This window comes from Bos indicus, chromosome 12 (genome assembly GCF_029378745.1).
Source record: "Bos indicus isolate NIAB-ARS_2022 breed Sahiwal x Tharparkar chromosome 12, NIAB-ARS_B.indTharparkar_mat_pri_1.0, whole genome shotgun sequence".
Classification (NCBI taxonomy): Eukaryota; Metazoa; Chordata; class Mammalia; order Artiodactyla; family Bovidae; genus Bos; species Bos indicus.
The window spans coordinates 75,845,706-75,967,601 of NC_091771.1; the positions used below are offsets into that span (position 1 = coordinate 75,845,706).

At 42.7% G+C, this 121,896-nt stretch overlaps 2 protein-coding genes across 7 annotated transcripts; one reads left to right on the forward strand and one right to left on the reverse strand.

Annotated features, from left to right (window-relative positions):
• Positions 1-26,483: 26,483 nt before the first annotated feature.
• Positions 26,484-47,192, forward strand: CLDN10 (claudin 10). Of its 2 annotated transcripts, none has more exons than XM_019971641.2 (5): positions 26,484-26,646; positions 34,771-34,932; positions 35,021-35,102; positions 46,033-46,140; positions 46,847-47,192. In XM_019971641.2, exons 1-5 carry the CDS (start codon positions 26,499-26,501, stop codon positions 46,968-46,970), a joined length of 624 nt encoding a protein of 207 aa, XP_019827200.1. In that variant the 5' UTR covers positions 26,484-26,498; the 3' UTR covers positions 46,971-47,192. The 2 variants fall into 2 exon arrangements, with proteins under 2 accessions (XP_019827200.1, XP_019827198.1); XM_019971639.2 differs by lacking the exon at positions 26,484-26,646 and adding an exon at positions 26,761-27,050.
• Positions 47,193-49,210: 2,018 nt separating this feature from the next.
• On the reverse strand, positions 49,211-100,727 carry DZIP1 (DAZ interacting zinc finger protein 1). 5 transcript variants are annotated; one of them, XM_070799918.1, is made up of 23 exons: positions 100,466-100,727; positions 99,623-99,720; positions 99,053-99,168; positions 98,024-98,252; positions 97,334-97,936; positions 93,834-93,918; positions 90,758-90,882; positions 90,108-90,269; positions 87,971-88,108; positions 84,244-84,306; positions 77,373-77,513; positions 76,878-76,926; positions 75,347-75,403; positions 72,407-72,463; positions 67,024-67,083; positions 62,778-62,920; positions 59,102-59,264; positions 58,682-58,811; positions 57,136-57,189; positions 55,266-55,462; positions 53,612-53,742; positions 52,268-52,445; positions 49,211-50,295 (listed from the first exon to the last, which is right to left on the reverse strand). In XM_070799918.1, exons 4-23 carry the CDS (start codon positions 98,057-98,059, stop codon positions 50,219-50,221), a joined length of 2,649 nt encoding a protein of 882 aa, XP_070656019.1. In that variant the 5' UTR covers positions 98,060-98,252; positions 99,053-99,168; positions 99,623-99,720; positions 100,466-100,727; the 3' UTR covers positions 49,211-50,218. The 5 variants fall into 5 exon arrangements, with proteins under 5 accessions (XP_070656019.1, XP_070656022.1, XP_070656020.1 ...); XM_070799921.1 differs by having other exon boundaries at positions 97,334-97,753; positions 99,053-99,266; XM_070799919.1 differs by having other exon boundaries at positions 97,334-97,897; positions 99,053-99,266.
• Positions 100,728-121,896: the final 21,169 nt, after the last annotated feature.

The window sequence follows — 121,896 nt, forward strand, 5'->3', positions numbered from 1 at the left end:
TCCTTACCGGAAGGAAAAAGGCTATTGCATTATCGGAGTCGAGGGCAGGCAAATCCACCTGGGTTGGCAAGCTGGGTAGAGGCTGCCAAGGAAGACTGACATCTGTGTTCCCTCTCTGAAGGAACAACATGTCTCTGTCTTCTTACGCAAAGGGGCGCTTACGAGTTCATACACTCGTTACACCCTTTTACACAACGGAGAATGCCTGCTACACGGATGTTCAATGAAAACAGCTTGTATGTCTCAACCATCTCATACTATCTATTTCTGACTATTCTATCTGTATGTTTCACCACAGTTATTTCCCTGAACTCACTGTCAGTGCGTGCATACTCAATCGTGTCCTTTGCTACCCCATGAACTGTAGCCCACCAGTCTCCTCTGTCCATGGGATTTTCCAGGCAAGAATACTGTGGCGGGTTGCCATTTTTTTCTCTAGGGGATCTTCCCAACCCAGGGATCAAACCCTGGTCTCTTGCGTCTCCTGCATTGTAGGCGGATTCTTTACCGCTGAGCTACCTGGGAAGCCCAATATCTCATTGTAATAGAAACAAAGAATTACTTTCTTTTTTTCTTTTTTCTTGAGGTATAATAGTTTCAGATGTGTGACATAATGACTCAATATTTGTATACATTGTAAATGACCTCCATAATACATCTAGTTAACATCCATCCCCATACATCATTTTCCTTCATACATTTCTTTCTTTAAAAATAGAAAATAAACAAAGAAAACCACTTATCTAAGTTCATATACTAAATTCCTAGAAACATCCCTTGCCTTTCAACCGCTTTTACTCTTATGGTAAGTGAAAAATGATCATCTCGATTACATATTAAAATATGGTGAACTTCAAATTAGAATATAACAGGGGTAACCTAGTTCTTTATTTTGCATTCTAAGGCTGTTTTCATTTTCAAATGAGGATTTCAATATATTTAAGACCAATATGAAAATGTTCCTGATGAATTTAAGGTTTTTGCTTCATTTTAGAAAGAATACAGAGATGAAGCAGGGAGGTTAACACAGTAAAGTGAGAATTTATTTAAGCAAGAATACACTCTCAGAGGAAGAGTGGGCAGAAGGGTGGGGAGCTGCTACTCTGGGTTTCTTTGGCAAGCTGGTTATGAGGCGTGTACAAATGAAGGGGTGGAATATTCACCAGGGAAGGAGGGGTTTGGGGTCATATTCCCTGATTTTCATCCCAGCTCCTTCTGTCTGAGGGGAGGAGGGATTTTTGTCCTTATTTAGCTTAGATCAGAAGTGTCATAGCATCGATGTGTGATGAGTACTCCTTATCCGCAAGACTAATTTATTGCAATGAGAGCAAATGAGCAACAGATTACATCCAGATACAGGAGGTTCCCCAGCTTCCCATGTGGCTCAGTGGTGAGGAACCTGCCTACAGGAGACTCAGGTTTGATCCCTGGGTTGGGAAGATTCCCTGGAGAAGGAAATGGCAACCCACTCCAGTATTCTTGCCTGGGAAATCCCATAGACAGAGGAGCCTGGCGGGCTACAGTCCGTGGGGTCACAAAGAGTCAGACACGACTGAGTGACTAAACAAAATAAAACAAAAAGCATTCACTACTTGCATACCCTGTAGGATGTGAAGGCTGGGAAGTCCTAGGTCTTACCTGCAGGGGCCACACTCTCATTGGGCAGCTCTGAAAAACTCAGCAAAGTTCAGTCCTTAAAGCACCATAGAAGAACAACGAGAAGAAACAGTTGTTCAGTCCTGTCTGACTCTTTGTGAGTCCATGAAATTCTCCAGGCCAGAATACTGAAATGGGTAGCCTTTCCCTTCTCCAGGGGATCTTCTCAACCCAGGGCTCAAACTCAGGTCTCTGACATTGCAGGTGGATTCTTTACCAGCTGAGCCACCAGGGAAGCCCAAGAAAACCAGAGTGGGTAGCCTAGCCCTTCGCCAGGTGATCTTCCCGACCCAGGAATCGAACCGGGGTCTACCTGCATTGCAGGCGGATTCTTTACCAACTGAGCTACCAGGGAAGCCCTGAGGCACCATAGGTGAAGCATAAATACCTAGCAACGTCTTCAAGACCCAGCAGCTCAGGCAGCCAGGCCCAGCTCGGCTAGCCCCTCCATGCTAGTCTCGCTCTGCCTTCCTCCCGCCACAGGCCCTACGCAGACTGCTGGCTCCATCGACAGGGCTCTCCTCCTAGCTGGCTCCATCGACAGGGCTCTCCTCCTACTCCACACAGGAGTGTTCCCGTCCTTCACGAAGCCCCAGCCCCAGCCCATTTCCTCAGGGCAGTTCTCCTTCACCCAGAGCACGGAGCAGGTCCTTTCTTACACAGCTTCAGAGGACAGTAGTCCTTTGTTCCAGCACTGGCTCATCTCATAATCCTACGGTCACTGCAGGGATTGTCTGAGGAGTGTGTGTCTCCTCTACTCGATTTTAAACTCCATGACAGATAAACTATATCTTCTTTTCAGTTCCAGTCATATCTCCAGCTATCTATTACATAGAAGTTTACACAGAAAAACACACAGAAAAATTTTGGTTTTGTTGAATTATTTTCCCTCAGTAGGAAAGAAAAAAAAAAAATCCCACACATTATTATAACCATATGAATCTACTGCCAGGGTAGCTTGATAATAAAATAAGTTCGAGAAAATATTTTTAAATCAAAAGAAGGAAAATGTTTGTAGAATCATAGAATCTTAGGCTGGAAGGGACGCTGTAGAGGCCAATCAATCCACCCCTGTTTCACTCTATTCCTGTTGAACTTATGAATCGTTGCTGTTGTTCAATCACTCAGTCGTGTCTGACTTGAGACCGCATGGACGGCGGCATGCCAGGCCTCCCTGTTCCTCACCATCTCCCAGAGTTTGCCCAAGTTCATGTCTATTGGTGATGCCATCCAACCATCTCATCTTCTGTCTCCCCCTTCTCCTACTGTCCTCAAAATTTCCCAGCATTAACGTCTTTTAACTTTTTTTAGAAGAAGTTTATGTTAAAGTGTTGAAGAATTGAAACCAAATATATCCTTAGTTCTTCAAAGACTGATCTCTGTATAAAGCATTTTGTACAATGCTGGATTAACAGTAATAATTGTAATTATTATAATTAAAGTAGTAGTATTATCAGAAAATCTATAATTCTGGGTCGTCCAGATGACCATTTTTGCCTTGTGGTCGCAAATCTTGCCTTGCAGCCCCATTAGTGTGGTCTTTGCCATGTCTCTCACATCTGGTCTTTCTTCTCTTTTTCCACGATCTTTAAAACAAAACTGTGTTTATTTTTAAGCCATTGACTGCATTTTAAAGCTGTCACTGAAGTGTCTTAACACTCTTTATCCCAAAGAGGGCACCAATTTCTCATGAAACATAGTAACAGTATTTCCCAAAATTCACTTGCTCCCAGTAGTTTTTAAATTTCACAGCTGCCATAATTTTATCCAGAAAGGCTGTTCCAGTGGCATGTTTATATAAATTAAGCCCTATTGTGTGAATGCTAATTAAAGCGTTTTGCTTCTTCAGAGTAGCTTCAGAGAAAAGCCACACTATTGCTGTTAAATAAGTTGAAGTTACCTTTTTTTTTTAATTTGGGGTAGCAACATCAAATTAAACATTAAATGGGATTTTTTAAAATGTTTGTTTACAATCTACAAGCTTTGGGGTGTGTTTCCATGCTTTGTTGTTGTTCAATCTAAGTCATGTCTGACTCTTTTCCACCCCACAGACTGTAGCCCACCAGGCTCCTCTGTCCATGGGATTTCCCAGGCAAGAGTACTGGAGTGGGTTGTCATTTCTTTCTTCAGGGGATCTTCTCAACCCTGGGATCGAACCCCCATCTGCTGTTGGGCAGGCAGATTCTTTACCACTGAGCCACCTGGGAAGCCTGTTTCCATTCTACTACTGGCTTAAAGAATGACTGGTGGAGCAATATAGTTCAGACCTTATGTGTGGGAAGTTAATAGGTTACCATGGGTAGGGGGGGTGTCTGCTGGTTTTGAGTTTTCTTGGCCATAGCTGGAACTGTTCCTATTTTGAACACTCTGTACTGTATGCAGTATGATTGTGAATAGAGGAGGTAATGTGGTTTCTGATCTCAGCCTCAACTAGTCCTTAGGTTGAGGCCCTGTGCTTCGTGTACATTTTCTCAGGAGAATGGTGTGCCAAAGAAGTGCTGAAGTGCTGGTGGGCTTCATAAATTCAGGTGATGGAAGTACAAGGAAATACAGTAGTGGTAATGTACTATCAGATCAAATCAGATCAGTCGCTCAGTCGTGTCCGACTCTGCCACCCCATGAATCGCAGCATGCCAGGCCTCCCTGTCCATTACCAACTCCTGGAGTTCACTCAGACTCACGTCCATCGAGTCAGTGATGCCATCCAGCCATCTCATCCTCTGTCATCCCCTTCTCCTCTTGCCCCAATCCCTCCCAGCATCAGAGTCTTTTCCAATGAGTCAACTCTTCCCATTAGGTGGCCAAAGTACTGGAGTTTCAGCTCCAGCATCATTCCTTCCAAAGAAATCCCAGGGCTGATCTCCTTCAGAATGGACTGGTTGGATCTCCTTGCAGTCCAAGGGACTCTCAAGAGTCTTCTCCAACACCACAGTTCAAAAGCATCAATTCTTCGGTGCTCAGCCTTCTTCACAGTCCAACACTCACATCCATACATGACCATAGGAAAAACCATAGTCTTGACTAGATGAACCTTTGTTGGCAAAGTAATGTCTCTGCTTTTCAATATGCTATCTAGGTTAGTCATAACTTTCCTTCCAAGGAGTAAGCGTCTTTTAATTTCATGGCTGCAGTCACCATCTGTAGTGATTTTGGAGCCCATAAAAATAAAGTCTGGCACTGTTTCCACTGTTTCCCCATCTATTTCTCATGAAGTGATGGGACCGGATGCTATGATCTTCGTTTTTTGAATGTTGAGCTTTAAGCCAACTTTTTCACTCTCCACTTTCACTTTCATCAAGTGGCTTTTTAGTTCCTCTTCACTTTCTGCCATAAGGGTGGTGTCCTCTGCATATCTGAGGTTATTGATATTTCTCCTGGCAATCTTGATTCCAGCTTGTGTTTCTTCCAGTCCAGTGTTTCTCATGATGTACTCTGCATCTAAGTTAAATAAACAGGGTGACAACATACAGCCTTGACGAACTCCTTTTCCTATTTGGAACCAGTCTGTTGTTCCATGTCCAGTTCTAACTGTTGCTTCCTGACCTGCATACAGATTTCTCAAGAGGCAGATCAGGTAGTCTGGTATTCCCATCTCTTTCATAATTTTCCACAGTTAATTGTGATCCACACAATCAAAGGCTTTGGCATAGTCAATAAAGCAGAAATAGATGCTTTTCTGGAACTCCCTTGCTTTTTCCATGATCCAGTGGATGTTGGCAATTTGATCTCTGATTCCTCTGCCTTTTCTAAAACCAGCTTGAACATCAGGAAGTTCACGGTTCACATATTGCTGAAGCCTGGCTTGGAGAATTTTGAGCATTACTTTACTAACGTGTGAGATGAGTGCAATTGTGCGGTAGTTTGAGCATTCTTTGGCATTGCCTTTCTTTGGGATTGCAATGAAAACTGACCTTTTCCAGTCCTGTGGCCACTGCTGAGTTTTCCAAATTTGCTGGCATATTGAGTTCAGCACTTTCACAGCGTCATCTTTCAGGATTTGAAATAGCTCAACTGGAATTCCATCACCTCCACTAGCTTTGTTCGTAGTGATGCTTCCTAAGGCCCACTTGACTTCACATTCCAGGATGTCTGGCTCTAGGTCAGTGATCACACCATCATGATTATCTGGGTCATGAAGATCTTTTTTGTACAGTTCTTCTGTGTATTCTGGCCATCTCTTCTTAATATATTCTGCTTCTGTTAGGTCCATACCATTTCTGTCCTTTATCGAGCCCATCTTTGCATGAAATGTTCCTTTGGTATCTCTGATTTTCTTGAAGAGATCCCTAGTCTTTCCCATTCTGTTGTTTTCCTCTATTTTTTTGCATTGATCACTGAAGAAGGCTTTCTTATCTTTTCTTGCTATTCTTTGGAACTCTGCATTCAGATGTTTATATCTTTCCTTTTCTCCTTTGCTTTTCACTTCTCTTCTTTTCACAGCTATTTGTAAGGCCTCCCCAGACAGCCATTTTGCTTTCTTGCATTTCTTTTCCATGGGAATGGTCTTGATTCCTGTCTCCTGTACAATGTCATGAACAATGTCATGAACAATGTCATTCCATAGTTCATCAGGCACTCTACCAGATCTAGGCCCTTAAATCTATTTCTCACTTCCACTGTATAATCATAAGGGATTTGATTTAGGTCATATCTGAATGGTCTAGTGGTTTTCCCTACTTTCTTCAATTTAAGTCTGAATTTGGCAATAAGGAGTTCATGGTCTGAGCCACAGTCAGCTCCTGGTCTTGTTTTTGCTGACTGTATAGAGCTTCTCCATCTTTGGCTGCAAAGAATATAATCAATCTGATTTCAGTGTTGACCATCTGGTGATGTCCATGTATAAAGTCTTCTCTTGTGTTGTTGGAAGAGGGTGTTTGTTATGACCAGTGCATTTTCTTGGCAAAACTCTATTAGTCTTTGCCCTGCTTCATTCTGTATTCCAAGGCCAAATTTGCCTGTCACTCCAGGTGTTTCTTGACTTCCTACTTTTGCATTCCAGTCCCCTATAATGAAAAGGACATCTTTTTTGGGTGTTAGTTCTAAAAGGTCTTGGAGGTCTTCATAGAACCATTCAACTTCAGCTTCTTCAGTGTTACTGGTTGGGGCATAGACTTGGATTACTGTGTTATTGAATGGCTTGCCTTGGAAACGAACAGAGATCATTCTGTCGTTTTTGAGATTGCATCCAAGTACTGCATTTCAGACTCTTTTGTTGACCATGATGGCCGCTCCATTTCTTCTGTGGGATTCCTGCCCGCAGTAGTAGATATAATGGTCATCTGAGTTAAATTTATCCATTCCAGATCATTTCAGTTCGCTGATTCCTAGAATGTCGACATTCACTCTTGCCATCTCTTATTTGACCACTACCATTTTGATTGGTCTCTAGCCCCTAAAAGTGAAGCCAATGATGAGGAGAGAATCACTGAAACTTTGCTAACTGATTACTCACTGGTGGCTAATACTCAGAATCCAAACTCCATCCTCGAGTGGCAACATAGAAATAGCCCTAAGTGAGGGCAAGAGCTGAATTTGCAGTCCCTCTTCTTCATGCACCAGTCTAAAAGGACATTGCCGGGACTTCCCTGGCAGTTCAGTGGTTAGGACTCTGAAATTCCACTGCAGGGGACACAGGTTCAATCCGTGGTCATGGAACTAACATCCTGCACAGCTCATGGCCAAAAAAACCAGACACTGGCAAGATCTGCATATCTTTTCAATAGGTAACCAACATGGCAACAATAACCAAGCAATATCTCCAATTTTCATTTAATTACAAATCTACAACCCATTGCTAAATTGTTTCCAAAAATTGCCAATAAGTGCTCATACCCATCCTCCTCATATAATCAGGTACGTGTAAGCTCAGTCGCTTAAGTTGTGTCCAACTCTTTTTGACTCCATGGACTGTAGCCCACCAGGCTCCTCTGTCCATGGGGATTCTCCAGGCAAGAATATTGGAGTGGGTTGCTATGCCCTCCTCTCGGGCATCTTCCTGACCTAGGGATCGAAGCCAGGTCTCCTGCATTGGTAAGCAGGTTCTTTACCACTAGCTCCAACTAGGAAGCCCCTGATCACAGAGGACCACAACTGATTTATCTCGCTGATTTTTCCTTGTGATCAGCCAAAAGTTTCCTTCGTCTTACACCACCCCCACAACTGCAAGGTCATTGTGTGTGTTCACTTTGAAATGCCCATGCTGCATCTTGTCCAGCTTCCTTCTTTTCTTACCATAAGATTCAATCTCCTCTTCTGTAGGGCACAACCTGAACCCCGTTCTTTTTCTTGGATTTTGGGGGTCCATGACTCCTCCTTTTCCTCTGCCCCTGACACAGCCAACACCCGTGTTCTGTTGTACCCCTATGGCAACACCCGGAACCCCCCTAGATTCCAATCCTGTAGACTCCACCAAAAGGCAATTTTTAAATACTCAATTTATTTAAGTTTGATGCCAAACTTCATTACATTTCTGAAACTTTCAATCACTCTTCATCAATGAAAACCAGATCAAACAACCACAAATATTTGGAGGCAGCTGTGTGAAAATGGAGGGTATGAAGACGCAAGTATCAGTTCAGATCAGTCACTCAGTCGTGTCCGACTCTTTGCGACCCCATGAATTGCAGCACGCCAAGCCTTCCTGTCCATCACCACTCCTGGAGTTCACCCAAAATCATGGCCATCAAGTCGGTGATGCCATCCAGCCATCTCATCCTCTGTCGTCCCCTTCTCCTCCTGCCCCCAATCCCTCCCAGCATCAGAGTCTTTTCCAATGAGTCAACTCTTCGCGTGAGGTGGCCAAAGTCTTTGGAGCCTGATGATAGAGCTGGATGTTGAGTCGGATTTCCACATTCAGTATTTCTATTGAGACATTTGGGGATACGAATTTTTCAATATACCATCTCTGAAATGATAATTTTCCAGTTGGTACATGACTTTAAAATATATGCCACATTTGCTGGCATAAAATTCACACACCAAAATCAATCTGTTTAGAAAATGAATCTGGTTTTATAATAAAAGTTAAAAGAAGATTCAGTTAGAAATGAGCAGCTGGAAGAAAGCTGTTGCATTATTTAAGAGCATTAATGATACATAAAGGTAAGTGGGTAATAAAAGCTAATTACAAGATGGTTTTACTTCTTATGGGAGTTATAGCTTCTGCCTTTCCAGAACATCGTCATAATAATATTTACACATTCCTTTTTTCCTAAAGGAAACTGTGGGATTAGAAAATGATTATTATTTTGAACTCAAATGATGATGCTTCCTTGGGTTCTTATCCAGCTTCCAAAGGATAATTTTGATCCTTTGACAAAAACTTACCTTTATGAACTGTTTACCACTGAAATATAGCAGAATATATATAAAATTATTAAAGATTACTTTTAATTGCTAATCTGAATGAGATAAGTAGATGGCATATATGAAGCCATTGAAAATATCAGGAAAAAAAACTAAACAAAAATTAGATGCTGGCTACAGATGGTGACTGCAGCCATGAAATCAAAAGACGCTTACTCCTTGGAAGGAAAGTTATGAGCAACCTAGATAGCATACTCAAAAGCAGAGACATTACTTTGCCAACAAAGGTTCATCTAGTCAAGGCTATGGTTTTTCCTGTGGTCATGTATGGATGTGAGAGTTGGACTGTGAAGAAGGCTGAGCGCCGAAGAATTGATGCTTTTGAACTGTGGTGTTGGAGAAGACTCTTGAGAGTCCCTTGGACTGCAAGGAGATCCAACCAGTCCATTCTGAAGGAGATCAGCCCTGGGATTTCCTTGGAAGGAATGATGCTGAAGCTGAACCTCCAGTACTTTGGCCACCTCATGCGAAGAGTTGACTCATTGGAAAAGACTCTGATGCTGGGAAGGATTTGGGGCAGGAGGAGAAGGGGACGACAGAGGATGAGATGGCTGGATGGCATCACTGACTCGATGGACGTGAGTCTGGGTGAACTCCGGGAGTTGGTGATGGACAGGGAGGCCTGGCGTGCTGCGATTCATGGGGTCGCAAAGAGTAGGACACGACTGAGCAACTGATCTGATCTGATCTGAATGGCTCTGAGAAATGAATTAACTTCTAGAGTCGTTTCCCTTTATTACCTGTAAAAATAAGATCACATCTGTAACTGAAGAGCTTGAATGAAATGCCATGTTTGTTGGAAGTTGCCTCTCCCCTCCGACACTGACAATACCAGTTTACTACCCTATGAAACGTCCTTGTTTAGAACTGACAGAGATATGTGGTATTTTTCAAAGTTGGTATTCAGACTCTCTCGGACCTGTTATGTTTGAGAAAGCTTGTTCACGACCCTGGGCACCAGAAGTCGCCTGCGACTGACAAGTGTGTGATTCACAGACTGTGTGGAGCAGCCTCGTGGCCCGGCAGCCCGGGGCCCACACTGAGAATTCAGCAGCTGTGCGTGCTCACCGGGGCCCCATCATTAACCTGCTGTGGGACCTTCTACAAATCGCTTAATTCCAGCCATGAAAATAAACACAGACACCAATGCCCCAGAATGGATCCGAGGGAATCAGACCGTATGCACGGAAGACAGAAACTCACCCTGCCTTTCTTTCTAGCACTGTTGAGGACAGGGAGTGACCAGGCTGTAGGTTACTGCTCTTTGCTTCCAAATAAAATAGGCAAACATAAGCAAGGGACCGTAACCAGGAGGAAGTGTGACAGCTGGCTAAGGATGAACAGAACTTGAGCAGAATTCAAGAACTGAAAGGTTAACCTCTGGGGCAGTGAGAAAGATTTCTCAGTGATTCTAACTCTTCTGGGGTTCCATTTGTGAACAATGACTCCGTCATTCTTGCCATGTTAGCTCTGTAGCTGAACCTTCCTTTTGATCCTATTTCTCTTTCTCTGTCTCCCCCATGCCTTCTTGTTTTTTCCCTTGTCGGCACTGTTCAAAGGGAAGGAAGAAACTATTTTTCCACAGCATTATTCATGTCGTCCCTCCATTGTTGGATCAAGGCAGAATTTTACAGACTCTCTACAACCCAATCACTTTTTAGATGGAAAAATGGGCCCAAGTTCAGTACATGTAAGTCAACCAGGTAGTAACAGAGCTACAACTAGTTGCCAGGTCCTTTATATGCCAGTCCAGCGTTATTTCCATACATTGCACTTAGTGTAATGATAAAAAAAACCCAATCCTCCCAAACCTCCCAGGCTGCATTGACCTTCTATTTTTCATATGTAAAAATGGTATTCTATATTCATTACTTTACAAGCTTAGGAATTAGGAGCAGGAGGCAGATTTGATGACACTTACACTCCACTGTTTCATGTATGTAAGACTATTTAATTTAGAATATGAATGTATATACTTCAAAAGGCAATGTGAAGGCTTCCCTGGTGGCTCAGTGGTAAAGAATCTGCCTGCCAGTGCAGGAGACGTGGGTTCGATCCCTGATTCAGGAAGATCCCACATGTCATGGAGCAAGAAAGCCTATGTGTCACAACTACTGAGCCTGTGCTCTAGAGCCCAGGAGGTGAAACTACCGAGCCCACATGCTGCAACTAGAGAGCAGCCGAGCAGCAATGAAGACCCAGCACAGCCAAATACATAAATCAAGCTTAAAAAAAAAAAAGCGCAATATGATTTTGAACTGTAATCACAAATATGGTTCATCTTTGACCCTGTTTGGCCAGAAATAATAGTTCCCTAGAAATATGTATGCTACATTCAGCAAATAACTCTTAAAAATTATAGTAAAAATTAGAATCATGGTCATAACCATGAAAAAAAAAAAAGTCATATTAGTAAAGACTCACATCTGTCCAGTGATTAGGTAAAGCAAGGAGCTTGTTTAGTCCCTAAGTTGTGTCCGACTCTTTCATAACCCCATGGACTGAAGCCCACCAGGCGCCTCTGTCCATGGAATTTTCCAGACAAGAATACTGGAGTGGGTTGCCATTTTCTTCTCCAAGGGATCATCCTGTACACATACTGCTGAGCCACTGGGAGTTCCCTAACACTCGGCTAAATGGGGGTCTAAAATCCAGCCCTTTAAGAAGTCTTGTGCCCTGAGAGCTTTCCAGGTGGTAAGAAAAGAATAGTGTCATTTTTAAACAGGTAGGATTGTGAAGGTGCACACTGCCTAGAGCCCAGCTGGGTTTCCCCCCAAAACCAGCAAAAGACAAGCATCTTGAATGTCAAAATTAATTGGATGTTAGGAAAAAGGGTACAAGAAATTGATGATTCTAATGGGTTATGTTAGCACATAGCTCTTCCTGGGAAAGGATATGGAGTCAACTGGACTTCCCTGGTGGCTCAGACAGTAAAAGCGTCTGCCTATAATGCAGGGGACCTGGGTTCGATCCCTGGGTCAGGAAGATGCCCTGGAGAAGGCAATGACAACCCACTCCAGTACTCTTGCCTGGAAAATCCTATGGACAGAGGAGCCTGGTAGGCTTCAGTCCACAAGGTCGCAAAGAGTCGGACACAACTGAGTGACTTCACTTTCTTTCTGCTTACAAACAGAGAAAAACTACCAAATGAAAACATATGCTGCGTTTTCATATTGTGTGACTCCTCACCATCTGTTGAGAAATTATTTAGTGATAATTATTTATATATGTGTATGAACTCAGTTGCTGAGTCATGTCTGACTCTTTGTGACCCCATGCACTGTAGCCCACCAGGCTCCTCTGTCCGCGGGATTCTCCAGGCATGAATACTGGAGCACATTGCCATTTCCTCCTCCTGGGGATCTTCCCAATCCACGGAATGAACCTGAGTCTCTTGCGTCTCCTGAACTGGCAGGCGGGTTCTTTACTACTAGAATCACCTGAGAAGCTCCAATATATATAAATATTAAAAATCAGAAGAGGACAATTATTTGAGGATTAATTTGATCATTTGAATTTAAAATAAGGCCTTATTTTTGTTGCAAGATTATAACATGAAAGGATATGATTTTTCATCATTTAAACACAAATTACTTGAAACAGCAAAAAAAATTAGACTTTGACAGAGTTTTTGAGAGTTTATGCTTAACATTCCATTCAATATTTTAAGTCATTTATCCTTCTGACCAATAAAATTAAACAATTTATCAAATACACATAATATATCCAGTTTTCCTGGATAGCATATTCAAAAGCAGAGATATTACTTTGCCAACAAAGGTTCGTCTGGTCAAGGCTATGGTTCTTCCTGTGGTCATGTATGGATGTGAGAGTTGGACTGTGAAGAAGGCTGAGCGCCGAAGAACTGATGCTTTTGAACTGTGGTGTTGGAGAAGACTCTTGAGAGTCCCTTGGACTGCAAGGAGATCCAACCAGTCCATTCTGAAGGAGATCAGCCCTGGGATTTCCTTGGAAGGAATGATGCTGGAGCTGAACCTCCAGTACTTTGGCCACCTCATGCGAAGAGTTGACTCATTGGAAAAGACTCTGATGCTGGGAGGGATTGGGGGCAGGAGGAGAAGGGGATGACAGAGGATGAGATGGCTGGATGGCATCACTGACTCGATGGATGTGAGTCTGAGTGAACTCCAGGAGTTGATGATGGACAGGGAGGCCTGGCATGCTGCGATTCATGGGGTCGCAAAGAGTAGGGCATGACTGAGCGACTGATCTGATCTGATGCTTTAATGTATTTGATCCTGTCAATCACATCTGAAAATTAGTATGAAATAAAAGAATTTTATTATCTGCTTTTCTCCTCTATCAGTTCAGTTCAGTTCAGTCACTCAGTCGTGTCCGACTCTTTGCAACCCCATGAATCACAGCATGCCAGGCCTCCCTGTCCATCACCAACTCCTGGAGTTCACTCAGACTCACGTCCATCGAGGCAGTGACGCCATCCAGCCATCTCATCCTCTGTGGTCCCCTTCTCCTCCTGCCCCCAATCCCTCCCAGCATCAGTCTTTTCCAATGAGTCAACTCTTCACATGAGGTGGCAAAAGTATTAGAGTTTCAGCTTTAGTATCATTCTTTCCAAAGAACACCCAGGACTGATCTCCTTTAGAATGGCCTAGTTGGATCTCCTTGCAGTCCAAGGGACTCTCAAGAGTCTTCTCCAACACCACAGTTCAAAAGTATCAATTCTTCAGCGCTCAGCTTTCTTCACAGTCCAACTCTCATATCCATACCTGACCACAGGAAAAACCATAGCCTTGACTAGACGGACCTTTGTTGGCAAAGTAATGTCTCTGCTTTTCAATATGCTATCTAGGTTGGTCTTAACTTTCCTTCCAAGGAGTAAGCGTCTTTTAATTTCATGCCTGCAATCACCATCTGCAGTGATTTTGGAGCCCAAAAAAATCAAGTCTGACACTGTTTCCACTCTTTCCCCATCTATTTGCCATGAAGTGATGGGACCAGATGCCATGATCTTCGTTTTCTGAATGTTGAGCTTTAAGCCAACTTTTTCACTCTCCTCTTTCACTTTCATCAAGAGGCTTTTTAGTTCTTCTTCACTTTCCCTGGTGGCTCAGACAGTAACGCGTCTGCCTGCAATGCAGGAGACCTGGGTTCGATTCCTGGGTCAGGAAGATCCCTTGGAGAAGGAAATGGCAATCCACTCCAGCACTCTTGCCTGGAAATTCCCATGGACGGAGGAGCCTGATGGTAGGCTACAGTCCATGGGGTCTCAAAGAGTCGGACACGACTGAGCGACCTCACTCTCTTTCTGCCGTAAGGGTGGTATTATCTGCATCTGAGGTTATTGATATTTCTCCCGGCAATCTTGATTCCAGCTTGTGCTTCCTCCAGCCCAGCGTTTCTCATGATGTACTCTGCATATAAGTTAAATAAGCAGGGTGACAATATACAGCCTTGACGTACTCCTTTTCCTATTTGGAACCAGTCTTTTGTTCCATGTCCAGTTTGAACTGTTGCTTCCTGACCTGCATATAGGTTTCTCAAGAAAAATATCATTCAGTTTACTTAAACAAATTACACTGGGGGAAGGAGGTTCCAGAGGGAAGGACGTATGTATACCTATGGCTGATTTGTTGATGTATGGCCGAAACCAACACACCATTGTAAAGCAATTATCCTTCAATTATTGATACATTTTTAAAAAAAGCTTTATTTACCATATCAAAAGTTTACAGTATACTTTTTCATGTAGTGTTTTGATCGGAAAGCAAAGCATTGCTTAACTCTATAAGATTACGTGGGTGAATTGTACGCAGAGAAGTCATTGTCTTAAGGCATATTCGTTTGTCAGAAAGATTTATGTCCAAAATCCTAGCAGTGTGGCAGTTATAATTGTAGGCAAAACATGACATTGGCTTTGTTCTTTAGATCTTTTAAATAACTCTTCACAAACCCAAGTCAAACACAGAAACAGCTATTGTGGAAATAGCTATTTCTGTGGAAACAGCTATTTCCACAGAAACAGCCACAAAAAGAGGTGTGTCTATTATCCATCTACCTTCTTATAGGCATACAATTCCATTCTTTTCAGTTCATGCTGCATGCTCAGTCTCTCAGTCGTGTCCAGTTCTTTGTGGCCCCAAGGACTGTAGCCTACCAGGTTCCTCTGCCCATGGGATTTCCCAGGGAAGAATACTGGAGTGGGTTGCCATTTTCTTCTCCAGGGGATCTTCCCAAGCCAGGGATCGAACCCAGGTCTCCTGCATCTCCTGCATTGGCAGGTGGATTCTTTAGCACTGTGCTGTCTGAGCTGCGGGCCCTGGTGTGGGGTTACAACCACACGGGGGACAGGGCGCATTCCTTGAATTCACACAAAAGTGCTTACAGGCCAACAAGAGGCCCTAAGATGTGGTTACTTCTATCATCGTAAAAAATACTGACTCCCTCATTTCTACCGGTCTTTCTTCACCCAAGAGCCATCTTCTTAAGGAGGGCCTCTCTAGCTGCCTAACCCACCCACCCCCACTATGCACACACACTTTGTACAACATTCCCCTTCTCTGCTGGCTTATTTTTTCTCTTTAGCACATATTATCTGCTATACTAAGCCTTTTTTCACCTTGTAATATTTGTCTCCTCCAGTAGAATGTCAGCTGTTTTAGGGCAGAGATTTTGTATGTTTGTTTCACTGTGTCTACATTGTGTGGAAGGATGCCTAGAGCGTAGTAGGCACTCAAATGTATTTTAATTTGTTTCAATGAACAAATACTGCTGTTTTTTAAAGGAGAGCAAAACACCTGAGTGAACTCTCCAGGCTGTTTCACCTTCTCAGAGCCACGAATCCCAACCTCTTACACTGGTTCCTCCAATCTCTTCAAATCCCCCCAGAGGTCAAAACTGGCTATCACTTTTTTCAGGCCAGTATTCCCCTAGCTGGTCATGCCTCCCAGGTTTCAGTGATGTTCAATGGTCTCTTATCACCTCTGTTTTCTCAATCACTTCCTTAAAGTCACCTCCAGCAAGTTCCCTGGCAGTTGAAGTTGCCTTCAAGGATTTGGCAAAGGAAATGGAAGGTAAAAATCAGTGGACAGGAAAACTTGTCTTTTTGTCATGCCTAGCAATTAAAACATACTATTTGGTGATGAGGAGACTGTGGTTACAAGTTTCTTTTCCAACACTTGGACAATTTAACTCGAAAGGAAAAAAAGCAAATAAGAAGTCGGTCATGCTGACACGACCGAAATGTTTAATTCAGTCATTGTGTTCAACCTTTCATCATCTTCCCAGACACATAAGAACAGCACTAATATTGCTCTTTAGATGCATTACGTCTCCAGTGCTCAGATATCTGTACGTCTATACATGGAGACGGCACAGCAACAGTGCAAAGCAGAAGCTGGTCCTTGGTCCTGCCTCCCGCCTCATTCCACACAGACATACAGACTTACATCTGTATGTAAAAATCCCTCCACCATCTCCTACCTTATCACCTTCAGTCCCAACCAGTGTGTTACAGAGAAAACATCCTCTTTTGTTATTACCTGCTCCTCTTGTCTCCCTTTTACTTTCATCCCTTAGCCTTGTCCCTTTCACCCTTTGTCTGTGTGTACGATACAATCACAAACGTGCGTACACACATATATACCAGTTTCCCTGACATTTCAGTGCAGTAGTCCAAATCTCTCTCCCTACATCCCTACTCTCCTCTCATGATCAGTAAAAAGAAGCCAAAGGAGAACAAAAAGATATTCAGATAATGACTTCTCTCTTAACTTGGGATACAGTGATGTGTGGAGATTTTTAGTGTTTGTCTTTGAATGTCCTCAAAACTTGGATGACTGTGCTATCCTTTAAATGTAAGAATATGAACTTTGGAGATAGATGAGATTAGGCATTACAGTAATATAGCAATTACATAGTCAGGTAAAATAAGTTTGGGGAGGATATGAGAAAACCAGAACCATTCCACACTGCTGTGGGCATGCTATGAGGTATAGCCATTCCAGATACAATATGGTAATACCTAGTGAGAGAAAAACTTGCCTTCCAGCACCTGAATGGGACACTTTTGCTTTGTTTTATTGTGGCGCACCCTTTGTTGGTGAATATGGGTCAAATTTCCAACCAGAAAATAAGCATAAGAAGCATAGGTCATGCACAGTAAATAACACACACCATAGAACTCCCCCAATTCAGGATAGCAAGGAAAACTCTAATGAACTGTTTAGTGTGTACGTACATACATATACATACACGTATCTACATACTTATATATGCAATACATATAGACATCTACACACACACAAACATTTTAAGAAAAAAGACCTAGGTATAAACTGTGATATAATGAATTAGTGTGGTCCGGGACATTGTTAAGCAGCATATTAATGAACTTCAATTGATCTATTACAAGATACAGTCATGTAATAAAATTAAATAAGGAAATTAGGTATCCTGTTCAAACACTTCTGGTTATAAAATCCATTCTCCTAAAAAATAAAGATAAATATAGATTATGTAGGATTATTTAATTTTTTATATTTGTTCTTTTACTCAGTGGATATTAACTGAATACATGAACCACAAAGCATTGCCTTGCGTGCTCATGAAGTCACTTCAGTTGTGTCGGGACTCTTTGTGACCCTATGAACTGTAGCCTGCCAGGTGGGTTGCCATGGGCTCTTCCGGGGATCTTCCCAACCCTGAGAAGGGCATGGCAACCCAATCCAGGGATCAAACCCCGAGTCTCTTATGTCACCTGCATTGGTAGGCTGGTTCTTTACCACTAGCGCCACCTGGGACACCCTAGCAGAAGTAGAAGGCAAATGACTGACTACAAAGAAGTGTAGACTCAAGAACTAAACTGGCTAAGCTGAAACTGCCTCCACCAGCTTCCACAGCCAGTTACTACATCTCTCTGTGGTTCAGCATCTGCACAATGAGAATGAAAGCAGGACCTACTCCATAGGCCTGTTACTAACACGAGTGCAGTGTTTAGAATGTAGCACCTGGTACCTGAAAGGTACCCATGTAAGTTTATATTAGATAAAAACCGGAGAAAGTCTACATCTGGGGGGAAAAAAAAGCCTCACAGTTATTTGCTTATGAGTATGTTTTTGCAAGAACTTTCATTTCTGACCCCTAAAGAATTCATTTTAAACTTCCACAGATTTTTCCCATGAAGTGAGCCAAATGGTAAACACGGGACTCCTGAGAGCTTGGGGTCAACTTCTTACCAGCTCTATTCTGAGGCCCAGGGAAGGGGGAGGCCTCTTCAACTGTAACAGGCACTAGAATGAGGCCCTTCCCACCCCTTACATGCAGAGTATAGAAAGGTGAGGGCTGGGAAAACAACCCTCCACTTCTGCACACAGGTCTCCCATCTTCTGTTCTCAATGCTGACTTACTCCCTCCCACACTCCTTCCCATCCACACTGGTCCCCCTTTCCTCCCATCCCCACCCTGGGGCTTCCCATCTCTTTTTCTTATCCCTTATCCTGATTTCTTGTTCCTTTCCTGTTTGTGTTTGTTCTCCTTTCACTTTGTATTTGTTACCTTTATTTTAGCTCAGCTGGTAAAGAATCTACCTGCAATGCAGGAGACCCTGGTTCAATTCCTGGGTTGGGAAGATCCCCTGGAGAAGGGATAGGCTACCCACTCCAGTATTCTTGGGCTTACCTGGTGGTTCAGAAGGTAAAGAATCTGCTGCAATGTGGGAGCCTGGGTTCTATCCCTGGGTTGGGAAGGTTCCCTCGAGGAAGGCATGGCAACCTAATCCAGGATTATTGCCTGGAGAATCCCATGGATAGAGGAGCCTGACGGGCTACAGTTCATGGGGTCGCAAAGAGTCAGACATGACTAATACTTTCACTTTAATTTTATCTTGTAGTTGTTTACTCCCTTTTACATTTAACTATTCTAGTTTTCTTTCTCATGTTTGTTTTGCTTCCTTTTGCACACCCCCCACCCCTCCCAGTTCCCCCCAGCAAAAAAAGACAAATCTCACTCTCACTTCCTGGTTTCTCTCCCTCGCTCTCAGCATCAACCCCTACCATGTTGGCACCCCACTAAAGTCTTTCTGTGTTCTTATTAAGATTTGCAATACAGTTTATTCATCTTTGCTTACTGCATGTCAATATAACTCTGATTAATCCCACTTTATGGAAAATGCAACTTTATAACTTTAAAGAGAGGTAGGGAAATGAAAGAGCATGAGTGAACTGGAATAGTACCTATTTTTAAAAATATCTACCATGTTCCAGGTCCTTCATGTACATTGTCTCTAATCTTCACAATAACTTTGAAAAAGCTATTATTTGTTCTCATTTTATAATTGAAGAATAGATACAGAGTAATTGGGTGACCTGCCAAGGCCACACAGAAAGAATTTTATCCCACACCTTTACAGCTCCTTCATCTGTTCTTGGCCTAACATCACCGCTTCATAAGTGAATTGAACTACTTACTGCACTTTTTCCTTGTTAACTTTTTATGCAACTTAAAGGTTAATTTCCATTTACAATTATTACAAATTATGTTCTAGATTCCTCCTCTGTACAATACATCCTTGAGCCTATCTTACACCCAACATCCTATATTCCCATTCCCTAGCATCTTTACTGCCCCTCTCCCCCTTTCCACTGGTAACCACAATTTTTTTTTCATTTTAATTTTTTTTAACACCAAAAACATTTTGCACTGGGGTATAGCCAATAACAACGTTGTAGAAGTTTCAGGTGAACAGCGAAGGGACTCAGCCATACATATACATGTATCCATTCTCCCCCAAACTCCCCTCCAATCTAGGCTGCCATGTAACATTAAGCAGAGCTCCATGTGCTATACGATAGGTCTTTGTTGATTACCCATTTTAAATATAGCAGTATGTACATGACCTTCCCAAAGTCCCTAACTATCCCTTCCCCCTGCAGGGTTAAATAAGTTCATGGTAACCACTGGTTTTGAGCTTTATCATACTTCTAATACACAATGAGAACAAAGAATTGAAAATAAACCTATTCTTAGAGACTTTTCAAACATCATCTTCTCATACCCACCATGTACACACCCATACACATGCACACCCTGTAAATATAGCAAAGGATATACATGACTACGTATGAAATAGAATGCTAATGAGAACCTGCTGTACAGGGCACTCTACTCAGTGCTCTGTGGTGACCTAACTGAGAAGGAAATCTGAAAAAGAGGGGATATATGTGTATGTATAGCTGATCACTTTGCTGGACAGCAGAAACTAACATGACATTGTAAAACAACTATACTCCAATAAAAAGTTTTTTTGTTTTTTTTTTAAAAAGCAATTCCCAGGGCAAGGATTTGGAACCAACTTCATGGGCATTGACCTGAGCAGTCACAAATGACCCTCACTTAGTTTAATGTTCTGCAGTCACCGTAATGAATTTTTTAATAATTTGTGAAAAAATAAATGTAGCAAACTGAGTGTGTGTGTGTGTGTGTGTGTGTGTGCTCAGTCGAGTCCAACTATTTGTGACCCCATGAACTATAGTCCACCAGGTTCCTCTGCCCATGGGATTCCCTAGGCAAGAATATTGGAGTGGGTTGCCATTACCTCTGCCAGGGGATCTTCCCAACCTAGGGATTGAACCCACATCTCTTGGGTCTCCTGCATTGGCAGGTGGATTCTTTACCACTGTGCTACCTGGGAAGCCAAAATATAGCAAAGGAGGGAGAATAATGTCAAGAAGTGAGTAAAAAAGAAAGGGGCAAGGACACCAAGGGAATCCTTTGCCTGTTTTCTCTCCTTGTTGATTTTGTCTGATTGGTCGTGTTCATTACAAGTCATGGGCTCAGAGATTTTTAGAGTTCAAAGTGGTCTTGGAGTCCATACAAAATAACTTCATTTTTCAAATGAGGAAGCTTCAACTCAGAAAAATGAAATGATTTGCCCCAAACACACAGATTTACTTGCTGTTCTACCTGGGTATGGGCTTCCCAGATAGCTCAGATAAGAAGGAGACCCTGCAGGTGTGATGGGGAAGATTGAACCCAGGTCTGCTGCATTGCAGGCAGGGTTTGGGAAGATCCTCTGGAGAAGGGCTTGGCAACCCACTCCAGTACTCTTGCCTGGAGAATCCCATGCACAGTAGAGCCTGGTGCACTACAGTCCAAGGGGTTGCAAAGAGTTGGACACAACTGAGCAACTAACACATATATACATACAATCTGGGTTGGTTGGTTGAATTAATACTCATAAGATGCTCATTGACCAGCAAGTCCTAGAAGTCCCAGCATCCCAGAGTGAGAGTCTTTCCAGACTGGAGCTGTATTCACCAAGACAGCTATAAGCCACTGGCACCCCAAACTCTCCAGGTGCTCAAGAGGAATCTAGATAGTCTTAATATACCTCAGAAAGTCACTGAGCACAAGTTCATGTGCCCAACGCACAGTGAAGCCAAACAACATGGAAACATCAGAGTTGGGAGCAGACAAAAGTTGACTTCAGGACAATGCAAGGAGACCTGTGGCTCCCGCCCTAAAAAGCCCCAGACTTTCTTAGAGGTTTCAGCAAAGCATTTTTAACAGCCAGGTGAGAGGGGAAGAGTCACAGAGTAAGTGGTCATCTTGTGCACAGTTCTCTGACTGATTGATTGATTATGAGATAGGTAACAGGGTGGCTAATTTTAATCAATCCTTGGGTACCAGTAGGTCTGAGGGCTACATGCCCAAGACTATCGTGGAGTTAATTCCTTCTATTTGGTTGGTGGTTTTTACCATCTGAAAAACTCAGGAAAGATGCATGAAATACCATTATCCAAACACCTTAGAAAGGAACTACGGCAGAGGATGTGGGGGAAGGGTCCTGTTTGGTTACAAGAATTGGAAATTAGTGTTTCAAATGAATGTATGAAAGACAAGCTCTTAAGATATACGGCATTAACTTCTGATGCAGTTAGCCTCAGAGGGTACCAGATGTCAAAATAAACCTCTGTTTCCTTATAATTTCCAAAAAAATATTATATGTATAGACACACATATATGGTCAACGATGCAATGATAAGCATGAGTATTCGTTCCTGTAACTACTCCTCTCACGCAGTAGCTTTCACGCTAAGTAACTAACAAGTATTGTAGAATTAGTATAGAGCATTAAGATAAACTGAGAGTGTTAGGGGAAATGAAGGGAAAAGAATACAGATATGCTATTTTACTATCTTAGTATCGGTGTTAATGTTTTCTTGAAGGTAGTGTAACAATATTTGGCTAATGAATAGTTGTTGTTTTTTTAAGTTAATACCGCATTTATCAGGACTTTAGTCCCTGCCCACCTGGTGAGCAGCATGTCCCCTCATTGGAATCTAAGAAGGAGCTAGTGTATACTGAAACCAGATTTGATGCTTAGAAAATCCTTGAGCTGTTAAAAGGCACACCTGTGTTGTTTGGCAGCTGAGTTGAATCTCAAGTAAAGAATTTCTGCAAATCTCTGGTTCAGTCGGCTAAACTGGTTTCACTCCCAGTGAACAAGTGTGGGGTGGGGGAATCCTCTATTTTTCCTTAACAACCATAATAATGCCAAATAATTAACTTCCAATGTTAAGTCTCAGCAGCTTAGTTCTCAAATGTGGAAAGGCTCAGAATATATTTCAGGCCATTTAATGTCTTTATGTCAAATTTATTATAAATTAGTACTATTCATATCAGAAAAGAAACAATGCTTATTTTTTTTTGGAAAGGCCAAGTTAATGTTAATTAAGACGTTATTTTGAATAATTTGGAGAAGTAACTTTCTAACTGTATTCACTTTTGAATTGAAATTAAGAATGGTTTGTTATGAATAGTTACATAAAAAGTTCAGTAAACTGAATCCTAAAAAAATTAAGGAAGCATTTAGCGGTTGAAAGGTACTCTGTAAACGGGTTTTCAGATTAACTGCAAAGGTTATTTGGGACTCTAGAATCTTAAAGTGAAATAGGTAATTTATCCATTACTTCCTTTAAAAAGACTCTCTTCAATCTGTCTTCCTTTTTTGGACATTCTTATGTTAGATGACGTGGTTTCTTCTGACTAAACTGGTTTTGAAAAGCTTAAGATAGATATAAGACATTTCTAAGTAAATACTTGATTCTCTACATAATATTCTTTAGGTGTTAAGGAAAGTTAATATTTTTCATCCTTCGGTCAGGTTCTTGTGGGCTCTAAGAAGTCACTCTCCATAGATAATACGCAGTACATGCCAGCGGAGAGAAGTCTGGGGCTGTGAAACCTCACAGAACAGACAAAGGATAAAAGTAAAAGAAAATTAGTCAAGTCCACAGGCATAACGACCCTAGTCTGTTTCAGCTGGCAAAGGAACTAATAGAGCTGCCACACGGTTCATAATTTATGGGTTGTTTGTGGTATTTTCAACCCTTTTAAGTTGAAGCTGTGTGTTATGATCTCTATAGTAAAAGAGTATTTCTTTTTTCAAAGTTTTCAACCAAGAAAGGAATATTCTTTTTCTCTATAACACAAATCATCTGGTTTGCTAAATTGACTGTTTATATACATGAATTTCAACTGGTCAGAGCTGTGATGTCCAACCTGACTGTGCATTACGAGTTTTGGAAAAATCACTACCAGAGGCACCCCCAGAGATTCTGGATTAAACGGTCTGGTGATGCAGCAGAGTCTTCCTTGGAGGTCCAAGTTAGAATGTAGAATTTGTTTCCTCCGAAAGCTATATTGCAATGATAGGTTTGTGGATATTTTAAGTACAGTTCGCAAAACTACATTATCTTTTAAATAAATCTGTGGGGGCTAGTCTGAAACACCAAATTATTCTTCACAGTTGTTTTTGTAAAACCATGTACCTTTAGTTCCAAATGATGGCATTCATAACCAATTTATTGATAAGTTAGGATCTGCATGAGTCTTTAAGGTCACAATACTAGACTTATTGTGTGTCAAAAGTAAGTCAGGGTCTTGCAAAAAAAGAATCAACAATTTTAGTGAGAAACTACCACAAGGAAATCACAAGCAAACAAAGACACTCAAACAAGGCCAGGAAATAAAGTACAAAACCAACATCTGTGCACATTTTAACTTTTGGAAAGTCCATAGGGAATGTTTTGAATTATGACTTCTTGTGTTGTCTGAACAGTAAATTGGATTAAAAGAAAGCGGATCATTCAGAAAGAAATACGACATAGAAATAATGGTGTAAATATGCTGGAGAGTAAGAAACCAGACAATAAAATCATTTTAAAATGGCAAATCACACAAAAGAATAGAAGACACCTTGTTGTCAATACTCAAAGGTGACTGAGGAGGTTAGGTATGTGCTTCCCAAATTATTTTAAAGCTGGATCCCCAGTAAACCCAACATGACAGCAGGACAAGCTGGGACCCAGAGGAGCATAGTAATGGAATCAAGTCTGCATTCCACCAGGTGAACTGTCTTCACCAGTATTCCCATTCACACAAGCCGTGAAACGGTCAAACGCACACACACACACACACACACACACACACACACACACACACACTTCCCAAGATACCCTGCAGGGCCCAAAAGTAGGACTTAACTTGTGTTTTCTCAGTGCAAATCATGGCAGTTGCATGGATGTTAAAGAGAGATTTGGACTCAACAGAAACAAAAACTTGCTCAAAGGCTGTCAGTTCAGTCGCTCAGTCGTGTCCGACTCTTTGCAACCCCATGAATCACAGCACGCTAGGCCTCCCTGTCCATCACCAACTCCCGGAGTTCACCCAAACTCATGTCCATCGACCCGGTGATGCCATCCAGCCATCTCATCCTCTGTCGTCCCCTTCTCCTCCTGCCCCCAATCCCTCCCAGTATCAGAGTTTTTTCCAATGAGTCAACTCTTCGCATGAGGTGGCCAAAGTATTGGAGTTTCAGCTTTAGCATCGGTCCTTCCAAAGAACACCCAGGACTGATCTCCTTTACCTTGCCATGCGCTAAAACCTGAAGTTCTGAAGGTTAGAGCATGAACTGAATATTATCTCTAGAAATAAGATGATCGTGTTGAGTGTGGAGTGTGTCCATACAATCTCCAATGATCCTCCCAAATCTGTTCGGATGTTTCTATAATTCAACCCTCTCTCTTCTCCAGAGACAGCAAATCACTTCTAATTTCATTTTATATTCGTTTATTATTTTTTTTATGACAAAGGGGAATTGAGAAATTCTTCACAATGAACCAAAGTGTCCCTGCATAAACATTGTGAAACAGGGTTGTTATTGTTCAGTCACTTAGTCGTGTCTGACTCTCTGTGATCCCATGAACTGCAGCATGCCAGGCTTCCCTGTCCTTCATTATCTCCCTAAGTTTGCTCAAACTCATGTCCATTAAGTCAGTGATGCCATCCAACCATTTCATCCTGTCACCCCCTTCTCTTCTTGCCCTCACTCTTTCCCAGCATCAGGGTCTTTTCCAATGAGTCAGCTCTTAGAATCAGGTGGCCTAAGTATTGGAGCTTCAAATTCAGCACCAGTCCTTCCAATGAATATTCAGGGTTGATTTCCTTCAAGAAACAGGGTTAGCAGCTAGCTTTATTATAGGACAGATTTAGAGGTTCATTCCAAGAACTTTGGACTTCCCAAGTGGCTCAGTGGTACAGAATCTGCCTGCCAATGCAGGAGACACAGGTAGAATCCCTATTTCAGGAAGATTCCATGGAGGAGGGAATGCAACCCACTCCAGTATTCCTGCCTGGAAAATCCCATGGACAGAGGAAACTGGCTGGCCTACAATCCATGGGATTGCAAAGAGTTGGACACAAAAGCGCACTCTCGCACCAAGAACTTTAAAGGGACAAATAATAAAGCCAGTCTTTGTTCTCTCATCTTTGCCCAAATGTGTGACCTCTGGAGCCAAAAGTACACCCTGATCTTTAAGTTTACTTTCAGACAGCAATGAAGGAATGAGTTTATCCCTCAGTTAGATGCTAAAGGTGGAGCTGGTAAAAAAAAAAAAAAAGTAAAACAAGATGCAGAGAAGCTGATACAGACCATTGTAGAAGAGACTCATAAACGGGAGCTGGAAAGAACCCAGAGGAAAATGTCTTAAATGCATGTCCTGCGTGTAGTGCATTGGTATCAGCAGTCCAGCGTTGTGACTGGAACAGTCACGATCAGGACCATAAAGGAGGTCCCCTTGCAGCCTGGGCTCTGCACAGACCGCTGTCCTGAATTGAGGCCTGTGTCACCCACCTCCTTGCAGTGACCTTCCGCATGCCGCCGGGCCGAAAGGAACTGCAGAAGTTCAGGGCAAGGCTGACTTCGAGCCCAGAGCTGCAGTGATCGCTCCTTGACAAGCTGAACTGGGTCACCCAAAAGAGCGTGGCACGAAAACCTTTAGAGTTCAGCGGGCCAAGGGCTGCGTTAGCAGGCCGTGTCCTTTCCGGGCACACAAAAGCCTTTTTTTTTTTTTTTTTTTTCCTGCTCTGCTTTTACAAGATACTCTGAACGCCAAGCTATTGCCAATGGGTAGGGCCGGGGAGGGGAAAGAGGGTGGATGCAGCAGGTCGTCCACATTCGGCTGCCAATTTGTTCAATAGGAGAGCCCCTCTCCACGGTGCCTCAGCCCCGAGATGGCGAGCAGGGAGTGGAGCCGCAGGGACGCACAGGGTCGCGTTGGGCCAGCAGGCTGGAGGGGAACCCAGGTAGCAGCTCCGCGCGAGCCGTTTCTGCTCCCCCAGGGCGCGTCCCGGGTCCGCGCGCGCCCCTAGCGCCGGAGCCGCGGGTGGGCGGGGCGACGGGGGCGGAGCCGCGGGGCCGGGCGCGCGGTGGTCGCTGTGCGGCCGCCAAGTGGGGAGTGCGAGAGCGAGCGCCGCGGCAGCGGGCGGCATGGCGAGCACGGCGTCGGAGATCATTGCCTTCATGGTCTCCATCTCCGGCTGGGTGCTGGTGTCCTCCACGCTGCCCACCGACTACTGGAAGGTGTCCACCATCGACGGCACGGTCATCACCACCGCTACCTATTGGGCCAACCTGTGGAAGACGTGCGTCACGGACTCCACGGGCGTCTCCAACTGCAAGGACTTTCCTTCCATGCTGGCGCTGGACGGTCTGCATCCCCTACCCCCCCAGGCCCCGACCCTCGCTCTCTCCCCTCCTCCGCCCGTGGCTGGGCTCCCGCTGAGCTGAGCCTCAAGACCCCCGGCGGGACCCTCCACCCTCTCCGCCGCCCGCCCAGGACTCCTTCCCAAGCCCGGCCGCTCTTTCCCTCTCGGTCCCTGGAGGAGCCGGGGAAGAGTCCCCGGAGCCCGTGGCCCGCCTTCCCCGGACGTCTGTCCCGAGGGGGCGCCTGTCTGAGCCCGGATCCCCGAGGCGGGAGAAAGGGGACGCGCAGAACCGACCTGGGTGGGGTGGGTTCCTCTGAGGCGACTGGGATGGAGGGAAGCAGGTCTGCTGTCCTAGGAGTTGAGGACTGAGTTATGGGACCCCCCACTATCTTGAGAACTGTTGGGGCAGAGAGTCACGGAGAGGGGGCTTGCCCTCTCCAGCCAGCACTCCCCAGAAGGGCTGGATTCTGATTTAAACGGACTCGTCAAAGCGAAATCTGCTTGTTCTGAACTCCTTGTAGCCATTTCATTCGTGGTTTTAAGTGGGCTGGGGGAAAGGAAACATATTGCAGGGGCACCCCTCCTCCAAACACACACACACACAAAACCACTGCTGCTGCTAAGTCGCTTCAGTCGTGTCCAACTGTGCGACCCCATAGATGGCAGTCCACCAGGCTCCCCCTTCCCTGGGATTCTCCAGGCAAGAACACTGGAGTGGGTTGCCATTTCTTTCTCCAATAAACCGCTAGGTATCTACAAATGAATCTGCTGGGCTTTAACTCTTGCTGTAAGTTTTAGGGAAATAAATAGTTCTTGCTTGTGCTGCAGAGAGTAGCTGAATCCTGGCCACCCAGAATCTTGTGCGGGGAAACTGACAAGTTCTCTGTGGCTCTCCTAAGTCCACATCTGCTGCCGGTTGTTCATGAGACTGTTTTCTAGGTTGTTCTTGTTAGCTGGGCTGTATAAGGTATTGTATTAGAGCAACAGGTGTTCACAAAGAAAACTGGCTATTTTTAGTTTCAAGAGGAATGGTACCTGTCCACACAGTGACACTGATTGCTCAAGTTCTAGGCTCCTTTCTCCCAGGATTTCACAGCACTTCGTTCCTGGCAGAAACTTTAAGACAGTCATTTACATGAGTTCTCGATTTGAGGTGTTTTCTTTTTCTTTTATTACAGCACAGCAAGTTTTTGTTTGTGTAGCTGAGTAAATAACAGACAAAATTTAATTCCCCTGAGATGGTGCTTGCCACGAAAAGCAAACTCTTGCTCAATGGAGGTATTTGGTGGAAACCCCGCGGAAAGGAATAGGTATCTGGTTTTAGATGGGTGACACCTGGGTCTGCCATCCTGGTGTGTAAAATAAGTAGCTGGGATGCCATTGATGGTCTGGAATGACTGTTGAATTTCCTGTGCCCTGCAGAGCACACATCCAGATAGATGTTTGAACAGGCAGGCTCCTTTCTGTGGTTTCCATTTAGGAATATGGATTGACAGTTGTTCTAAACACGTTCGTTCTTCTCTTTTAACTCTCTTGTCACTGAGAGGCTGCCAGGCAGGTGCACTTCCTTCTATGGGACAGTTGGGGGACAGAGGCCGCAATCGAGAAATAAATACTTCATGAAAATGATTGGGTGTAGAATAGTGAAGCCCTCACCCCATGTGTCTGAGGTGAGAATAGACATCATGGTCAAGATCTGGGGGCATGGGAACTTCGCTGGTGGTCCGTGAGCTAAGACTCTGAGCTCCCGATGCAGGGTGCCCGGGTTTGATCTCTGGTCAGGGAACTAGAACCCCCCTGTTGCAACTAAGACCTAGGGCAGCCAAATAAGGGATTCCCACGTGACTCAGTGGTAAAGAATCTGCTTGCCAATGCAGGACAAGCAAGAGACATGGGTTAAATCCATGGGTCGGGAAGATCCCCTGGAGGAGGAAATGGCAACCCACTCCAGTATTCTTGCTGGTAAAAATCCCCCGTACAGAGGAGCTTGGCAGGCTACAGTCCCTGAGGTCGCAAAGAGTCGGACATGACTGAGCCACTGAACACACATACAGGCACATATACAAATAAATAAATAAATATTTTTTTAGAAAGATTTGGGGGCCAGAGGAGTAGTGAGGAGGAAGAAGAGCATAGCTTTCAGCCATCCAGCTCTAAAGAAGAGGCATGACATTTGTATACAACTCAGCTCACAAAATGGCCTTCCACGTGTGCTCTTGTGTCTAGAAAATGACTTTACAAAACATAAATGACTTCACCGCTTGTTCTGCCTTGTTTTCAAGTTAATAACATAGCTTTCCAAGTCGGTACCTATGGAAATAACTCTTTAACGACTGCATGAGTACTGTTAAATAAACTGGTTTATTCACTGACTTAGCCACTGTTGGACGTTGGGTAAAGCCTTCCTAGGTTTTCACTGTCTTTAGTGCTTTATTGAAAACCTTTCTGTTTGCTTCTTGGTGCATATGTATGTTTCTGTAGTGTAAATACTGAGAAATAGTATTGTCAGAGCAGTCGAATATTCATTTTATTAGTCAGTTTATACTGCCACATTAATTCCACCTAGCATATGAGAATACCTGTTTCTCTCCACATTCTCACCACTAAGTTTCTCATCCAGTTTAATGGGCAGCAACCTATCATGTTATGCTTTTAGTTGGCATTTCCCTGATTACCGTGATTTTGACCATCTTATCATGTACTTAAAGACCACTTTTTTTCCTTTTATGAGTCGCTTGTCTGTATCTTATGCCTGTGGTTCGGTTGTTTCCTCTTGGTTTAAATGATTAGTTTTTGGTTTTTTTTTTTAGATTCTAGATATCAGTCTTTGATTTGTTAGATATGTTTCAGTCTCAGCCCATTGCTTGTCTTTTAAATGTGGGTGTCTTTTCTCATACAAAACATTGAAATATATCCTATAATCCCGTGTATCCATCTCATGGTGCTGGTTCAGCTTCTTGTGGCTTAAGAGGGCATCACCTATCCCAAAGTAATCATTTACTTTTCATTATCTCCCAGAATAATATTTGAAGGGGGGAGTTCAACCACACAGCTACATTTTTCCCTGTAGAGATGTCAGTTCCCACCACTTACAAGTGGAACTTCCTGGAGCAAGCCCCTTTGCTTGTTGACGCTCTGCAGTATATTTTCGGGGTAGCTACATGTGCTGGATGCTGGCCCTCAGTCAGGTCCTGCCCACAGCATGGTGTACTTGGACTTCTTGATATTGCATTTGAAGTGGAGGGAGAAAGCTGCATTAGCAGGGGGTGTGGTGGCCCCAGCCCTGAGTAAGCCAATCCTCCCCTTAACCTAAACAGAAAAATCCAAGAGACAGAGAAGGCTTAGAGTTCTCCCTGTCTCATCTTAGGTGGAAGAACGTGTCTCTTGGACACAGAGGATGGGGTCATTATTCTGAATTTCCTGTATGAGGTCAAAGCTCTGATTCCTCATTGTCAAGAGGTATTATTGTTATCCCAGTTTTCCCTATAAGGAAAAAGCTAAATGTACAGATTGAATGTAATGCCATGTTAAGATTCCAACTCTAATGTCTGCCGAGAATCAATCTTAGTGTTAGAGACAGGAAGCTTTGATGTGTTTCTTACTACTCTCTAGACACTTAGTTCATATTATTCCCCCTGTGAAGTAAGTGCTGTTCTCCCTGGGTTTTACAGATGCAAAAACAGTCTTGGAGAGATTAGGGAATGTAGTCAAGGATACACAGCAGGTAAAGAGAGGAACCGGAGCTGAAATTCAGAGTTCGTATTTGCCCCTCATACCATCCTTCTCGCAAAGGATCTGCTAAAAGCACACGAAGCTACTAGCGGAAGAAAAGCAGGTTCTTTTTTTTTTTCCCTTTTCTTCCTGCAATCAACAACTAGCAAGAGTGCTGCTAGGAGATTGTCTCCACCAAGTGGGTATTTTTATTTCTGCTAGTTGGAAATGGAAAATAAGGTGCGTGTGGAAAACATTTAACTTTTAAGGGACACCTTGAAGGTTTCCTCCAATGGAATTCATTAAAGTCATGGTATTTTACTAATTGAAAAGCTCACGGTTGAACGAGCTGGTGATTTCTGTTTATTGCTAACCCATATTCCTTTCAAAGCACCACTTGAACTACAGGTGGGAAGCATTTTAAGCTAGGCTTTAGGGGTTTTTTTTTTCAGTTTATGCCATCTATTTTTGTTAGTGGGAATGTTTGTCATTTTTTCCAAGGAAGTTAACTATAAATTATACTTCAGAGAACTTCTGAGCAAATATGTTCATGCCTCAGCACTTTAATGTGTTAATTAGCTATTAACGGTGTCAGTAAATTAGACCTGTCAAAAATAATAGCCTCCTTGACTAGGTTTTTACCACCACTTCACTTGAGGGTGTTACTTATAAATTTTGACCTCCAGAACTGTTAAAAGGCAAGGTTGTAGAAGTCTGCTTTGCAAAAGATAAACTCTGAAAGAATTTGTGGGAAGTCACCCAAGGCTTGAGTCTGTGGTTGTTTTAAAAACCGGTAGCTGCTAATTTACAGACCTCAAGCCTACCAACAATTGGCTTCCATTTGAGGCTGGCAGTGGAGTTTATCCCAGGAACTCCAGACCCTGCAGTGCCTTCTTTTGTGCGTGTGCTGTGTCTGCTTAATCACTCAGTCATGTCCGACTCTGCGACCTCATGGCTCTACTGTCCATGGGATTTTTCAAGCAAGAATACTGGAGTGAATTACCATGCCCATCTCCAGGGGATCTTCCCCACCCAGGGATCGAACCCCCATCTCCAACATTGTGGGTGGATTCTTTACCGTCTGAGCCACCAGGGAAACCCATTATGCATGTAATGAGTTAGCAACTTATTGCTACTGTTCTCATGGTAGGCAGAGTTACCTTTCCCTCCACATCAGCATTCTGGTTGGTTCTGATGAAGGACTGACATCATCAGAACCTGCTCTCTCTCTGTCTCTCCTCTTGTGCCAAGAGGGCAGAGCCAGTCCTTCTGCAGGTATCAGAGCTGAGACAGGAGAACCGAGTGAGAAACTCAGAAAAAAAATAGTATAAGTAATAGTTAAAGTTTAAAGCCTACTCTTATTTTCCCCAGTCATATTAAGGGTTGAATGCACCAGCCTGGGATTCTGACCACTGTGTACCATCTGGGAAAATGCATTCCACATTCTAAGTGATCAGATTGTAGACTTAACCATTTGCATGGCTTGTGTGTTTTCTGTACATAAAGTCTGAGATTACTAAGGTAAATGCAAATTATGGTGGATGATAAGGTTTTCTAGAATAGTTTTTTTTTTTTTTTTTAATAACATTATAATAGAGGTTATGGGCTTCCCAGGTGGCACTAGTGGTAAAGAATCAGCTTGGCAGTACAGGAGATGCAAGAGACATGGGTTCAGTCCCTGGGTCGGGAAGATCCTCTGGAGAAGGGAATGGCAACGCATTCCAGTATCCTTGCCTGGAGAATCCCATGGACAGAGGAGCCTGGTGGGCTGCAGTCCATGGGGTCACAAAGAGCTGGACACGACAGAGCGACTATTAGTACTACTAAGTCACACATGCACTTTCTAGTCTGTTTAGGATTGCAGTAAGAATCAGCTAAAACATCTCAAAACCATAGGTTGAAACAAATGTCAAAAAATTATTGAAAACACATTGTCCCAGTAGCTCTGGTGGTAAGTGATGAGCCAGTTGCAGTTTCTCTGGAGGACTCTCTTTAACCTTGCAAGGGGGAGGGAGGTGGGAGGGGGTTCAGGATGGGGAACACATGTACAGCCGTGGCGGATTCATGTCAATGTATGGCAAAACCACTACAATATTGTAAACTAATTAGCCTCCAATTAAAATAAATTTATATCTGAAAAAAAAACCTTGCAAGGAACTAAGGGCTTCCTCCCCCTGTGCTTCTCCTGCTGCCTGGGTTCTGGCTGGGGGTCTTGAGGATTGCAGTTTAAAATGGAGCTGAGTTAGCATTCCGCAGCAAACACACAGATCGCCCTTGCAGCACTACTGTTGCTACCAAAATAAGCCTCCCTTATTCTGTTTTGCTAAAAATAAGTTTCTTTTACTGTTTTTTTTTGTTTTTGACAGCCTGACCATCAGTAAAATTGTTTTCTGTCTGGAAACAGTTCATACTATAAAATGGAAGATCGTTGTCCTTGCTTTCTGCATTTGTGGTGGTGTTCAGTTGCTAAGTCAGGTCCGACTATTTGCAACCCCATGGCTTGCAGCGTGCCAGGCTCCTCTGTCCTCCACTGTCTCCCAGTATTTGCTGAAACTCATGTCCATTGAGTTAGTGATGCCTTCTAACCATCTCATCCTCTGTCGTCTCCTCCTTCTTTTCCTGCCTTTAATCTTTCCCAGCATCAGAATCTTTTCCAATCTTTTCCAACGAGTCAGCTCTTCGCATCAGGTGGCCAAAGCTTCAGTTTCAGCAACAGTCCTTCCAGTGAATATTCAGGACTGATTTTAGGCTTGACTGTGGTTTGCATTTGTAGAGGCCTAAATTTGTTCAATTAATTAGAACATCTTCTGGGTACTCTTCAAAATGGATCCTGGGGTTAGGAATAAAACTTAAAATTTTATTTTTTGACCAAGAAACATGGCCTGGAGGCCACCTTGCAGCATTATTCCCTGAATATATGATTGTTGTAGCCTTAGAATTATTACTTATGTGATTATCATAGCCTTTGCCTGAATACAGTAGGAAATGACTTGGTTTATCTTGGCACTTATGAGTTTTTTCAAATTAAAAAGTTCAATTCCAAATGTAAACCTGATAGATATTATGTTCATTTGTTCAACAAATATTTACTTACATTGGTGTGTCATCACTATTTCAGAATATACCACTGTTTCAGGCTGAAATGTACATAATGACATTTTTAAAATGTATTCATGTATATCCTATTAATTTAAAATTTGTTAATGTCTGGACAAAAGCCAGTCTGAAGTTTACCATCATCCTGGCTAATAAGAAAATGAGTGGTGCAGGAGGAATGTTCAAAGAAACCAACAGAGCAAGCTTTTAGGATACTTGGAAAGTATCCATTTGTATGCAGTTAATTTCATAATTATAAAATATTCTTCTAGGAACTAACCAATGCTTATTTAAACCCAGTGTTATTGTATGTGCCCTGAAAATGTTTTAAAAGGTCATAAAAATACATCTTGATTTAGATTCCTCATGGTTCATGATGATATTTCAGTTGGTCTCATTTATAATCTTTCACCAATATTAGAAGATGTGACTCTTTGGGAGCTCTGCTCATTTATAACGTTTTCAATGTCAAAATAACTAAAACATCTGTTTTAAAGGTCTGATGTGCAAAGGAATAAGAGGGTTGAGAGAGTGGCAGATGAGGTGTCTCAGGGTGAAAGGCAGTGTCATGTGGATTTTGTAGTCAGATCTGGATGGAATTCATTCCAGCCTCTTACTCACTCATCCCTGGCATATCATGTAGCTTTTGTGTGTCTCAGTTTCCTCATCTGTGACTGTGGGAAAGCTCAGAGATGTAGCCTGAGGATCCTGCATGTGCCAGACTGAAAAGTGTGCCATAGGGATTAACTTTCTTTCCATTCTTGCTTGTTTTAACATGTGTTTTAACCATTTTTCAGTCTTTTTTTTTTTTTTTTTCAGAAAACAGAAAGTCATTCAGGAGGACAGTGTAAAATGTGCTTCTCCCTGGACAGCCACATGTTTTATGCTAATGTAAATGCCCTACTCTAATTGCAGGTTACATCCAGGCGTGTAGAGGACTTATGATTGCCGCTGTCAGCCTGGGCTTTTTCGGTTCCATATTCGCCCTGATTGGCATGAAATGTACCAAAGTCGGAGGCTCAGATAAAGCCAAAGCTAAAATTGCGTGTTTGGCTGGGATTGTATTCATACTGTCAGGTAAATAGTAACTTTCTTCCAAACAAGGTGCTTCGGGATGTTAATGAAACACCAGGAGTCATAGTACTTTCCTTCTGATGCTCTTTAGGGCTGTGCTCAATGACTGGGTGTTCCCTGTATGCAAACAAAATCACAACAGAATTCTTTGATCCCCTCTTCGTGGAGCAAAAGTAAGTACTCTTCTTAAGTCTGTATGCTTGTGGCTTACAGGAAATGGATTTAAAATCATCTTCTAAATTAAGGTACCTAAATTTCCTCTATGGCTTATGAAAGTGGGACATACCGATAGAGGCTATTTGATGACTTCCTTTAAGAGCAAACAGTGTATGTGCTACATTGGCAAAAGATGCACTGAATCACTGCGTTAGTGTTACAAATGTCTTGTAACATACTTGTCTGTAAATAGCTCAAGGCTTAGGATTTAGAACGCTAAAGCTCATCTACTATCCATTGTAAAACTGAAGTCAAATAGGGGAAAAGTGAAAGAGAGGTGTAAGACGGGGAGGAAAGAAGGAGAAAGTGTGATAACCGAAAATTAAGAGCTTGCCTTGATTGCTGTCCATCCACAATGATACTTGCCAGATTTTAGGCTATGGGCCAGTTTCCATCGCAGACATTGAGATAAAAACGAGACTGTGGTTCTGAAGATTAGAAATGATTAAATGATAGTGAATAAAGTATTATTTTTCATTTTTAATCAGCCTTTTCCATTTGTTCTGTTGACTATGGCCTTAACAAGTTTTACCTAATAAACCTTTGTAAAGAAACTGTACATGATGCAGGGTCTTTAAAAAAATGCTCGACACCCAGATGTGACCAGTTTGAGCTGCGGGTGAATGCTTTGGCACTTACAGACCAGTTCTCTTGTTGCTGTTGGTTTTTAACTGTGGGCTGTTGCTTTTTATAGTTTCCCTAGGCTTATTTCTTTGCTTTGGAAAAAACCCAAGGAATACCAAATTAGAAATCATAATACATCAAACAGTTTGTCTTCCGTGAGAATATTCCCATAGATTCCTGTAGAAAACTGCTCGTGTGTGCATGTGTACTGCTATCAACCAGGCTGGGGATTTTCTTTCAGTCTTCAGATAAAAGACTATAGAATTTTAAAAGAGTAATTACTAAAATGTCTGATCAGGATCCATTACTTTTTTCTGGTGGATTTTGGAATCTTTAGGAAATGATTTTTCTAGTAGTGTCTCTTGTGTAGTTCATGCATAAATAGTAAATGCTTATATAATGAAATATAATGAAAATAATAGGTAACACATGTTATGCCCCTACCATTGACCAAGCAGAGCATTGCAGACATTATTTTATTTTTATTTTACTCTTACAATAGCTTCTAGTAGAAGAGAAGGAGACAAAAATTAGGAAAACCAATTAGCTGAAAATTGGCTATCAACACAAAGTAAACTGATTCCGTAGGTCTTAAAGTATTTAATTTCTGAAGTGAGATTTTGATTTTGGCATATTCTAGGGGAGAGGACTTCCCAAGCTAGCATTTCCTGGAATTTAGTAATCGGTGCCTCTGATGTAGTTTGTGCATGAACTTGGAGAGGAATATGTTGGAGAATTGCTGCCAAAGGCAGGGCCAGCCCTAGGGGGACTGGGGTGAAGGCACCCCTCCAGGGGTGTTCTGATTATTTCTTTGGTGTCTTCATTGATGTTCATGAGAGTAAGTTCCTTGAGATCAGAAAACACGCTTGGTTAAGTGGAATTCTGATCTGCACAGCTAGTCCTCTTGAGACTAGTAGAAAGGCCTTCTGTTATCTCAGCAGACTGAGGAAGCCTCTGCAGAGATGGAGACAGAAGGTCGGCTCATCCTCCTCTCCCATCTGTATCATGCATTCATCTTCCTAGAGCAGCATGTCTCCCTGCAGTCCTAGGTGGCACAGCTGGGCACAGGGATGTGTGTGTTTAGCAGTGAGGAGCAGGTGTTTGCCACATGCTCTAGTTTACATTTCTGGTGACTTAATTCATGGCCTAATATATGGACTATCTTGGAAAATGTCTTGTGCACTTGAGACGAAAGTTTATGCTGTTTTTGGTTGGTGTTCTCTATATATGTCTGTTAGATCTCATTAATTTATTGTGTTAAGTCCTCTGTTTCCCTATCTTCTGGCTGGTTGGTCTGTTCATTACTGTGAGTGAGATATTGAAATCTCCAACTATTATAATAGAACTGTTTATTCTTTTTTTCCATTCTGCCAGTTTTTGTTTCATAGGTACTTTGTCATTATGTGCATAAATGTTTATGGTTGTTATATCTGTCTCTTGCTGTATTAAATCTTTCATTAATATAAAAAAATAAATTTCTGGTGAGCAAATACCTGCCCTAAGATGCATTGAAAAACAGTTCGGGCCGCAGAACCTGATTTTGTTGCTGTTGTTTTTCTTAAGGTTTCTTTACCATGTAAACTGAATCTTTGTGGATTTCCAAGACTTGCCTTGTTTGCTTACGTTAGACACACAAGGCTAAGCTCATCCACAGAGTTCCCACCACATTCCTACTATGTGCAGGAAACTCAGGAGGTGCTTTATTGATGAGGGAACAAAATGAGTGGCTTCTGATGTATCATTGGGATGAAGATTGTAGCAGTTGCACCGCAAACAGCATCAGGCTTTGTATTCAGTGGCTGATTATTTCCGAAACCCTTTCTTTCCCACAACTTATCTGGGAAGATTTTTCTTCCTGCCTATAATCATTTGATTGCAATTGCAATCTTTAAAGAGTTTCACCTGGCTCTGGTTGTGTTCTGCCATTTCCCCATTTTTCCCCCCTTTTGTTTTGCTTCCTTGCTTTTATTCAAGTTGTGATTATGTTTTATGGCTCTAGGATGGACTCCTGCAAAGCCTTGAAAACTGTTTCTCAATGCTTCCCTTTGGGCTGTTTCAAACCAACTTCCTCCTTTTTATTAAAGCAAAATCTACCAAATTAAAACAAAATCTATCCTCCTGAAAGCTCATGGTCATAAGCACCCCTTAGTATGAGTCACCCTATCATTTTGTTGAAATATACATTATTCTCACCATCCGTTGTCCAAACCAATATCTTCCTGAGTGTCTTGCTTTGTTTTTTTCTTAAATAGACGGTTCCAAAGAATTGATTGGCATAAAGAAACTTCTTTTCAAATCATGCAAAGTTAAGAGTATTAAACCAATTTCCTTAATTGAGAAAACAGAACATCTGATCTTAGATTTATTCTCTTTCAGTCAGTGAGATTTATCATTGACATTTTGGCTCAGATATTCATGGTTTGGGTCTTATCATACTCAAGCCTTTTTAATTTCAGAGTTTTTGAAACCACGCAGTTATTTACCTTTAGCATGCTTCATTCCTGGAATACAGTTAGTTTCTACTTTAGTATCTAAGTTTTACTAAGGTAAAATCTTTTCACTGTTGTGGTTATTTAGTAGTTTAGAAATAACAGCTGTCTGCTTCCTGGTAAATTCTCTCATTCCTGTTATCTATCAAGGTAAATGCACAGCAGACAATTCAAGAAGTATGTTTCTAGATTAGACACATTTTCCCGGGTGAACTTGAAAGGACAGTCAATCTCACTAGGTGGCCTTGCCAAGATATTTAACTTCTCTGTCCTTATTATAATTTAATGAATTATAGATGTTTGTTTACTTAAGCGTGTTCCAATCATAAGGTTATTTGGAGAATGAATTAATGCTGGTAAGAGGTTCATAGAGTGTCAGGTAAGGGATTCCATAGCAGTGCCAAGTGTTAAGAACAAACCAGAATTTGACTGTTAAATATTAAGAAGGATTCACTTTGTTCTGTGGTAGAACTGACCACTTGAGATCATCAGAATTGCTCTGATGCCTTTTTCATGCTGGCAGAACTTAATATACTTAGAAATCAAACGTTTGGCAACTGTGTTTTGTTTTCACTGACCAGTATACGAAGCCACGATTTCTTCCAGTTTGCCATGCTTCCTGGTGACTCAGCTTTTACCACCACCACCCCTTTCCCTCTCCTTTTCACATCCCGGCCCACCTCTGTGTATCCTGCAGGAATTGCATTCTGGGTGAGGTGCCCACCAGGGTGCTCCCTTTGCTCCTGGTGCTTCTGTTACAATCCCACTGGGCAGTGGCACTTGCCTGTTGGTCCATCTTCCAAACGAGACCAGGAGTATCTTGAAGCGAAGACCACATCTTGCTGATTTGGGCATCTCTTGTAACTGGTCCACACTCTATGATGTTTACAGCAAGGATGATTAGTAAGCAGTGGTGTATAGCTGTCTGTCTGTCTGCATCTCTCTTAGGGTGGAAAGACTGAGCATGCTTGGGGAGATTTGGTTAAAAGGATAGGGGAGGGGAGACCTCAAGAATGAGGACCCTGGATCCAGGCTGCCTAGGAGAGAACCCCAGCTCTGCCATCTTTAGTGGTGTAGCCTTGAAGAAATTACTTGTGCTTTCTTGTGTCCTGTGTTCCTCATCTATAAAATAGGAAGAATGAGAACTACGAATTTATCATGAGGATTAAATGACATGGTACATTTCAGCTGTGTAGACTGGTGCCTAGAGTAGGCACTCAGTGAACACTATTCTTTTAAATGGGACTGACCCTTAAGCAGAGTCTATTACGTAGCAGTTCATTTATTTTACATTTCCTAAATTTGAGAATTCTCCACAAAGTTTCCATATGCAAGTAGATGCTTATTTAAATTATCCCTTTCTACTCTAGCCATGGTTTGGGAGGTGCCTGCCACTATTTCGTGGCTCTTTGGGAAGCCCTGGGTAGGAAATCTTGTGGTGTCTTGCAGATCACTGAGTAAGCTGTTAACTAACATGAATTGCATAAGGGAGAGGAGAATGCAGCAGCCTTGGGAGATACATGGATTGGTGGGCACTAAACAGCCTGCTTCCAGTACCTGGGACCCCAAAAGAATGCGGGGTATTTGGGGGAAAGGTGTGCTTGTAGATAATGCCTGTAGAATGCGTGTTCACATAAAATCCATCCATGCGGTGATACAGAGCTTGGATTATATAAGTGTTAGTTGCTCAGTCATGTCCAACTCTTTGCGACCCCATGAACTGGGGCTTGCCAGGCTTTTCTGTCCATGGAATTCTCCAGGCAAGAGTAGTGGAGTGGATTGCCATTTCCTCCTCCAAGGATTATATAAGCCTTTGAGTTAAGTTTCTTTTTGATGGTAATGTTTAAAAGATCAGTATACCAATTAAGTTCAATTTTTAAAAGTTAGCATTGATAATATATGGATGTACTTCCTAAACTTGGAACTTTTAAAACATATTTAGTTGTTTTAAGGTAACAGCAATGTTTTGGCTACTACCACCCTTGATTAACATAAGGAGTAGGGCAGTATGTTTGGAAAAAAGTCCATCCTTGAGGTCAAAAGACTTGGCTTCTAGCTCTGCAACCTCTAGCAAGCTCTCTTTTCTCTGGGGATCTTAAAAGGATGAGGTTTTTCTTTTGTTAAACAGTTTTTGTTTTGTTTACGGGAGGAGCGGCAGTTTCTTTTTTCAAGTCCAGCAAGCCCTGATTTTAATTACTACCCTCACCTCTTTTTGTGCTGGGTGAAAAGGCCGCCGGAGGGAATTCTGGAAAAAAATTCCATACCCTAGAGCCACTGAGAAGGCAATGAGCCGGGGAGAGAGGGAAAACTCCCATCTTTCTGAAATGACAAGCCCAAAACATTGCACTGATTGTATCTTTTCATATTGATCCCATCTTTTCCTTAGCTAAGGAGAAAAGGGAGAAAGAGTGATGGCTAAGAGCTCAAGATTGGCTTATGGTATCCTTTGCTATGCAAAAGCTTTTAATTAAGCCCCATTTGTTTATTTTTGTTTTTATTTTATTACTCTGGGGGGTGGGTCAAAAAGGTTGAGATTAACTGATTCACACAACTTTATAAAGCAACTAGGTGTGTTAGTAGCTCAGTCTCTGTGACCTCGTGGACTGTAGCTCAGCAGGCTCTTAAAGCAACTATACTCCAATAAACATTAATTTAAAAAAAAAAAAAGAGCTCGAGGATTGGAATCAGTTATGGGTTTTAAATCCTGGTTCTACTATTTACCTAGCTGAGGTATGGGGAGGCAAATAATTTAAACTCACTCAGGTTCAGTTTTCTCTGATGGTAGGAAGAACTGTCTCTTAGAATTGAAGATCAAATATGATAATACATTCCAAAATACTTAACACAAAAACAAAATCCTGGTACAGTGATCTGACGGTAGCTGCTGTTATGGTGGACTCTTACTTGGACCACAACTATACAGATTTGGGAGAACATGTAATGTTTACTTTGCAAACACATGTTCTTCTGCTTCTGTTGTTAGGCTTCATTGTCCTTTAATTATTTAATGTCTGACCATCGCCTCTAGACTGTAAGGTCCTTGAGAACAGCGCTGTGTTCTCTCATTCACCCCGAAACACATGATTTGAACAATATCTAGCTTGTACTTCTCTGATGGTGTCATCTACCATCAGAGGTAGGTGACAGGGTAGGTGGGATACATGCGCTCCCTGTAGATGGCAGATCAAACGATGACAGGGCTTTGGGTGCAAGAAAGACAGAGATAAGAGGTGTTCCTCAATCTGTTCCATAAGGATTACTGTGCATGTTACTAGGCTAAAATAGGAGGTGAGTATGAAATGCATCAGAATTTAGACCACTGAGTGTGGTTCTAGCCCAGGCTCTCTCGTTAGGAAATGAACAGTAGCCTGGAGTCGTAGCACAGCCAGGTGAATAAGAGTTAACTTCATCTAGTAATTCAAGGTATATTTTAATGCCTTAGATCATTGTGGTTCTTTTTTGGGAAAATTCTGGTCATTAATCTGTGCTTTACTTTCTCTCTATAGAAAGAAAAATGTTCCCTATTGCTTGTTTACTAGATTCACAATTATATACATGAATTCAGGTCATAAGGCTGCTTTTATGAGTCCTTTCCATTGAACAGAATATGTGAGAGATAATCGAAGAACAAGGTTCTGATCTGTAAAACAGAGATCAGTCCTCAGCCTGTCCATCCTGCATTTGTCTGGTGCTAAGCAGACTGGTAGCCTTTCTGAATAATGAAGAAGTTTTGGCGATTGTAACAGCTCAATAAAGAGTGGGAAAGCTGGTCTAGGGCCAGGAAGATGTTAACAGAAGACAGACCTGCAGTAGATCATCTGAAATTTGGATAATCTCCTGAGGCCCTGAAGTCAGCTTTTCAGTGTTACCAAAAGTGAAGAAAGATTTCCAGGCAGAGATGGAGCTTCCCAATGAATGTCAGAGGAGGCATGGCCTGGAACAAACCTGAATGGATGTTACGTGGCTCACCCTCAGTCCTGTCTTTTAATAACACTTCTGTTTTTGCCAGATCATGCACACTGATGGGTGTGAATTCAAGCCACTGTTGAATAAGTCTGCTGTACATGTCTTTCAACAGAAGGAAGAAGAAAAAGTCTCTAAGAGAGAGAACCACGTCCCAGAATCCCTTGCATCCAATTGTTAGAAGCTATTGGTATAGATGTGGAGTCTCTTTAAGACTTTAGCTTTAAAATGGTTCTATTTATTAAATATTTGACTCTGACAGAATTCATAAAAAGCTCAAAAGGAAATGATACTGTCCTTGGAATAGAGTCCATATTTAGTGACTTCAAGAAAATCTAAAAATATGTTTAAAAACAGGACTAAATGAACCAGTTCCATGGCCACGGATTGAACCTGTACCCCCTGCAATGGAAGGTCAGAATCCTAACCACTGGACCTCCAGGGAATTCCCAAACCAGTTTTTAATATAAGCCACACTGGTGACTCTTAAATCCCTTCAGAAAGTTTCAGTTTGCTTAAATGAATATAAAGTCATAGTTCCCAACATCTGAGCTGTGTGGGTAGTTATCTTCTGATTTCTCCCCAGTTGTATGCTCTTTTTAAATGAATTCACAGTGGTGAGCTGATTTGAGTTCTACCAACCTATGCCCTAATGGACCACTATCAATTATTAGAGACTTATTTTTAACCATGGTCCTGGCACTGGCATCCTGTTTTAGAAAGCTAAATGTTTTAAGAAAAATCTCAGACTGTTTTTTCCAGGAGTATTTACACTGAAAGTTAATATACTAACGCATAGTTTCAGGAGAGAAGACAGCCTAAGCTCTAAGGAGAAAAATAAAGAAAAATAGAAAGTATTGTTAAATTGTAATCCTATAATAATGTCCTCCATGTCGAAATGTTCAGTGTGCTCATCCTTTAGTTGTCTTTGCAGTAATAGCATGACAGTGGATGGACTGGATGCCAGCTTACTGTAGAAACTGCAGGTATTTTAAAGAGGTCCATTGACCGGTACCTACGACTTGGCAGGCCCTCTACTCGTTTTATTTGTATAATGTCATCCAAACATTGTACAAGAAGGGCCTATTGTGGGAATCCAGGATATCCTTTGTAGATGTATAACGTGACATTTAATGAAGGTATCTTTTATAAAACTACAGGTTAACACTCTTGATTTGGCCAGTTCTTTTCACCTGTACACTTCACTGTCCAGTCCTCTTTCAAGCTGGTTTCTGTGCACACTGAAGGCTTTTTCCCCATTTACACTGACCTTCTGTTTCTGCCACTGCCTCGGATTGGAACAGTTCGAGAAGTTTCTCGGTTCCCAGAGCCTAATCAGTACTTTAGTGCAGGATGAGGTGCTTATAGCTCTTCCTTTAGCTCTCACCTTGATTCCCCAGGTAAAGCAATGCGAGAGTGAAAAAGAAGGGATCACGAGGCAGTGTGTATCATGTAACAATGGCAACCCACTCTAGTACTCTTGCCTGGAGAATCCCATGGACAGAGGAGCCTGGCTGGCTACAGTCCATGCGGTCACAAAGAGTCAAACACCACTAAAGCGACTTAGCCTGCATGCACACACCAAGTTGTAGTGTGTATTATATAATTCACCTCTTCCCAGTTGCAGATGGAAGCTGTGAAATTAATGTTAAAGTCAGATCTGGAAATGGGCAAGGAGACCACCAGGCCCTTGTCTTGTGTAAAGGCTGCTTCCTGCTCCCACTGGCTGGTGGCCAGAGCCACACTGTCACACCACCACCGCTGCCTGCCCCTGCCCAGATGGGAGTTCAGACATAGTGACACAGCATGCTGATAAGGACGAGACAAAGCTCAGGACAAGCACAGGCCACGCATGCCAGATGCTGTCCACAGTGTGGGGAGGCCTTGATACCTAAGCCAGACCCGGCACCAGGTCCAGGGGAGATAGCCTGACCTTGACCCCAACTTTCCCCTCCTACTCTTGACTCTTCCTTTCGTTCTCAGCCCCTCTGGATTCTGTATGATCAAAACAGACCCTTCCCCCTCTGACTTAACACTGAAAAGCACCATTAGGTAGGGAATGTCATCCATTTATTTCACCTTGTGATAGAGGTCTGTGAGTTAAAAGTCCTAGAATCACTTATTTAAAAAAAAAAACAAACCTGATTCTTCAGGAAAAGGACAGGCAGACATGAGACCACCATAACCCCTAAGATTTTGTTATACTTGTCTCATTCTATATTTGTATCTCCAAAACATACATATATATATCTCCCCTGAACGGATATCCTCCAGTCCTCCACTGTGACTTCCTTTGTTGTTCTCGGTGGTGGTGTTTGTACCTTTGAATGGTGACCTCTCCAGGGCAAGGGCTGTCTTACTTACCTTTGCATCTCTTCTAGTAATCAATGGTGTACTATGGCCTGCCATCAGGGAGAGGCTTCATAGCAGGCTGTCACTAAATGATACTTTTGTATTCATCTCTCCCTGGACTGTAGTGATAAGCACAATGAGGCTGTATCTATCGTGGACACTGTAGAGGAAGAAAAACGATTTTTTCCTCTACTTTCCTAGGTTCTCTGCTGGGAAGAAAGATTAATAAGAGAAAACTGGAGTTTATTTATATGTGCATTGCCCCTACACAAGAGAGTACCTAGTGGCGTGTAATTCAAAGGGTGGCTAGAACTTGGGCTTATATGGCATCTTAACAAAAGAACAGTACATCTGTAGAGAAGTGACAAGACAAAGGAAAAGGACTTTGAGCTTCTAGAGACACGGATTGTGGGAAGGCACGTGAGGAGGGACAATCCTAAAGGAAATCAGTCCTGAATATTCATTGGAAGGACTGATGTTGAAGCTGAAACTCCAATACTTTGGCCACCTGATGTGAAGAACTGACTCATTGGAAAAGACCCTGAGGCTAACAAAGATTGAAGGCAGGAGAAGGGGACAACAGAGGATGAGATGGTTGGATGAAATCACCAACTTGATGGACATGAGTTTGAGCAAGCTGCGGGAGTTGGTGATGGACAGGGAAGCCTAGCATGTTGCAGTCCATGGGGTCACAAAGAGTCAGTCACAATTGAGTGACTCACCTGAATGTGAGGAGGGAACTAATGAAAGATGCAAATTAGTGAAATTTGTTAATGTAGATTGCTTCGGTGCCACTTGTGGGCTAAGCAGGGTGTTCAGTGTGTCTGAGAATTAACTTCTTCCTGGTAGTGAGGGGATAGGGGACAATTTTACACGTTTATGCCCTGCTTTTAGGCAAACAGGGAGAAGGCAGAGAGCTTTCCTGTTTCTTCTCAGTTGCTTTTGGCTCCTTGTGCCAAAGTGGCATAGTTGGGGTGGCATGTTCTGTCACCCTTTGGCACCTTGCACATGACTGCACACAGCAGATGCTTAACCACTTACTGAGTTGAACTAAAATAAAAGCAGAGGCAACTTTCCTTTTTCCAACTAAAGCCTACCTAAATAATTTACCCTGCACAACAAGATAAATAGATGGAAACATCTGGCCTTCAGGCAGAGCCCAGAGGCAATATCCTGGCAGAGCCAGGAGGCCTCACCTTGAGTCCATGGCTTCTGCTTTACCCAAAGGCATGCCGATGCCTTCAGCTTCCTTTCGGGATGTTGGGAAGATACAGTTGAGTGAAGACTGTAAAAACACTTTGAGAAAAGTATAAAGCATTCTTTACAGATACTGTTGCTTCCTGTATAAGCTCCCATAGCAAGTGTATTATGAGCATTTAGTAAGTGTTGACTAGTAGTGTTAAATGCTGTTTACTCCCCAAATCAGTAAGCTTTAACACTTGTGTGGTACTCTTCACAGGTATGAGTTAGGAGCTGCTCTGTTTATTGGATGGGCAGGAGCCTCACTCTGCCTAATTGGTGGTGTCATATTTTGCTTTTCAATATCTGACAACAACAAAGCACCCAGGTATGAAAAGAGACAAAAATGGCCTGTTAAAAAGTAAAATACTATTCTAAATTGTTATATGTGGGATAAATTAAAGGTAGTTCTTATGATTCTTAGAAACTTCAAACACCCAGAATTGGGAAAGGTTAAGAATATATAGTAAATATAACATTTAACATGGTAAATATACTGAATAGAATAGAATATAGATAATTATAATTTAAAAAGCAGAGCTTGTGTTGATATAGGACCGAAACCAACACAATATTGTAAAGCAATTATCCTTCAATTAAAAAAAATTTTTTTTGATGAAGCAACAAAAAAAAGCAGTTTGACATTCTTATGTTCCAAAGCTATCGCTGTAAGTAGAAATCTTGTCTAACTTTAGGGGCATATTCTTCACTTTGACCTTATAATTTTCACATAGGTGGAAATTGCTGATTAAGGTCATCACAGTCTCCAAGATTCCAGGAAGATAAGTTTTATGTAAGTTTTGAAGGAGAATAACTGAACAAACTAAGAATCCATGAGTTTCTTCGGAGATTCTCTTAGTCACACTAGCTGTTCTGAAATGACACTGAACGATTTCTTGGGCTGAGAAGGGAAGAGAGCTAAACATAATCAGGGAAAGACAACTTAGCTGTGACAGAAACTGGGGGATGTGGTTTCTTCCTATTTTTGTTTGTCCTATGTGTAAAAGACCATCTGCCAAACTTTTGCCTTTCAGAATGGGATACACGTACAATGGGGCCACATCTGTCATGTCTTCTCGGACAAAGTATCACGGCAGAGAAGGAGATCTTAAAACCCCAAACCCTTCAAAACAGTTTGACAAAAACGCATACGTCTAAAAAGAGAGCTGCCTTCAAGCTGTGTTGAGTTTGTTCTAAACGTGAACTGTTCACAAAATGATGCCATCAAGGCCCTCCTATAATTAACCCTCAAACTATTTTTAAAATATGAATTTGAAGAATTTGTTGATTCTTGGATGTAAATGTTCTTCTATAGTTACATACTAATCACTTCCTGTTGTGGCTTTCTATTAAAAAAAAATAAACAGGCTATTTACAAGATTTGTATATATCTTATACATCTGTGTTTAATACCAAAGATTCCAGCAGTGTTCATAATGTAGCCTTCTTAATCACCCAGACCTTGCAGTATCCGTCCCCATTTTTTATGTGTTTTTTCCTTCATATATTAAACAGTGTATTGAGGAGTCATGACTTGTAAAACAGTTTGGGGATGATCTGAGACTATTCCTCAGATGTCTGGGTGGAATGGACATATGCTGGCTGGGTAGAGCTGATTTCTAGCTGCTGACACCTGTCCGTCACCACTGTGCTTCTCAACGGCTGCTCCAGGAAGGGCCCATGGGGCCAAGATGCGACAGCCCACTACCCGGCCGGTCCTCCTTAAATACCTCCTCCTCCGGTATAGAGAGCAGATCTGGATGCACTGGTCATGGCCGACTCTGAGGCTGACAGAGGAGGGCCTGGAGCCGCACGGTCCCTGCCTCACGCAGGAACAATGGACCGAGTTCCTGAGGACCTGTGTCGCTCAGGCTGTGTGTGGGGAACCAACTGGCAATGGAGAGACAGCATTTTTTTCAAGATGTGTAAGTTCCTCCAGGGATCTCTGACCAGAGACAACGTTTCATTTCTCAAGCCAGCCCTTTCATCTCATATCCACAGGGCAATAGTTAACCTCAGCCTGTGTGTGCCCGTCGCTGCTCTGAACACTCTGTGTGCCCTCGCTCACTGCAGCCTCACAGCCACCCTCTGAGGTAAGTACTGTAGGACCCTGAACTGGCAGAGGATGAAATGAAAGCAGAGAAGCTGAAGTGACTTGCCACAGCAAGCGACAAAACCTCAAGGACTTTGAACCGAGGCAGTCTAGGGTGAAGTATATACAGTCTCAGGCTGTGGCTACGAATCATTTAGCCATGTCATCTGTGACTCAGGTCCCTGACAATACCAGTCCCAGCATGGGTGACCGTGACATCTTCCTCAAGCCTGAAGGACTTAAAAGGAAAAATCACATTGTTTGGAGGTGCTCACTGAAAAGAAAATGGATGAGTTTATACAGTAAACTTTTTTTTTTTACAGACCATGATAATACTTAATTACCTTTTCCGGGGATACAAATGAACTGAAAACCACTGAGGGAAGCTGGGTGCTATAAGCAATGTGGGCACAGGATTTGGTGAATGTGTGTTTAAAACAAATTTTTAAATTCTTAGAGCTGTACTGGTGAAGAAAATATTTTGACTGTATTGAACTTTCACAGCTTCTGAAGAATTTAGGGCGAGAAGGGGTCAAAGTAACAGAAAAACTGTCAAGAGCCAGAAACATTAGCCACGTGTCCGTGACAGGAAATATAAGGCGATGGTCCAAAGGAAAATGGGCAATTCTAGTCCACCCTAACATGACAGGACTAAACAGAAGATCAGCTTTTGCGACACAGACTCATAAAGACTTGTTTTACTTAGCAGACGGTCGTCGTCTTTCCCCAGTCCTTGCCGTTTAGGAATAAAGACCTGGCATACCCAGGGCTTGGGAGTTGAGGCCCGGTTTAAAGCCTGCTTTTGTCATTTTTCTAGTCATATGGCTTTTGGCAAGTTATTGTATAGCTTAGTTTCTCACATCTTTAAGAAGAAGATTAAAGTAATATGTCTCAAAGTTGTTCTCATCAAATGAACTAATAACATACATTAAAACAGAACAAGGAGCTCAACAGATCTAAGTGGGTGAGTGAGTGAACACAGGAGCCCACGTGCCTTCCTGGGCATCGTTGTAGGTTGCTTATCTGTGTCTTCTACAGTGAAGATTTGATTCGGGGTTTATTTGAGCTTTTAGAAACTTACATTTAAAGCAGGTATATTTGCATTAAATGGCCTTAGTGGGAAGTTTTTAAAAAAGTAAGTGGCCCAGAAGTAAAAAGGACCCTGGTGGGGCAGAAACAGATAAAAGAGAAAGTGCTCTCTGAGATCACCATGTTACATGGCACAGCTACCAGGCAAGCTTAAATCCTTGAATGAGATGACTTTAACTTGAAATCAGCTCTAATAACTCAGCCACAGTCACAAGGGTGTCATTGAGGGTTTTACTTGAAAGGCTGACAAAACAGAGTTCCAAACCCTAACAGACCATTTACTTAAAGTATTACTTTTTGGGGGGAAATAAAAGTACAGATAGTACCACGAAGTATAAAAAATGCAAAAAACAGTTTCTGTGAATGTGTTGACTATCGATAATGTCACTGTTAAGAATATAACTAGTTTTGAGGTATTTTCTAATGCGGAAAGGGCATTTTAAAAAAGTAAAAAAGAAAAAAAACTACAGACACATATGAATTCAGGATTGATTCAATCTATTCTATTCATAGTCTGATAAATTAACTGATATTAAAATGGCTACATTTTATTCATAAAATATCCAAGGTTAAGGGTATGCTGCAGAAATAGTATTTTAAGTTCTAAAACATGCTTACAGAGGCCAAAAGCTGCATATGGTAAAAGTACTTCTGGAAAATGTAGTTAATATGGGAAAACTATATTCTTATTAACTCTAAACTTACTTCTAGATGAAACATAAGCTGTCTACTCTTAAAATTTCACTGATTTCCACCAATTCCATTTTAAGGATACAGAACTTTATAGTGAAACACTTCCAACAGGACAATGTACATAAGAAAGATATTTTTTTTTAAAGTTTAAATGCAAACTAAACCCTGCTATTAGTTTAAAAAAAAAATTCACTTAAAAATTAGTTGAAAAAAATACACCTAAACACTAGAGCACTGTTCTGAAGAAAAAACTTTTTATGACTTCAGTGACACATTATTTTTAAGCAGCAGCAGCATTCTTAAACACCTTTATATGCTTCAAACTACTGTTGACAATTTGTGTGTGATTTTTTTTTTAACACTGCATTAGGTGCCATTAAAGAGACTCTTGTTCTCTGAGAGCCAGTTTCCTTGTTATTGCAGGAGATACTGTCAGGCAGGACAATTATAGTTGTGTGTAGGCAGTGCTGAAATACCATGATACCAAATACTGCTGAAGTCTGGACGGACCTCCTGACGCACGGGGTGACAGTTACACGTCTGAAGAGTCACTCCATTCAGTCACGGTTACTAAGCTGCTTTTCAGTGTACTGGACTCATCCTGAGGTCCTGTGTGGGAGACAGGGAGGGAGGGAGAGGAGGCCCCCGTGATTAAACGAGCACATTGTCCAGCCAGTAAAAGCTTCATAACTTCACACTGTAATTCGTCACTCGGGCCCGTCGGCTTGCCAACCCCACCCCCAGCTCCCACAGGCTGGGGCAGGACGCTGCGGACCATCCCACCACTGCGGTACGGCCATGTCTTTAGGTCAGCCTCACAGGGCCCTCGTAGCAAAGCTTCCACCCGGCCCCCACCTCCTGGCATTCAGCACAGCGCCTGGAGGTGGGCAGCCATTAAGAGAGGAGAATAAAATTAACAAGCCAGGGAGAGACTAAATGCTAAAAATATGTTCTCTAGCATAGATGAGCTTAAAGGTGAAGTTAGATCAAAAGTGCCTTGAGCCACTGAAACAGAGTACAGAGAATTCCACTTGAGCATAAGTAGGGATGTTTTCTTTGAGGGGCGTGGGGTCATGGCACCGGCAGGAGGAAATGTACTCAGCGATTCTGAGTGTCCCGAGTCCTTCCACAGTCATTGTAGCGTAAACGCATCTTTTGCTTTTTCAATGATGAGGATGGATGCTGAGACATAGCACAGAAAACTTATGATGGTGACAGAACAGGTCAGTGTTAACACCTGACACATTGGTGGAGAGAAGAGATCAAGTGAAGACAGAGGCAGCAATGGTTCATCTTAGAAGTGCGGGGGGCGGGGTACAAGATCCTGCTATAAACAGACCAAGAGATGTGCATGTATTCATTTAAAATTATAGATGGGGGAACGAAAGTACCGAAGAGGGGGCATGAGAGGTGCAGGCAGTGGAGAAGGAGCCAAATCTTCATCTGTCTTATCAGCACCTAGAAAGTTCACGTCTAAAATCGATAAGTCTAGAAGCAAGTCTCGGAGAAGGCAATGGCAACCCACTCCAATACTCTTGCCTGGAAAATCCCATGGACGGAGGAGCCTGGTGGGCTGCAGTCCATGGGGTCACTAAGAGTCGGACACGACTGAGCGACTTCACTTTCACTTCTCACTTTCATGCACTGGAGAAGGAAATGGCAACCCACTCCAGTGTTCTTGCCTGGAGAATCCCAGGGATAGGGGAGCCTGGTGGGCTGCCATCTCTGAGGTCGCACAGAGTCGGGCACGACTGAAGCAACTTAGCAGCAGCAGCAGCAGAAACAAGTCTGAGCCAGTTACTTGCAGGGATGTAAGGATGGCTGGGAGGAGGCACTGTGGGTATGTAGGGGGCAGGAGCGGTTGGGGGGACGTGGAAAAGAACTTCTCTGATTTAAAAAAATACAAATTATACTTTCTGATTTTAAAGATTAAATGTGTTGAGAGGTTAAGTGAGTGGACTTATTATCCAGACTCTAGCCTGGGTAGATAGGATCAATGGCAGTAAACAGCTTCCCTGGTCCTTCATTCCACTGGCTACAATGTTCCAAGAAGAATCTTCCTTGGAAGAAAATAACAATATTTAACACACAGATGAATACAGGAAGATAGTCACGAAAAAAGTGGCCTCATTTAGGTATGTTTCAGAAATGTAAATTTCTAGGAGGCATCTACGTGAAGAGTATTTGTAGGGCCACTTTCAAAAATAGATGTTTAAAATTTTTAAAGACAAAAGATTAGAAACTGAAATTAAAATTTAGAAAATTAGTAAATAGATACTAAATCAGTAAGTTGTTCACATTCAGTCCTTATTAAAATAATGTTTTTTACGTCGCTCAGTCGTGTCCAACGTTTTTGTGACCCCACAGACTGTAGCCTGCCAGGCTCCTCTGTCCATGGGATTTCCCAGGCAAAAATACTGGAGTGGGTTACTATTTCCTTCTCCAGGGGATATTTCTGACACAGGGGTCAAACCCACATCTCCTGCTTGGCAGGCAGATTCTTTTCCGCTGAGCCACCAGGGAAGCCCGTTGGGTAGTCTGGTATTTATAAAGGCTTCCGGTAGACACCAAAACTGCAAACCTTCTCCCTTTGGTCCTTTTGGGTTAGCTGCAACCCAGGCATTTGGCACTTGAGTAGAATTTGACTCATTCTTCACAGGTGGAGGAGGTTCCTTCTGTTCTCGCCCAGCTTTTCTCCCTATAGATCTGTCTTCCTCTAAGGATGATATGTCCCAGTCATCATCGTCCACATCTGTACACTAAAAAAAAAAAAAAGCGGAGAAAAATGAATGTTCCCTAAAGAAACCGTGTGTGTTAGAGCCCCTCAAACAGACTGGGCCACTGACGCTAAATGGTAAGAAGTTGGGAGCCTCAGAGTGTCTCTCATCTCGTCATCTCTGAGGGCGATGAAATGGGTTTGGAAATCTGTGCTTCGAAAGCAGAGGGAACCACATCTTTTTGTCTGTTGTCATGGAAATGTATGTTTCCTATGCAGCAATCGTGAATTTAGAAAATTCCAGAAACTACGTTGTAAAGTCAAGTCAGGATGCTCCCCAAGGAGCAGTCAGACCAGCTCTGGGGCTCTTACCTCTGTGATGCTAAGACATTTAACTGCAGGAGACGTCACATGAGGGCCCTGCGAAAGCGGCCCCGGTGGGAAGGACTGTGTATTTCTCCAGTGCACCTTCTAAGGAAGACACGGTGGCTCTTGACTGATGTGACTTTTTGTCATTTTGGGCTTGGGTAACACAAATGGCACTAACTTATGAAAGTAGTTGGACAGAATGCTCTGGATTCCACAGATGAGCAGGGAAGAATTAAATCTAATGTAGGTGAAAAATTAAAGAAAGAGCAACTACTACTGGAAGACCCGGTCAACACAGAGAAGCCCACCCAGGTCTCCATCCACAGGAGCACTTCCGGGGCCTGGTGCCAGAGCTTGGAGTGTGCCCAAAGTCTCAGGGAGGAGAGCTCGGCTTTGTCCTCCGCTCGGGTCACAGTCTCTCTAAAGCATGTCATGGACTCCAGCTGCCAAGTGGGGTAAACTCTAAAAAGTCCCTATTTCCCTTCCAGGTCCTATCTTGGTAGCAAAAAGGTTCCTGGACTCATATCTGAAAGCCCAGATTCTATTCAGTCACAAGTTTCTGTGAACAAACTACCTAATATCTACCAGTGTCAAATAATACACGTGGCAGGATTCTGAAAACCTGTAAAACCTGATAAGCGTAAGATGTATTATTACCAGTTATCCTTTCAGTATCTTTGATTCCCTATGGAAATGCAATACTGAAAACAAGATAAAGTAAAAATCTCTACTGTACTAAATAATTGTATTTGTTTTACATTTCACTACAAAATACTATTATTATGATATATTCATTAAAAGATGAATTTGTGTATGTTTAACAAGTAAAAGTGATTTCACCTTTAGATCTTCTTTTAGTTCTTTTTTGATGAATGTGTCAGCAACATTAATTCCACCAACTGGCTTATTCATATTTCTGTGATTTGAAACCGTCTTTTCAACTTTTCCAGTTAATGTTTTAATGGAGGTTCCTATAGGACCCATAGAAAACAGGTAACGTTTTAAAAATTAGTCTTCAGTTCCAAAATAATCTTACAATGTGAGAGAGTCTGTGTGTTAGTTGCTCAGTTGTGTCCAACTCTGTGTGACCCCATGGACTATAGCCTGCCAGGCTCCTCTGTCCATGGGATTTTCCAGGCAAGAATACTGAAGTGGGTTGCCATTTCCTTCTCCAGAGAGAGTCCAAGCATCACAGATAATGCCTTTTAAAAAATCATGATCCTCTAGACTAGAAGAATAAAATTTTTAGTTTAAATCAAAAAAGGATGTCATTCAGACTCATGATCAGAAACTTTTAATTTCAGTGAGGCAGCCTGTGTGAATGGATATTCATATGGTATTTTCAAAAACAATTATTTTAAAAGTTATATTTTATGTGATTCTAAAAATACATGGTATATACAAATTCTATACAATAAACTAATTACATCTGATATGTTTAAAATATAGAATTTTTAAGTTGCATTAAACAGAGTTTCTTTCTTTCTTTTTTTAATGACCCTTTTGCCTCTTCTCCTTGGCAAATTATCAGCAATCACCAACTTGGACCTCACATTCCTTTAGAATTGCCCCGTTTCCAAAAGGCAGCATGGTGTGTTAGAACAGTTATTCTCAAGGACACACAGTATTAGGGGTTAAATTGTGTCCCAAATGCGTACGTTGACGTCCTTACCCCCATTACCTCAGAAGGTGACCTTATTTGGAGACAGGACCTTTAAAGAGGTAATTAGGTTAAGGTGAGGTCATTAAGGAGGACCCTAATCTAACACAACTGGTGTCCTTGGACAAGAGTGGGAAATTTGGACACAGAGGCACCCACAGAGAAAGTCAACGTGAGTACACATAGGGAGGAGACAGCCATCTACAAGCCAAGGACAGAGACTCAGAGCAGGTCCTCTCCTCATAGCTCTCAGAAGAATCCAACCTGGCCACCTTGATTGTGGTCTTCCAGCTCCTATGAGGCAGATTCTGTGGTTTAAGCCACACTGTGTACTTCATTACAGCAACCCTGCGTTTGTTACTAATACACCCAGACATCCCCAACCCCTTCCTCTCCTTCCACCTGAACATCAACTACTTGCTAAGCCCCTTCCATTTTTCCTCAGGCATCAACAATTTTTAGATTAACCCCATACTTTCTTTCCTTGTGGCTCCGATTGTAAAGAATCTGCCTGCAATGCAGTAGACCCGAGTTGGATCCCTGGGTTGGGAAGATCCCCTTGAGAAGCCAATGACTACTCACTGCAGTATTCTTGCCTGGAGAATTTCAAGGACAGAGGAGCCTGGCAGCCTACAGTCCATGGGGTCGCAGAGTCGGACAAGACTGAGGGACTAGCACTTTCATTTTATGGTCACATCGTTTCCTCGAGAACTTTCTCAGCTCAGATGCCCGGTATGGAGAGCTGAGAACCACTGTCCACAGAAGCATTGTGGTTGATAACCACTGTCCTAAAATCAAAATTTCCAGACGGGTTTTCAGTAAAGGAAAGCTTACCTGTGGGCTTGGGGGAAATATCAGAGTCCTCAATTTCACTTCCCTCGGTCCAGTCAGTGTCGCTTTTGACGACGGTGCTCTTTCCGAAACTACTCTTGTTGCTTTTAGACGACAGCACAGGAAGTACATCTGGGGAAGCGAACGCCTGGACGAGGTCGTCAGCATCCAGCTCCTCCTCGGAACTGAAGGGAGGAGTCCTAAACAAATCAAAGCCCAAACAGGGGGCGCTGTTTCCATGTTTCAGGGTTTACAGACAATATGGAGAAGGCAATGGCACCCCGCTCCAGTACTCTTGCCTGGGAAATCCCATGGACGGAGGAGCCTGGTGGGCTGCAGTCCATGGGGTCGCGAAGAGTCAGACACGACTGAGCGACTTCACTTTCACTTTTCACTTTCATTCAGTGAAGGAAATGGCAACCCGCTCCAGTGTTCTTGCCTGGAGAATCCCAGGGACGGGGGAGCCTGGTGGGCTGCCGTCTATGGGGTCGCACCGAGTCAGACATGACTGACGTGACTTAGCAGCAGCAGCAGCAGCAGCAGCAGCAGCAGCAGCAGCAGCAGCAGCATGCCCCTTAAAGGGGTCGGAACTTTCTCAAGAGAGCCTAACAAACGCCTGCGTGGCCACAGAACAAGATGGCGGCCAGGCCGAGGACTTATTACGCAAAAGGCGGACTGGTCATTTCAAATTTATATCTGCCAACCACATGCCACATAGCATAAATTTACCAAAGTGGACTGAAGTTAGGACATTACTCCTCTAAACTCAAATTTTGTATTTTTTTAATATTAGTTTTTACACACCTAAGAAACATATTTTAGAGTGGAAAAAAATATTTCTGGGATAAAACTATGCTGTCTTTTAAAATAGTGTCATTTGCAAAGAGTCCACACGACTGAGGACACGTGCAGGCATGCATGCATGCATTACTTATAGCTTACCTTTATACTGTACCCTACCAAGTACTTTTATATTAATACACACACTCATTTGTAATATCATGTAAATCATCACCCCACTTTAAAGTGAAACAAATTCAGAGCAGTATCCATTCATTTAAAAAATATTCACTGAGCACTTAAATTCCACACAATGTTCAGTTACATTACATCCCATGAAATAAAGCTCTTCCCATGAGATTATTACATGATAAGTGCTTCTAAAGGGTGAGTTATCATTTACAGTGTCTTTATTATATTTATTCTCTCTACTATGGAATTCAATTATCATAAAATTAGTTTTACTCATAATTAATAACAATAATATACCTACAACTTATTGAGTACCCACAAATGCCAAGCACTGAGGCCAAGTCCTTTTCATATGTTCTCATTTTAATTTGTAGAACTATCCTGTGAAAGAGGAGGCATCATCCCATCTTACAGATAGAACAACTGAGGCTTAAAACAGGTAATCACCTGAGTCAGTGTGACACAGTTAAGGAATGACTGAGATAGGGTTCTCAGTATCCTAAGCGAGCCTAAGAGAGTAAGGTCTAAGGCCGTTAACAACTTCCACAAGAAGCTGGAACACTAAAATTCTATCCAGATACACCATCATGGATCCAGCCACTAAACAGCAACATCATGCATTTAACTTATCACGTTTATCGAAAATTACTAAACTAGGCAGGGGTGGGGGTGGGAAATAACAAACATGACTCAGGTGTGGTCCCACTTGTTAAGGGAGGCCACAAGTGCTACTGACTTAGGACAAAGAAACGAAGGTGTAACAAAGGAATCACAGATTAAATATGATATGTAATAATTATGGCTCTAGTGAACCACAATGAACATACTAATTTACAGTGAAAGGAATGTTCAGTGAAAAGAACTTTTAAAAACTACCTTGCCCTGCTCCCTTGGTACTCACACAATAGTGGAAGACCTCCTGGGAAAATGATCTTCTGTGGCATTTTTCTTAACTCTAAAAGCAAGAGAAAAATATTTCCAGCATGAGCAAATCATGTAATTTAAAATAGAGTTCTATGGAATTGGTGATTTTTGCTTTATTAGAGGGTGAGCAGTTATGAGTCTCCCCAAACTGAGAGAAGGGTAGGCATTCCAAGTGTGATTCTCTGTTGGGTCACACATTGCTGTGGGGTAGATGTTTGTGGCCCCCTAATATTCCTGTGTTGAAGCCCTAGCCCTCAGTGTGATGGTATCTGGAGATGGGGTGATTTGGTTTAGATGAGGTCATGAGGATGGGGCCCACACAGAAATGAATTAGTGCCCCCGTGGGTAAAGGAAGAGAGACCAAGGCTCTCTTGTTCTTCTTGGCATATGAGGACACAGTAAGAAGCTGATGAGAGAGTCATTTCCTAGGCAGGTTGATAGGAAATCTAGGGGTCCCCAAGGAGAGAGGGGTCTGGAATTCTTAAGGAGGAAGAAAGGACAAACTTTTCACAGTCTTTGTAGACCAGGACCTGGGGACTGGAGTCGATGAAAATGAGAGGGTAACAGGCAGGAAGGCCAGGGGTCTCCAAATGGAGGAAATAGCCTGCAAGTGTCAGACATTTTTATCTCTCTTAAGCGGCAGGAGGAAACAAACTAGCAATATTTTTTCCTTCTCTATACAAATTTAAAGGGAGGTTTCTCTTAAAATACTGTGTTGCCATAATGACACCTGGTTTCACCTGAAGTTAGCTATTCTTGAGGCTAGAGATAACCAATGCCTTTTTCTTATGGAAATGTTTGTCTTAAGCTATGCTAATGTACTATGTCTTTACCCCAAACTCTGTCTCCAAGTCGGTTCGCCTCTTGGCCCAGAACCTACTTGACAAACCAGTATGTTATACTCAGATATTGTTCCCCTAATCTATGTAAATGAAACTATTTGTATGGTGATCTGCCCTTCTTCAAGATTCAAGTTAATCATTTTATGGCCCAGGATAAACCATTTGGTGCCAAGATTATCCCAAAATGCATCTTATGGGTGAGGGGTCTGGTGCCATTCTGAATTTTAAGACATTCCTTTCTTTCATTAACAGACTGCTAGTGACTATATAACATCCAGCTGAAGACTAGCAGAGGGGTACTCTTTCTGCCCCCTTCTGATGCCTATGTCAGAAGCTTTCTCTATCTCCTTTATACTTTAATAAACCTTTATTACACAAAAGCTCTGAGCGATCAAGCCTTGTTTCTGGCCCCGGATTGAATTCTTCTCCTCCGGGGGCCAAGAATCCCGGTATATTCGCGTGATTCAACAACAACCTTTCACTGACCATCTGTAAGTCCTGGGAGAGAAGCCTCCCAGAACCTGACTATGTTGGCTGGCACCCTGATCTCAGAGTTCCACCCTCCAGAAGTGTTAGAAAATATATTTCTGTTATTTAAGCCACCCAGTCAATAGTATTCTGTTATAGCAGCCCAAGCTGAGACAAATATTTAAAAAAAAAATTAGAGTTGAAAATACTCACTTTGGAATAGATGTTCTATCAGAAAAAACAGGTCTTTGTCTAATCAGCTGTCTGCTTTTGGGAGGAAGGTGAATTGCTTTGGGTAGTTCTCCAGCTGAAAGGGTGTCCATTTGAGAAGCACCATACCTGTCTGGAATAGTAGTGTCATTTGTGAGTCTCCACTGCATGAAAAGCAGAAGAAAACGCTACAATATTGTCTACATTGGCACTGAAACAAACAAGCCCATCTCAAGGGTCTAGAGTCCACACTACAGGAGGTTTTTAATTGTAAAAATACAATCTAAAATGCAACATTTAATGGTTCAAGCAGTAACAGAGTTGCCAATTAAGTGCCAAGGTTTGTGAACCATATAAAATCATGAAACGGTTGCTCTATTAATACTTCCGCAGACATGAAATGGCAGTGGGTGACAGGCTTACCTGTGGACAGCAGTGTTCTCTCTTCAATTTTACAGCTGACCTGATGTTCAAGGAATTCTCGAATTTGCTGAATGTTAGGTATTTGTCTTTCTCGCTCATGTCTTGTTGATTCCACAGTTCTTAGCACTCTATTCAAGTGATCACTTGGAATACCACGTATATCCTGAAGGAACAAAACATTAAGTTAATCAATTATCCTTTGATGTTTTTCATTTCATGGATGTCTGTCTGCATTAAGTGTGCCAATCTTTTGTCCTGACTGCTGCATGTAAGATGGGGATGCCCTGACATATAATACATGGTCCCAGCCCCAAAAGGAGCTCAAGGTGCAACGGGACACATAAGGAGCATGTAAGATTATACATGGCTGGTTAGGGATACTGTGCATTTGGGATCAGGACTAAATGCATGGAAGGCATGTGAGTGACTGATTATGACTGATTAACCAACAATGCAAGATGTGTGATAAAGACTGAATGAGTCTACAAGGGCTGGAGGAATTCAGAGATTCAGGCCATCAGAGGCCTCAGTGGCCCAAGAAGGCTTAAGGTGGAGGCTGGGCTGTGCCCTGAAGGATGGGTGGATGAAACAAGTAAAAAGAAGGGTGGGATCAGATGGGGCACCTTGTGGGGAAGGCAGCCAATGAGGCAGTACCGGTCAAGGTGTCCAGGGGTTAATGCTACAAAGGAACAGGTGAGGAGAGCAGAAAAGGAGACTGATGCCACAATGAAAAACTTCAAGGCTAGTTATGCCACAGGTAAGAGAAAAATCATCAGGCTTTCAATTATGAAAATGCCATAATTTAAGAGGTGACTTGAGAAAATTCTTCAGGATTTGAAAGGTTCTAAGACGAAAATCAGTTAAAGAGTGATTTATTCATTTATTCAATATCAGTGTCACACACACACTCCCATCTCCTCCCCCACCTTTCCCTCAGTCTTCCTCATTCCAGGAAGTGGCCCCACCACCCATCCAGCTGCCCAGGGCAGTAATCTTCATCATCAGATCGACTGCCACCTCCAAGCAGTTTCTCTGACCTCAATTATTCAATCCCTTCTACTTTTCCTTCATTTCACATCCTATAATCATTATGGATCTACCAGCTGTTTGTGTGAGCAGTGTTCAGCGCCTGTCTTCCTATACCCTGATGCTGGATGCAAAGACACAATTCTGTACAAATGTCAATTCTTCCTAAATAATACACAACATTTAAAGCAATTCCAATCAGAATACCAGCAAGGATTATTTTGGAACTGCAGCAGCTGTTTCTAAAGTTCACTGGAAAACAAAATATGAAAGAACTGCCAAGACATTTTTGAAATAAGAGTAATAAAAAGGCATGGCCTATAACAGATACTAAAATATAGGACAAAGGTACTAAAATTAAACCAGTATGGTGTTAGCAAACAAATACCAAAAAATTGAAAGGATAAAATCATTGAACATCCAAAAATAAATCCAAATGTATATAAAGATGAACTTTATGACTGCTATTTCAAACAAACAAACAAAGGGTGGTTATTCAACAAAAGATATTGAAACAACTGATCCAACTGGAAATAAATTTAGATCCCCAACTCAGTGTTTCCAAACTTAATTGTTAAAGCCCAGATAGACAAAAAAGTAAACAAAAAACTATGCATTACATTAAAAAAGGGTGTTTTACTGAGGAAACCAGAAGGGAAAGAGACACGTGTACCCCAATGTTCATCGCAGCACTGTTTATAATAGCCAGGACATGGAAGCAACCTAGATGCCCATCAGCAGATGAATGGATAAGAAAGCTGTGGTACATATACACAATGGAGTATTACTCAGCCATTAAAAAGAATACATTTGGATCAGTTCTAATGAGGTGGATGAAACTGGAGCCTATTATACAGAGTGAAGTAAGCCAGAAAGAAAAACACCAATACAGTATACTAACACATATATATGGAATTTAGAAAGATGGTAACAATAACCCTGTGTACGAGACAGCAAAAGAGACACTGATGTATAGATCAGTCTTATGGACTCTGTGGGAGAGGGAGAGGGTGGGAAGATTTGGGAGAATGGCATTGAAACATGGATAATATCATGTATGAAAGGAGTCGCCAGTCCAAGTTCGATGCACAATACTGGATGCTTGGGACTGGTGCACTGGGACGACCCACTATGGGGAGGGAGCAGGGAGGAGGGTTCAGGATAGGGAACACAGGTATACCTGTGGCGGATTCATTTCAATATTTGGCAAAATTAATACAATATTGTAAAGTTTAAAAATAAAATTTAAAAAAAAAAGGAAAAATAAAAAAAGGGTGTTTTTATATTTATAGGATAAAAGTAAATGTCCCAAATAAAACATATAACCCCAAAACCATATGCAGCTACAACAGGAGCTCTCACACACTCATAGGGATATGTCAATGTTTACACTTTGGAAAATTATTTGGCTACACCTACTAAAACTAGAAATTTCAATCCTAGATATACATCCAAGAGAAAGGAATGTTCATGTCCACCAAAAGACAGTACAAGAATGTAAAGCCCAAAAGCCCAAACTGGAAATCCAAATGGCCCTCAACAGGAGAACAGATAAAATGTAGTGTATTTATACACCACAATATTATAGTACAAACTATGTAAAATGAAATAATATGAATGAATCTTAAAGAAAAATCATAAGCAAAACAAATGACACAAATACTACACGGTGTAGGATTCCACTCATATGAGGTTTAAGAACAAACAAAACTAAATCTAAATAGCCATTGCCTCTGGTTGGGGAGTATGGAGCAATATCGACTTAGGAAAGCCAGAGTCTTCTAGGATATTGGAAATGAAGGATTTCTTGACCTGGGTGGTAGTTACAGATCATACACACACATACCACATACAGACATACAAATCTGTAAATACACATCTTTGTATACACACATACATTCAGATACACACAAATGTATGCACATATGTAGACACACATATACACATGTATGCATACAGATTCTTGCACCTATATACACCGATCAACATACACAAACACAGCACGTGCATCTGCACACATAAACATGCATGCAGTGCATGTACACAGTGCACATGTGTCCATGTGCACACCACTGCATAAATCACCCACAGATGTATGCATACTTTTGCATTACACATTCATACATGCACATGTAATACGTATACTCATATGCAGAAACAGGAATATATAAATTCAGGTTGTTCAATTAAGTTTGTGTATTTCATGTATGCAACTATTCAATCTGGCAACACCATGAAATACAATTCATTCACCCATTCATTTAATAAGTGCTGCTGATTTTGTAATAGACATAGTTTGGAGCTAACATCAGAATGTAAGCAGCTCTGCAACTGCCTAGAGGCAAATCCTGGCTCCTTCATCACTAACGTGTGACCTGAATCAATGACTTCACCTCTGCAAAATGCAGATGAACTGACTGCCACTTACCTCAGAGATCAATCTCTAGGTTTAAATGAGTTAACACTGAGAAAGCTCTCTGAAAGGTGTCAGGCACACGGTGAATGCCAGCAAAGTGTTTAATGAATCATGTCGCATCAGGCTCTGGTCTCCAAATGTAACAGAACTGACATGCCACCTCCTCTTCTCTGATCATTTATTATTTAGAAAACAAAACTAACCAGTAAATATTCCCAAAGTGGGTGAACTTACTGCATTAATTCCCAAGGTTTCCAGTTTCTCCACCAAACTCTGCTCCAAGACGGTTCTTATTTCCTTAGTGAGGGAAGGGTTATTCTTCAAAGTTTTCCTTATATGTATCTTGTTGTCATATAATTTCTGTTCATTTTCTCTTCCTAAAATAAGGTTTTTATAATGTGTTAAAAGGAATTAAACAAATGTATCAAACCTCTAAGCAGAAAATGGCAAAACACAACTTCTAAACAGCAAGCAAGCATTTATAATGTTTTCAGGTCTTTGAATATTTTAGTCATTCAGCACAATATATAATCCATAAGTATTACAGCTGTTAAAATTATCTTAAGCCTGCTTCAAAACTTCAGGATCTTCAAAGACTTTTTCTTGATTACTCAACCAAATTATAGCTAGATAAGTAATGTGAGAAATAAGTCTCTAGGGAAGCAAAATGGGGAAAAAAAAAAAGTATTTAAAAGTTTAACGTTTTATCCTAAAATTATGTTTACTACTTCCTAAAGAAATCATCTCTCCTAAATCCAGTTAGAATTTAGGTATCATCTAATGAAGAAAAAGCCTTATTTCTTTTAAATCATTAAGTTTTATGTAATGAATTTAGTGGATGTTAAGTTCACATAAAATTTCAAAATGTGAAGATTATGATCTCTCTCAAAATACTTACCAAAATGAAAAAGAAATTGACAAAAGTCTTAGGAAAAGTATATTTTGCTTAAAACAACCTGAAGTTTGAAACAAAAAATAACAGGACAGAGTCTCTTAATGTGTCCTTCCTTATTCCTTTTATTTCCTTCCAGAAAAAAATGTCTTAAGTTTAAGAAGGTTTGGAGAAAGGGGCAGGACTGTATGACCTTGAACAACCAAGTGCTTATGTCAAAGGAAAATGAAGGCTTAGGAAACAATTTCAGTGCTGGGCAGTTCAGACCCTTAGTGAACATCACAGGCAGATCTGGAGAAGGTGATGATGGTACTATCATCACTCTGAAGCCTGTTCTCCTAACAAAAGCATTTCACCCAAAGAAAGTGGCACCAAATGCCACTGCCCAGGTCTGGGGCTACAGGTCCCCACAGAGACCCCATTCTTTCAAGGTCTCACCTGCCTCAGCAGATGGGACTTTTAGGTTCCCATGGCATGTGGATTTGAAGAATATCTTAACAACATGCCTTTTGGTTAAGATGCTTTCTAAACACTAGTTCAATTCCAACAGTAAAGAATATTTCTGTCCCTTATTAACAAATTTCAGGCAAAATTAGCCACATTATTATTGGTCCATTATATAGAAGGGAAAAACCTGCATGATGATGCTTTTCTACACTTTGCTACCATGGCTTGCTAAATCAAAATTATGAAATTTTATATGAGTCTATATGGATAAAAGTCAGACGTAATCTTAAATTTTATATTCTCAGCATTTATGCTGCTGTTTTCCCAATATTCTAAAACTACAAAAAAAAAAAAAAAAAAAAGAACTTCTGCCCTAGGAACTGAGTCCATCAAAACCTAGAGGGCTTAGCTGCAGACATGGCTGTCGCTGACTCTGGCTGCTAGTTGGCCATCAAGCCTGCAACTGTCTAGGGCTGAAAGTAAAAAGAAGTACCAAGAGAGAGCCTGGAAGTCATAGAGCTACTGTTGAAATAGAAGCACCTCCTGTCTCAATTAGGCAAAGACAATTCTTTGGCCAGCACCTCAGATATAAAGGAAACAACACAGAAGCCCAGTCCGAAGAGAGGCTCCGTGACATGGGGCCACAAGCAGGGGTCACGTGACACCCGGAACAGACTGGCCACAGTCTAGAAGAGTTGCAAGGCCGTTGATAGAGGTAACTGAATTCATTTGCTGGCTCGTCCAAGTTCACCTTCAGCCCTGATGGCAAGTTCATTTTGATGCCTAAGTTCCCCCAAATGATGGGAGATTTCCCTCTGTCCTTAAATTCCTTCATAAGTGGGTGCTCACTTTGGAAAGTCATTTGTGAATAATTAGAAAAACTTTTATATGAAGAAGTCTTATGAGCCTGGGGCTGGCAAGACAGAAGCAAGACAAAGAAGGTAGAATAGATAAGAAAATAATAAAGATAAACCTTTTCTGTAAAGGTGAAATGAATGACTTGAAAGACGATCAGAACTGAAGATTTTAAATAAAGCACATATTGTCTCACCAAGATCAAGACAAACTATTCTAGAAATCTGCATTTCCTCTAATTAAAAAATGTAAAGCATGCCCAAGCAGATGGCCAGGCTAACGCATAATAGCCCATACATGTAATCAGTTATATCAGACTCATTAACGCACCATACCATTCATGGTAAGCAAATAATTGTAGCGCAAAGCAAGTAGTTAAACAAAACAAAAAGCAACACAACAGAATTTCTGAGTTGGAAGGGACTTGATCGTCTAGTACTCAATTTCCTCATTATTCACAGGACTCTAAAACCAGAGAGGTAAGAGAATTCCCCAAAGGCCACCCAGCCAGTCCTGCAAAGGCTGGACCTGTTTGCCTTCCTCCATCACTTTGTTCTTTGCATTAAACCATGGAAAATAGAAAACCTGGACATTAGTCCCAGCCACTGTCACTAATTAAACTCAATGACCTGGAGCAAGCTCCTAATCCCCTTGTGTTTCATGTTTCTGAAAAATAAAATAACCCCTGAGATCCCTCCTGGCCCTCGCATTCTAACATCCAACGGAAGTGAGATCAAGTCTGCCTCAAAGGATGAGTTAATTCTTGGTAAAAAGGTGTAGTGTTTTTGCAAATCATTGCCAAAATTCAGCTGCACAAGCATTTGTCTGCAAATGTTAGTACAAGCTGAGGAATTTATTGATGGCAATTAGTCTGCTGCTAGCCGGCTGGCTCCACAGAGGCACTAGAAAGATGCAGTCACTGGTTTCTGTAACAGAGCGCTGGGACTCAGTTGATCCCAGTGGTCCTCAGCACTCACCCATCTCCACTAGAGCTGTGTCTGAACACAAGGAGGTGGCAAAGATGAGTTTCCCAACTCGGCTCCCTAAATGTGGCAAGAGCCAATGAAGGTGTTTGCCATCAACAACACAAACCTTACATTGTCTGAGTAGAAGAAACCTAAAAGAAGCCCAGGCAGAAGATGCAGCGGGTGAAACTTGGAACTGAAATGGTGATGATGGACAAACCAGGATTCCTCTTGGAACCTGGCTGACTCATTTTAAATAGTACGAACTATGTAATTGGAGACGCTAGTTTCAAAATTCTGGACCCTATCTATGAACCTCCTGACATATGTCATTGGGATTCTTCCAAGAATAAGGGATCTTGTGTTCCGGACATCAATAAATGATACTTATGAAAGAGCAAGCATGTTACATGCAAGTAAAATGAGAAAACACATCATGCAGATGTTACAGATATGCGTGATTTAGTCCCTTCTCAATCTGTATCCTTATACCAAAAAAAAAAAAAAAAATTGGGACAAGTCTAGAGAACACAGAAGTTATAACATTAAGAATTTACATATTAGGATGTATAATTTTACTTTTCTTCCTAACAAAAATGATACAACCACAGCCCATATAAATATTAACAATTTGCTTTCTCCTAAAGAAGTAAAACATGGTAAAGCATTACTAAGGAGAAAATTATGATAAACTGATCCAAATATAATTGTTTTAGGAAGTCATTAGAAAATACTATTAATAATGTAAATAAGTGTTCACAAACTTTAAAAATTAGTTGATAGGAAATAATTTTTATTATTACTGCCAAATAAAATGAGGAAGCAGTAATAACTTTAATTAACTCCCCAAACCTATAACAGCTCTCAAATTCTGCCACTGAGATATTCTGCATATAAATATTCCACATTCAGAGCTTAGACATTATGCCTTCCTTGCTATTAAAAACAATTTTTGAAATGGGCACTTTATGACTACTGTGGTATTAATATTTTTATATAACCTGGCACACAATTGTGTCAATTTGTCACCTGATCAGAAAGTCTTGGCATTGACATATGGCTTAAATTTTTTTTTCAAGTTCTCTGACATAGAAAATTTCTTACTCATATGCTAAAAAACAGTAAGGCAGGGCGGAACTATAACAGCACATTACAGGAACAAGATGCCAGAATACGACAGACAGACTGGAAATGTAAACCAAACCTAAATGCCTTCCTAATTTTGATACACTACAATAAAATTCAAGTACTTTCAAAGCTTGGGTTTTAGCATCTAAATGTGATTGATGCAGATATAAACCCTGATCAAGCTCATGGTTACCTTTTTCTTCCTCTGAAAGTTCTTCTATTGGTTCCAGTATGTGCGATGAGAATGCCTGTTCTATTAATGAGGAAAAATAAGAATAGTACAGACAGGACAACAGCAAAGTAAAATTAGTTCCTTTCAAACAATTTTGAAAGACATCGTTCCATAGTACTTTAACCAGGCCTGAAATAGCAGGCCTGAAATGGGGAAAAAAAAATTAAGGCAAGGCAGTCAGTTAAAGCTGGTTACTTTTCCACAGTATCCGCCCTTTCTATGTATTTTCTGTTAACTCACTCTCAGGAAATTATATTTTTAAGTAATTAGGTTAAAATTTCTTGCTCATCAACTTAGTGCCAGACATGATTTCTTTAAAGCACAAGGACACAACTGCAGAAGTTCTTCTTCACTTATCCCTAAAAATATTTTTGACACAGACATAGTTTCCTTATATTATATATATATATTTCCCTATATCTTATATATATTTTCTTATATCATATATATATCTCCTTATATCTTGTATCTATATTTTTCCTTATATCATATATATATTTTTTCCTTATATCTTAATCAGGTAGCTAAATAGAAAATTATCGAAACAATTTCAATTTCCAAAGATAAAAACAAATTCCCAGGGCCCTGGGGTTCCCACTTCTTGTTCGCCCCAGGGCCTTCGAGTGGAAGGACCAGAATAGTTGAAGGGCAAGGAGAGGTCTCTTGGGGTGAGCAGGAGGACTTAGACCCACTCTCATCATACACCTCTATGTCCCTAAACAATGTTTCACGTGCTCCCAGAGAATCAACGGGGTGAAGCTGTCATCAACGGATGACAGACGAAGGTGGGCTCTTCCCAATCCCACCCCAGAAGAGTGAGTGGGGGAGATGAAGTCTCTGGGTGACTTCCTGGGGAAATGCCACCGTGCACACACAAGAAAACCCAGGGCAGCATGGATAAAGCAAACCCCATCTATCAGCAGAGGGAATAGGAGGTCAGGGTTGGCTGAAGGTCTAACTAACCATAGCAGTCAGGCTTTAGGCACAGAGGGAAATGCAACCAAAAGTCTGGCTTAGGAGGTGCCTGGTTCACTCACTTTCAGCCTGGAGGCTGACACAGGTTGCCTGAACAGAGAGCTCTCCACCTGTTCCCACAAATGGAAGCCATTTCATTCCACCACCAGACCCCACGGTGGGTGACTGGGGAGGGTAATAGTGGCCAGTGATTACTCCCTGGGCTTCCAGGCACAGACCTAAGTGCTTTGCATGTATTATCTCAGATTTACTACCTCCTACTTTGAAGGTCTTCTAATTTATTAAAGGGTATCTCTGGTACTCTATTTTAGGCATATACAAATATATATACATATACACACACACACATATATATCTAATAGCTATATTTAAGTATTTATAACTAGGTTCTTACAGCTAGTTCAGCAATATAGTCAACATCTCTAACACTGACTACATGGGAGAAATGCATTTTGAACTACTTTCAAATGAACTGTCAGCACACAGTCTATCAGTAAATAGGATTCCACTTTAATTCTGGAACATAAACATGGCTGCACCACAAAGGAGCATGTGATTCAAACCCTGTAACACAAGTGGTGAACACCACAAATGTGCTTTTGAATTTATTATTCAGCATCAAGATTTTAAAATTATACGGATGAAGAAAAAAAATGTGTAACTATGGGTGGTGGTGGACATTAACTAGACGTGGTGATTATTTTGCAACATATACAAATATCAAATCATTATATTGTATACCTGCAAATAATATAATGTTATATGTTAACTATACTTCAATAAAAAGTTTAAAAATTAAAAAAAGTAAGATTACACAAGTATTCTCCTAATTTGAACTGCTGAAAACAGAGATATAAGAGGATAGCTAATTTCATTTTTTAAGTCACAGTTTATATTTTATTGAAATTTCTGAAAAAGACAAAAATAAAAGTTATAAGGAAAACTTTTATAAAATCTTATAATATCATAATATACAAACATTATATTATAGGGATAATCCTATGAATTATCTTTCTTGAGTCAGGATTAATGGTCAAAACCTGACATTTCCTGCAGTGGTGCAGAAGGCAGGGGAAGGACAGATTTCTGAATCTGGACTCCTACAATAATAAAGGCTGAGGAAGCGAGGTTGACCAGACCCCAGAGCACCAAAAGCAGGCTGATGTCCCTGATTTGGGACGGAAAGCCTGCCATCTTCATGCTTTATAAGCCATAGGTCCAGCCTCCAGTTCTGTCCTGAGCTGAGTTGAAATGCTCAGAGGCTTCCAGAAAAATCTTTCTGTCAGTCTCCCACCATTATCTCCAGAAGAAAAAATCCCAGTTCTTCACCCAGCCCTTTCTCCACTGGCTGACTTTGTTGGACTTCATCGCCCCACGCTAGAAGCTAATGTTTAGCCCGTGCGTGCTCAGCAACTTCTGCTCCAAAGGCCTTGCCTCATCCACCCTGACCACAGCCCAGTGGAGTAGCCAAGACTCTTCTCCCCATCTGGCAAACAAGGAAACCCAAGTCCACGGTCTCATGACTCAACCATGAATCCAGACTCTTTCCAAACTCCAGGCTCTTGGCCATGAAGCTCCAATGCCGTCCCACTGATGCCCGTGGGGTTTGTCTTCCAGACATCGTCCAGCCAGAACCTGAGCTCATCATGTTCTAGCCTTTCTCTCTCCTTTGCTCTCCAATCACTGGCACAGCCTTTCCACCAATCCCCTAGAACGGCTGTTATGGTCACTCCCTCCCATTTCATCACTGTAACCCCAATCCCTAGGTAAGGAATCTCTTGTTGCTTAGTTGCTCAGTTGTATCCGACTCTTTGCAACCCCACAGACAGTAGCCCACCAAGCTCCTCTGTCCATGGGATTCTCCAGGCAAGAATACTGGAGTGGGTTGCCATTTCCTTCTCCAGGGGATCTTCCTGACCTACGGACTAAACTCACATCTCCAGCTTGGCAGGCAGATTCTCTACCACTGAGCCACCTGGGAAGCCTGTCAAAAAAGGAGAGGAGACCATTCAAGGACAGACTAGGAATCTCTCAGACTATGTCTAACATCACCAACTGATCTCCCAGCTCAGATTCTTTGAATTCTTCCTACAGCCCAGCTCTCCAATCCTGCCATGCTCAGTCTCTGAACATTCAACAGCTATGAAATGCCACAAGAAAGACCCAAACAGCTTCAGTCTATCACTCAGTGGTTGCCATAAGCAACCTCAACCAGCATCCCTCCAATCTCTTCTGCACATTCCCCACTCTGTCAACAAATTCATCGGCACCAATAATTCACATCCAGTGCTCTCCTGCCACCTTTTGCTGCTAATTTCTGCCTGTCTCCACGGAGAGGAGCAGCTAGTACCCCTCCCCCTAGGGCAACGCATATCTTATAAGTGTTCACCTCGACTCTGGACAACTCCAGAATGCCTCTCCCAGCTCTAAAACCCCCAGTCAGACCTGCTGAGACCTCTACTGCAGCTGCCTCTGAGATCAACGTCCCTTTAACACCCAACCCTGCTTCTCTCACGGGTGTCATCTGAGAGCGGTGCCCAAATCTCACCTGCAAACCTCCACCCCGCAGCCTGTGTCTCGGGGAACCCAACCTCAGCTGGTGAGTAATCATGAGATTTTTCATGGTAAAGGACCTCATCGAGGTTTATGATAGAACAAAAGGAAAGACAGAGAGGAAGCTGGGCTAATTAATGTTGTGCAATCCGTGACCAACCCTCCCTGTCCTCTCCAACCTCCTGCCCCCCAACCCCCAGCACCTTGGGAAGCTGCCATGCCTTGGGGCGGGGGCAGTGGGCCCCCGCCAAGCCGGCTCCTCACTCCTAACCATTGAGATGCCCACAAATCAGCTTTGATCCCAATCCAAGGGCTGTGGGCCTCATGCCAGGCTGGCATTTAAAATGAGCATTTCAATCGCAGCAGATTCCAGCAAGGGAGCATGGCTAATTCATGCAGCCCCAGCCTGGGCAGGGCGGGATCCACATGGAACACGATGCTCTAAAACTGACAGACTTGTTGGGACCCTGGAATCAGCCCCAGATAGCATTCCATGCCTACCATACGTGTCCCTGCTCGGGCACCGAAAATATAAAACAATGAAAACACGGCCCTCATATAATGTCAGATAGGAAGCTAGCAAAAACAAAGGGGAAACAAAAGAAACTAAAATACATGTTGATATACAAAAAGAAATAGCCAGCAATGCCTTATAAAAATCAACCCTAAAAAAGGAGGCAACAGAGAGATATTAACCTGACATAAATAATATGAATAGACAATAATTGTTAGAAATGATTTCCTCCTATATTCATATATAATTCATATTGAATATATTCATATATTTCTCTCTGTTACTGGTTCAAAGGAAAAAAACCCTGCATGTTCTAAACACTTGAAGATAACATCCAATATGTGAAGAATTTATGCATTACGTATTACAAACACATGCCCAAGGGAACCAATCCCCCTGAAATGATCTTAGGAAAAAAATCAGGGGCAGTAAACACTTCATGAATCAGTCAGTGAGTAAAGAGAATAATTACAAAAGGCCATCATATGTGAACCACAATATTTCTGAAGACAAAAAATCCAACTCAACTGGCCATGGATTTAAGTCCAAAGTAAAAGGCTAAATAGAGAAGTGGAATAAAGTAATCATTAGATTCCAGAAACATTTGTAGGTAAGACAGGAAAAAGATGGTCCCCCTCCCACTTTAAATCACTTAACACACAGCAGACCACAGGAAAACAATATATTGAAAACATACCATAAAAACTGCTAGCACCTTAGTTGTATAAAAATATGTTTAAAAATATTCACCCTGTCTACTGGATCATGTTAATAACAATTATTACCCTGTGACCTGGTCCAAGACCTGGATCCTGGCAGTAATTTCATCCAGGGGGTCCTACTTTTTCCTTTGGTTTCCATCACGTGTCTTTTCTAGATTTTCTCAACCAATCCCTGAAACTGTTTGCTTAAAAAAGGTGACTGGCTTCCACATTGAAAGTTATACAAACAATCACGTATGCCCTGTGGCATGTGCTGGTTGGCTGGTCTAGTAGGAAAGTGACCCTTTTACCCGATACCTACTACTTTCCACCAAAAATCACAGATGCTCCAAGAACTACTCAGAGTTAAAAATCTCTACTTGTGAGCCCAGCAATAGATACATTTTCTACTTTATGCCTGGTAGGTTTGACTAGTTCATAGTAACATTACATAGGAAGACTGCAGTTTTATTAACTGTTCTGCATTCATCAAAATGTTTTGTTTGCATAAATAACCCCCACAGAAGCACTTTTCAGTTAATAAGTTATCTAACTCAGGTGGAAACTGTATATAAAACGCTGAGACTTTGCTGAAACTTACCATGTGCCATTGGCAGACTTGACTTCGCATCCAGTGTCTGGGTGGCTGGGGCATTCACTGAAAAAGCATAAAAATGTAATTACAGGGTCCTGTATTTACAGCATCTACATCTGAACATGAGGATAAACTGAGTATTCATCAAATTAGTCAAGGTATATTAATCATGAGGGGACAAATGTTTCAAATGACAAAGATAGCACCAACTAACCTAAACCAAATTTATAACAATTTGAAATACAATCCACCCTTTTCAAATATACAAGTCAGTGGGTTTTAATACAGTCACAGAGGTGTACAACCACAACCACTCTCAAGTTTTTGAACATACTCATTACATGTATACCTCCCCAAATACCCACATTTATTAGCCCCATCTCTCCCTCCCTGCAGGCCCGGGCAATCAAAGATCTACTTTCTATCAAGGAAAGTTATGACCAACCTAGATAGCATATTCAAAAGCAGAGATATTACTTTGCCAACAAAGGTTCATCTAGTCAAGGCTATGGTTTTTCCTGTGGTCATGTATGGATGTGAGAGTTGGACTGTGAAGAAGGCTGAGCGCTGAAGAATTGATGCTTTTGAACTGTGGTATTGGAGAAGACTGTTGAGAGTTCCTTGGACTACAAGGAGATCCAACCAGGCCATTCTAAAGGAGATCGGCCCTGCGATTTCTTTGGAAGGAATGATGCTAAAGCTGAAACTCCAGTACTTTGGCCACCTCATGAGAAGAGTTGACTCATTGGAAAAGACTCTGATGCTGGGAGGGATTGGGGGCAGGAGGAGAAGGGGACGACAGAGGATGAGATGGCTGGATGGCATCACTGACCCGATGGACATGAGTCTGAGTGAACTCTGGGAGTTGGTGATGGACAAGGAGGCCTGGCGTGCTATGATTCATGGGGTTGCAAAGAGTCAGACATGACTGAGCGACTGATCTGATCTGATCTGATCTCTATGGATTTGCCTATTCTGGTCTTTACTTATAAATGGAATCATATAATTAGTTATGCGACCTTCTGTAGTCCGCTTACTTTAACTTAGCATCATGTTTTCATGTTTCATCCATGTTGAAGCACGTGTCAGCACTAGCATGTATTTTTATGGCCAAATAACATTCCATTTTGTAGATAAACCACGTTTTATTTATCTATTCATTAATTGATGGCCATTAGGGCTTTTTCCACTTTGGGGCTATTAAGAATAATGCTGTTATGGATGTTCATGTACAATAAACCAATTTATAAGACTATCCCAATCACTGGGCTGAAAGACACCTTTTAAAGGCATTAATTCAGCTACAGCCTTTAGAAGAGTATACCTGATTCAAGTAAGACTGAACACTCGTCAAAATATCTCAGAAAATTAGATTCCACAGCCTCTCTTCTAATACTGACAATTTCTGTCTGAGGTTCCTCTCTCAACTATTTGTCTATTAGTTTACTGACTCTTTCCATAGCTTATTAAAAACAGATCTTTAATTCTAATCCTATCTAAGAAATACTGGTCACAAGCCCTAGCTACCCCTGTAGGCATACAATTTCATCTTTACAATGGCTAGTGTAAAAGTGTTCAACTTCTAACTATGGGTAAACTGCTAACGATTCTGGAAATATGGCCTTCGAACCCATCTGCAACTTGCTAAGCTAGATCCAGGTTTGACAAACTACAGTCTATAAGACACACCAACACCTGCCTGTTTTTGTAAATAAAGTTTTATTGGAACATGTTATCGTTTCAATGGGCTTCCCAGGTGGTGTTAGTGGTGAAGAACCCACCTGCTAATGCAGGAGACTAAGAGGTGCAGGTTCAATCCCTGGGTCAGGAAGATCCCCTGTTAGGAGGGCATGGCAACCCACTCCAGTATTCTTGCCTGGGAAATCCCATAGACAGAGGAGCCTGGCGAGCTACAATCCATGGGGCCTCAAAGAGTCGGACACAACTAAAGCAACTTAGCATGACTGTTCCAATACTGTGCTGCTGCTGCTGCTAAGTCACTTCAGTCATGTCCAACTCTGTGTGACCCCATAGACAGCAGCCCACCAGGCTCCCCCGTATTGTGCTAAGTATAATTAAAATATAAACAATAATAATTGAATGTCTTGTAATTTTTCCATACTTCTCTGAAATGCTTCTGTTCTCCCCTTAGCTTTACTGCCCTTCAACTGTCCTCTCCTCCTCAGCATCTCTCAACCTCTTCAGCTTCCAGGACCAACATCAACAGGCCTCAAGAAGCAGTTGAGCATTTAAAACCATCAGCCCTTTCCAGTCAATTGTGCCCAGTTCCCAAACATGCTCATCAGTGTCCTTTCATCATTACAAGTCCTGGGCCCACATACATGGCTGTTCCGTGCCCGGCCTTGGGGCAGGCCCTCCCTTAGTATTCAGATCCTGTTCACACGCTTTCCTGAATGGAACAAAAATATTTCAACTAGTATTAAGAAGACAATCCATCCATTTCTCAACTGTACAGATGATGTCTTTTTGGATTCTAGCCACATCCTGACAACTCTGGAAGACAGCGGTGCTGTGACTTTGTGAGTGACTGACCCAAGGGCCTTGGGTCAAACCCTGCAGCACGGGGTCTCAGAGATGCCAAAATGTGGTGGTTGCAACACACAGTCACATTGTCACAGTGCTTTGCCTTGGGAAACCCAGAGCACACACCGGGGTGATGCCAAGGAATTTTTAGCCATTCCTTTATTAGGCAAACTGTTAAGGTAATAGGTATGGCTAACCAAAACCACCACAAAACCACACAGACATTTATAATAGTGGGTTTTAGAACCAGGTCAAGGCCAGGAATCAAAATAGATCATTATGTAATCTCCAGACGCACTGATGTTCCAAGAATCATCTCTAAAAAGAATAAGCAGAAGTTATATATGGGTTTAAGCACTTTAAAAGTATCTTTAGAACCCTGAGCCTATTACAGAAACTTACTTGGTACAGTTGGGACAGTTGGCTTAGATTCAAAAGTTTGCCAGGTTAAAAGATTCCCTGAAATAAAAAAAAGATAAATTAATAACAAAACCCACAAGCTATGGGTTATATTTTGCTAGTGTACATCCTAATATTTTCCCCAAAAATACAATACATGAAATATACCAACATGTAGCGACTTACCCAACAAAGATGTTTAACATAAATCCCTTCAAAATTAACTTTTTCTTAAAATTATTTTTCAAATATTTACTCCAATTATTCAGGTATTCCTAATTATCTGAACTGTAACTATTCCAAGAGAAGTTACAGGGAACTACCACTCTTTCCAAAACTTGATCTTAAAACAAGGAAACCAAGTGTGCAGGTCAACATACAGGCCAATCTCATTTTACTACACCTTAATGTACTTTGAAGATACTGCACTTTTACAAATTGAAGGTTTGTGGCAACTCTGTGTTGTCAGGTGACGGTCAGCATTTTTAGCAATACAGTATATGTTCATTTTTTTAGACATAACGCTATTGTACACTTAATAGACTATGATATAGTATAAGCATAACTCATATACACTGGAAAATAAAAAAAATTGTGTGACTCGCTGTACTGTGATTACTGGTTGTATTGCAGTGGTCTACAACTGAACCTGCAATGTTTCCAAGACATGCCTGCATTTCTCATGACCCCAGAAACAGGGAGGAAATGCAACCCATACACCCAGTACCAATTCCCAGTTGGCATCCCTCAAGTAGACAAAGATGCCCTACTATCTGAGACAGATGGGAACCAAGACTGGGACCACTCAGAAGGCAATCAGGCAGAAGGCAAGCTTGATGCTATGACGGGAGACTATACTTCTGACTCCCAGTCCCGCTTCTAGACCAGTCCTGAATGTTGTGGAAATGGGTGGCTATCATTGCTATTTTCAGTAGGCTGTATATCCCCCTATTATGCTTAGAGCAAACCCTCAACCCCAGCCGACCATAACAAAGAATCGCGCGTCAAGCCGCCATAGCACTTTAGGATAATTAAAAGTTTACTATCAATAACAATAGCCAACACTGATGAGTATTTAACAGGTGCTCTTTATACATTTTCCCATTTAATCCTCATAACAAGTCTATGATGTAAATACTACTAATATTCCAGCTTCTGAACTGAGGAAACTGGGGCAGAGGCTCACAAAGCTACAAAGTGCCAGAGATGGGAGCTGAACCCAGCCTGCCTCTGGACTCTGTGCTTTTAATCCTAAGTCATCTAACTGCACATTCATCCAAGGGTAGAGTTACTGAGCATGTATTATGTGCATAACAATACTCTGATAAAAAGCACAGGAGACCATTTGATGACAGATTAGGTATTTGAAATTCTTCAACTCTCTGGGTTGTGGTAACAGAGCTCCCAAGTCAAAATAACTAGAGGAATGTCATCTTAGCACCCATGAACCGTCTCAGCCCCACATTCACCAATGTTCAGAACACTGTTAGGATGGCCCACCGTGCCTTCAGCACTGGGATCCTGGTCCACTTACCTTTGGGTTCACTGACACTGTTTAACGGTTTACTGGTGAACTCTTTAATCTGCAAAGAAGAACAGTCTTTCAGCGATCCATGTTTGAAACTAGACAGGGATGTACTGGATGATCAACAGATACTCAGCTCAGTAAATGAACCTTTTCACTAAATGTCCCAAAGACACAGGACATGTGGACTTTAATGACATGGAGACAAAAGTTTTATAAAAGCAGCATTTGGATTCAGCCGCTTCTCAAAGGAATTAGCAAAAGAAATTCTCAGGTGCCTTCACATTTATCCTGATTTTTAACTGAAAAAATCTAATTGCTCTACAGTATTTCAAAAATACCTTTAAAAAAATTATTTTATTGACTTGGACAAACAACCACGGTGGGGTGGGAATATATTCTATCTTCATCTTATCCAACTTACAAATGCTCTAAAGACATACGTTCTTAAATAAGTTGCACTGGTTACAGAAAAACGGTGCCAATATATATACACCAAAATACCTGCTGTCTCTGAGTGATGATCAGCTCGTTCTGTTCCTGGAGCCTCTGCCCTAGCTCTTCTATCCTTTTCTTGTAGAAGACATTACTTGCATTTAGATCGTCTATCATTGAAGTTCGAAGTTTCTCTATATGTGACAGGAGCTGCAAGAAAACGAGGAAGAAAGGCATCCATATGGAACCTGCATGTAAATTTCTTCTTTCTGCAGTTTGTATGTACACACCCCGCCTTCTCACTGGCTTACGTCATCTGCACATTGACTAACTCTCTGATCACCATGTCCCCAAGGCCCTGGCTGTTACAAGGGGCTTGATCTCTGTTCCCAGGGAGTTCACGGTCCAAAATAGACAACACTGATCATGTGAACGGCATAGTAACCCATTACATGAAATCACATGGGGTGGAGTGAGGATAAAGGACCGGGCCACCCGCAGAGCAACTCCGACCCCAGGCAGGCCTGTCCTTACAAGTCCACACATATCATCCCAGCTGGAAAGCACACTCCCCCAGCCAGAGAGCCCAACTTAATTATTTTATACACCTAGCAGTCTCTGTCCCTTGGCAGGTTCTCAATAAATATTCATTGAGAAATGAAAGGGGGTTGGGGGTTGAGGAAAAGAGGAAGAGAGGAGGGAGAAGGGTAGAGAGAGGGTAGAAAGGATGGATGGAGGAAGGGAAGAGAAGGAAGGGAAGCACAGGGCAGATAGATCCAAAGATGCACAGATTCATCTCTAGAGGGAGTATCAGTTCTGGACAAGAATTCAAGAAAAGAACTTCCCTGGTGGTCAAGGCTAAGATTCGTGCTCCCAATGCAGGGGACCTCGGTTTGATCCCTGGTCAGGTAACTAGATCCCATAGACCACAACTAAGATCCTGCATGCTGCAACTAAGACCCAGCCCAGCCAAATTAATTAACTAAATATTTTTTGAAAAAGAATACAAGAATTTGGTTTCAAAAATTCAAGGAAACATTCTTAAAGCAATTTCAGATGTTGCTTAAAACGAGGAGAAAATACCCTTGGTAAATGGTACGAAGGATGTTCCAAGCCTGTGGCCTGGGAATGGAGACAGGGACCTGCAGGTCAGAAAAGGTGGGTAACTGTGTTGAGAGGCGCACAAAGAGAGCCTAGAGCAGCATTTCCTAACTGGAGAGGTTCGTTTGTTTTTTAAACAAAGACTCAACACATTTTAGAGGCTAAAACGTTAAGCACATCTTGTTGAACCTACACCACAGCATCATGGATACATGTTTTGACCCCGTTGTTCAGATGGGGAAACTCAGGTCTAGAGAGGTAAGTAGCTGACCCACATGCAGACAGCTGGAGGAGGGAAGAGCCTAGACCTCAGCTTTCCTGTCTTCCAAGTCCACACTCTCAAACTTAGTGTCTGTGTCACGAGATGTGTTAAGAAATTGTGTATGCATGCTTAGCTGCTCAGTCTTGTTTGACTCTTTGTGACCCTATGAACTGTACCCCGCCAGGCTCTTTTGTCCTTGGGATTTCCCAGGAAAGAGTACTGGATTGGGCTGCCATTTCCTCCTCCAAGGAATCTTCCTGACCCAGGGACGGAACCCGTGTCTCCTGCACTTCCTGCATTGGCAGACAGATCTTTACCAATGCGCCACTTGGGAATCCTTATTCACAAGAGTGAACAAGAATAAACCCTAAAATAATGGTGGATTTTGGGGGATAATGACATATCAATATAGGTTCACCAGTTGTAACAAATGTATCACTCTGGTACAGGGCGTTGATAATGCGGGAGGCTGTACATGGCAGGGGTGTGGGGGGCGGGGTATTTGGGAACTCTGTGTATTTCCTCTTCAATGTTTCTGTGAACCTAAAAGTACTCTAAAAACAATCTAATTTACATTTAACAGACACATAACAAAAACAACAACAAAAAGTTAAAGCTCTCCATCAATACATAGCAGGATCTTCTCTCTGAAGGGCTGTGTGCTCATATGAGGCCGGACAAACCACAGGTTGAACCAAGTTACAAAGGTTACCTGAGTAAAGACTAGAAAGAAACCTTACATATCCCAATGGATGCCAACAATCTCAATGGCAGAAAAACACTTTCAAGAACCTTCCCCACATTTTCAGAGACCACTGTAAGAGTGCCCCCCACAAAACAGTCTGGGAAATCCTGAGCAGGAAAGTAGGAGAAGCTAATAAAAATGTCCAGGGGTCTGGGGGGGAGGTTTAGGATCAACAATATGGGGACTCATTGCAGGACCCAAAAAGAAGGAGGACATAAGAAAAATGATGGGATGGCATCCTTTTGATACTGGAATTAAGAACTGACCAAGAAGGTACAGAAAGAGTCTGCTGAGAGAGGAATGTGCTAGTCTAAGATGGGGACTAGCCAGAAGTTATTTCAAAAAGCTGGTGGCCCTGGAGCTCATCTCTTTTCCTTTTTTAATTAATTAATTCATTACGTTTTGGTTGCAGTGGGTCTTCATTGCTGCAGGGGGGCTTTCTCTAGTTGGGGCGAGCCAGGGCTACGCGTCATTGCAGTGCCTGGGTATTGCTGCAGGGGGGCTTTCTCTAGTTGGGGCGAGCAGGGGCTATGCGTCATTGCAGTGCCTGGGTTTCTCATTCCAGCAGCTTCTCCAGTTGTGGACCACGGGCTCTAGGCACGTGGGCTTCAGTAGTTGCGGCTCTCAGGCCCTAGAGTGCAGGTGCATGGGCTTAGCTGCCCTGTGGCACATGAAGTCCTCCCGGACCAGGGATCGAACCTGTGTCCCCTGCATGGGCGGGCAGATTCTTATCCACTGTACCACCAGGGAAGTCCTAGAGTTCACTTCTTGTGACTTTCTACCACTGTGAGTTTTACATTTTTTTTCTCTACCAGCCACATCACTCCATTCGGCTGTCCTTTTACCGCGTGACCATTCCACAACGTCCGGAGCTCTGAGAGTCTTCTGTTGGGCGGAAAAGGGTGTGCCACCGTTTACCTGTGGTTCCCTTTGAACTCCTACCACTGTTATTTTAAAACAAAACCAAAAAAAAAAAAAAGACTGCCAAGAATTTAGGTAAAGCAATAAAAAGTTGGCAAATGCAACTTCCTGTAAGCAGAGAAATACAATATGTGCATTGTAGGAACACTAGGCACCAATCATGTGGAATAATTGATAGTCAGGTCTTGGGCACTGATTACTAAACCTGAGGGAATTCGCCCCTCTGCTGGGGTTTAGGAGGAATGAAGGGAGAAGCCAGGAGCTTCTGAACAAGCAAAGCCAACAGACAAGGGAGCAGCGTAGCCTGGTGGCAGCACCAAAACTCCACGCTCCCAGCACACGGGGCAAGGTGCCTCCCTCAGAACCAGACCTTCCCTTCCTCTCTGTCACCACCTGCAGGGGCCAAGTGGAAAACTCTACAGCTTACACAGTAGTCTAGCCAGAAAGTCACTGAAATTCCCACAGCTGCCTGGAATGCAAGAGGCTTAAAGGAGCAAGGGCTAAAATCCCCTATTAAAAATAAAACCTGAATTTCTGTCCCTAAACTCCCGTGTGCTAAAGAAGCCTTGAAGAATACAAGTAGGACTTCAAATCATAAGAGCAGTGGTTCAAACCATGGATCTGAAACACAATGATCTGGGGTCTGCTGCCATTGTTATTGGTGTTTATTTTTTTCCAAACTCTGCATGTCCCAGACTTACCTGCCGAATCAGACACTCAGAGAGTGGAGTTGGGCGGGGACATTTTAGAAAAGAGTCTCGGGAACTGCTGCCTTAGAGCATCTCAAAGGAAAGATTCAGGGTTCTTACAGAAAAGCAACTGCTCTAAGTTGTCACTGGCTGTTTCCCTCCCCTGCTGGCTAAGTGCCTCGAGAATGACAGGCGAGCAAGGCAGCGGGGCAGATAAGCAGGGACCCGAGGTTAAGAGGACCTGGATTCATATATCACGCTCACACTAAAAGACAGCTCTTTCCACCCTGCTCTTCTGCCCCCTACAATCAGCATCTCTCTCTCCACACACACACACACACACACAAAATGGCTGAGTGATCCCCTTGTTGGCCACCTATCAACCTTCTGCATTCATTTAGCAAATATTTAGTAAGCCCCTAAGAATTGATGCTTTCAAACTGTGGTGTTGGAGAAGACTCTTGAGAGTCCCTTGGACTGCAAGGAGATCCAACCAATTCATCCTAAAGGAAATCAACTCTGAATATTCATTGGAAGGACTGATGCTAAAGCTGAAGCTCCAATACTTTGGCCACCTGATGCAAAGAGCCAACTCACTGGAAAAGACCCTGATGCTGGGAAAGACTGAGGGCAGGAGGAAAAGTGGGGGGGACAGAGGATGAGATGGTCGGATGGCATCACTGACTTAATGGACATGAGTTTGAGCAAACTCAGGGGGATGGTGATGGACAGGGAAGCCTGGCACGCTGCAGTCCATGGGGCCGCAAAGAGTCAAACACAGCTGAGCAACTGAACAAGAACAACGAGCACATTTTAGGAACAGTATTAGATTCTGGGAACAGAATGCAGGAGTAAACAGAGCCCTTCCCTCGAAAGGGTAATGATCTGGCTGGACAGACAGACAATAAACAAGTAAACAAATAAACTACTTTAAATAGTGATCAGTCAGAGTTACACTTGTGAAGTGAAGAGAATAATTAAGGGAGAGGATCGCTTCCCTGGATGGAGTGGTCTTGGGTGATTTCAAGTGTCTTAAAGGAGAATGAAGGCAGGAGCGATGCTCTCCTATTGGCCTTGAAGAAGTCACAGTCAGGTTGTGAACTTCGGAGCTGAGGGTCTCACTCCACCCTCACTCCCACAGCTGACCGTGGGGAACTGCACATTGCCAACCATCTGAACAGGCTTCGAAGAGGCCCCAGAGCCCCAGAGGAGACAGCTCGGCTGACACCTCCAATGCAGCTCGTGAAACCCCAAGCAGAAGACCCAGCTAAGCTGTGCCTGGACTTCTATCCCATGGAAACTGTGACATACTAAATCTGTGGTAATTTGCAACACAGCAGAGAAAACTAGGGCTTCCCTGGTGGCTTAGACGGTAAAGAATCTGCCTGCAATGTAGGAGATCCCTGGGTCGGGAAGATCTCCTGGAGAAGAGGAGAATGGCAACCCACTCCAGTACTCTTGCCTGAAGAATTCCATGGACAGAGGAGCCTAGTGGGCTACAGTCCATGGGATCACACAGAGTAGGACACGACTGAGTGACTAACACTTTCACTTTCAGAGAAAACGAAATCAGAGGGGAAGGAGCCAGACACGTAAGGAGCAAGGGGAAGGACCTCCCAGAAGTAAAATACCACATGTACAAGGAAGAAAAGGCTGCGTGTTCTATAAATTACCAGAAGGCCATCATAGCTAAAATAGTAGGTTGAGAGAGAGGATCAGGACAAGCTGAGCAGCCAGGTTGTTCTGTCTGCTCTGCAGAGAGTAGATTACAAGAGAGGAAGGCTGGAACTGGGAGACAGGATAGGGGGCCCTTTTAGAAATGCTGGGAGCTCAGTGGAGAAGCAATGGAAGCCATAGAAATGTCCGGAAGAACATGGATATGAGATACTTGGCAGGACCCATCAATAGCCTGGAACTGGGAGTTGAGGAGGAGATGGGAATCAATGTCTGCATCTGAGTGGACGAGGATGCCATCAACCAAAAAGAAGAAGATGTCTGGGAATAAACCCAAGGACCTCATTTTAGACACATCACATTTAAGAAGTTGTGCAGATGCTGAGTACCAAGCTGGCTATTGCGTCTGGAGCTCAGAAGGGTGGGTTAGGTTGGAGAAATGAATTAGGTGTTATATCTACTCATAGCCCAGCCACTATTCCCCTTTAACAAACTCTTTCTGTCCAATTGCTGGAGCAATAGAACCATGAGAAATAAGTTTCTGTTGTTTATCAGCCACCCAGTCTATCCTGTTTGCCCAAAAGGGGATACAAAGGACTACAAAATACATACAATTTAAAGTGAAAAAATAAACAGATGTTTTCCTACCTAAAAATCTCAAATAAATTTATTTTATATTTTTGCACTATTATAAAAGCATCTTAACACTTAAATTTCTGATGTACCTAGCAGAAAGGAAATAGGTGTTACAATTAATTTTTGTTTTCATTAAATGACTTAAAAAGTGACTTTAATATGAACAATCCTCATTTTTATAGACCTGGAGATACTGTGGATTAAGTTCCAGATCATAGCAATAGAGCCAAATTGCAACAAAATGAGTTGCATGAATTTTTTAGTATCCTACTGCATGTAAAAGTTATGTTACACTACATTGTGGCCTATTAAGTGTGCAATAACATTATGTCTTAAAAAACAATGTACATGTTAACTAAAAATACTTTATTGCTAAAAAATGCATCATCTGACAATGCAGGGTTGCCACAAACCTTCAATTTATAAAAAAACACAATTATCTGCAAAATGCAATAAAACAAGGTAGGCCTGTATTCAAAACTTAGATCGCCACTCTGTAATGTAGAAAAATTAGAAATAGGTAATCAACAATGAAGAAGAGATTAAATAACTGATGATACATCAATAAGATCATCATGGAGTCATTAAAAAAAATCGAAAATGCTTAGGATATATTAAATTAAAATGTATAAAGTTATAGATATAAAGCATAATTTTAAAACTGTGAGACAAATTATATAAATGGGCTTCTATACCTAAAGAAGCATATTTACAGCATCAAAAAGACTGAAGAAATTATAACAAAGCAGTAGCACTGGTTATCTTTGGTATTCAAATTATAAGTAATTTAAGTTTTTGTTATACATTTCTCTACAAATTGTTTGTGGACAAATCTTATCTTTATTATAAAGAGAACAAATACTCTTTTCGGAAAGACCCACTTTTTATAGGCCAATCATTTCTTTATCTTACCCGGCTCTTTTCTTTCTTGTGTTCTTGATGAAGAGCCTGAACACGAGCTGTCCACTTGCTTTCCTGCAAAACAGTAAAACGGGAGAAATTCAGGTACAGCTATAATAATGACGGGCTTCCCAGGTGTCACTAGTGGTAAGGAACCTGCCTACCAATGGAGGAGAAATAAGAGACGCAGGTTTGATCCCGGGGTAGGGAAGATCCCATGGAGGAGGGCATGACAACCCACTCCAGTATTCCTGCCTGGAAAATTCCATGGACAGAGGAGCCTGGTGGGCTATGTCCATAGGGTCGCAAAGAGTCAGACATGACTGAAGCCACTTAGCATGCACTCATAATAATGACGTCTACTCAGAACGAGAGCTGCTTTTTCAGTGAGTATCTAGGAAACCCAACTATTTGGGTAACATTTTAGCAGCCATTTTTAAGGATGAATACAGTCAGAAACGTTTAATCACACTTGTACCTGGTTTTCACCTTACACTCTGAGGCAGGGGTCAGCAAATATTTTCTATTAAGGGGCTAATAGAAAATACGTTAGACTCGGGGGGCCAGATGACTCACTACTACTAGGAATGGGAGAACAGCCATAAGTAATATGTGAATGAACAGCCACAGATGATACGTAGCAGCAAGGATGCATTTTAGTGCTTAGTTGTTCAGTGCAGTCCGACTCTGCAATCCCATGGACTGTAGCCCACCAGGCTCCTTTGTCCATGGGGATTCTCCAGGCAAGAATACAAGAGTGGGTTGCCATGCCCTCCCCCAGGGGATCTTCCCTACCCAGGTATAGAACCCAGGTCTCCCACATTGTAGGCAGATTCTTTACCGTCTGAGCCACCAGGGAAGCTCTGTGTTTCAATAAAACTTCTTTTAAAAAAACAGGTGTTAGCCTGCCAACCTAAGAAGTCAAAAGGAAACGTCACGCTTTCTGAGTCTATGGGTTATGCACTGACAGAGCAAGCAGGAAGGCCTCAGACAAAAGAAATTCACGTGGCACCTGAGAGTTTCATAGCCGAGTCCCTCACCTAGTGAGAGAGAAGCCTGCTGGGAGGCCCAATTCCTGATTCCCCACCGTGTACCTGCACCTGATTGGGCAGCTGCAGCAGGCTGTGAGCGTGCATGCATGCTAAGTCGCAAGAGTCATGTCCAACTCAGCGACCCCCTGGACTGTAGCCCTCCAAACTCCTCTGTCCATGAGATTTCCCAGGCAAGAACACTGGCGTGGGTTGCCATGCCCTCCCCCAGGGGATCTTCCCTACCCAGGTATAGAACCCAGGTCTCCTGCATTGCAGGCAGATTATTTACCGTCTGAGCCACCAGGGAAGCTCTGTGTTTCAATCAAACTTCATTAAAAAAAAACAGGTGTTAGCCTGCCAACCTAAGAAGTCAAAAGGAAACGTCACGCTTTCTGAGTCTATGGGTTATGCACTGACAGAGCACGCAGGAATGCCTCAGACAAAAGAGATTCACGTGGCACCTGAGAGTTTCATAGCCGAGTCCCTCAGTAGTGAGAGAGCAGCCTGCTGGGAGCAACCATCAGGACCCAGTTCCTGATTCCCTACCGTGTACCTGCACCTCACTGGGCAGCTGCAGCAGGCTGTGTGCATGCGTGCTAAGTCACAACAGTTGTGTCTAACTCAGCGACCCCCTGGACTGTAGCCCTCCAGTCTCCTCTGTCCATGGGATTTCCCAGGCAAGAATACTGGCGTGGGTTGCCATGCCCTCCTGCAGGGGATCTTCCCAACCCAAGAATTGAACTAGCGCCTCTTATGTCTCCTGCATTGGCAGGCAGGCTCTTTACCACTGGTGCCACCAGGCTGGTCGAGGACTAAGAGGCAGGCCCTGCCCTGCCTGGGGGCGGTCGGGGGGGAAGGTGGACATAACAATGGGAGGTTTCCACATAATGTGTACGTGGTCAGGTCCAGCTTGGAGGGCTGTGGCATACTTGCATTAACCCAGAGGCCCAGGAGAACTTTCCAGAAGAGATGCCATTCCAGCTGAGTAAGTGATGGGGCCTGAAAACTAGGAGGTACATGACAAATAAAGCTGGAACCAGGCACTTTTAAGCGCTGCTGGTGTGTCGAGGTAAAGCCAAGAACGGTGGGAGATAGCAGGACCAGATGCCCAGGGACTCTGAATGCTAGTTAACAGTTCTAGATTTTGTTCTGTGAAAAACGGGGAGTCACCGAAGGATTTTAGGCAGGGTGGTGATGTGGTCAGCCTGGCTGCAATGCAGAAGGTAGATTTGGGGGAGAGAGGCAAGACAAGAAGCTGTGGTTGCAGTCCATATTCACAACACATTTACTTTTTTTTTAATTTTTTTATTTTGTCTTAGGGTCTAGCTGATTGGGCTTCCCAGCTGGCGCTAGTGGTAAAGAACCTGCCTACAATGCAGGAGACAAAACGGATGCTGGTTTGATCCTTTGGTCGGGAAGATCCCCTGGAGGACGGCATGGCAATCCACTCCAGTATTCTTGTCTGGGAAATCCCATGGACAGAGGAACCTGGCAGGCTACAGTCCAGGGGGTCACAGAGAGTCAGACACAACTAAAATGACTTAGCACACACACACACAGAACCGTTTAACAATGTTGTGATAGTTTCAGGGGAACAGCGGAGGGACTCAACCATTCACATACATGTATCCATTTTCCCCCAGACCCCCCTCCCATCCAGGCTGCCACATAACATTGAGTAGTTCCATGTGTTACACAATAGGTCCCTGAAAAACACATTTACTTTTTAAAATGATGTAATACTGCTTTTTGAAAAAAAAAAAATCATGACTTCATAAGCTTTAATCTCTGTTTTCTGGCTAAAAAAAAATTCTCCTAAGTCAGTGTGACCAAAAGAGCCAGGATGAAGGCCGTACTAATTACTGAGGTTCACTTCCAGATGATTATAATTCATCTGATACGTGTAAAAGATCATCAGTTCACCAGTGCAGCTGTATAAGCTCTGAAAAAATAGTTTGTGCTTCAAAATGCCTTTCTATGACTTTTGAAAGTGGGCCTACATCCGAAACATGAAAAATAACTACTAAGGTAATAGGAACTAATTCAAACAGATATCATTCGAGGAAAAATTAAACAACTTTGCCAGATGTGCTGTATCCACATCTACTAGTCAATCAGTAAGTATCTAATTAGTCAATCAGTAAGTATCTAATAAAGAAAGCTGAGTGCCAAAGAATTGATGCTTTTGAACTGTGGTGTTGAAGAAGACTCTTGAAGAGTCCCTTGGACATCAAGGAGATCCAACCAGTCCACCCTAAAGCAAATCAGCCCTGAATAATCATTGGAAGGACTGATGCTGAAGCTGAAACTCCGATACTTTGGCCACCTGATGTGAAGAACTGACTCATTTGAAAAGACCCTGATGCTGGGAAAGATTGAAGGCAGGAGGAGAAGGAGACAACAGAGGATGAGCTGCTTGGATGGCATCACTGACTCGATGGACATGAGTTGGAGTAAGCTCTGGGAGTTGGTGATGGACAGGGAAGCCTGGCATGCTGAAGTCCATGGGGTTGCAAAGAATCGGACACGAGTGAGTGACTGAACTGAAGTATCTAATGAACATCTATTATGAATTACACATGCAATAGGAGACAAGAAAAAAAGAATTAGTCACTGTCACCATCACTGAAAGAGACACCTTTTCTTAGATGATGTCTCCTATAAATTACTTCACCAAGAAAAATCAGTAGTCACTCACTTCTACATACCTGATTGTCAAGTAGCTGCATCACATTTTGGAAATCCTGGGGATGCTGTGGACGTTCTTCTTTAAACTCATGTGCATCTTTTAGCGTGCCGATGTTAGACTTGATCTGCATATTGGACTTCTGGATTTCTGACAATTGCTATAAAATAAAAGTAAAAATCACTGGTGAAAATGTTCATACTTCTATAAGACCAAAACAGAGGGCCTCCCTGGTGGCTCAGTGGTAAAGAATCCACCTGCGAATGCAGGAGATGCGGGTTCAATTCCTGATCCGTGAAGATCCCACATGCCATGAAGCAACTAAGCCTGTGCACCACAACTATTCAGCCCGTGCTCTACAGCCTGGGAGCCACAACTACCGAAGCCAGCGTGTCTGAGAGTCCATGCTCTGCAACAAGAGAAACCACTGCAAGGAGAAGCTGGAGCTTCACAACTAGAGCGTAGCCGCAGCTCTCCCCAGCTAGAGAAAAGCCTGCAGAGCAACGAAGACCCAGCACAGCCAAAAAAATAATGTTTTTAATTTTTAATTAAGAAATAAAGACTGAAACAGAGAACAAAACTGGGGAGCCTGTAGCCACATATTAAATCTGACTGTCCTACAAGACACTCATCATGCTTCTCTTCACAGTGGTTTTCCTGTTTTACTTCTTCCAATAAAAGAACATGCACAGGGTGTAAAAGGGAAAGGAAAACCTAACTTTCTAATCTTAGGTGATGGGCGATGGGCAGGTTAACAGTTGCCAGAAATAGAGGAATTGGGTGCAGTTGATTGACTGGGTGATTTAGTGAGGAGGCCAGAAGGGGGCGACAGAGGATGAGATGGTTGGAGGGCATCACCGGCTCCGAGTTTGAGCAAACTCCAGGAGATGGTGCAGGACAGGGAAGCCTGGCATGCTGCAGTCCATGGTGTCGCAAAGAGTCGGACACGACTGAGCTACTGAACAACAACAACTGTCCAAGAGCTCTGATGCTCAGACCCAGGGGAGGTGATGTGGGGACACCTGAACCAACAGGGAGTTGCCTGAAGGAAGCCCTACAGAAAAGACACAATGAGCCACCCCGTGTTAATTTCCCCTCAACTTTTTATCTGCAAGTTACAACTTATAGAAAAGTTGGAAGGACAGTATAACGAACATCCATTTCACTGCCACCAATAGCTAACTAACCCTGGGCCACATTTGCTTTATAAAGATATGACAGCGGCTGGCAACCTTTTTCTGTAAAGAGCCAGATAGTATTTGACTTTGGAGACACCTAAGGTCTTGGTCACAGCGACTCAACTCCATGGCGGCAGCACAAAATCTCCATAGAGAAAGTGTAGAGGAAACAGCACAGCTGTATTCCAAAATACTCTCTTGTAGACACACCAGAAGGTCAATTGATACCATTTTCATGGCATGAAATATATTTTGTTTTGACTTTGTTCAGCCACTTTAAAGTGTAAAAACCTTTCTTAGATCAAGGGCCATACAAAATCAGGTGGTTTGCTAGATTTGGGTCCCAAGTCATAGTTTGCCCATCCCCATGAGAGGGTTCAGGGCGTTTTAGATAAGGATCTTTGCAGTTTTCCCAAACTACCCCTCTATTTCAGTTTATAAAACATGTTGCCCCTAGAGGGAGCTCAAGAATCTTCCATGGTCTCCTTTGCTTCCCTGGGACCAAGGCCGCTCCCACAGGGAACCGGGAGGGGCTGCATTTAATCACATCTAGCTCACCCACTTCACTCAGGCCAAACCGGCCTGTCTTTCTGGGTCAGCTTCTTTCTCCCACATTGGGGATCTGTGTCAGTCTTTCTAGAAAGTTCCTTTGGAACTCTGGAAAGCTCCAACACTTGGGGAAGGGGTTACAGTTTCAGGCTATCCAAACCTAACGAGTTAAGCAAGAGGGCCCTTCTTCTCTGATCTGACCCAAATGTACCAAGTGTTCTGCACTGGAGTTTGGGGCCAGAGAGCCTGCTCTTAAGGACTTACTCTGTTTTCCATATGCCCAAGCTCCCTAGACTCTTAGGGAGGATGGGAGTCTGGGCCAGGGCACGATAAAGGAACTTGTGGATCTGAGGGCCATATTCCCACTGTCACACCACCTCTAAAGGCCACAACTCTGTCAATGCTATGAGGACTCCTGGGTTTAATACTCACATATTCTAATGCTGAGTTCTTAGAAGTCAGTTCTTTAAACTCCTTCATAAACATTTCCTTGACTTTTTCCATTTCATCAACTAGTTTCTCCTTTTCTTCTTCTTTCCATCTATCGAATAACTTCAGAAATTCTTCCTCTTTTGTTTTCTGCATTTCATATTCCTGAAATTGATTTAATACATGGCTTTAAAAGCTCTGACATGAAGCAAGCCTGAAGAATTTTAAATAAATGGGCACAGCTTCACCTCACATGAGTCGGCGAGACTTGCAGATTTCACTTAGGCCTTTCTTTGGTTTGTTTTGTTGCAAAAAACACTGCGTATAAAGGCAGGTCTGTGCACAACGATTTTCCCAAACCAAAGGCAGCACATAGCATCCTTCTGTCCTTACATCTCTTAAAGTATAAACACAGAGGTCCAAAGTCTCAAAAATTCCTAGAGACTATACAATCTGCCAAGATTGAATCATGAAGAAACAGAAAATCCGAACAGACCAACAAGGAGGAGAGATTGAATCAGTAATCAAAAGAAACTCCCAACGAAGAAAAGTTCAGGACCTGATGGTTTCACTGGTGAACTCTACTGAATATTTAAAAGGAATGAACCCCAAACCTTCCCAACACATCACTGCTTCAGAATTCAGCATCATACCTTAGAGAGCCTGATTGCGTGGGCATGCTGTGCAGCCTCTAGCTGAGACTTGGTGAGCTGCAGCTGCTCCTTCAACATGTCGATCTCACTTTGGAGCTTGTCCGTCTGCGCCCTTGTCTTATACTCTGTTGTAACAGAAATATCGTTAAAATACCATCTCTTAGAAACGCATTGGAAAACTTATAGGGTACGGTGCTACTAATAAGACAAAGACAAAGGAAACTGCTTTTTCTTGGGATATTACTCTTTTTCATGCTGCACGAGCCAACTTTACTCTTGACTATGTATTTTCAGCCCTTTGCATCATTGGGCACCGTTTATTTTTAAGTAGATTCTTTCAGCCACTGGGTTGAGGTTGGATTACCCTGCAGAGGCAGGGTGAGAGCCCATTCAGGGAGCAAAGGAATAATCCTGGGCTCTTCTCCAAGACGCCTGTCTCAATCAGAGAAAGGAAATCAACGGCTTCAACCGCAGGTACCGCAATATTGAAATCTCTACGGTCACCATCTTTCTGGCTCCCACGGAACTCTCCTGAACATGTCATCAGTGCTCAGACAAGCAGAGGCCGGCACTCAAAATGCAAACTTGGGCCACAACCCATCCGCGGGGCAAAAATGAACTACTGAGAAGTTGTAAAAGGAAGCAACAAGTGAAGGGAAGAACACTTATGTTCATGTACTTACATGCAGATGTACACATGACTGAATGGATATACATGTGTCTGTGAGTGTAGACATGAAAGGTATGGAAACCAAAGTAGAAAGTCAGAATCTCAAAGATGACCTGAAGAAATAATACTCATTTCAGAGTCTGAAATACTCTCTGAAACGAGTATGAGATAGAATAAGATACTGAAACAGAAGAGAAAGAAGGTCAGTTTCACACTGAAGAATGATAGGTTAATTTAAAAAATATTTAATCTCCCCAGTTTCTTCAATACACTGTTAAACTGTATCCACGATTCATGGCTTACAAGTGGAATTTTATGCTATTCATATTGTTTATACAAAGCTCAGCTGTTTCCTAAATAAATCTATCAGAAATAGGCAGAAATGGAAATAAGCCCAAAAGGGAGGGAAAAGCAGGTACAGGTAGGTAGTGAGTAACAAGCTAGAAATATAAACGTCCAGCTACCAAAAACATTTAGATCTAATGAGCATTTCCATGGATTACTGTGGCAATCTGTAGAGTTGCTCTGATCTGCTCATGGAGAAATAGGCCTTGCATTCTTTGCTTCTGAGAACATTTAGATTAGTTGCAAACCTGGTTCCTTGCAAGCCACAGAGCCCCTCCCCTTTTCTGCTCCTTCAATTAGCCCCTCTAGGCACTGGTTAATTCACACTGGCACCCAAACACATCTTAGTATCTCCCACTGCAAATAAGACAATACTCTCCCCTTGGTCCCACTTTCCCTCCAGATACTGCCTCCTGTCCCTGCTTTCTCTCCCAGCAAACATTACTGAAATAAATGGCTGTAATCGACATGACCACTTCCTTGCTGGATCCTCAGCTCAGCTCACTCCAGTCCAGCTTTTGTCCCCAGCAGTTCGCTGAGGCCATGTCAAGGCCACCAACGGCCACTGGGAAAACAATGGTCACTTCTCGGTCTTCATCTTACTCTGTGCCTCAAGATCATTGGGGGTCACTACCTCCTTCTTGAAACCCTCATGCCTCTTGGTTTCCATGACAACACACTCTCCACTTCCCTCCTGCCTCCATCACTTCAACTTCTCACTGTCAGCTGCTCCTCCTGGGCTCCGAGTGTGGGACTGGCCCTGAGTTGTCTTCTCTTTTCAAGTGACCTCATCCAGCCCAGTTTTGCTAACGACTCCCAGGTTTTTATCTCCAGCCTGGGCCTCTACCTTGACCTCCAGCATCCTCATATGCACGGCGACTATATGTGTGACTTGAGTGTACCCATGGCCAACCCAGATTCCCCTTCCTTCTTCCTCCCTCAATGTGCTCCCCTCCTGGTCCTCCCCTCAGTAAACATGATAACCATTCACCCATTTGTACAGGACAGAAGCCCAGGATCATCTTTACTTCATCTCCAGCTCCTACGTGGAGTCACAGCTCTGTGTCCAGAATAAACCCTCTCCATCTCCACGTCTCCCACCTCCCGTCCTGGTCCGGCTGCCACCCTCTCTCCCCTGGGCTACCTGTTGCAGCCTCCTCATGCTTCAACCTGCTTCCACCTCCGTCCCTACTGTCTGTTCCCCGCCCACTACTAGACGGGTCGTGTAAAGGTACAAATTGGAGGGAATTCCATGGCCATCCCATGGTTAGGACTTGGTGCTTTCACTGGCAGTGCTTTGGATCCCTGGTCAGGGAACTAAGATCCCATAAGCTGAGTGGCTCAGCCAAAAAAATATAAAAATACCAGTCCAAATTACATCATATCCGTACCCCTCCAACTTAAAATCCTCCAGTGGCTTCTCATTATATCGGTTATATCACCCACATTCCTACCCAGGGCATTTGAGGCCCTACGTGACCTGGCCCCTTCCTAGCCCACCTCTGCTCACTCTGCTCCACCAAACTTTTATCTGTTCCCCAAACACACCGGCCTGCCCCGCCCCCCCAAACACAGCTGACAGTGAGAATTCCCTTTGCCTGAGATCTTCATTTCCTAGATTTCCTGCATGCCAGGACCCCCTCATCATTCTGGTTTCTGATCAAATATCACCTCCTTAATGAGGCCATGGCTGACCACCAGGAGTCACTCTCAGTCCCATTCTCCTACTTTATTTTCTTCATTGCACTTGCCGCCACTTGAAAACATCACTCATTTGTTTAGATGTAACTCCTCCATCCCCTCTATTAGGATGTAAGAGAGCCAGACAGGGTCTGTTTTGCTTATGGCTGCATCCTTGAGCCCTAATGCAGTGCATGGCACATCACAGGGGATCAATATTCACTTAACGAGTGTTCAAACAAGGACTATGACGCTTTCTTTTAAAAGGATTGAGAGATGCTTTGGGCCATGTCTCGCTGAAAAAAGAAAAAGCTACCAGAAACAGTACCTTTATTATAAGGCTAAAGAAAATAGCTCTTTGAAGCAGAGCTCACTACTTACCAAGATGCGAATCTTCCGGGTGGCGGCGCTGAATATGACTTTGTAGGAAAGCTTGGTTCATAAAGGCCTTGTCACAAAAATGGCACTGAAAAGGAGAGAGCAATGAATCCAAGTGTCTCTAACAAGTGCCCCTCCACCTAATTTGAATTAAAATCTGGGTACCTGAAGCACTCCCTCTTGGGGGCTTTTCCCCAAGAGATACCACCCTGGCAAGTGATGCTGAAACCATAACTAAAAAGACATTTACAACCAGGGTGTTCTTCCCAAACTGAACGCATGCCAGTGAAAACCATCTCTGTTAACAGAGCCCATCATGGTGGTTTCTGGAACCCCTGAGGATGCTCCTGTTATACAGGTGGTTCCCAGCCCAACAGCACCAACTTGTCCATGACACTCTACCTGTGCCAGCCTTCTTCCTGTCCCTCATGCTGCCCAGCTTCAGACACTCTGCATTGGCCAGTCCCTGCCTGAACTTTCCCCAGACTTTCCAATGAAAGTCTGGCTCCTTCCCAACATTCGAGATGTCGTTTATGGAACCTCTTCCATGCTGGGGCTGTGCTGCATGTCCTTAAGAAATCTTCCTGGATAAGCTCCCTGCCAGGCACTGTCTTGTTTGCATCATTGTCCATCTCACCACTTAATATTATCAGCTTTAGTTACTTCCTTTGCTTCTTATTTCCTGTCCAGTTCCTCTAGGATCTAGCATCTCAGCTTCCTGAGAGTATGAACTCTCTTCTCTTTATTCACAGGTTTATCCCCAGAGCCCAGCATTAACATTGATCACATGCTTAGGAATATTTGGCCTCCTAAGATGAACTTACTGAAAAAAACCAATCTTACTAATATCTCTATTCTCTATCTTTTAACATAATTTTTAAACCAAAAAAAAAAAAAAAATCAACTTGTTCATCTATATCCTTCCCCAGGACTATTCTTAGTAAATCCTGAATATTATGTATTTCATCTGCCAATATTTCAAAATCTATCTCCAAAAGGATTTTCTTTTAATACAATCATAATATTATCATCCCACCTTTTAAAATGTGTAAATTCCTTAATTATTGACAAATATCCAACCATTTATTTTTTCCCAATATTTCACACATTGGCTTAGAAAACATTTTTGCAGTTTTTAAAAAAAATAATTATTTATTTTTATTATTTATTTGACTGTACCAGGTCTTAGCTGTGGCATGTGGAATCAGTTCCCTGACAAGGGACAGAACCTGGGCCCCCCGCACTGGGAGCACAGGGTCTTAGCCACTGGACCACCAGGGATATCCTTTGCACTTTGTTTTGAATCAGGACCCAAATAAAGTTATATCTTGCAATTAGTTGTTTTGTCTCTTAATTCTCTGTTAGTCTATAGGTTGAACCACCAGCTCTCTTTTCCTTATAACTTTCTTGATAAAGAAAATGAACATTTGTCCTGCTGAGTTTCTCTCAGTCTGGATTTTGCTGCTTCAATCCTACTGTGTTATTTACATGCTTTCCTTTTCAGGTTTTGCCTTACGCTTATTCATTATAATTATATCACAAAGGCATAGACCACAGGTAACCACAGCTCACTATGGAGAAGCCCCCGCAGATATCAACATCTACTTGTCAGATGCTATTTACTGAGCCTTCCTCATGCTGTTGGAGAAGGAAATGGCAACCCTCTCCAGTATTCTTGCCTGGAGAACAGACAGAGGAGACTGGAGGGCTACAGTCCATGGGGTCGCAAGAGTCAGACACAACTTAGCGACTAAACCACCTAAACCGACCACCTCATGCTATACATGCATTATCTCCTGGGATTCTGCTACTAAGGCTCTTGTTTTCCAGATGAGGAAACTAAGGTTTAGAAGTTAAATGACTTGTGCAGAGGAATAGCTGGGATTCAAACCCAAGTAGAATAACTCTGGAGTTGTCACCCTAAATGCTCTCACAGCTCAAGAACTCCACAAAGAGACAATGGCAAGTCACTTAATAGAGGGCAGAGTATACCTACACTAAATACACTAAGAAGGAAAAGGTGGTGTGGTCTTTCCTGCCTCTTCTTGGCCACCCCCTGCGCACACCATACAGCTACCACTACCACTCAGAGAGTCTGTTGAGTGGTCAAGAGTTGGCAGGTTCCACTCATTTGATAAAAGTGTGCCATTAGTTTATTATCTTCATATGTCATTAACATTTTAAAGTCTTCATCTAACAGCTATTTCTATGATAACCAAAAGAATGAAAAAATGTTTATAAACATAAAAATTTTATGTTACAGGTTTTAATGTTTCACTGCTTAACATCAAAACCAGTTGCACTGTCTTCAAAGGTTTTAAACAGAACCCATTCTATCCATTTTACAATAATATGTTTCTAGAGAACCATCTCAACACTATTTATCAATATTTAGTTTTTAAATAGCATTTATGAAACAAATAGGCAATTATCGATATCCGGGATCATTGATGATTTCACCTAGGGGTTGTGTACCCAAGGCTAAACATTAAACCTTTCTAACAGGATTCTTTCCTGACTGTTCACCTAGTGTAAGCACACTTCTCCCAAGGCGCCTATTGGGATGGTCCTGAGTACAATTAATCACACTGCTTTCTGCACCTACACCCACTTCTCTACACTCTCTCCTGCTTTGGCTCCACCATTCCCTAAACCCACTAAGGCCTGTTCAGTCCTATTTAGCCAAAATGACTGGGTGTGAAATCAGTCTAGTCAGTCTATTGCTTACTTTGATATCTTCAAGGATTCTTCCTTTCTCCACCTAATTCATAAAAGATACATACACTGACTTCATTACACTCAGAAATGACAATATTTATCTTGGGTTCAAGAACAAACAGTTGGAGATTAAGAACAAAAAGACAAGAATTTAAAAATTTTTAAACAGTGCTGTTATACTAGCAAGTATTCTTCTTCTTAGAAAATATATACACTGAAATATTTAGGACTCTGCAACTCACTGCCAGATGGCTTAACAGTAATAGCATGATACAGAGACAGAGGAAATAAAGCCAATGTCGCAAATGCCAATAATTGGTGGATTTAGTTGAAGGGTATAAGAAGTCATAGCACTGTTCTTGCAATCTTCCTGTAAATTTTAAAACATTTCAAAATTTAAAAATGAGTGGGGGGGAGGGGGAATCCACAAGATGCAAGCATTCCATATCATCTGGGGCCCAACCTCAACAGCAATTTGCACCTGGTTTATTTTTCATTATACCTGTTAGGAGGAGGAAACAGCTTCTTGAACCACCAGCTTTTAGATAATTCAATAAAGCACTGCAGACAAGGCTGCTTGTTAAATTATTAACCCGTGTTAGTCTACACAAGGTAATGAGCCATGTCATCTGTTAGTTAAAAGTACGCTTTCGCTTAAAGAGTACTTTCTCCTGATTTAAACAAATCTTAAACAAAAAAAGGGCAGGGCTATAGGAAAGGACTCTCAATATCCCAACCAGTAGGCACTGAGGGTTTTAAGGGCCAATCGCGAGGCAGCGTCCCACCTGGTAATAGCTGGCTTTGGCCTCGATCATCAGCTGCTGGGTGGAGATCAACTTCTTCCTGCGTTTACACTCTTCCTTGAGCAGCTTGATCTCGCCGGCCTGCTTGGTGAGGAGCTTCTTGCTGTGCTCGCCTTCGGCCAGGCTCCGGCGCAGCCGCTCCTCCAGGCCGTGCAGCTGCGAGGTGAGGAACTCCTGCGAGTGCAGCAGGTACTCGATGGTGAGCTGCGCCAGGCGGATGAGCTTCAGCAGCACCGGGTCCACGCCCGACTGGCAGTGAGGGCACTTCTCATCCTCCAGCTTGCAGAAGGTGATGTTCATGATGTTCTCCTGCAGCGTGAGCACGTCCACGGCGCCCGCCACCTTGTCCACGTCGATGGCGCTCAGCCGCCGCCAGTCCACGCTCTCCAGGCGCGGGCGGAACTGGAAGAAGGGCAGGGGGCCCGACGCCGCGCTGGGGGGACCACAGGCCATGGCCGCCCCGCCCGCCGCGGCCGCTGCGGAGGCGTCGGGTTCCTCCAGGCCGCCGGCGGAGGCGAGCGGGTAGTAGACGTGCTTCTGAAAGGGCTGCGGGAAGGAGACAGAAGCGCGGGGAGGCGGAGGGAGCTGGGGGTCCCGCCGCTCCGCCATCGTTTCCCCCACCCCGCCCCGCCGCATCGGCAGGCGGGCATCCCCGGGTTCCCGGCTCCTTACCATGCTTGGAAGCAAATCCGCCGCCTCCGCTGGCATCGGGGGAGGGGGCAGTCCCGTCTTCCCGGCCCGGGCCGCCGCCGCCCCACCCCTCGGGAGCGGGAGAAGGCTGGGTCCCGGCGGCGGCGGCCTAAGGTCTGGGCGTCCAGGCCGTTGCTATGGCAGCGCCCCGGGCGGGCACCTGGAGCGAAGTGCGAGGCGGCCAGCGCGCGGTCAGCGGGCGCCCAGAGTCCTGCGGGACCAGAGGAGAAGTCGTCGTGGGCCCCAGAGGACAGCGGACCACCCTTCCAGGGGACACACTTCCCGGTTCCCCAGATGCCACCCTCCAAGTCCCTAAGGCTTGGGGAACCACATCCTAGCCGCCAGCCTCTGACCCTCGCCTTAGGTTTTGGGATGAGAAATAGCCATTCATCCTCATCTTTCACACGCAGCTCAGAAAAACGTTAAGCCACAAATCTTTGCAAAAATCAATGGGATGGAGGGGGGCTGGCTGCCAGAGGGCATGAAGACACTTTGGGGGTATAATAAAAAATGTTCTTTATTCTGATTGGGCTGTTGATTACCCAGGGATATATATACATTTGTCAAAACTCATTGAGTGGTACACTGAAAATTAAGGGTCCATTTTGTATAGTATACTTATAGTTGTTTTAAGAATTAAATTTGTAGTGTAGTCAATTATATTTGATGGAGCATGTGAGTGTGTTAGTCCTTTAGTCTCCTGCCTGACTCTTTGCAATTCCATGGGCTGTAGCCTGCCAGGATCCCCTGTCCATGGGATTCTCCAGGGAAGACTGGAGTGAGTTGCTATTCCCTTCTCCAAGAGATCTTCCTGACCCAGGGGTCAAACCCGGGTCTCCTGCATTGCAGGCAGATTCTTTACCATCTGAGCCACCAGGAAAGCTCTTACAAACCAGAGAACTTCCCAGAATGTGTAATACTTTACTTGTCTTTTCAAAAGGATACATTTTCAAAACATGAAGATGTAAACAATTATATGGAGGGGAAACTTTAAAGGGCCCTGGTATTTACCTTACAAACTTGTGTGGCAGCTGCATTCTGTTTTCTGGAGGGGCTAAAATATTTCTAGCAGCAACCTGTAGACCTCAGGCCTCTCATTCTCCAGGTCTTCTGGGGGCTGCCTGTGGCTACCACAGAGATGCATGAACTGAGGAAAAGCCAACCATCCCTCAGTCCACCAGGGAGTCCCTGTTTGGACCAACCATCAGGAAAATTTCTGTCTTTCCTAACAGCCAAAGAAGAGAAGAAAGGAAAATACAGTTGAGAGTAACTGGAAGCAACGTTGTAATATCAACCATATCCGGCCCTTTCCAAACACTGAGAACTACAAATAAGTCCACATGAAAGCATCCAAAAATTTAAGCATACACTTCATAAGACTTCACAGAAACCATACATCCCAATAATTTTGAATGGGATTTTTTGGGGGGAAAAGAGCTATTACCGATTCACTGCAGCCAGCATACAAATCTTACAGATCTAGCTTCAGGGTCTGATTCTTCCACTTGCAGACCCAGAACAAGTTATATCAGCCCTAGGCCTCAGTTTCCCAGTCTGCTTGAAAGGCGTCAGGACACCAACCTGGAAGGTCTGGGTACCATGGACTCCATCCACTGGGCTGCAGGATCAGCGGGAACAAGGGCGGTGGTCTCTTTTGCTCACCGTTATATCCCCAGCACCTAGTCAGGCAGAGAAAAGGTGTTAAGAATTTGCCAAAAGGACACGTGGATAAAGGATGATCCGAATGAATTAGGCGCTTCTTTATGTAAAACGTCAGCTCCCGGCCCCTGTCCCTCGTATTTCCTGTGCCTCTGGCCTGTTAGGGGAATTCACCCGGGCTCTGGGCCTGGCGTGCTGCGATTCATGGGGTGGCAAAGAGTCAGACACGACTGAGCGACTGATCTGATCTGATCTGGGTTCAAGCCCTTGGAAATGAAGGTGGGGGTCTCTCTGCGCGCTCCCACTGCATTCGGGGGAGGAGGTGCGCGGGACCCCGAGGCGCTCATCTCCGCTCCCCGCCACCAGCCTGGCCCCGAGCGCCGCGTGGTTGGCCACCCTGGCCCCTAGGCTGAATCTGAGTCGCAAGATGGCCGGAGCAGGAAAGAAGGGGGCCCGCTTTCCCATTCCCTCTGGCCCCCAAGCCTCAGCGGGGCCGCCAGCCGGGTGCAGCCTCTCCTGCCCCGGGCGCACCGCTGGGCCGACCCGCCGAACCCACAAAGACAAAGGCCCGGGAACGCGGGCTCCAGTGGGGCCTCGGCGCCGCCCCTTGAAGGCAAGACAAACGGGGAGTGAGGATTGCGGCAGGCAGGCCCTCGGGGTCTGTTGCCTTGGCTCGCTTCGGCGAAAAAGACGGAGGAGGCCATGGCTTCGCGGGCACCGAGATGCTCCGGCCTCCCCTGCACGCCTGGCGCATCCCGGACTCACCCCAGCCGCGCGCTCCTGGGCAGGCGCCGGGCGCTGCAGGCGGACGGGGGCAAGGCTGGGGACGCAGATTCTAGGGGTGCTGCTGGCGCAGGCGGGCCCGTGGAGGCCGAGGAGCAGCCAAGCGGGAAGCGGTGGGCCGGCTCCTTCTTCCAGGGCGCAGGGTGAGTCCTGTGTGTTCAGGGCAAGTTGTGGCGAGGCGAGCCGCCTGGCGCCGCTCCGAGCCCTCCCAGATTCCCGGGCACGGGCGCCTCCGGATCCCCCACCCCCCTCCCGCCCCCTCCCCTCCGCGATCTCCCTCCAGCTTCTTCTCTCGGCCTCCAGGCTCCTCTGGCAGCTGGGCGGGACCGTGCGAGTCTAGACCGCAGAGCTAAAATGCGCTGGGCCAATCCCGCTGTTGGTGCAGACACGTGGTACCTAGGCGCGCTCTGTTGCTGGCGGGGGATGCTAGCCCCTGGAAGGTTTTTCAAAGAGAGACCAGATTCACTCCTACCCTGTGGTTAGCCTAAAGCCTCAGCTAGCTAATTTCCCATAGAGGTAGGAGCTTTATGTGAATTCCTTCTAAGAAGAGATACGTTTTAATCTCAGTAGTCTGCAGATGCAAGAGACCTTAAAGAGTCTAGCTAATACAACCTTGGGAAAACCGGATTAAAGACGATGTGGCAAAGCACACAGTAATTTAAGATTTCTGTGCCTTGGCACGTGATTTCCCTTCTCTTTTGGTTATGCCCATTTTAGGGCGAAAAGCACGGATCTCTGTTGACAGGAAGCTTGTCAGTGGGGTAGAGGGGATGGATGTCCTGGGTCAAGAGCAAGGTGACTATCTTTGAAGCTAAAAATGGAACACGGTCTCTAACAATGGGACAAAATTCCATATTTTTAAATAATGAATAACCCTTAACAACCTTGAGGTTGACCCGGGTTGAGAAATCTTAGTGCATCTTTTGCAAAATCTTAGTGCCTGTTGAAGCAAAATTGTTCTTCAGTTAGAAAGGAGTAACTACAGAATTTTTGTTGGATGTTATTCATTGGAAAAGACGCTGATGTTGGGAGAGATTGGGGGCAGGAGGAGAAGGGGACGACAGACGATGAGATGGCTGGATGCTATCACTGACTCAATAGACTTGAGTTTGAGTGAATCCCGAGAGTTGGTGATGGACAGGGAGGCCTGGTGTGCTGCAATTCATGGGGTCGCAAAGAGTCGGACACGACCGAGTGACTGAACTGATGTTACTGTAAAAGGCCTTTCCTTGTGTTTCTCCTTGATGGAATTTGCTTTATAGACTATTTAGCATGAGGCTTCAAACATAGTAATAGCTCAGTATGTATTTATGTTGAATTCCTTCCTTGTTTTAATTTTTACTTAAAGTCATAAGGTCTTGGGCTTCCCAGGTGGCTCAGTGGGTAAAGAATCCACCTGCAATACAGAAGAGATGGGCTCTATCCTAGGGTCAGGAAGACCCTCTGAAGACGGGCATGGCTACCCATTCCAGTATTCTTGCCTGGAGAAACCCATGGACAGAGGAGCATGGTGGGCTATAGTCCATGGGGGCACAGAGGTTGGACAGGAAGCGAAAGGACGCGCGCGGGACAGCCTTAGCGGTTTTTGTTTTTTTAATTTGTTCAATTTCAATTCAATGCTTAAATTTGAAAGATCCACAATCCCATAAAAATATTCCAAAGTAGTATGAGTAAAGATTTCTAGATAGAAATTTCAGGCAATGTGAAGGAGACATGGCCAGTTCAGTTCAGTCGCTCAGTCGTGTCTGACTCTTTGCAACCCCATGAATTGCAGCATGCCAGGCCTCCCTGTCCATCACCAACTCCCAGAGTTCACTCAGACTCACGTCCATCGAGTCAGTGATGCCATCCAGCCATCTCATCCTCTGTCATCCCCTTCTCCTCTTGCCCCAATCCCTCCAAGCATCAGAGTCTTTTCCAATGAGTCAACTCTTCCCATTAGGTGGCCAAAGTACTGGAGTTTCAGCTCCAGCATCATTCCTTCCAAAGAAATCCCAGGACCCATCTCCTTTAGAATGGACTGGTTGGATCTCCTTGCAGTCCAAGGGACTCTCAAGAGTCTTCTCCAAAACCACAGTTCAAAAGCATCAATTCTTCAGCGCTCAGCTTTCTTCACAGGCCAACTCTCACATCCATACATGACCACTGGAAAAACCATAGCCTTGACTAGATGGACCTTTGTTGGCAAAGTAATGTCTCTACTTTTCAATATGCTATCTAGGCTGGTCATAGCTTTGCTTGGCCACTGCTTTGCCAAGTCTGTATTTTGTAGCACTTCGTGGGGGGTTGGGGGAGTTGTGTTGTGCACGCGCATAGGATGATAACTTCATCAACATGATTTGATGATGCACCTTTTGCGTTATGGGTATTCCCACTCGCAACTCTGAGTATATTATGGCACATATGCAGAATTGGAAGAAGTAAGATGAACCAATGACACACCCAGATTTCTCACAACACAGCCCCGTGTCATGACAGGGGCAAACATGATTTTCCGTCTGGGAAATTTGTGGTCTTAAAGGCTAGCAGCTTAGCTCCAGGTAGAACCCTCTGCCAACTCAGGCTGACCTGCCACATAAAGGAAAGTCAATTGGATTGGGGGCTTGAAGGTAAAGAATATTGTTTTGTTAGTTGCTGTGAGATTCTTTGCAATCCCATGGACTGTAGCCCGCCCAGCTCCTCTGTCCATGGAATTCTGCAGGCAAGAATACTGGAGTGGGTTGCCAAGCTCTCCTTCATGGGATCTTCCCAATTCAGGGATCAAACCTCTGCCTCCTGTGCCTCCTGCCTTCGAGATGGATTCTTTACAGCTGAGCCACTGGGGAAGCCCTGCAAACTCTCTAGGGCAACCATTAACAAATTTAAAAGAGTAGTATGATTAATATGCTAAGAGAGGAGATAAATGGAATGATATAAACTGCTCCATTAGAAACAGAAAAGGCAGGAAAAGGGGGCAAAAAGAAAGAATAAGCGGAATGAACTTCCATGTTTCTATGCATGGAAACATTTGCAAACATGGAAGATATTAACCCAATGATATTAATAATCATTTTATATGTGAATAGTCTAAATTAAACAATTAAAAAACAGAGCCTTCTCAAAGTGGATGAAAAAAACAAAACAAAGACCCAACAGTCTGTTATCTATAAGAAAAGTCACTGCAAATATAAAACTTAATATAGTGTGAAAGTAAAGGGATGGAAAAAGATACATCATAATTCAAAAGAAATCTAGAACAGCTGAATTAGTTTCAGATGAAGGAGACCTCAGAACAAGAAAAATGTTCAGGGATTAAGAGGAATATTGTATAATGTTGAAGGGGGTCAATGTTCCAAGAAGACATAATACTAAACAGGTATGTATGTACTTGTATGTACGTAAGAACAGAATTTATTTTCATTTATGAAAATAAATGAGGTAAAACATAACTGCAAAGAGAAATAGACAAATCTACAATTACACTTGGAGATTTCAACATCCCTCTTTAACAATAAATAGATCACCTAGGACAAATTGACCGGAATAGTATTATCAATCAACCTGATCTGATTGGCAATTATAAAATACTGCATTCAAGCTGGTTTTAGAAAAGGCAGAGGAACCAGAGATCAAATTGCCAATATCCACTGGATCATGGAAAAAGCAAGAGGGTTCCAGAAAAAAACATCTATTTCTGCTTTATTGACTATGCCAAAGCCTTTGACTGTGTGGATCACAATAAACTGTGGAAAATTCTGAAAGAAATGGGAATACCAGACCACCTGACCTGCCTCTTGAGAAACCTGTATACAGGTCAGGAAGCAACAGTTAGAACTGGACATGGAATAACAGACTGGTTCCAAATAGGAAAAGGAGTATGTCAAGGCTGTATATTGTCACCCTGCTTATTTAACTTATATGCAGAGTACATCATGAGAAACGCTGGACTGGAGGAAGCACAAGCTGGAATCAAGACTGCCGGGAGAAATATCAATAACCTCAGATATGCAGATGACACCACCCTTATGGCAGAAAGTGAAGAACTAAAGAGCCTCTTGATGAAAGTGAAAGAGGAGAGTGAAAAAGTTGGCTTAAAGCTCAACATTCAGAAAACTAAGATCATGGCATCCTGTCATATCACTTCATGGCAAACAGATGAGGAAACAGTGGACACAGTGGCTGACTTTATTTTTGGGGGCTCCAAAATCACTGCAGATGGTGATTGCAGCCATGAAATTAAAAGACACTTGCTCCTTGGAAGAAAAGTTATGACCAACCTAGATAGCATATTCAAAAGCAGAGATATTACTTTGCCAACAAAGGTCCATCTAGTCAAGGCTATGGTTTTTCCAGTGGTCAGGTATGGATGTGAGAGTTGGACTATAAAGAAAGCTGAGTGCGGAAGAATTGATGCTTTTGAACTGTGGTGTTGGAGAAGGCTCTTGAGAGTCCCTTGGACTGCAAGGAGATCCAACCAGTCCATTCTAAAGGAGTTCAGTCCTGGGTGTTCATTGGAAGGACTGATGTTGAAGCTGAAACTCCAGTACTTTGGCCACCTGATGCAAAGAGCCGACTCATCTGAAAAGACCTTATTCTGGGAAAGATTGAGGGCAGGAGGAGAAGGGAACGACAGAGGATGAGATGGTTAGATGGCATCACCAACTCAATGGACTTGGGTTTGGGTGGACTCCGGGAGTTGGTGATGGACAGGGAGGCCTGGCATGCTGTGGTTCATGGGGTCACAAAGAGTTGGACATGACTGAGCGACTGAACTGAACTGAAAAACATGAGAATGCACGTTCTTCTCAAACTTGCATGAAACGTTAAAAAAGATATATTGCATTCTGGGCTATCAAACACACCTTAGCAAACATGAGAGAATAGAAATCATGTGACATATGTCCTCAGACCTCAATAGAATTAAACTAGAAATCAGTAGCAGAAAGATAGCTGGAAAATTCCCCAATATTTGGCGATTAACCAACATTTCTAGGTAATATATGGGTCAGAGAAGAAATCTCAAGAGAAATTTAAAAGCATTTGGAACTAAATAGAAACACAACTTTTTTAAATGTGTGAGATGCAGTGAAAATGGAGCTTAGAGGGAAATTTGCTCATTAGAATTGAGTCCCTAGGTTTGACCTACACCCAAGAGGAAAGGAATCATGTTTGCCTTTTGAAGGAAGGAAGCATCAAAGATTTTGAGGCCATATTTTGAAACCACGTTGCAACCAGTACCATCATCTCTCTTTCTTTGTTCCCGGGTGGCTTAAGTAGAGAAAATGATTTTGTGGCAGTCTCAACTTAACAATTCAATGGAACCATTTATGTGTTGCCTTAAACTGACTTGGACCTGGAAGATGAGTTAAAAACAAAACCCAAACCTAACTTTCATGGAAGGTGTGGCTCAGTCCTGGTGTTTTGAGTGGGATGGGAAGGGTCCTACAAATCAGATAAGAACTTGTATTTAAATGTCATACTTTGGATCCCCTGATGAATTTAATCACAACCAGGGCTTCCCCAGTGGCTCAGTGGTAAAGAATCTGCCTGCAGTGCGGGAGACCTGGGTTTGATCCCTGGGTTGGGAAGATCCCCTGGAGAAGGGAAAGGCTGCCCACTCAAGTATTCTGGCCTGGAAAATTCCATGGACTGTATAGTCCATGGGGTCACAAAGAGTTGGACACAACTGAGCGACTTTCACTTTCACTTTCACTTGAATGATTCACTTGAATTAATCATTCACTTGAATGATTTCACTTGAAGACAGAAGTGAGACAGAAGCGATTTTCCTGCTATAATTTTTGCTGGCAAGCAAAGTCATATGCCTCAGGGTGTCCAGGGTGTCAGTGGGTAAAGGGAGCAGCAGAATTCTATGTCTAGTCAAAACTTTCGTCATGTCAAGTGGCTGTTGAGACAGTAGTGACTGCACTGGGTTTTTTCAATCAGAGGATTAAACTCCCAAACCTAAAAGTCCCAATGCTACTGTTCCCCACCCCAAACTGCTCTATCCCTTTCTATGATTTTGCAAGTATCTAATTAGGTGCAAATATCCTGAGATGCAGGTTCGATCCCTGGATTAGGAAGATCTCCTGGAGTAGGAAATGGCAACCCACTCCAGTATTTCTTGCCTGAAAAGTGCTATGGACAGAGTAGCTGGTAGGCTACAGTCCATGGGGTCTCAAAGAGGCAGGCACGACCGAGCCTGCATCCATGCACACACCTTGCTGCTTTAACTACCTAGAGTGGCTTCTACTTCCTACACTAAAGCCATACTGATGCTGTTTTTATTACTAAAAGTTTATATCAAAGATGTGGTGAAGAGGTGCCTGGAAGGCGATGGCACCCCACTCCAGTACTCTTGCCTGGAAAACCCCACGGACGGAGGAGCCTGGTAGGCTGCAGTCCATGGGGTCGTGAAGAGTCGAATACAACTGAGTGACTTCACTTTCACTTTTCATCTCCTGCATTGGAGAAGGAAACAGCACCCACTCCAGTGTTCTTGCCTGGAGAATCCCGGGGACCGGGGAGCCTGGTGGGCTGCCGTCTATGGGGTCGCACAGAGTCGGACATGACTGAAGCGGCTTAGCAGCAGCAGCAGCAGCAGCATCCAATCCTTTATTCCCTTTTCCTGAAATCTTTGAATTCATTCCTTGTTAAAGGGTCTCTGACTTTGAAGATTTAATTGATCGTGGGACAAAGTTCAGTGCACATCTGCTTTGAAGTCTTTCTCCCAACTTTTCATACGATGAATACACAACCTCTGGGAAGGGCCATATCTACCAATACATTCAGCCCCATCCAAATTAGCAACAGTGCTTCTTGATCTAGAAACCTCAAAATCTATTCCCATAAACATTCTCCCAATTTGGGGAGGGGGGTATAAATTAGCAAATTCCTACACCATCTAGATTTCTAAATCTTCCATACCAATGTTCTTTCAGATTGTCTCACCCACTCCCCACCCCACCCCCTGGTGATGCTAAATTGGTATTCTGTTGCCATAGCAACAGTGTGGCTTGGCTCCTGAGAGGAAAATGATCTGTTCTCACCTGCAAAGGTAGCAAAGCTTTCTCTGCCAAAGAAAGCTGCTGCTGCTGCTGCTAAGTCACTTCAGTCGTGTCCGACTCTGTGTGACCCCATAGACGGCAGCCCACTAGGCTCCTCTGTCCCTGGGATTCTCCAAGCAAGAACACTGGAGTGGGTTGCCATTTCCTTCTCCAGTACATGAAAGTGAAAAGTGAAAGTGAAGTCACTCAGTCATGTCCGACTCTTAGCAGAGGGAGGAGTTATTTCTGGATGGCTGAGGACTTCAGCTCTTCTCAAACTTTCAGATGCTCTCAAACTTTCATCAGCATTTCCTGAAAGACTTGCTAAAACACAAATAGCTGTACCTACCAGTAGAGTTTCACATTTAGTAGATCAGGGCTGGAGCTAGAAATTTTGCCTCCATAACAAGTTCCCAGGTGATGCCATTGGTCTAGGGACCCCACTTTGAAAACCACCACTGCATTCAGTTTTACAAATCCTCTTAAATGTCACCCTTTCCACTTGTCAGGATCCACTGTCTTCTCATCAGTTCTCCAACCTTCATAGAATGAATGTGAACCTAACTCACAAAACCCATTTCGGGGGTAGGTTTTGTATGTTTGCTATCTTACAGCTTTAGGTGAAAATTGATTTTTTTCATCCAAATCATAGAAAGACCTGGAATATTGCCAATGTGAAATGTTGAGATTTGATCCTTTTCTCTTAAGTTATACATAAGATGAAGAAAGGTCAGTATGCCTAGTTGTCCAGCATTCTTCCTTTTAAAGTTGATCACTACTTAGCCCCAACCTTAGTGGACAAACTGTTTCGGTGAATGTTAATCGGAGTCTCAGATTCTTTTTACCTCATTTTAGTCAAATAATTCCAGACGTCCCACATTTCCCCAAGAGTGCCTGTTCTCAGGCACCAATTTCCATATTAGTTAAATTTCTTTGCTCATCGGCAACAGAAAACGATTCTGTTAACTGACAGCAATGATGGGCCTGTGAAGCGTGGATACAAACTGGGGACTCTGCATAAAGCATTCATGAAGATATTTTGTACTAGCTATGCAACTTTTTAAAGAATAGGATATATGTTTATCTCATTTAAAGAAAGTCTAAGGACTTCCCTGGTGGTCCAGTGGCTAAGACTTCACGTTCCCAAAGCAGAGGGGCACAGGTGCAATCTCTGGTCAGGGCACTAGATCCCATATGCCTCAACTAAGACTTTGCACACCATAACAAAGAAATTGTGCATGCTGAAACTAAAGAGCATGTGTGCTGCAACAAGACCAGGCACAGTCAAATCAATCAATTAATTAAAATATTAAAAAATAAGTCCAGAGAGAAGCAATTCGACGACGGGTGGCTCCACAAAGTTACTAGGCACTCAAGCTTCTTCCAGCTCAGCCCTGGTGTGTGGAAGATGGGTGCTGCAGTTTCCACACTCAGGTCTCATTCAGTTCAGTTCAGTTCAGTTCAGTCGCTCAGTCGTGTCTGACTCTTTGCGACCCCGTGAATCGCAGCACGCCAGGCCTCCCTGTCCATCACCAACTCCCGGAGTTCACTCAGACTCACGTCCATCGAGTCAGTGATGCCATCCACCCATCTCATCCTCTGTCGTCCCCTTCTCCTCCTGCCCCCAATCCCTCCCAGCATCAGAGTCTTTTCCAATGAGTCAACTCTTCGCATGAAGTGGCCAAAGTACTGGAGTTTCAGCTTTAGCATCATTTCTTCCATAGAAATCCCAGGGCTGATCTGCTTCAGAATGGACTGGTTGGATCTCCTTGCAGTCTAAGGGACTCTGAGGTCTCATTAAATGAATTTAAAATAATACCTGAAAAACTATGATCACAAGTGCAGCCTCCATGAGTATTTTTCCTGGAACCAATATAATGATACATGAAACAATAAAAAAAACTTCAAAAATGACTAGTAGGAGCAATATTCTGGTGTTCTTGCATATCCAAAACTGCTGATCTGTTGGCTTTATTCTTAAATAAGTTTTGCTAATTGCCCATAGCACTGTGTGTTTGGAAATGACTGACCCATTATAAATGTTTATTAAAGTAATAATTGGCAGAAAAAGAACTCATGTGAAAGACAGGTAAAATATGCAATGGTACACTCATTTCAGAGTTCCCAAGGGAGAAAAGGAAAATAAGGCAAAAGAAGAAATGTATCAACATGTAAGAAAAATTTCCAAGAATAAATTAGAAATTTTTGGACCAACCCCACGTCCAAGGAGCTGTGGCTGCGCCGGCACAGGAGGGCCTAGAGGAGCTATCCCACGTTGAAGGTCAGGAAGGGCAGCAGTGAGGAGATACCCCTCGTCCAAGGTAAGGAGCAATGGCTGCGCTTTGCAGGAGCAGCCGTGAAGAGATACCCCACACCCAAGGTAAGAGAAACCCAAGTAAGACAGTAGGTGTTGCAAGAGGGCATCAGAGGGCAAACACACTGAAACCATACTCACAGAAAACTAGTCAATCTAATCACACTAGGACCACAGCCTTGTCTAACTCAATGAAACTAAGCCATGCCCGTGGGGCAACCCAAGGTGGGCGGGTCATGGTGGAGAGATTTGACAGAATGTGGTCCACTGGAGAAGGGAATGGCAAACCACTTCAGTATTCTTGCCTTGAGAACCCCATGAACAGTATGAAAAGGCAAAATGATAGGATACTGAAAGAGAAACTCCCCAGGTCAGTAGGTGACCAATATGCTACTGGAGATCAGTGGAGAAATATCTCCAGAAAGAATAAAGGGATGGAGCCAAACCAAAAACAATACCCAGCTGTGGATGTGACTGGTGATAGAAGCAAGGTCCGATGCTGTAAAGAGCAATATTGCATAGGAACCTGGAATGTCAGGTCCATGAATCAAGGCAAATTGGAAGTGGTCAAACAAGAGATGGCAAGAGTGAACGTCGACATTCTAGGAATCAGCGAACTGAAATGGACTGGAATGGGTGAATTTAACTCAGATGACCATTATATCTACTGTTGCAGGCAGGAATCCCTCAGAAGAAATGGACTGGCCATCATGGTCAACAAAAGAGTCCGAAATGCAGTACTTGGATGCAATCTCAAAAATGACAGAATGATCTCTGTTCGTTTCCAAGGCAAGCCATTCAATATCACAGTAATCCAAGTCTATGCCCCAACCAGTAACACTGAAGAAGCTGAAGTTGAACGGTTCTATGAAGACCTACAAGACCTTTTAGAACTAACACCCAAAAAAGATGTCCTTTTCATTATAGGGGACTGGAATGCAAAAGTAGGAAGTCAAGAAACACCAGGAGTAACAGGCAAATTTGGCCTTGGAATACGGAATGAAGCAGGGCAAAGACTAATAGAGTTTTGCCAAGAAAATGCACTGGTCATAACAAACACCCTCTTCCAACAACACAAGAGAAGACTCTATACATGGACATCACCAGATGGTCAACACCAAAATCAGATTGATTATATTCTTTGCAGCCAAAGATGGAGAAGCTCTCTACAGTCAGCAAAAACAAGACCAGGAGCTGACTGTGGCTCAGACCATGAACTCCTTATTGTCAAATTCAGACTTAAATTGAAGAAAGGAGGGAAAACCACTAGACCATTCAGGTATGACCTAAATCAAATCCCTTATGATTATACAGTGGAAGTGAGAAATAGATGTAAGGGCCTAGATCTGATAGATGGAGTGCCTGATGATCTATGGAATGAGGTTCGTGACATGTACAGGAGACAGGGATCAAGAGCATTCCCATGGAAAAGAAATGCAAGAAAGCAAAATGGCTGTCTGGGGAGGCCTTACAAATAGCTGTGAAAAGAAGAGAAGTGAAAAGCAAAGGAGAAAAGGAAAGATATAAACATCTGAATGCAGAGTTCCAAAAAATAGCAAGAAGAGATAAGAAAGCCTTCTTCAGCTATCAGTGCAAAGAAATAGAGGAAAACAATAGAATGGGAAAGACTAGGGATCTCTTCAAGAAAATCAGAGATACCAAAGGAACATTTCATGCAAAGATGAGCTCGATAAAGGACAGAGATGGTATGGACCTAACAGAAGCAGAAGATATTAAGAAGAGATGGCAAGAATACACAGAAGAACTGTACAAAAAAGATCTTCACGACCCAGATAATCACGATGGTGTGATCACTGACCTAGAGCCAGACATCCTGGAATGTGAAGTCAAGTGGGCCTTAGAAAGCATCACTATGAACAAAGCTAGTGGAGGTGATGGAATTCCAGTTGAGCTATTCCAAATCCTGAAAGATGATGCTGTTAAAGTGCTGCACTCAGTATGCCAGCAAATTTGAAAAACTCAGCAGTGGCCACAGGACTGGAAAAGGTCAGTTTTCATTCCAATCCCAAAGAAAGGCAATGCCAAAGAATGCTCAAAGTACTGCACAATTGCACTCATCTCACACGCTAGTAAAGTAATGCTCAGAATTCTCCAAGCCAGGCTTCAGCAATATGTGAACCGTGAACTTCCAGATGTTCAAGCTGGTTTTAGAAAAGGCAGAGGAACCAGAGATCAAATTGCCGACATCCACTGGATCATGGAAAAAGCAAGGGAGTTCCAGAAAAGCATCTATTTCTGCTTTATTGACTATGCCAAAGTTTGACTGTGTGGATCATAATAAACGGTGGAAAATTCTGAAAGAGATGGGAATAGCAGACCACCTGACCTGCCTCTTGAGAAATCTGTATGCAGGTCAGGAAGCAACAGTTAGAACTGGACTTGGAATAACAGACTGGTTCCAAATAGGAAAAGGAGTTTGTCAAGGCTGTATATTGTCACCCTGTTTATTTAACTTCTATGCAGAGTACATCATGAGAAATGCTGGACTGGAAGAAACACAATCTGGAATCAAGATTGCCGGGAGAAATATCAATAACCTCAGATATGCAGATGACACCACCCTTATGGCAGAAAGTGAAGAGGAACTCAAAAGCCTCTTGATGAAAGTGAAAGAGGAGAGTGAAAAAGTTGGCTTAAAGCTCAACATTCAGAAAACAAAGATCATGGCATCCGGTCCCATCACTTCATGAGCAATAGATGGGGAAACAGTGGAAAGAGTGTCAGACTTTATTTTTCTGGGCTCCAAAATCACTGCAGATGGTGACTGCAGCCATGAAATTAAAAGACGCTTACTCCTTGGAAGAAAAGTTATGACCAACCTAGATAGCATATTCAAAAGCAGAGACATTACTTTGCCAACAAAGGTTCGTCTAGTCAAGGCTATGGTTTTTCCTGTGGTCATGTATGGATGTGAGAGTTGGACTGTGAAGAAGGCTGAGCGCCGAAGAATTGATGCTTTTGAACTGTGGTGTTGGAGAAGACTCTTGAGAGTCCCTTGGACTGCAAGGAGATCCAACCAGTCCATTCTGAAGGAGATCAGCCCTGGGATTTCTTTGGAAGGAATGATGCTGGAGCTGAAACTCCAGTACTTTGGCCACCTCATGCAAAGAGTTGACTCATTGGAAAAGACTCTGATGCTGGGAGGGATTGGGGGCAGGAGGAAAAGGGGACGACAGAGGATGAGATGGCTGGATGGCATCATTGACTGGGACGTGAGTCTGAGTGAACTCTGGGAGTTGGTGATAGACAGGGAGGCCTGGCGTGCTGCGATTCATGGGGTCGCAAAGAGTCGGACACGACTGAGCGACTGAACTGATCTGATCTCTGATGCAATGTGTTTGCTTTTTAAAAATCATTATATGAATGAATTTTTCAGTTTTATTTTTTAATCCACTCTCCTTTTGATGGAGGAGGTATGTTCAATTTGTGGCTCTTATACATAAAGCCACATTACAGTACAAGATGTTTTGTGGACATATGTTTTCGTTTCTCTAAGACCAATACCTAGAAGTGGAATTCATTGCTAGGTCACTGAGTCCATATAGGTGTAACTTTTTAGCTCATTATCAAAGTTTTCCAGAATGGTTGTCAGTCATTTCAGTGGCTGAGTCCTGTCCAATTCTTTGAGACTCCATGGACTGCAGCAGGCCAGGCCTCCCTGTCCATCACCAACTCTGGACTTTACTCAAACTCATGTCCATTGAATCGGTGATGCCATCCAACCATCTCATCCTCTGTCATCCCCTTCTCCTGCCACCTTCAATCTTTCCTAGCATCAGGGTCTTTTCAAATGAGTCAGTTCTTTGCATCAGGTGGCCAAAGTATTGGAGCTTCAGCTTCAGCATCAGTCCTTCCAGTGAATATTCAGGACTGATTTCCTTTAGAATGGACTAGTTGGATCTCCTTGCAGTCCAAGGGACACTCAAGAGTCTTCTCCAATACCACAGTTCAAAAGCATCAATTCTTCGGCGCTCAGCTTTCTTTATAGTCCAACTCTCACAGCCATACATGACTACTGGAAAAACCATAGCCTTGACTAGCCAGACCTTTGTTGGCAAAGTAATGTCTCTGCTTTTGAATATGCTGTCTAAGTTGATCATAACTTTTCTTCCAAGGAGCAAGCATCTTTTAATTTCATGGCTGAAGTCACCATCTACAGTGATTTTGGAGCCCAAAAAAATAGTCTGTCACTGTTTCTACTGTTTCCTCATCTATTTGCCATGAAGTGATGGGACTGGACGCCATGATCTTAGTTTTCTGAATGTTGAGCTTTAAGCCAACTTTTTCACTCTCCTCTTTCACTTTCATCAAGAGGCTCTTTAGTTCTTCTTCCCTTTCTGCCATAAGGTTGGTGTCATCTGCATATCTGAGGTTATTGATATTTCTCCTGGCAATCTTGCTTCCAGCTTGTGTTTCATACAGTCCAGCATTTCTCATGATGTACTCTGCATATAAGTTAAATAAGCAGAGTGACAATATACAGTCTTGACGTACTCCTTTTCCTATTTGGAACCAGTCTGTTATTCCATGTCCAGTTCTAACTGTTGCCTCTTGACCCGCATACAGATTTCTTAAGAGGCAGGTCAGGTGGTCTGTACCATTTCATAATCCTGCCAACAATGTATGAGAATTTCAGTTGTTCCAGATGCTTGCAACACTTTGGCCTTTTGTATCTTACTGTCCATACTTGCTCCAGCTGAGTATTCATGCAGTTATTCTTAATTTCTTATGGTTACTTTGTGTTCTGATGCTCAGAAACTTTAGTCCAGGTACATAAAATCCAGTAATGGGTCCTAGGTCCTAGGACAACACTTGGTATTGTCAATCATTTTGCATGGTAAGCCCTTCTGGTGAGTGTGTAATGAGATCTCATTATAGTTTTAATTTGCATTTCTCTGATGATCAATCATGTTGAATAGCTTTTTATGTGCTTATTGCCTATTCGATTCTTTCATTTACGAGTACGGTTGGCTTTTGAACAATGTGGAGAGTTAATCTGAGTACAACTTATACTTGGCCTTCCTTATGCATGGCTCCTCCATTTCCACAGGTTCAGTGATCCCGGGTCAAGTAGTACTTATTATTATTGAAAAATATCCACGTATAAGAGGACCTGGGCAAACCAGAAGTCAACTTTTTTTTTGGGGGGGTGGGGCTTCACTGGATCTTAGTTGCAGCATGTGGGATCTTTGATCTTTGTTGGGACATGTGGGATCTTTAGTTGTGGCATGTGGGATCTAGTTTCCCGACCAGGGATTAAACCTGGGCCCCCTGCATTGGGAGCTCAGAGTCTTAGCCATTAGACCACCAGGGAAGTCCCTGTACTCACTTTTGAATAAGGTAATTTTTTTCCTAAAACTGCTTTTGTAGAAAGTTTGTACAAAGGAGATTAGGTTGTGTTCCACACTAGCCTTAATTTTTCTTTTGATCCAAGTTTTTGTTTAATTTGATTTAGCTTTTATTTCTCCTCTGCAAAGGGTGACAGGTAGCCACAGAGTTGTTCATCATGTCACATTTCTCTCTCCTTCTGCCATGGGGACAAATTGTTTCCTGGAGATGAAAATTAATAAATCATCTTTCAGGACCATACATTTTGTTTCTTGGAACCAAAGTATGTCCTAAGTAGATTCTGTCCCTAAGCATTGCATCTCATTCTTCTTGTTGCAAATAAGATATTTTGGGCTTTTTCACTACAGAATATGCTTCTAATTTTGTAAGACAGGCCAGGACCTAGGACCCATTACTGGAGTTTATGTACCTCGACTAAAGTTTCTGAGCATCAGAACACAAAGTAACCATAAGAAACTAAGAATAACTGCATGAATACTCAGCTGGAGCAAAGTATGAACAGTAAGATACAAAAGGCCAAAACCCAATTGCCACTTCTGAGGTGCCAGGAGCAATAGCAGGGTACCACGGATAATCCCTACACACATCTCCACCAAGGGGCTGGCCGACCACCCAAGCCACCCCTTCCACCCAACCCACCAATCCGCCTTCACCCTCACCCTATTTGCCCCCTCCACTCATCTTAGGGAGTGAAAAAGGGCACATGTTACTTGTTCTCACTGCCTCATGCTACAGCGTAAGTCCCAATAGAGCCTTGACTACATTCCTGGTCTGGCCTCTTATCAAGCTTTACTGATTAAAGAGTCCAAGAACCCAGGCTGGTAACACTTGGAGGAGTAGCTTCCTGAATTTTTGTGAAAGGAGCACTGGCGGACATTCTCTCTCTGATTCCTCTTTTATTTGGCATCCCTCCCCCTTACTTTGGGAACTGGAGTTTTCAACATTTTGTTGAGGTTGAAATTTGTTTTTCTGTGTTTTATTTGTTGCTGTGGCTTTGGTAATTTCCAAGAGGGAAAGGAGGCGATACTGATCTGACACTACCATCCTCAAAATAGAAGGTTTGGTAAGTACCAAGTTAAAGCAGTTTGCTTCCTTTTTTTTTTTTTGGCCGAGATTTTTTCTTTTAAACCTGAATGAGTGCTGTATTTTATCGAATAGCTGAATCTGTTCAAATGATTTTTCATCTGCCTGTTAATTTGATGTATTTCATTAAAAGATGTTTCAATGTTGGTCTGCCCTTGTATTTCTGGTTAACTTCTTGGTTTGTTTGTTTTTTTAGCTGCTGAGCTGGTTTTGGAAATAGTCCATTTAAGATTGCTATATCTACCCTCATAATTCATTTCATGGTTTTATTTTCTTTCCAGTTTAAGCATCAAGACTTTTAAATTGAGTTGGAGAGGTTTTAATTAAAAAAAAACACAAAACTCTTACTTTATATAAGCTAGGGATTACAAATCTGTGAGGGCCAGGCAGATTTTTTTTAGGTTAGAATGCACAACTACTAATTTATGTTCTTTTTTAGCTCTTGGATTATTTGGGCATTCTGTTTTTCACCTCTGTTTTCAAATTTGGCATAAAGACACTCAAATGTTTTATCTTACACATTAAAACATCTCTACTATATTTGTAGCTGTTTGCCCCCCTTTAAATGCTAATATACATCTTTTCTCTTTTGTTAAGCTTGCTCTATTTTTGTCCACTTGGCTTTCAATGTTTAACTTTTTGGTTTGGATCCTTCATATTTCTTTGTCACTCTCATCACAGTACATGTTATTCATTTTTCATTAGTTTTTTTTCCTTTCTGTTTCTTTATTATTGTTCTGTAGTGTTTATAACATCCTAAGCTAAGTACATCTCTTCTTTCCTTTTTTTGTTAACTGACAGCATTTAAGGCTCTGAATTTCTTTCTAAATACTTGCTTTAGCAGCTTTCCACGAATTATGATAATGTAGCATTTTCATTATCATCTAGTTTTTCATAATCTGGAATTTTCATGATTTTTTTTTTTACCATGACTAGTTTAGAGATACATTTGGGTTTCTAGGGCTTCGAAAAATCTGTTAATTATTGACTTTCAATTTAATTGCATTATGGTCAGATAACATTATATATATGATAAGGGTGGTTAGGGATTTTTAAAACTTCCCCTGTGGACCACTACTTGGTCAGTTCTCTTCAGTTGCTCAGTCGCGCACATACAAATCTCTCAGGAGGCAGGTAAGGTGGTTTGGTATTCCCATCTCTTTAAGAATTTTCCAAAGTTTGTTGTGATCCACACAGTCAAAGGTTTTGGCATATTCAATAAAGCAGAAGTAGATGTTTTTCTGGAACTCTCTTGTTTATGAATATTTGGTAGATTTTTCAAAATGTTTCATGCATCCTGGAAAAAATATTTACCCTAATATTACCCTAAATAAAATATTACCCTAAAAATATTACCCTAAATAAAAAATATTTACTCTAATAGTTAAATATTAGAGAGAGATCATCACCTCTCTGTCTACATATAGAGCTGTTAGATTCAGTGTCTTTTTTGGGGGGTTGGGGGCTACTTTTAACTTCAAAAATTATTTATTAATTATTGTGGTGGGTAAAATCATGCTCCTCACTCTAAAATTCATGTACACTCAGGCCTTACAGTGTGCACTATTTGGAAAGAGGGTCTTTGCAGATGTAATTAGGAAGAAAAGGCGAGGACCTACAGAAGAGTGTCATGCAAAGATGGAGGCAGAGGTTAGGATGACGCAGCAACAAGCTAAGGAAAGCCAGGCGTTGCTGGGAGCCACCAGAAATGAGGAAAAAGCAAGGAGGGATTCTTTTCTAGAGCCTTCAGAGAGAGAGTGTGGCTCTGGCAACACTTTGATTTTGGACTTTTAGTTTCCAGAGCTATGACAGAATAAATTTCTTTTGTTCTTAAGTGAAACCACGGGTTAAATCCATTGCACTTGTAACCTGCCTTTGTTGATCAAAGTCATTTTGATTGTTACCACCAAAAACTTGCCTGTCCTCCAAGATGCTGCTTATACAAGATGTTTGCCTGCGTTGTTTTTCAGGAAATTGGAGTCAGCTGTGTCTCCTTCTAGCTCAAGCCAGTTAAGACTGGTTAGGACCGCCTCTCCTTCAACTTGGCATGCACCAGTGCCCACTATTTGACCTTTTGATGTCAGAGGGCCTAAAACTCCACCCTCAGATCTTGAGCTCTCTGCCATTTTCTGAACTGGCATCCTGTGAAGACTAATGTAGCTTATTGCACCCCTGGAAAATGTAATTACCTTACCCTTTTCTTATTTCCAGTCACCTTTCCCCACAATCCCCACACCTCAGACCACTCTGCTTCTTTATCTCACAAACCCCACAGCCCCTCACCTTTGGGGAGGCAGGTCTGAGACTCACTCTCTCCTTGCTTGGCTGCCTTGTAAGTAAATGCATTATTTGCTGCAGAGCTTGTCATGTCAGTGGTTTGGTTTGCTACAAGTGGACAAACCAACCTAATTTGGTAACAAGACCATCCAGTTTGTGGTAACTTATTATGGCACCCCTAGGCAACTGTTCTTGTTTTGTGTATGCCAGTTTTAGCCCATTCTTTTTTTGTAAGTATGGATGAGATTTCCTTATCTATGTCTGGAAGCCTCCTTAGCCTCTTTAATTAACTTCCTTTTAGGTGTGTTCAGCTCAGTTATTGAATCGTTGCCTTTTTTGGCTTTACAAAGAAGAAAGTGTTAGTCACTCAATCCTGTGTGACTCTTCGCGACCCCATGGACTATATAGCCTGCCCAGCTCCTCTGTCCATGGACTTCTCCAGGCAAAAATACTGGAGTGTGTAGCCAGTCCCGTCTCCAGGGAATCTTCCAGATTCAGGGATTGAACCCTGGTCTCCTGCATTGCAGGCAGATTCTTTACTGTCTGAGCCACCAGGGAAGTCCTTTTTAGCATTTGAGTTCTTGATGTTTTGCAATTTTATTTTGTAGTTCCATTTAGAGTGGAAAAGACAGTTTTTGTTTATTTGCTTCTTGTTGCTGCTGTTCAGTCAGTAAGTCGTATCTGACCCAATGAATTGCAGCACATCAGGCTTCCCTGTCCTTCAGTGTCTCTCAGAGTGCGCTCAAACTCATGTCCACTGAGTTGGTGATGCCATCCAGCCATCTCATTGTGTGTCGCCCTTTTCTCCTCTTGTCTTCAATCTTTCCTAGCATCAGGGTTTTTTCCAATGAGTTGACTCTTCGCATCAGGTGGCCAGAATATTGGAGCTTCAGCATCAGTCCTTCCAATAAAATATTCAAGGTTGATTTCCTCTAGGATTGACTGGTTTGATATATCCACATTTCTTTCCCTAGGGTGCCTCTTTCCTGTCCTGGACTCCAGTACTCAGCCTGGAGGCTGAAATTGCAGAGCCAGCCAGAAGCAGCTTGATTCCCCATTCTTAGGTTTCTACAATCCGTGTAAACAAGAAGCTATAACAGAGCTGCTGCTGCTGGTGTCAAGCACCCAGGAGAACAAGAAAACTATTTCTGGATTACTTTTGGTCTAAAATAGTGGCTAGCATCCCCCTGGGTTCTGCTGACACATGATTTTGTGATGTTTTCCCCATTTCTAGTCCATAGAAACACTTATCTTGGCTTAGGCTCCAGCAAATTTCTTCTTTTTTTTTTTCTATTTGTTTTCTCGTTTTAGTTTCCATATCATTGCTATGAATTTGTAATAGAGGCTCAACAATTGAATGCTTTGAGTCCAATTGCCAGTTGGTCTTTCCAGAGCCTAAGTAGCTATCAAAAATATTTTGGCTATAGCCAATGGAGCTATAAATGACCAGGTCACTTCTGGATTCAAATTCTATTTTTCTTTCCATTCCTGGGCAACCACAAGACCTTGTATGTTTTGGCAGAGTCACAACACCTTGAATATATTATAATCAGGTAACCTGATGACTCACTTGGTCCTAATCAATCCTATTACCAAAAAAATACATTCCATATTTATTTGCGTATCTCAGTCTCTATCTCTTGTTATCACCATAGTTCAGACTACTATCATCTTTTACCTGGTCTACAGCAGTAGTCTCCTAACTGGCTCACAGTTTATCCCTCTCTTACTCATATGGGAGCCAGCAGGATTGCTCTTAAACCTAAAGCTAATAATGTCAACCCTTTGTTTAAAATCCTTAAAATCCTTTAAAATCCTTAAAACCAGGGACTTCCCTGGTGGTCCAGTGGCAAGACTCCATGCTCCTAACGCAGAGTGTTTGGGTTCGATCCCTGGTTAAGGAACTAGATCCCACATGCTGCCACTAAGAACTCGCATGTTGCAACTAAGACTGGCACAACCAAATAAATTAATTAAAAAAAAAATCCTTTGGTGACTTCCTGTTTTCAATGGGATGAGATAAAAACTCCCTTTTAACAGCCTAAATGGCACCATATGATCTGATTCCTTCTTACCTCCTGACATCATATTCTACTACTATCCCCCAAGTTTATTACATTTCCACAGTCTGTTCCTAAAACACCATAAAACTGCTTTTATTTCAAGGTCTTTGCACTTACTATTTCCTCTCTCAGGTTTCTAAGGTGACTGACTCATTTTCATAAATCAGGCCTCCTTCTTGCCTTCCCCCATTCTTGTACCCTGGCATCTATCAGCAGTCCTATTGGCTCTGCCTCCAAAAGTGAAAGTTGCTTAGGCATGTCCAACTCTTTGCCACCCCATGGACTGTATGTATAGTCCGTGGAATTCTCCAGACCAGAATACTGGAGTGGGTAGCCATTCCCTTCTCCAGGGGATCTTCCCAACCAGGGGATCAAACCTAGGTCTCCCACATTGCAGGCGGATTCTTTACCAACTGAACCAATATTCCAAATCCTCACACTTCCTTCCTTTGCCATTATCACCCTGGTCCATGGAACCCTGTTACACTCGCAGTCACTGTAACAGATATATTGATATTAGGGCTCACTGATTATCCGGGTGCCCCAACAAACTTCTGCAAACTTCCCTTTCAAGTTACATGAAGTCATGTCACTCACCATAGCCGATGGCGACACAAATGAACAGGTGACTTCTGGATTCGAGTTCTATTTTCCTTTCCGTTTCTGGGCAACCACAAGCCCTTGTATGTTTTGGCAGAGTCACAATACCTTGGATATATTATTCACTACTTGTAGATATCTGCACAGGACCTACACTGGACTTTGTGTACTTTAACTGTAACCCAGAAAGCTTGGTATGTTGTAGTTTCATTCTTATTTGAGTAAAAATATTTTCTCATTTCCCTTGATACTTCCTTTTTAACCCATGGAGTATTTAAAAGTGTGTTGTTACAAGTATTTGGAGATTTTCCTTTTGGAGATTTTTCCTTCCTAGTTTTCTAACAGAAATGACTTTTCTTTTACTGATTTCTAGGTTAATCGTATCATGGTTAGAGAACATACCTTACATAATTTAAATTCTTCTAATTCTTTTATAATATTAATTCTTTTAAATTGGTTAGGATTTGGTTCATTTTATGACCTATCTTGGTGAATGTTTCACATGCTCTAAGAGAATGTGTATTGGGTAGAGCGTTCTATAAATGTCAATTAAATTTAGTAGCTTGATGATCAATTCTACTGACTTTTTCTTGCTGATTTTTTGTCTATTCATTCTATGTATGTATTACTGACAGAAGAGTATTGACCACTCCAACTAAAATTGTGAATGTCTCTTCCTCC

Excerpts from the sequence above, each read along its gene's own strand:
- DZIP1 (XM_070799918.1), bottom strand. The coding sequence starts at position 98,059 with ATGCCAGCGGAGGCGGCGGATTTGCTTCCAAGCATG. Across the intron at positions 72,464-75,346 it reads AACTGTCCCAACTGTACCAA|TGAATGCCCCAGCCACCCAG; the intron begins GTAAGTTTCTGT and ends ATGCTTTTTCAG. Across the intron at positions 52,446-53,611 it reads AACTAAAAGAAGATCTAAAG|TGTACAGATGTGGACGATGA; the intron begins GTGAAATCACTT and ends TTTTTTTTTTAG.
- CLDN10 (XM_019971639.2), top strand. The coding sequence starts at position 26,831 with ATGGCGAGCACGGCGTCGGAGATCATTGCCTTCATGGTCTCCATCTCC. Across the intron at positions 34,933-35,020 it reads GATTGTATTCATACTGTCAG|GGCTGTGCTCAATGACTGGG; the intron begins GTAAATAGTAAC and ends GATGCTCTTTAG. Across the intron at positions 46,141-46,846 it reads GACAACAACAAAGCACCCAG|AATGGGATACACGTACAATG; the intron begins GTATGAAAAGAG and ends TTTGCCTTTCAG.